A 144,179-nucleotide genomic window follows, 5' to 3' on the forward strand; every position below is an offset into this window, starting at 1 on the left:
AGAAACAGTGTAAATGTTTTTTGTTTAAAGTAGTGCATAACATGCTATCTTGCTTTTAGGCACTCAACAATATCATTACATTGGGGGTGGTTTATCCCTAACAGTGTTGTAATATGTTCAAATATTGTATTGGAAAAATAAGTGCCATTGTCACATCTTTTCCCTTCTGGGAGTCGCCATTCTGAAATCACTTCCCAAACTAGAAATGTTACAATGGACGCATGGTCCTCCTTCGATACCTCTGGAAAATGGGCAGACTACCATGATGAGGTATGTGTAGATACTGTACCTATCAATCATATCCAAAAAGTCCACAAAGTCCAAATGAATAGCTTTATAGGGACCATGCGGTCATGGAACGGTGGAATTCATCACTTTTAGTGTGTGATTAGGGGAATAAGCTGGCAGATCATACAGCTGTGCAGATACATGGTATTAATGTTGTGCAAATCTGGGACAAACCAGTCTTGTTGTATTTGTGTTGCCAAATAGTCCCTCGAGGTGTGGGCTGGCAAATGGATCTGATCTAGGGCGATTACAAGCAAATCCGGTGGCACTACTGGTTTTCCCATAGATAGCTGTGAATACATTAGGCCATTCCCTGAGAGGATGTATCCTCTGTCTTCCCATAACTGCTTTTCATGCAAAGACGCAGCTTTCTGTAGTTCTCTCAGGTGTAATCTTGATGTCTCAGTGTAATGAGGCGTGTCCTTTGTCTGTGGTAGTCTTGGACACAGACTCCGCTGGTGAAGCAGTCTGAGCCACCAGAACAGGGGCAAGTTGTAGGTCTGATGGTACCTTTGGGGGTGTCCATCTAGCTGCATCCTTAGCTGCCTGATCTGCTAGTGCTTTACCAAGTGACACAAAATCCTGTGTCCACATGGGCACGCAAGTGGAGATGGCACATTGCAGTGGAGATGTTGCACGGGGATTGGTACAGGTTACCATTGCACTAGAGAACATGTGGACAGCCCGGATCGCTGGGAACAGCGACCTTGATGGTAGGGATAGTGAGGAGCTCTCTAGCCTCAGTAGTGTGACTTCCCCTGTAATGGAGAATAGGTGTCACAGTTCCAGACACAGTGCTGTCTCAGAAGCCTCAACAAGAGATTGAACCCACTGACCATTCCAGTGGAGTGCGTGGATGCAAAAAGTAATGGTGACTTGTTCTGTGGCTTGTTGTTTAGCGACATTGCAATGCCATTGTCATTTTAATGGTGAAGCATTTGATTTAAGTACAGATTGTGTTTTTGGACTACCTATGTTGTATGCTCACATATTTGGCCTGAAGTCAAGGCAATAACCTGTAGCAATAAGAAACAATGCATGGCCTCTTCTTTGCTTCCCTCAAAAATTAGACAAAAGTAAATGAGTGTAACCATTGTAATATATTAAAATCAAGTATGCAAAAATATATATATACACCATAAACAAAATATACACCAATCTTAGTAGTCCAGGTAGTGCTCCAATGAAGTCCGTGGAACACTGGGCCCACACGGTATGGGCAAGGCCCACACAAGATCCCCGACCATGACAGAGAGAACACTGCAGGGGCATCAGAGAGCAAGAAAACAGGCACCACGGGGAGGGAAAGGGGGGGCACCTCAGCCGGTTGAGTGCACAACGCCAAATCCACGAGGGGGCCACATGCCCACTGTTCAATCCTGGGGAGTGCAAAGCCACAGTCTCTCAAGTCTCTACAGTGGGTGGCTTGCCCACTGCTGCATCCTGGGGAGTGCAAAGCCACAGTCTCTCAATTCTCTACAGTGGGTGGGTTGCCCACTGTTCCATCCTGGGGAGTGCAAAGCCACAGTCTCTCAAGTCTCTACAGTGGGTGGGTTGCCCACTGTTCCATCCTGGGGATTGCAAAGCCACAGTCTCTCAAGTCTCTACAGTGGGTTGGTTGCCAACTGCTGCATCCTGGGGAGTGCAAAGCCACAGTCTCTCAAGTGGATAACAGTCTCCACTGGTTCGGGAGGGGGCCTGGTGCCCAGAGTGCTTCATCCTGCTAAGGACAGAGGTAGTGGATGTGATACTCCACTGGTTCTGGAGGGGGCCTGGTGCCCAGAGTGCTTCATCCTGCTAAGGACAGAGGTAGTGGATGTGATACTCCACTAGTTCTGGAGGGGGCCTTGTGCCCAGAGTGCTTCATCCTGCTCGTGACTGACTGTTCAGCGGTGCTTGAGGCGGTTGTGCCCTTTTCAGCTGTGCTTGGAGCGGCGGTGCCCTGTTCAGCGGTGCTTGAGGTGGCGGTGCCCTGTTCAGCGGTGCTTGATGCGGCGGTGCCCTGTTCAGCTGTGCTTGAGGCGGCGGTGCCCTGTTCAGCGGTGCTTGGGGCGGCGGGGCCCTGTTCAGCGGTGCTTGGAGCGGTGGTGCCCTGTTCAGCGGTGCTTGAGGCGGCGGTGCCCTGTTCAGCGGTGCTTGAGGCGGCGGTGCCCTGTTCAGCGGTGCTTGAGGCGGCGGTGCCCTGTTCAGCAGTGCTTGAGGCGGCGGTGCCCTGTTCAGTGGTGCTTGAGGCGGCGGTGTCTTGTTCAGCAGTGCTTGAGGTGGCAGTGCCCTGTTCAGCGGTGCTTGAGGCGGCGGGCTCCTTTGCAGCGACTCAGCTGCTAGCAGTCCTCTCTGTCCCAGCGGGGCTTGTGCTGGCGGTCCTCTCTGGCCCAGCGGGGCTTGTGCTGGTGGTCCTCTCTGGCCCAGCGGGGCTTGTGCTGGCGGTCCTCTCTAGCCCAGCGGGGCTTGTGCTGGCGGTCCTCTCTAGCCCAGCGGGGCTTGTGGTGGCGGTCCTCTCTGTCCCAGCGGGGATGATGGCGGTGGCCTCCTGGGCAGCGGGGATGATGGGGGTCTCCTCCGCCGTGCTGCTCTTCCCAGACTTGCCGGGTTTCTTGTGGCCCTTCCCCACCTTTGAATGTGTCGCAGCTGACTCTACACTCCCACCGGGACCCCTGGGAGCGGCTTTGGTGGCTAGAGTCTTCCCCCTCTCCCGCCGGGCACTGGCCAACTTCTGACGCTTGACAGGTGGGGGACTGCCTGTGCTGTGGCTCCGTGCCACACTGGCTGCCCTGGTGGCCGGTCCACTCCAGATTCCGGTGACTACAGGCACCACTCGTCCCGGAGATGATGTGGCTGAGGTGCTTGGTTGGGACCTGGAGAGTCGGGACCTAAGAGACGGACAGGGTGGGGGAGGTGTGGGAAAGAGGTCAAGGTTGGACAGGAAAAGTTTTTGGGAGACACTGGGACGGGTAACTGGAGGGGGTTTGGGAGTGGAGGAAGAGGTGGTTGTAGGAGGTGTTCATTCGGTGACTTTGGGTGAAGGTGCATGCGCTGGAGGCTTCCGTGAGGTGGATGACTGTTGGGTGGGTGTGTGCCTGCGTTTGTGTATCTTGGGAGGTGGCGTCACAGACACACTGGGAGAGAACACAGGGGACGTGTGGATGGTAGTGGGGGTGGTGACTGCACGTGAGCGGGGTGTGGTGGTGTGTGTGCTGGTGATGGCAGTAGTGGCTGTAGATGTAGTGCATGCAGGTGTGAGTGTAGACGAGACTGGGAGGGAGGAGGGAGACGAGGAGGAGGGGGACACAGTGGAGGCAGTGGATGTTGGTGTGTCTTCATGTGTGTGATGCTTGCGTGAGTGCCTGTGGGATGTGTGGTGCTTATGTCTGCCTGAGCTTCCCTTGTGTGTTGAGGTGTGTGCATGCTGTTCTGAAGGTGTGCTTGGGATAGGCTGGGGTACAGGGGATTGGGTCTGGGTGGAGGAAGTTGGAGGGGGGAGGCTAGAGACGGGGACAGTGGCTGCCATCAGTGCTGAGGCCAGAGTCTGAAAAGCTTGCTGAAGGGCCGCCTGACCAGAATGAATGCCCTCCGGGAATGCATTAGTTTGTTGCAACTGCCTTTCTACACCCTGGATGGCATTCAAAATGGTAGACTGCCCAACAGTGAGGGACCTGAGGAGGTCAATGGCCTCCTCACTGAGGGCAGCAGGGGTGACTGGGGCAGGGCCTGAGGTGCCTGGGGCGAAGGTGATGCCCACCCTCCTGGGTGAGCGGGCACGGGGAAAGGCTGAGGGGCTGCAGGGAGGGCGGTGCTGGTAGGGGGGGGGTGCGGCTGTACCTGTAGATGCGGGGGCACAGATGTTGCCGCCACCACAAGGGAGCTCCCATCAGAGGACGAGTCCGTGACGCTGGTGTCAGCTCCTGTCCCCGCCGTGGAGCTCCCCTCACCCTCCGTCCCACTGGTGAACTCCGAGTCCGTAGTTTCGCCTTCTATGGACATGTGGGATGCAGCTCCCTCATGCTCCGGTGCCACTGCTCCTCTGCCTGATGATGCTAATGCACACAAGAACAGGGAGACCACAAAAAGGGGGGGGGCGACTGAAGAAAGACATGTTGAGTGCATGGATTACCGCTACCGTTGGTGGACACGACAGACACAGAAGCCCCTTGCACTACGCCGCGCTCTTGGGTCCCACTGTGCAATCCCTGAGACATGGCCTACTAGGCTATGGACGACATCTGCACACATGGATGACACAGGGGCATGACTAGGTGTACTTGGCACTCTACAGAGGTGGGGTGCCACATGGCCTGCCTTACGGAGGGACCTTGCCTACTAAACTCGCCCTGGCCTAGGGAAACCAACAGCCCACCTCCCCCACCCAGACACCTCCATTGCGCGCTAAATCAGCAGGATGAGAGTGTACTCACCCCCTTGTGGCTGCTGTGATGCCCTCAAGCGCCCATCCAACTCCGGGTACGCCACCGCCGGGATCCTGAACATCAGGGGGTCATGGTGCGACGGGCACCCCTCCCACATTGGGAGGCCATCCCCAGCTGAGCCTCCGCCGCCTTCTTGCTCCAGCGGCGAATGTCCTCCCATCTTTTCCGGCAGTGGGTGCTCCGTCTGTGGTAGACCCCCAGGGTCCGGGCATCCTTGGCGATGGCATGCCAAATATCTTTTTTTCTGGTGGGCGCTGACCTACATGATTTGTACAGGGGGAAGAGAAACTTATTACCAACTGCACCGTCACAGTCATTGGCCCCCACCCCTACCCTTGGCATGTGGCACATGCACTCACCGTTGTTTCATGCACGCCGCACTCTCCTCCCTTCCTTCTTACATCCACCCCTCTCCACACAGGCATAGCCCATACAGCATGCTCCCAGTGTACTTACCTGTTTGTCTGGAGGACCGTAGAATAGCGTGTACTGGGGGATGACCCCATCCACGAGTTTCTCCAACTCCTCCAATGTGAAGGCAGGGGCCCTGTCCCCAGGCACTCGAGCCATTGTCTCTTCCAGACCGAGGTCACAGCAGCATTTGCAGTGTAGGTCCTCTCCTGTCGAAGATCAGGTATCGAGTGATTGAACAGATAGAAAATGACGGTCACGTCCACGGCGGTGCGTACCGTCACCGCCGGCGTACATCGTCATTGGCTCCTGGGACCCATAGGGTCCAATGTTAACCAATGCAGCATTGCGCCGCGGTCTTCGACCGCCTACGGCAACGGTGTACAACGCCAGTGCAGTTACCTCACATCCCATTGTCCCACTTTAGAGGTCAGGCAGCCGCCATTTCAAGGGCTCACATGGCTTTATTTGTAACTGCGTCACACATACCTAGGCCTAGACTCTACACACATACAGGCCACTTTTCAGATTATGATTTGTGTTCTGTGTAAGCTGTGGGTACGTACCTCTGAATTGGTTGACTCTGTGCTCGCTGTTGTCCTTCATAGGCACCGTCCGCTGGGACATGTGAGGAGATGGCGGCATCCCCCGGTGTACAGACCGCTGGTGGACCTATCGACAATGGAGGAAAGACATGTGATCATCACATACAGGCGCCACAATCCATGAACTGTGTACCCAGCTGGAGCCAGACCTGATGTCAGCTATCCGCCATCCCACAGGAACCCCCCCTCAAGTGCAGGTGCTGTCAGTGCTCCATTTCTTTGCAAGTCGGTCATTTCAAACAACAGTGGCCATAGCATCAGGGATGTCCCAGCCTATGTTTTCCAACGTGTTGTCCAGATTGTTGTCTGCCCAGCTGAAACACATGCTGAGCTACATCGTTTTCCCTCAGGTGGAGGATTTGCCTGTGAAAGGTGATTTCTATGCCCTGGGACATATCACCAACATCATAGGTGCCATTGATGGGACACATGTGGCTTTGGTCCCCCCCGCAGGAGTGAACAGGTGTACAGAAACCGGAAGAGTTATCATTCCATGAATGTGCAGATGGTATGTTTGGCCGACCAGTACATCTCCCATGTTAATGCCAAGTTCCCTGGCTCAGTGCATGACGCCTACATCCTGCGAAATAGCAGCATGCCTTATGTGATGGGTCAACTCCAGAGGCACAGTGTGTGGCTATTAGGTGAGCACCTGGAAGCAAGTCAGTGGGAATTGTTGTCTGGGTCTGGGGATATCCCTACAGGTTAGTGTGTGTCTAACAGTTGTCCCTCGCCATTTGCAGGTGACTCTGGTTACCCCAACCTGCCATGGCTACTGACCCCAGTGAGGAATCCCAGAAAAAGGGCAGAGGAACGCTACAATGAGGCCCATGGGTGAACACAGCGGATAATCGAGCGGACCTTCGGCCTCCTGAAGACCAGGTTCCGGTGCCTCCATATGACAGGTAGATCCCTATTCTACTCACCAAAGAAGGTGTGCCAGATCATCGTGGCCTGCTGTATGCTTCACAACTTAGCTTTGCGACGACAGGTGCCTTTTCTGCAGGAGGATGGTCCAGATGGCGGTGTTGTTGCAGCTGTGGAGCCTGTGGAAAGTGAAGACGAGGAAGTAGAAGAAGAGGACATCGACAACAGGGACTCGGTGATCCTGCAGTATTTCCAGTGAGACACAGGTAAGAATACAAACCTGCCTACTACATGTACTTTAACATTACTATCTCTCTACTGTCTGTCGTTTTTACCCAGTGTATGGTCACTGAGTTGTCACTTTCCCTTACAATTTCACAGATGTGGGTCCCACTGTGTCACATCTGCTTTGATTCCTCATGGACTAGAGCTGTGTGACATAGGTATGTTGACATTACAAATGTAAGAGCTTTTTGCACAGTAATTGATAATACACTAATTCGAAATCACAGACTGACTCCAGATTGTTTTGTGCTTCAAGGGTGTTTATTTAAATGCTCAATATTGGAGGGGGTTGCAAAATGGGGAGGGGTGATGGTGGAGGTATGTCCATGGCAGAGTCCAGTCTATTGGTCTCACAGGTGCATTGCCCAAATGGGCATATGAAGTGGAGCTGGGGCAGTTTGAGGATGGACAGGGTGACAAAGTGGGACAAAAAGATGACATTCAGGGTGGTCTCATTTGTTGGCGGGGGTCTTGGCATCGTTCTCTGTCTTTGTCCTGGATCTCAGGGACCGTTTTCAGGGTGGTTCTCCCTCTGCAGGGGGTGGGGTGCTGGTGTGGTGGTCCTGTGGCGGTGCCTCCTGTCCACTAACGCTGGCGGAGGTGGTGGGCAGTTCATCATCCAGGTTAGTGTCAGGGGCCCCTTGTTGTTCCACAGTGTCCCTCCTGGTTTTGAGTACTTCCTTCAGCACCCCTACGATGGTGCCCAGGGTGAAATTGATGGCTCTGAGTTCCTCCCTGAAGCCCAGATACTGTTCCTCCTGCAGCCGCTGGGTCTCCTGAAACTTGGCCAGTACCGTTGCCATCGTCTCCTGGGAGTGGTGGTAGGCTCCCATGATGCTGAAGAGGGCCTCGTGGAGATTGGGTTGCCTTGGCCTGTCCTCCCCCTGTCGCACAGCAGCCCTCCCAGTTCCCCTGTGTTCCTGTGCCTCTGTCCCCTGAACGGTGTGCCCACTGCCACTGACCCCAGGTCCCTGTTATTGTTGGGGTGGTGGGTTAGCCTGGGTTCCCTGTAGTGGTGGACACACTGCTGCTTGACGTGTCCTGGGGACAGAGGTATGGGCCCGCTGGGTGGGTGCTGTGCTGGTGTTTCCAGAGGGGGGAAGCTCTGTAGTGGCCTGTGACTGTGTGATGGGAACCGACTGTCCCGAGGTCCCCGATGTGCCGGCTGGTCATCTAGATCATGTTGGACAGAGCTGCTGTCATCACTGTGGGTCTCTTCTGTTGGTGGTGTGGACATGTCTAGACCCTCCTGTGCGGTGACGTTGGGTAGGGGTCCTCCAGGGGTGTAAAAGCATGATTATTGCATCTGTGCGTGCCATAGTGTGCAATGGGTGGTTGACCGTGTACCCCAGTGCTTGCATTCCTGTGTGGGACCTTGTATGAGGATGGTTTAGGGGGGTGTATGGGTTTGTGCAGTGGGCAAGCTTTGGTGTTGGTTGTCCATGCTTTGTTGTTGCATGCAGGGCTTGGTGTTGGGATGTGTGGTTTGTGATATTGGGACATTTGTGAGGAGTTGGAGTGATAGGGGTGAGAGTGGGGGTATGTGATGGCATGCAGGTTGGGTGGGGGATAAAATAGCGAGAGATTTGACTTACCAGAGTCCATTCCTCCTGCTACTCCTGCGAGGCCCTTCAGGATGCAGAATCGCCAGGACCTGCTCCTCCCATGTTGTTAGTTGTGGGGGAACAGGTGGGGGTCCGCCGCCAGTCCGCTGAACAGCAAGGTGGTGTCTTGAGACCACGGAACGCACCTTCCCCTGTAGGTCGTTCCACCTCTTCCTGATGTCATCCCTATTTCTTGGGTGCTGTCCCACTGCGTTGACCCTGTCCACTATTCTTCGCCATAGCTCCATCTTCCTAGCAATGGAGGTGTGCTGCACCTGTGATCCGAATAGCTGTGGTTCTACCCACCCGGACGATTTCCTCCACCATGACCCCGAGCTCGTCCTCCGAGAACCTGGGGTGTCTTTGCCGTGCCATGGGGTGGTGTGGGTGATGTGTGGGGTGGTGTGTGTGGTGATAAGTGTGCTGATATGTAGTGGTGTGTAGTGTGAGGTACGTGGAAGTTATGTGGGTGATGGTGTTGTGTGCCTGTGGATGCTAGTTTGTTGATGGTGGTGTCTCTCTCTGGCCTTCTCTCTGTGATTCTGGTCGTAGGGGTTTGTGGGTGATGTGGGTGTGTGTTTTATATAGTATTGGGAGTGTGGGAGTGGTGTGTGTATGTGTATCAGGTGTGTGTATTTCGATTTGTCCAATGTGGCTGTGTTTTGTAAATGTGTGTGTATTTTGAGCGCGGCGGTGTGTACCACCAATGGAATACCGCGGTTGACAGACCGCCGCGTGGATTCGTGGGTCGTGATAGTGTGGGCGTATTTCTGTTGGCGTGACGGTGGAGGTTTTGTTTTCGACAGTTTATCACTGACCTTTGGTGTGGCAGACTTGCGTGGGTGTCTGAATTTTGGCGGATTCCGTGCTGTGGTTCATAATAGCTGTGGCGGATTTCTGCGGGCGCGGCGGTGTGTTGGCGGTGTTCTGCACGGCGGTAAGCGGCTTTTACCGCCAATGTTGTAATGACCGCCTATGTCGTGCAATTACTACAACACCTTTTGTTGTAGTTCCTTGTGTAGTATAAGCCAGTAGTTGATACCCAGGAAAGTCCAGCAGATATTTTTTAGAGCCAATAACATGCGTTTCCTGCATGCAAATTATATGCGCTTTCAGTGTTTTTAAGCCATGTCTTACAAGGCGCCTTTTTGTAGGATCATTTAGCCCACAAATATTTATCGTAGCTATATGCAAATTATTGTAATATCCCATTTAAATCAGTATCAACAACTACCAGGAGCATAACAAAACTAATCTTAAATATGCAATATTCAAACAATACTCTACTGTGCATCTCTCCCCCTTCAACCCCACCCAACCCAATCCACCCCCCAGTCCCAACCCCCAAATCCACCCAAGCCACACGCTCCCCATCCCTCACCACCCCAAACCCTCCCCTCAACCTTACGAAATGAGACAGCCAGACCAAAGGTCTGTAAGATGGAAAAGGTCCTCTTCCCTCAAGGACTCCAAAAAAAGAAACTCTTTTGTCCTAGGATCCTAAATCAATACTACCACAAAACTATAAAAATAGCCCCCCCCCAAAAAAAAATAGCGATCAAATAAAGAGAGTAAATAACCACAAATATCAATAACCGCCTACAAAGTGTATAGATCGAGTAATCAAATAATAAAATACACTCTCAGAGTTCCCCATCAAACTCAATTAAGTCAGAGATTGTAAGTAATCTCAGTGGAAAAAAAAAAATGGTGCCTTTATATAGCGTTTTAAGGCGAGCAAGATTCAATAAAAAAGCCTCTGCCCCCTTCTCCTGAAAGGGGCTTATGATTTGTCTCAAGCGCCACCGTCTTTCCACTGTGGCATGGCAAAAATCTGGGCAGGTAAAAAAAGTAAAACCCTCACAGTTAATTTTAAATCAGGGTGGGCTTTCTCAAAAATTGCTTGTAGCAGCAGATAATTGCCAAAATAAACAATGATGGCCCTAGCTTGTGGTTGGTTTACCGCGGCTTCTCCCACCGCTTGTTGCTTTTTCAGGTACGGTGGGAACCGATATGCTCTTTGTATCTCTTTCTCCTAGTCCCAGTCGGCCAGATCAGGGAATGCAGCACTAAATATTCTAACTATAAAAGCCCTTGGATCCTGGCCTTCTGCTCCTTCTTGTATTCCGAAAATACGCCTGTTATTGTGACGTTGCCTGTTTTCAAAATCCTCTATTTTCCACTGGACATCTGTAAGTTGAGTATCATGCATAGCAGACTGTCATGCCACCGTCCCCAATTCCGCTTCTAACACGCAAGCCTGAGTCTCAATTATAGCAATACTCTCCCCAATCTCTGAACAGGTCTTTGCAATCTTGCTTACTGCGACTTGCAACTGCTTGGTAGCAACGCATGCCTTCTTATTATCGCCTTGTGTCTGTTTATTTTGTGCCATCATGGTTTGATAAATAAGATGCAAAGAAGAAGGGGCCCCCTCACCAACACCGTCAATAACATCATCCCCCGGTCCCTCACACACGTCGTCTTGGTTATGTTGTAGTTGTTGAGTACCTGTATAATCCCAAGGCATTGCTCTTACACTACTTACAATTTTTTTCTTTTTTCTCTTCTCACTGGTCTTGTCCGGGTTAACTGTTGAAAAGTCCTCCTCTGTCAACCCTTCCTGGCATTTAATCACAGACCGCCCCATCGTGGAGATCGAGGGGGCGATAAAGCTATTATAAGTCTCTGAGTCTATTAAGGAGTTATCCGAATCCCTGGATTGATCTGATAACGAGAACATTTTTTCTCCAACATCACCTTGTCCAGAGCAGCCATCCTTCCCCACCCTGTTGTTACAAGTGGCCTCATGGGTTTTATCAAGGCACTGAGAGCCTTTGCTTATCAGAAAGTGCGCTGGAGCCGCCCTGACATCACACCGCAGATTCTCAAAGTCTTGGGCTTGCGCTGTAATACCTGGGGAGCTTGGGCCCTGCGTAATGCGGCACACTCCCTCCCCAGACATAGTCAATGAGCCCTCGCAAATAGAGCTGGGAGCAGAGACACATAAACCAGTCAAAGTAAGATCCCCAGAGGATTCATTCATATCCAGACATCCATTGCCATCAGCACTAATCTGAGATGGGATGTTACTGTTCACAGAAGGCACCAATTTGCCATTGTAGTCACCACATTCCACCAGATCCAGCGAATGCTTGAAACTAGTAGCCGTGGTCAGCCTCCCGGCCAGGGGAAGTGAGTAGACTGCAGATTGAGGATTTTTAAACATTTCAGGTATGGTTGGGCCTCCCCCATGATTTCCAGCACTCTTAGCCTCGATCCCTAAATCACCGCCCAGTGCTGATGCTGGTTGTTTATTCTCCAAGGCCCCCTGGATTTTAGGGGCCATTTTCTTCCCAACATTTCCAGTCCTGCAGGCTAACCCCAGAGGTAAGGACTGGGGGAGTAGAGCCGGGCTTCATTCGGTTACTACGTGCATTTTTGGGGCCATGGCCTTCACCTTCTCCCGTCGCCCTGTTTGTATTTTTCCGAGGCACAGTGACCCCGAAGACCCGCTGCTGCAGGATCCCACACAACTGCCACAGCGTAAACTGACTTTACAGCGCGGTCAGTAAAACGCCACAAAGATGTCCAACACTAGTGCCACACTTGTCTCCCGCATTTCCGCGTCTTAAGAGGTGGGCGGGCGCGCATGTAATGCCAGAGTCGCGAGGGGAGGAGAGCCGCCATCTTGTCTCTCAGCCTCTCTCCTAACATTGCATTCAAGAATGCCTGGAAGAAACATGAGGGCGCACTTTGGGACACACCTCCAGCTACTGCTATTAACCCCTGAAAGCTTCCTGAGGCTAAGAGGTGCAGGGAACTTAACACCTGCACATGAATGGGTATTGCATTAGTTCAGTGGGTGTGTGTTGCTGCAAGTTTGGTAGCAAATCTTCTGTTAGGTATAAAATAATGGATCAATTTAACCTGTTCTTTTCATATATCTCCTCCTGTTTGGTCAAACAATGTTATGCACACTCTCAAAATGCACTTCTGTCTTCTCCTCCCTCTCCTCAAACCTGCCAGGATCGTCATCCTCCTTGCCATGACGTAGATTGAAGCTATTGTTGAAGAAGCAGATGCAGTCTGGGCCTCTTCGTATATAGGTTGCACCTGTTTACCACCTGATTTATGTTGGTGGTAAATTGCACATGCAAAATCCCTGTTTTGAGACCATTCGCAATGTGCAAATGGTCTATACATTGGATTTGTGAATACCTATTTGCGAATCACAATTTGTAATTCACAACATCGAGCCACAATTTTAGGAAATCACGAATTTTGTGATTCCTTAAAATTGCACTGCAAATGACTTTCATACATTGTTGAAGGCGATTTTGCAATCTCAGGCGGCCTATTTTTGTGAAGAGGGCCCCACAAAGTATTTCAGTGTCTGCAAAGCAGACACTGAAATACGCATCGGGTGCAACTGCACCCGTCGCACCTTCCCACTACGCCGGCTCAATTCTGAGCCGGCGTCCTCGTGGGAAGGTAGATTTGCCCTGGGCTGGCGGGCGGCCTTTTGGCGGCCGCCCGCCAGCCCAGGGCAAATCTCAAAATACCCTCAGCGGTCTTGCGACCGTGGAGCGGTATTTTGTCGGGGGAAGACTGGCGGGCGGCGGAGTCTCAGAATCACCCCCATAGTGTCTTTTCTGCACTGTTGCTCAGTGGGACTACAAAACCATATATCATCAAAATATTGCAACTGAGTGCTGTCACATTGAAAATTTGACAGATCATTCTTTATTGCTCTGTTGAACATGCTGGGGGACTCGCAATACCCTTGTAGCAAAAAAGAGTGCAAGTAATGAGTCCTGCGATATGATAACACTATCATATAGTGGCTATCTGGATGAAGAGGTATACTGAAGGAGGCGGTCTTAAGATCAGTAACTGAGAACTACCTGGTATCCTGCCGAATATTCGTCAAAATGATGGAGGGGTCATGGACAATTGGGATTTCTTGTACTACTGTGTTGTTCGAAGGGGGCAGGTCGTGAACCATGCACCAATTATTGCCCTTAGCTTTCTTGACTAGGTAAATAGGGGTGTTGCAAGGAGACACTCCAGGGTAAATTACTCCGTTCTAGCAATGCATATATAGTAGGAGTAATGTCCTCATCTGCCTCCTTGGACAGGGGATATTGCCTCACTCTGGGTAAGAGGGCACCTTCCTTCAATGTAATCCAGACTGGTGCAGCATTGCGGATAAGACCAACATCATGGGGGCCCTTAGTCCACAAGTTGTCTGGTACTTGTAACAGATCTGCTTCTTTTACTGAATCAAATGCTCTGCTTGGTGTGGGCGTTCTGATTTCTAACACAGTCCTTAGTGGTATGTCTTCCTGAAAAAGTACAACTTTTGTCTTGGGGTCATCATCAAACAGTTGGTCATCCAGTATCTCCCTGGCCATCATTCCTGGCTCAGGGAAGATGACACATGTCCACAAAACATTATTATGGTCGCTGGCTATTAGAGCGCCATAGGTGGTTGTTAATTCCAAAGCCTCTATCTGTAATATCACCTCAGCATCTGACAGCCCAGAGTCCTGCCCCTGTTTTCTATAAAGGAAAGATTTGAGCAGTTGAACCTCCTTTCTCAGTACCTCTGTTGTCTCTGCTAGGATGGTGTATGCCCCTGTAATAAATATCTCCACATCAGTGGGTCGTACTCTAATTTGGTATCTGCTGGAGGACTCTACCATTAGTGCTATGATTCTGGAAGCTGGGATTCCAGGTGTGGAACAAATCATGCTGCCACCTGGTTAAGAATGAATGGTCATATTTAATTTGGCCATCAGATCTCTTCCTAACAAATTTTCTGGGACAGCTGTAGAGAACAGTAAGCAGTCATCAATGTGCTTACCTCCCACTTCCATCTCCACTGGTTTGGTTAAAAGAACCCTTATAACTTCCCCAAATAATTCCTGTGTGTCCATGGATTTGTTGGAAATGGAAGGCCTCCCTTTCTAATACATGATTGTGTTGCTTCTGTATCTATGAGGAAAGCATACCTCTTATCGATGATAGCTACTGTCACGGTGGGTTCCTCATCTGGCCGGTGCATTACTGACGAGACTGGACACATAGAAATACTCTGTTGGCACCCTCATTTTTTATTCTCCCACAGGGGTCATCTGGAAAAGATGTCCTCCCCTCACAACTATACCTCCTTGTCCACTTTGCAGTGAAATCACCGTGGGGGTGCCTGGTGGTTCTGCTGATGCTGTCCCAGCTTCGCTTGGGGCATTGCTGGCAGCTGCACATTTTGCAAGGGTGTCTGGGTCACATATATTATTAGTGGACCTTGCTGTGGCTGTACTGTCATATTTCCTGATTGAACATAAATTTGCATTCTTTCATTTTGCTCATCCCATCTCTTCATATTGCAGTCTTAGGATGCCAACACCTCTGACAATATTAACATGCCTCATCCCTTTTTGGCGACCCTCCTATCTCTTACTACTCCTTCTCATCCTCCTCTACCTCCCTGTGTCCTTTTATCATTCTGCTGCTGCGGGTACTGCCGTTGGGTGGTCCCTGGGACTTTTCCCACAGATGTTGCGGTCATCTGAGGGGCCGCTGCCACTACATCACCTTCCATTGCTCCTTTCTTCGCTAATTTGTGCTGCAGCAACTTGGTTGCTGCTTTTTCTACTACTTCCTGTTTACTTTTTTCTTTTACTTATAAAAATGGATTATGTGTGCTTGGATTTTGGTCCAGGGCTGGGCTTCCAGTACCACTATGTTATCTTACCAGTCCTGCACGTCAGGAGGCAACCCTTTCTTGACTACTTTAAAAAATAGTACAACATTATCTCCTGTCACTTCCCAGCCCTAAACTACTTCCGGGGTCCATTTTTATTTAATCTTAGTGATGTATTGTGTGGGATCCTCATTTGGTTGCATAGACTGAGTCATGAGGGATCTGATGTCTGGCCTATCAGGATACATTTTCCTCAGCTGATCCCACACTACAGATCTGACCAGATTAAATGGAGACCCATCACACCTGGTATCAGTGAGGGTCCCATTTCTAACTACAGCTTTTGAAATACTGTGTTTGTTTCACTCCTTATGAGGGAACTAAGCAGACCTTTTACATCCACTATTGCCAGGGCAATACCTGCAGTCTGTTTTTTAAATGCCCTGATCCATTTTACTGCCCTTTCTGTAAGCAGTGGCAACTGTTTTCTGAGGTTTTCCTTGTCCATTTGTGGCCAAGGAACATGATGCGGTTCCCCAGGTTCCTTCTGTATCAGGGACATCTGATACAAAGGGGTGGTGGCAGGCTGTTTGGCATACTTCTGCCATATACCCAGACATTCCTCATGTAAGGGTAGTCCCAATCTGGCTCACCCTCACCATACAGAATGCAGTCTTCAGCATTCGCCATGTCATATGAGTCAAATGATCCATTTTGTGGCCATTGACTAATTTGTGGAGCTAACTGCTCAGTCCAGTTTGCTAAATTATCTAGAAATGGTACAACAATGTGCCAGCTATTTTCTCCTTTAGCGACGTTCTCACTGGGAGTGAGGTCTGCGCTGCACGAATTACCTTGGGCACTCATTTACTGTGCTGGTCTGTTGTGGAGTGTCACCCGTCCACTAACCTCGCTGGATCCCATTCTGGGGTCTGGCTGGCCATGGATGCTTTTGAATTGTAACTCAAGCTCTTTAGCTTGGGGTTTCCAACTTCTAGGGAGCACATCTCGCTCTCTTTCCCTTACATCAGTTGGTTTAGGCAGTCTCCACACACCCCTTGAGTCAATGAGTGTTCTTTTTTGGATGTCATAAGTAGGGTGACTTGCTACTTGGGTTTGAAACAGTTCACCTAAGCTCTTCACACACTGGTGTATTGATTCTATCCTGTCTGCTACCTTCCCAAAACGTCTCTGAGTTTTTCCTTCAAAGTCACCCTCATACCCTTCTCTCCTCACTTCACTTGTCTCTCTTGTACTGTCACTGGATGATAGCCAGTCCTACTCACTCTCTGGTGAGACTACTGCACCCCCTTTTTCTTCTGACAAGGGGGTGGACTATCTTCAATCCTTCTATGCTCCTTCTCCCTTCCTTGAGATATTGGCTGTTGTGTCATATCTACAGTTCTATGCACGTAGTCACTCCTGCAAGCTGCAATACAAACTGTGTCTCTAATTGCCCTGAAAAGTGGGGGTCCCCTACCCGAGTTTGCTGCCTAGGAGTGCTTGCCCTCTTTGGCTTTGGTATTCGTGGGCTTACCTTGAGAGTTGCTGTCGGGGAATGTGGAAGGGTTCCAATTTCAGGGTTCTCACACCCTACTGTGGCTTCTTGCAGCTTCACTAGTAGATGCTAGGCACTGCGGGTACTGTGCTCATAGAGTCATATTGGGTTGGGCGAACAGATGGAGCATTAGGGGTTTCTCCTTGAGAGGAGTTTTTTTTACTTTTTACATAATATTCTCCATAAAGTTATGGTGGCTTCCCTTTTCTTTAGTTTAGCTTTGGCTTTCGGAGGTATGTGACAACATGCTCAATTATCCTATCATTGCACGTTCCTTCTTTTGGCCAAGGATATGTATGCTTTTGGGTGGCTTTAAACCACTTCAGGCTATACGTCTGTATTTTCTTCTTGTAACTGGGGAATACCTTCTGCATATGCTTTAATGGGGTCTCCATGATTAGGCACGTTTAATACTTTAACTTTTACCTATTTTCCTACTAGATTAAATATTTTTTTAAGTAGACTTGCACAAATCTAGTGGGACTATTTTGTCTATTTTTCTACTTATCGTTTCACAATATACATTAAACTTTCAATTTTGCTTCACCAATTCTGTGGGTCACATTACAATATACATTTTTCATTTCATGCAATATATATTCAAAACAACAGTTTGCCTGTTATACAACACTACACAACAACATCACACTGTGGCCACATTTTATTCAAATATATGCTCACCTTCAGTCATACAAAAAATAGAACAGAAAATTCTATTCTAGGGCGATAATCCCATCTCTATTCTACTTTTCAGTATATGCAGCTAGCAACCTCTGGCCACTTTCTTCCATGCCCCAGAGGAGATTCTTTTCAGACTGCACATTTTAGAAACCATGGAATGACTGCTGGATAGTAGGTCCAGGGTTTGGAATTTGAGTGTTCAGATTTTAACTTGAGATAAAGTTAAGCGATACCAGCTTTTCAACTGTCCCTCAGTGTCAAATGGAACACATATCAATACCTTCCCAATTTCAAATTTCCCACATAGGCCACTTCCAACCGTTGTTGGGAATCCCATGTTAACTAGTTATGTCTGCACTTTGTTGATTTTGCAGCACATGCACACAATCCACCAATTTAAAAAAAATGTATGTGGTACCCTTCTGTCTCTTACAACCTACATATTATATTTACATCTGCTTTAAGTATTGCCAAGAAGAACATGCTAATTCATAAACAAGGATTGTGATCCACTTTGTCCTTATCTTAAAAAGACAACAGTCCCCAGATCCTTCCCAAACCCTGTGCACAAGTAGAACTTTGGCTGAGATATGGTATCTGCTTACCTCATCAAAATGTGCACACTGGTCTCTCTGCAGTGGGGGGTAGGCCATCTTCTGGTTCCAGCTGTCAGGTGAGGGGCAAATAAATCTCCTGGCTGGCTCACCAACTGTTGTGGGGTAACAAGAGCTCCCAATATAGGAATAAACATGCAGACTCTTCTTGGCAATGCAAAGAAAGTATTTACTGTCACAGCAGGGAGAAAAACACTCCGGACTGCACCTCAGCCCTGTTCAAACTACCTCTGTTGTTTTTCTCAAATGCCTGTTCACAGACAGGCCTTTTTTATACAAATCAATACTGTATTTTATCACACGTAGTAAATAATAGTTGACTTGCAAGTTACAGATTTAAGATGGAAAAATACTCAAAGACATGTGACATAATCCTAAATTCCTGAACTAAACCCTTACACATTCTTCATTATACTTCTGACAATGCTTAATGACAGAGCATTCTTTGGCCAATGAATGCATGTGTGTTTCAGGGTAGATGCAATTTACTTAAAGTATGTGCTGGTATCATTGTGTGTCTGAGACGTTTGTGTGCTCAGAAGTTAGTTTCTTCACTTCACCCATTGTTTAATTAAGCCCTGTGTTCTCTTGCTAATTTCATTATGACCCCATTGTCTAATTAGGCCACAATCTGTTTGAAGGCACGGATTATGTGCTGGGAGACTTGTGTGCTGATGTTGTAAATGCTTTTAAGTCTGTTAGACATGAATTGACCTTTAACCGAAAACCCTTTCAAGTTTCCCATATAAGTACATTTTTTAAATAGTATTTTATTGATTTTACTGATACATAAGGAATGTAATAAAGCCATGTTACCCTCCGTCTCATACCCCTACCCCTTTTCCATGTTGCCATGCTCAACCCTTCAAAACATTGATCCATTCTGACCATACTTTATCAAATTCCTAGCGACATCCTCTGCTTTGTAAATCGCCTTCTCTTGCGTACAATATATATACATTTCTTGTTCCCTGTCTACTATCTTAGGGGGTCCAGCAGATCCCCATCTGTGTACTATCTCTCTTTCCACCAGTAGGAGTCCCAGATTTATCAATATTCATTGATATGAATTGGTGTCTGTATCTGGCCATACTCCCAGTAGTCCTTTTCTCAGTAATCTTTCCATTCTGATTCCAGTAGTCTCCCTTAGGCGCTGGTGAACTTTCTCCCAGTACCTGGTCAACTTTGGGCAGTCCCACAGGGTGTGGTATAGTGTTCCGTCTTATCCACACTGTTGTAGACAAAGCGAAACAGGAATCCTTCCCATAGTGTTTAGTTGTGTTCTGGTGTAGTAAACTCTGTACAGTATTTTTAGCTGTGTTAGCCTTTTCCTGGCTTTGATCGCTACTTGTTTGGGGATTCAAGAACGTCTGGCCACTCATCATCCTCTAGTTCACCCACATCATTCTTCCATTTATGCCTCAATGCATCTAATTCTTTTTGAGTGTTTCTCATAAGTGTCTGGTATGTTTGTGATATCATTTTTGTTGTGGGGGGGTGTTCAGCAACCTATTTTCCAGCAGGGTTGACTCCATTGTATCTTCCTCCGCTGTAATGTGCACTTTCAGTGCATGACTTAATTGGAGGAACTTGTATTGTTGTAAGGGGTGCATGTCATATTCCTTTTGGAAGTGTGTGAATGGGGCCAAACCATTGGTGCCCCAAACATCTGTCAGTGTGCTGATCACTATGAGGTCCCACTGTCTAAAGCTCTCCAGTGTCGTTACTCCTGGCAGCCTGTTTCCCACTGATAGGTGAGTGTTTGGTGTCAGTCTGTCCTTCCAACCCGTTGTCCTATGTAGTGCATGCCATAGCTCCACCATCAGTCTCGTAACTGGGGGGGCGTCTTTCCTTAGCTTCCCTCCATATAGGATATGTAAATAGCCGTTAGCCCCTATTGTCTCCCTATCCATTTGGATTGCAGGATGTGTCTGTGGTGCAAAAGCCAATTTATTAATTATGGAGAGGTGTGCCGCCTCATAATATCTAAGCATATTGAGTTGTGCTATCCCTCCCTCGTATACAGATCTTTGAAGGTGAGAAAGTGCTATTCTCAGTGCTCCACCCTGCCTAAGAAGCTATCAAAGTAACGTGTCAGTCTCCTTGAAGAAACTACTAGGTAGCCTGTATGGCGTGTTCTGCATTATACAGAGGAACCTTGGTAGTGTTATCATTTTAAAAACTGTCACTTTTCCCAGCAGCAATAGCAGTAGGTTCTCCCAGTGACTGATATCTAACCTCAAACTCTGGACTAGTGGTATAATATTATCGTCAAAGTGCATGGCTGGGGATGTGGAGATCCATAGGCTCAAGGATTTAAAATGGGTTCTTTCCACCCTCAGAAGCATAGGAAGGGATGTCTGCTTTCCAGTTACCCACTGGGAAAATCAAGGACTTATCCCAGTTAATTTTAAGTCAGGTATATTTCCTATAGTTCTCAAATATCTCTCTGATATGATGAAGATACTTCTCAGGGTCTACCAGGTATAACAGTATGTCATCAGCATAAAGTGATATTCTTTCCTCCCATGCTGTATCCCACCTCCAACCTTCCATCAGCGGATCTCCAGGTATCCATTCAGCCAGCGGCTCCATGACTAGAGTGAAGAGCAGCGGCAAAAGGGGACAATCCTGCGCATCCCCCTGTCTGTCGGGAAAACCCCAGACAGTACCCCGTTCACTCTCACCCCTGCTGTGTGTAATAGCTGGACTCAGTTCAAGAATTTGCGGCCAAATCCCATCTTTGCCAGGATTGTGAACATATAGGGCCACTCCACCAAGCCAAAAGCTTTATAAGCATCCAGGGAGGCCATCACTAGAGGGACCTCCAGCCAGGTTGTTGTACAGTCTACTAAGGGTAAATTGAGTGGAGTGATATGGCACAAAACCTTTTTGGTCCATTAGCTAGGATCTTCGCATCCACGTTCAACATCAACAATTGCCTACATGAGTCCCAGTTGTCTGCCTGCCTCCCGGGCTTCAACATTTGGATTAGTATTGCTGCCCTTAAGTCTTCAGGCAACACCCGTCACTATATGCTTTGATGTACATTTTATCTAGGCGGGGGGCAACCTTTTCTGCCATGCAATGGAAAACCTCCACCCAGAGTCCATTAGGGCCTGGCATCTTCACAGTTTGCAGTTGGGCTAGGGCTACACCTATTTCTCCCTCAATCACCTCCTCCTCCAGAGCCAGAGCTGCTGACTTGTCCAGTCTCCTACAGGGTCAATCGTTTTCAAAATCCTGGAGTTCGCCATTGATGCTCTTATACCCTTCCCTGTAAAGGTCTCTCAGGTTGCTTGTCACTGTCTCTGCTGTGCTGACACTAATGTGTAGCTTAACTCCCTGGGGATCAGTCATTACTGTAATGTGCAGCCTTGCAGCCTCTATATGTACCAACCATGCCAGCATCTTCCCAGCTTTATCTCCACTCTTATATATACAGTGTTGTTGGGGCTGATATATCAATTTTACCTCGTTTGTGGCTGTTACTTTTAATTCCTCTGCAGTCTTCCCTAACTGTCATTCCATCTCAGCTCCTGACTGCTGTGCATATTGAGCCTCCAAGGTGCGTATTTCCTGTTCTTTATTTGTCACATTTCTGATTCCGCTTTCTTTTATCTGCTACTTCACCCGCTATATGACCTTAATGTCACTTTGTAGGTTTCCCACAAGAATGTCTCATCTAAGCCCTTCCTCATTCTCCTTAAAGTAATAATCTGTGATTTGGGACAGTCTGTCTACTTCTTGAAGGGAGGTAAACCTCCATGTCACTATTCGCCAGGTATTCATTCGACTTTCTGTGTATGTCCATATTTTAATCTCCAGTAAGGAGTGATCTGATACTCCATGTGCATGTGCATGTGCATGAAACTGTGTGTCTGTACATCTATGTAGTGAGAGCGCAGAGTGTGAATATGTAATCTATCCAGGACCGTAGGCTGTGTGTCCCAGAGTGGTGAGACTGTGCCACAGTAGCAGGGTGGAGTGTTCTCCTCACATCGACCATACAATACCCAGTACCCTGGCGCATCCGCTAAGTTTCCCCTTGTGTGGTACTCGTACTTGTTTTGTGTAGGTCCAATCTCTGTCAAAATGACCTCCTATTATCGTTAGTGCTTGTGAAATCTCTGTAAGGCTGCTTAGGGCCCATAGCATATCAAGCTGGAGGCCTGGCGGTGAAGACACTAAAGAGCGGCAGCATTTCTCCCTCCCATCTGCCCACTATAGCTATATAGCGGCCCAATGAATTGCACCAGAGTTTGGTGACCTGTAAAGGAAATGATTTTCGTGCCATTATGATCACTCCTCAAGAGCCTTTGCCTCTGGTGAGCACTGGGACATTTGTCCCACACATATGCATTTCTTGCAGAAACACTAGATCAGTCACGTAGTGCGCTAGGACCTTATGCACCAATCTCCTCTTAATTCTGTGTCCCAGTCTGTTGACATTCCAAGTTAATATTGTTATATTGGTCATTAGCCAATGTATATGTGGTTCCGGCAATGTCCCACTTGACTGATATCATCTGCATCACAACTTTACCTCTTCCCTCAAGTTGTACCTTGGAACCAATAAACAATACCTCCCGCCAACTCCCGCCCCACCCTATCTTACTGTGTTCTGGATATTTAATTAGCCGCTTCCCAATTTAATGTATGCCCTTGTCATGCTTGTACCTTTCCCGCAGGAGTGAGATGGACACAACGTAGTTCCCAGCTTCCCTGCAGAACAAGCGGACCAAACTAGTCACGTCTGTTAAACCAGGACAAACTTTGACCAGAACAAGAGCAACATCCTCTTGATAGGATCAAGCCATTCTCTAAAAAAGGTAATACAAAAAAAGCTTTAGTATTCTTGATAATACTTGTCTTTGATATTCAATAGCAATCACATTAAGGTGGTCATTTGGACATTGACGGTGACTGTTGAAGTGGTGGTAATACCGCCAACAGACTTGTGGTGGTCATCGCCAAATTATGACCGTGGCGGTGATAACTCCCATAAACAGCCAATGTACCACACCATCCACAAGGTGTGGTAATACCACTCATTACGGCGGCAGCCATCAACAGCCAGGCAGAAGACAAGGTACTTCCCACCATATCATGACATAGCAAACAACCACGATTTCCGGGGCAGTACCAACACCATCAAAAGCCTAGCGAAATACAGAACACAGAATACCAACCACTCACCAACAGAGGCACAGAGAAGATCAATGCCGCCATGGAACCGGAACTTCAAGTCTTCCTAATGCTCTTCTACGTCATGCTTCACCTGGAACACCAACGCCGACCAAGAAGAGGACGATGAGTACAGTCACCTAGCACACAAGGGAGGGAGGGAGGAAAAGGAGAGTGACACACACACGTACAACACACATCATACACACAACCAGCTGCAGAGGAAAAACAATGTCACAGGACACACGTCATAATAATGCAAGGACAACAATTAGGCATTACTGGTATTGTAATTTGATGCCAACAGCCCCCATATGTTCCAATGTGATAAGAAAGGGCCAATGGCCAGAATAAAGTATAAAAGGCCTACATGGCCACAGGGTACAGTCAAAGCCCCAACTTGTTCCTGACAAAATCCACACCAAACTGTGCAGGGGCATCATTTTGGAAGTGGGCAGGCACCTCAGAGGGAATGGGTGCACCTCAGCTGAAGTGGTGAATTTGCCCACTGGTTCTGGAGGGGGCTCCATGCCCATTTCACAATGCTGGGGAGTGCAAGATCACAGTCTCTGAGGTGGTGAACTTGCCCACCGGTTCTGGAGTGGGCTTCATGCCCATTTCTCAATGCTGGTGAGTGCAAGGTCACAGTCTCTGAGGTGGGGAACTTGCCCACTGGTTCTGGAGGGCGGTCCTTGTACAACAGTCCCTGGAGGGTGGCCTACATGCCACCTGCTGGAGGTGAGGGCTGCTGTGTCTCAGCTGGAGGTGAGGGCTGCTTTGTCTCTGCTGGAGGTGAGGGCTGCTTTGTCTCTGCTGGTAGAGGTGTCTCCTTGGCAGCCTCTGCTGGAGGTGAGGGCTGCTTTGTCTCTGCTAGTGGTGAGGGCTGCTGTGTCTCAGCTGGGGATGAGAGCTTATTGCCTTTCATTTGTGGTTGAGTGGGAACCTCTCCTTTCATTGGTGGTTGAGTGGGAACCTTTCCTTTCATTGGTGGTTGAGTGGGAACCTTCCCTTTCCTGGCTGGTGGAGTGGGGACCTTCCCTTTCCTGGATGGTGGAGTGGGATCCTTCACTTTCTTGCCTCCACTGTCCCAGTCTCATGTCTCTTGCATTTCACTACCCTAGTCCTCCCTTTCTGAGGCAGAGGTGTGCTCACAGTAGGAGTGGCAGCAGTCACACTCTGGGGCCCCTTCGTGCCAGCAGCTGTTGATTTAGTTGGAGCAGTGGCAGACTGTTTGGCTGAGTTGCTGGGCTAGGTCATTGGGACCCTGCTCTTACGGGCAGGACGGAGGGTGGAGGAAGAGGGAAGAGGTCAAGTTGGGCAAGGAAAAGCTTCTTAAGGACGGTGGGGTGGGGTGGGATGAGGGAGGAGGGATGGGAGTGGAGGTTGAGGGAGTGGTTGTTGGAGGAGTACGTCTGCTGGACTTGGGTGCAAGTGCATGGGCAGTGTGCTGATGTGAGGTGGATGGCTGTTGGGTGTCTGAGTGCATGTGTTTGTGTCCCTTAGGAGGATGGGGACATACAGGGTGGGAAAGGACACAGGGGACGCTTGGATGGATGTTGTGGAGGTGTCTGCTAGTGAGGTGTGTGTGCTGCTTAGTGAGGGGATGGTGGTGGTGGCTGTTGAAGCAGTGCATGCAGGTGTGAGTGTGGGTGTGACTGTGAGGTAGGAGGAGGGGGAGATAGTGGAGGTAGTGGATGTGGTGGTGTGTGCAACTGTCTGGTCTTTGTGTGAGTGCTTGTGGCCTGAAGTGTGCTGCCTGTGTTTGTCTGTGCCACTCTTGTGTGATGTTTTGTGTGCATGCTTGTCTATATGTGTGCATAGGATAGGTGGGGTTCTGGAGACTGGGACTGGGAAGTGGTAGTTGGAGGGGGGACAATAGGAACAGGGACAATGGCTGCCATCAGAGAGGAGGCCAGAGCCTGAAATGATCTCTGTTGGGCCGCCAATCCACTGTGGATGCCCTCCAGGAATGCATTACATTGCTGCATCTGGGATGCCAACCCCTGATGGCATTCACAATGGTTGACTGCCTTACAGAGATGGATCTCAGGAGGTCAATAGCCTCCTCAATTAGGGCAGCAGGGCTCACTGGGGCAGTGCCTGTGGTGCCTGGGGCAAAGGAGATGCCCACCCTCCTAGGTGAGTGGGCACGGGCAACTCGGTGAGGGGCTACTGGGAGGGCCGTGCTGGTTCAGGGGTGGCAGCTGTACCTGTAGTTGGGATAGTCGCAGAGGTGTACGCCAGTACGAGTGAGCTTCCATCGGAGGAGGAATCAGAGTCAGGGTTGTCACCTCCTGTCTCCACCGTGGTGCTCCCCTCACCCTCCGTCCCAATAGTTCCGTCGATGTCTGTGGACTCTGCCTCCTTGGTCCTGTGGGATGCAGCTCCCTCTGACGCTGGTGCCCCTGATCCTCTACCAGTTGATGCTAATACACACGTGGACAGGATGACGGAAGAAAAAAGGGGGGAGAGAGAAAGAGAGCACTGGGTCAATTATAGCACCAACACCACAGATGGCACAAACATTACCGTCACACACAGGGATCAGGATTGAGCACTATGCACCACACTGGCATTCAATTGGCTAGGTGACACAGCAAGATGAGGGCCAACCACCGCCAACTGGACCCCTCCTGTGTCCCACTAAGCCCTGTCTGACATGGAATGCAACCTAGCTAGGTTACCTGATTTTGCTATACACCCATTACCCATGAGCTGGATCACGCTGCAATGTCTTACCTGGCATTAAGGGGCAGCCAATAACTCACACCCACCACCCGGATCCCATGCCACCTACCAATTATTGTAGTAACTCCCACTGTACTCACCCCCTTGTGGCTGCTGTGATGCCCTCAAGCACCCATCCACCTCTTGGTAGGCCACCGCCAGTATGCGGGCCATCAGGTTGGTCAGGTTCTGACGGGCACCCCTTCCTCATTGGGAGGCCATCCCCAGCTGGGCCCCTGCGGTCTTCCGTGCCCAGCGTCTCAGGTCCTCCCACCTTTTCCCACAGTGGGTGCTCCTCCTGCTGAGACCCCCAGGGTTCACACCTGCGGAGGTAATACAGACAAGAGGGCATCATCACACATACAATCCAACCTGTCACACATATGGCCCACAAACCCCATTTCCATCTCTCTTGGCACACACATCACCCGGCGCCCACCATGTACACTACCCCCAGACATACCACCCCCCAAATGACGCGATTCTTGCACACACATCTCCATGCAACCTTGCCACATATATCGTGCCCAAGGTGTACTCATCTGTTAGTCTGGATACCCATACAGCTGTCCATACTGGAGTAGGAACCCATCCACCAAGTGCTCCAACTCCTCTGAAGTGAAGGCAGGGGCCCTTCCCCGGTTACACGGGCCCTGGCAGGATCCAGACACAGGTCACAGCAGCACAAGCAGTGTAAGTGTTGTCCTGTGGAAAGCCAGGAACCAAGTGAGGATTCAGATAGAAAATGGCAGTCACGTCCGCGGCGGTGTACACCGTTACTGTCACCGCTGATCCCCATTGGCCACGGTACTTCATAGAGCCACATATTAGCCAATGAGGAATTGCACGGCGGTGCAAGACCGCCTTTTGCCATGACTCACAACGTCGGCTGAGTTACCTCACTTCCACCTGTCCCTAGATATAGGACAGGCGGTCGCCATGTAATGGTGGTGGACAATATTCAGATAATCCATAGCTGCACCATTGCTACAATTTGCACATGCATTGCCATTCCCATTGTCCCATCACATCAATGCTCAATGTACACTGAGGTGGTGGTTCCATTGTTCAACTTCTGACAGCCAACTCACTCTTGTGTCCCCTAGATACCTACCACTGCGGATGAATAGGAGGAGGAGACAATCCCCTGTGTACAGACCCCTTGTGGACTTGGCTACACTGGAGGACAGGCACATAATACTCACTTATAATCTGGACAGGGCCACATCACAGAGCTGTGTGCCCAATTGGAGCCTGATCTGATATCAGCTATCCGTCATCCCACTGGGATCCCCCTCTTGTGCAGGTTCTGTCAGTGCTCCATTTCCTGGCAACTGGCTCTTTCCAAGTGACAGTGGGCTTGGCAGCAGGAATGTCACAGCCAATGTTCTCAGTCATGCTGGCAAGGGTTTTGTCTGTCTTAGTCAAACACATGTGCAGCTACATTGCTTTCCCCCAGGTGGAAGATTTGGCCACTGTGAAGGCAGGATTCTATGCAATGGGACATATACCTAATATTATTGGGGCAATTGATGGTACACATTCCACAGGACCAAGTACACGTTTGTCCCCCCCCGCCAGAATGAAGAGGTGTTCAGGAATCAAAAGAGTTTCTATTCAATCAATGTGCAAATGGTGTGCCTGACGGGCCAGTACATCTCCCACGTCACTGCCAAGTATCCTGGGTCAGTGCATGACGCCTTCGTCCTGAGGAATAGCAGCATCCCAAATGTGGTGGCACAACTACAGAGGCACAGGGTGTGGCTAATAGGTGAGCCTGAGTTCCCACCTAATGTATGTCAGTGTATGCCTTCTGGTGTTAACCCCATACCATTGTGTAATGCTAATGTTTGTCCCTCAGCACTTGCAGGTGACTCTGGCTACCCAAACCTATTGTGGCTCCTGATCCCCTGTGAGGAATGCCAGGACAGGGGTTGAGAATCGGTATAATGATGCACATTGGTGAACCAGGAGAGTTATTGAAGGGACCTTCTGGCTTCTGAAGGCCAAGTTCAGATGCCTCCATCTGACAGGTGGATCCCTGTGCTACTCACCCGAGAAGGTCTGCCAGATAGCAGTGGCATGCTGCATGTTGCACAACCTGGGCCCTCAGACGACATGTGCCTTATCCGCAGGAGGAGGAGACTGGAAATGCCCCTGTGGCATCAGTGGACCGTGAATACAGTGAGGATGAGGAGGCAGAGGATGAGTGTTAGAAAGGGGGTTTTTGGTTGGCAGTCAGGTTACCCTCTGTCCAAGCAAAAACCCTCACTCTAGTCAGGGTAAGTCACACACAATCCAAGATTATCCTGTGCCCACCCTCTGGTAGCTTGGCACGAGCAGTCAGGCTTAACTTAGAAGGCAATGTGTAAAGTATTTGTGCAATAAATCATACAATACCACCATATAGCACCACAAGAATACACCACACAGTGTTTAGAAAAATATATAATATTTATCAGGATAATTGTAGGTCAAAACGAATAAAGTTGCAATGTGAATTTGTAGAGATATCACTGAAAAGTGATATAAAGGGGGTCATTCTGACTTCGGTGGGCGGCCTCGACAGAATACCGCAGCGAGGTCAAAAGACCGCCGCAGTAATTCTGAGTTTCCCGCTGGGCCGGCGGGCGACCACCAGAAGGCCGCCCGCCCGCCCAGCGGGAAACCCCCTTCCACGAGGATGCCGGCTCCGAATGGAGCCGGCGGAGTGGAAAGGGTGCGACAGGTGCAGTTGCACCCGTCGCGATTTTCAGTGTCTCCCATGCAGACACTGAAAATCTTTGTGGGGCCCTGTTAGGGGGCCCCTGCAGTGCCCATGCCATTGGCCGGTTTGTATTCTTACCTCTGTTCATTGGAAATATTGCAGTATCACTGTGTTCCTGTTGTCTATGTCGTCTTCTTCGTCTTCCTCCTCTTCACTCTCCACAGGCTCCACAGCTGCTACAACACCACCATCTGGACCATCCTCCTGCAGAAAAGGCACCTGGCGACGCAAAGCCAGGTTGTGAAGCATACAGCAGGCCACGATGATCTGGCACACCTTCTTTGGTGAGTAGAATAGGGATCCACCTGTCATATGGAGGCACTGGAACCTGGCCTTCAGGAGGCCGAAGGTCCGCTCGATCACCCTCCTAGTTCGCCCATGGGCCTCATTGTAGCGTTCCTCTGCCCTAGTCCTGGGATTCCTCACTGGGGTCAGTAGCCATGACAGGTTGGGGTAACCAGAGTCACCAATTAGCCACAAACGGTGCCTTTGGAGCTGACCCATCACATAAGGGATGCTGCTATTCCGCAGGATGTAGGCGTCATGCACTGAGCCAGGGAACATGGCATTCACATGGCAGATGTACTGGTCTGCCAAACATACCATCTGGACATTCATCGAATGATAATTCTTCCGGTTTCTGTACACCTGTTCACTCCTGTGGGGGGGGACCAAAGCCACATGGGTCCCATCAGTGGCACCTATGATGTTGGGGATATGTCCAAGGGCATAGAAGTCACCTTTCACTGTAGCCAAATCCTCCACCTCAGGGAAAATGATGTAGCTCCGCATGTGATTCAGCAGGGCAGACAACACTCTGGACAACACGTTGGAAAACATAGGCTGGGACATCCCTGATGCTATGGCCACTGTTGTTTGAAATGACCCACTTGCTAGGAAATGGAGTACTGACAGCACCTGCACTTGAGGGGGGATTCCTGTGGGATGGCGGATAGGTGACATCAGGTCTGGTTCCAGCTGGGCACACAGTTCCAGAATAGTGGCACGGTCAAGCCTGTATGTCAGGATGAGATGCCTCTCCTCCATTGTCGACAGGTCCACCAGCGGAGGATGCCGCCATCTCCTCACATGTCCCAGCGGATGGCGCCTATGAAGGACACCAGCGACCACAGAGTCAAACATCCCAGAGGTACGTAACCCCAGCTTTCAAAAAACACGGATCTTAACCCATCGAATGGCTTGTATGAGTGTGGATGCAAGGCCTAGGTATGTGTGACGCAGTACAAAAAGTAAGGCATGTGGGCCCCTGAAATGGCGGCTGCCTGACCTGTAAAGTGTGACAATGGGATGTGAGGTAACTGCGCTGGCGTTGTACACCGTGGCGGTAGGCGGTCGAAGACCGCGGCGCAATGCTGCTTTGGTTAACATTGGACCCTATGGGTCTCAGGAGCCAATGACGATGTGCACCGGCGGTCGCGGTACGCACCGCCGCGGACGTGACTGCCATTTTCTCTCTGTTAATTCACTCGATACCTGATCTTCGACAGGAGAGGACCTACACTGCAAGTGCTGCTGTGACCTCGGTCTGGAAGGGACAATGGCTCATGCGACTGGGGAAAGAGCCCCTGCCTTCACATCGGAGGAGTTGGAGAAGCTTGTGGATGGGGTCCTCCCCCAGTACGTGCTACTCTACGGTCCTCCAGACAAACAGGTAAATACACTGGGAGCATGCTGTATGGGCTATGCCTGTGTTGAGTGGGGTGGAAGAAAGATGGGGGGGGGAGAGAAAGAGGCATGCTTGAAACGACGGTGAGTGCATGTGCCACATGGCAAGAGTAGGGATGAGGGGCCACTCACATTGATGGTGCAGAAGGTAATTACTTTTCTTCTCCCACTGTACATTTCATATAGGTCAGCCCCCACCAGAAGACGGATTTATGGCATGCCATCGCCAAGGACGTCCGGACCCTGGGGGTCCACCACAGACGGGGCACCCACTGCCGGAAGAGATGGGAGGACATTCGCCGCTGGAGCAGGAAGACGGCGGAGGCTCAGCTTGGGATGGCCTCCCAACGTGGGAGGGGTGCCCGTCGGACCTTGACCCCCCTGATGTTCCGGATCCTGGCGGTGGCCTACCCCAAGTTGGATGGGCGTGTGAGGGCATCACAGCAGACACAAGGGGGTGAGTACACTCACATTCTGCTAACTTTGCGTGCTGTGGAGGTGTCTGGGTGGGGGAGGAGGGCTGTGGGTATCCCTAGGCCAGGGTGAGTTCCGTAGGCGAGGCCCCTCCGTAAGGCACAGCCCTGTACCCCGCTCCCCACCTCTGTAGGGTGCCAAGTACAGCTATTCATAGCCCTGTGTCACCTATGTGTGCAGATGTCGTCCATAGCCTTGTAGGCCATGTCCCAGGGATTGCAAAGTGGACCCCAAGTGCGCGGCGTAGTGCAGGGGGCTTCTGTGTCTGTGCTGTCTGCCAACGGTAGCGGGAATGCATGCACTCACCATGTCTTTCTTCTGTTTCCCCCCCCCCCTTTTTGTGGTCTTCCTGTTCATGTGTGCATTAGCATCATCAGGCGGAGGAGCAGTGGCACCGGAGCACGAGGGAGCTGCATCCCACATGGCCATGGAGGGCCACACTACCGACTCCGAAATCACCAGTGGGACGGAGGGCGAGGGGAGCTCCACGGCGGGGACACGAGCGGACATTAGTGGATCGCACTCGTCCTCTGATGGGAGCTCCCTTGTGGTGGCGGCAACATCTCTGCCCCCCGCAACAACAGGTACAGCCGCCACCCCCGCACCAGCACCGCCCTCCCAGCAGCCCCTCAGCGTTTGCCCCGTGCCCGCTCACCCAGGAAGGTGGGCATCTCCTTCGCCCCAGGCACCTCAGGCCCTGCCCCAGTCACCCCTGCTGCCCTCAGTGAGGAGGTCATTGACCTCCTCAGGTCGCTCACTGTTGGGCAGTCTACCATTTTGAATGCCATCCAGGGTGTAGAAAGGGAAGTGCACCAAAGTAATGCATACCTGGAGGGCATTCATTCTGGTCAGGCTGCCCTTCATTGAACCCTGCAATCTCTGGCCTCAGCACTGATGGCAGCCATTGTCCCTGTGTCTAGCCTCCCCCCTCCAACTTCCTACACCCAGACCCAATCCCCTGTACCTCTGCCTATCCCAAGCACACCATCAGACCAGCCTGCACACACTTCAACACCCAAGGGCAGCTCATGCAGACATAAGCACCACACATCCCACAGGCAGTCACACAAGCAACATCCACATACAGACATACCAACATCCACTGCCTCCACTGTGTCCCCCTCCTCCACGTCTCCCTCCTCCCTGCCAGTCTTGTCTCCACTCACACCTGCATGCACAGCATCTTCAGCCACTACGTCCCTCAGCAGCACACACACCAGAACACCCCGCACACGTGCACTCACCACCCCCACTGCCATTTACACGTCCCCTGTGTCCTCTCCCAGTGTGTCTGTGCCGCCCCCTCCCAAGATACACAAACGCAGGCAGCCACCCACCCAACAGCCATCCACCTCACGACAGCCTACAACCCAGGCACCTGCGCCCATAGCCACCCCACTTACACCTCCTACAACCACAACCTCTTCCTCCACTCCCATACCCACTACACCTACCCGTCCCACTGCTCCCAAAAAATGTTTCCTGTCCAAACTTAACCTCTTTCCCTCAACTCCCCCACCCCGTCCATGTCATAGGCCCAGAGCTAGCACCTCAGCCACTACATCACTGGGCCCGGTGGTGCATGTCGTACATGGACACTGGAGTGCACCGCCCACCAGGGCAGCCAGTCTGGTACGTAGCCACAGCACAGCCAGCCCCCCCCCCCCTCAGAAACATCCAAAAATTGACAGTGCACGGCGGCAGAGGGTAAAGACACCAGGGACAAAAACCCCTACCAGGGCTCCCAGCGGGAGTGTCGAGGCAGCTGGGACACCGGCCAAGGTGGGGAAGGGCCACAGGAGAGCAGGAAAGGCTGGGAAGGGCAGCACACCCGACAACACCGCCATCAGCCCAGCTGGCCATGAGGGCCCCGCAAGCCCCATCCCAGCTGGCCAGGAGGCCACCAAAAGCCCCAGCACAGCTGCCCAGGAGGCCACCAAAAGCCCCAGCACAGCTGCCCAGGAGGGCCCCGGCACCCACAGGACAGGTGGGCAGGAGGGCCCCGCCAGGCCCAGGCCAGATGGCACATGAGCACCCCGGCATGGCCAGCACCGCTGAACAGGGGACTGCCATCTGAAGCACCGCTGAACAGGGCATGGCTATCTCAAGCACCGCTGAACAGGGGACCGCCATCTGAAGCACCACTGAACAGGGGACCACCATCTGAAGCACCGCTGAACAGGGAACGGCTATCTCAAGCACCGCTGAACAGGAGACTGCCATCTCAAGCACCGCTGAACAGGGGACCGCCATCTCACGCACCGCTGGCCCATGAGCGGCAGGGGCAGTGCTGAATCTGTGTCGGACAGGGCTGCACGATGCACCAGGCCCCCCCCCAGAACCAGTGGAGACATGCATCCACTACCTCATTCCTGCACAGGAAGAAGCACTCTGGCCAACAGGCACCCTCCAGAACCAGTGGAGACTGTTATCCACTTGAGAGACTGTGGCTTTGCACTCCCCAGGATGGAACAGTGGGAAACCCACCCACTGTAGAGATTTGAGAGACTGTGGCTTTGCACTCCCCAGGATGGAACAGGGGGAAACCCACCCACTGTAGAGACTTGAGAGACTGTGGCTTTGCACTCCCCAGGATGGAACAGTGGGCATGGAGCCCCCTCGTGGATCTGGCATCGTGCACTCATCCGGCTGAGGTGCCCCCCCTTCCCTTCCCCCTGAGGTGCCTGTAGTTTTGCTATCTGATGCCCCTGCAGTGTTCTCTCCGTTGAGGTCAGGTATCCGGTGTGGGCTTTGCCCATGTTTTTTGGGCCCAGTGGTCCACGGACAATGCCTGGTACAATGCCTGGACTTGTGAATTTGGTGTATATAATAGTTTTTAGTGTGAATATATTTTTGATTGCTGTATTTCAATATATTTCAATGGTTACAGTCATTTCCTTTTGTCTTTGCATTCTTTCAGGGGGTCTGGGGGGTGTAACTGTGATGTATAGATATGTATTAGTGTGTGTGTTGTAGTGGGTGAGGGTGGGGGTGTTGCGTGTGTGTGTCACTGTTTTTTCTCTCCCCCCTTCCCTGTGTCGTAGGTGCAGTACTCACCGTTGTCTTCTGCGCCGGCGTACGTGCCCCTGGTAGAGGAGCAGGAAGACTATAGCTGGGAGGATTTGGAGTTCCGGGTCCATGGTGTCCTCGTTCCTCGTGGGGTGTGTAGAGGTGAGCATTTTCCCTTCGAAATGCCTGTTTCTGCCGTGTTTTTATCAGCGGTGAATCCGCCCACGGAAAAGGTGGCGGATTGGACTGTTGTGATACTGTGGGCGGTACTTTGACTCCCGCCTGTCTGTTGGCGGTGACCGCCGCGCTGTTTGTTTGTACCGCCGTGGCGGTCGGAATGTTAAAGTGGCTGTCTTTGTTGGCGGTTTCCGCCACAGTCGTGATTCAATTTTTTTTCCCGCCGGCCTGTTGGCGGTTTTACCGCTGCTTTAGCACCGACCGCCAGGGTTGTAATGACCACCAAAGTCTCTTTCAAGCACAAAGTACCTGGTTTGGAGTGGAAAATCTCCTCAGAGTGCCACAGAAGAAGAGATACGTGGAAAAATGGTGTGTGCGTCGATTTCTCCCCAGCACACACGGACTTGCGTAGTTATTTTTCACGCGGGAAGTCGTGCGTCTTTTTCCGGCGCGCGGACAGTCTCTTTCTGTGGGTCGCGGGGATTACCAGAGGTCCCGGGTCTGTGCGTGGATTCTCCTGCTTGTTTTCCAGCTGCGCGTCGTTCTGCGGGGCTGCGCGTCGAAGTTTCGCTCTCACGGCAGGCGTCGTGTCGATTTCTCCTCTGGAGGTCAGGCGACGTTGTCCTTGCGAGGCCGTGCGTCGAAGTTCCGGTCGTCCCGAAGGCGTCGCGTCGATCAGCGTCGGTGTGCGGCGTTTTTCTCGCCGCGGAACAAGCTGTGCGTCGAAAATTTCGGCGCACGAAGCATCCAAGTGAAAAAGGTCCTGAGACTTCAGGGAACAGGAGGCAAGCTCTATCCAAGCCCTTGGAGAGCACTTTCACAGCCAGACAAGAGTTCAGCACGGCAGCAGGGCAACAGCAAGGCAGCAGTCCTTTGTAGAAAGCAGTCAGGTGAGTCCTTTAGGCAGCCAGGCAGTTCTTCTTGGCAGGATGCAGGTTCTGGTTCAGGTTTCTTCTCCAGCAAGTGTCTGATGAGGTGGGGCAGAGGCCCTGTTTTATACCCAAATGTGTCTTTGAAGTGGGGGAGACTTCAAAGAGTGGCTAAGAAGTGCACCAGGTCCCCTTTCAGTCCAATCTGTCTGCCAGGGTCCCAGTAGGGTGTGTGGCCGTCCTTTGTGTGAGAGCAGGCCCTGCACCCTCCCAGCCCAGGAAGACCCATTCAAAATGCAGATGTATGCAAGTGAGGCTGAGTACCCTGTGTTTGGGGTGTGTCTGAGTGAATGCACAAGGAGCTGTCAACCAAGCCCAGCCAGACGTGGATTGTAAGGCACAGAAAGATTTAAGTGCAAAGAAATGCTCACTTTCTAAAAGTGGCATTTCTAGAATAGTAATATTAAATCCAACTTCACCAGTCAGCAGGATTTGGTATTACTATTCTGGCCATACTAAATATGACCTTCCTACTCCTTTCAGATCAGCAGCTACCACTTCAATACTGTATGAGGGCAGCCCCAATGTTAGCCTATGAAGGGAGCAGGCCTCACAGTAGTGCAAAACGAATTTAGGAGTTTTACACTACCAGGACATGTAAACTACACAGGTACATGTCCTACCTTTCCCCCACACAGCACCCTGCTCTAGGGGTTACCTAGGGCACACATTAGAGGTGACTTATATGTGGAGAAAGGGGAGGTTTAGACTTGGCAAGTACTTTTAAATGCCAAGTCGAGGTGCAGGGAAACTGCACACACAGGCCATGCAATGGCAGGCCTGAGACAAGGAAAAGGGGCTACTTAAGTGGGTGGCACAACCAGTGCTGCAGGCCCACTAGTAGCATTTAATCTACCGGCCCTAGGCACATATAGTGCACATTACTAGGGACTTATAAGTAAATTAAATAGTCCAATCAGGTATGATCCAAGATAACCATGTTTAAAGGGAGAGAGCATATGCACTTTAGCACTGGTTAGCAGTGGTAAAGTGTGCAGAGTCTAAAAGCCAGCAAAAACAGTGTCCAAAAAGTGGAGGGAGGCAGGCAAAAAGTTAGGGGTGACCACCCTAAGGCTGTCAGGTCTAATAATGAGGATGTGGACAACAGAACATCAGTTATACGTCAATACTTCCAATGACACACAGGTGAGACAGTGGAACTGACCATGCGAAAATTGCTGTTTTCTGTGTGGCTGTAGCAGGATGGCATTCATGTTCTTTGCATCTCAACTTACTATCACCTATGGCTTCTCATTTTGCAGATGTTGGTGATATAATAACTGTGTACTGATGTGATGACTACAGACAGTTACTGGTCATTAATTGTATGCTATCACAGTGTTCAGATAATTTGCACAAGTTGTGACTTTTTTCCATAAATGCACATTTTCATCAGATAAAACACTCTCACTCAAGTTGTGTTCAAGGGTGTTTATTGTAGTGCAAATAATTGATGAAAAAGTGCAATGGAATGGGGTGATAGTAGAGGAAAGGCCAGGGTATTTTTCCAGTCTGTTTATAGCACAGGTCCAGTGTCCAAGGGGCAATAGGGAGGCGAGCAAAGGCAGTACAAAGTGGACAAGGTGACAGGATAGGACACAAGGGGGGCATTCATGGGGGTGTCATTTCCTGGTGGTGGTCTTGGTCTTGGCAAGTGTCTCTTGCTTCTGTCTGAGTCGCAGGGAACGTTTGCACAGTGGTTCACCTTCTGCAGGGGGAGGGGTGCTGGTGGCCTGTGGGTCCTGAGGCAGGGCCTCCTGCCCACTAGCTGCAGCGGAAGTGGAAGGCTGGTCAGTAGACTGGCTCGTGGTAGGGGCCCGCTGGTGTGCTATCCATTCCCTCATGATGTTGGCCACATCTGCCAGAACCCCTGCTATGGAGACTATGGTGGTGTTGAGGGCCTGCAAATCCTCCCTGATTTCCTGATGGTGTTCCTCCTGCAGCCGCTTGTTCTCCTGCATGTTGGTAAGGATCTGGCTCATTTTGTCCTGGTATTGTTGGTAAGCCCCCAGGACAGTAATGAGTGCCTCCTGGAGACTCGGTTCCCTGGGCCTGACCTCCCCCTGACGCACAGTGGTCCTCCCAGTGTCCCTGTTCCCCTGGGCCTCTGTCCCCTGAATGGTGGGCCCCTGCCACTGACCCCAGGTCCCTGATTGTTTTGGGGGTGAGATGTGGAGTGGGGTCCCTTTACAGGTGGACACACTGCTGATTGACGTGTCCTGGGGACAGAGGTGTGGGGATGTTGGGTGGGTGCTGTGGTGTTGGAAACTGATGGGGGAGGCTCTGTGGTGGACTGTGAGTGGGCTGGGGTGGCTGACTGACCAGTGGTTCCTGATTGGCCAGGTAGTTCTTCCACATCCTGAAGTCCAGAGTTACTGTTATCACTGGGGGCATCTTCTGTTGGGGAACTGGATAGTCATGGCACCTCCTCGCCACTGACATTGGCTGGGGCACCTGTGGGGATATAAGTGATGTATTATGCTTTATGTCTGTGACATATTGTACATCCCTAGCTTCCCCCCTATTGTTGCTGTTGCCCTGCCACCTTTGTTTTTGTATGGTGATGTAATGTATGAATGTTAGTTCTCCATGCTGTGCATGCTTTGGTGATGGGTGTACTTGATTGGCTGGAAGGGCTGTCCATGCATTGGTATGGCATGCAGGGCTTGGCATTGGGGTTAGTCAGATGTGTAGGTGCAGTGTGTGGGATGGAGTTGAGTGATGGGTGTGTGGGTGAGGAGTGTGATGGCGTGCAGGTATGGGGGGTGATAAGTAGTAATTATTGTCTCACCACTGTCCAGTCCTCTGGCTACTCCAGTGAGTCCCTCAGGATGCAGTATTGCCAAGACTTGCTCCTCCCATGCTGTGAGCTATGGGGGTCCACCGTCAGTCCTCAAGATGGCGAGCTGGTGCCTTGCTGCCACAGAACGTACCTTCCCCATAGGTAGTTCTTTCTACCTCTTCCTGATTTCGTACCTTGTTCTTGGATGCTGTCCCACGGCATTCACCCTGTCGACGATCCTCCACCCTAACTCCATCTTCCTGGCAATGGATATTTGCTGTACCTGTGCTCCAAAGAGCTGTGGCACAACCCTGACTATTTCCTCCACCATGACCCGCAACTCCTCATCAGTGAAACGGGGGTGCCTTAGTGGGGATATGGGAGTTGTGTGATGTGTGTTGGTGAGAGAGTGTTGAGTAATGTGGGGTGTGGGATGTGGTATGTGGGGTGTGTGACGGATGGGTGGGTGTTTGTGAATGGCTGTCTCAGTAGTCTTCGTGTTAGTCTTGTGGCAATTATTGGTGTTCGTAAAGGGTTGTGGGCAATGTGGTTGTGTGTTTTATAGTGCTGTGGGTGGGTGTGTGTGATGTGTGTATCAGTATTGGGTGTGTGATTTTCGTTTAGGGCAGTCTTGTGTTGTTTTGTATTTGGGTGGCCATTCTGAGCGCGCCGGTGTGTACCGCCAATGGTTTAGCGCCATTGAATGTCCGCCGTGGTGATTCGTGGGTCATAATGTGGTGGGCGTTGTTTTGTTGGCGTAATGGTATGGGTGTTCGTACAGACACTTTAACACTGACCTTTGGGCCGGCGGATTTGTGTATGTGGCAGTCTTCTGTCTGTTTGGTGGGTATGTGTCATAACATGGCAAACGGATATTTACCACCGCAGTGGTATGTTGGCAGCCGTCACCGCGGCAGTAAGTGGGATTTACCGCCAGTGTCAAGAGGAGGGCCTAAGTACCTTATGTCCCTTCTCCCTTTCTTTAGGGACTGGTACCTGAGGACTGGTGTGATATGTGTGCAACTTCCATAAAACAGAATTTATATGGTTCACAACTTTTGTAAGTAACACAGTTATGTATAATACAATACATTTGCCCATTGCACCTACCTATGTATGAATTATGTGATAGTACACCAGCTCGTACTATGTCAAGGTTTTTATATGGTTAATTTCTAAAGTCATATGTAATCAGCACCACAAACTATGAATATCATTCAACAGACAAAAAACAATATACGTAGCTAGAATATGTAAAAACATTCTTACTGAAATTCTTCAGTCTCTCAATATAAATAATGTAGTAAGCACTTGTTTTAGAATCAATAATAAAATACATGCATAATCCTTTTCTCTTTAGACCAAGAAGTTTGCAAAACAAATGGTTAAGGCTTAACCAGAGTTTGCCACTGAGTTCCATTAGATAAGTCATCCACAAAGCAGGCGGAATTATTAAAGGTTATCATATTGTGAAGGTCAAAAGGCTGTCTTGAATTTTTATCTCCTTGTGTATTGCAGGAAAACTCCAAAGGACTGGCTGTGAGGAAGAAAAGCGACACTGGAGTGAAAAAATGAAAAAATATGAAATGGATCCCGACAAGGCAAAGCAGGATGTTGAGTGCTCGTAGAGAATGCGGAAGAACTGAAACACGGGTGAGTACAGGTGTGGGGGGCTAATGTCGAGCAGTCGTCATGGTGTAGCACGCAGCCTTTAAGGCTACTTGCTCCACTGCACAGGGACTGGCGTGCGCTACCTTAAAGGGGCTGCACTGGTGAATTGAGCTGGTTAAAAAGGGCCATGGCGGTGAATGAACGTGGCGCCGGTGCCTAACAGCCATTCGCCCTGGACTTAAGTAAACAATTAAAACAGTAACTTAGTCAACAACCAGTGGTGTCAGGGGAAACTGCAGCATTGCTCAGCTCGGCCGCTGTTGCGAGGGTTCATGATCAGTTTGTCTTCCGCTTTGTAGAGGCTATCTAGCAGTATCTCAAGTTTAAATAATTTCCCCCAGGGTCATTAAGATCACCTCCAGTGGTTATGGGCTTGTTGCTGAGGTAGTAGATCTCGATTCATCCTCTTCCGACTCTTCCAGTTTCTCTCGTAACCCATCCCATCTGGTTCCACCCAAGATCTTTCTTTGCCTCTTCACTGCCTTCAAGACTGCTGCTTGCTCCCTTTCCACTTCTTCACGGTTGGATTTTTGCGCTGGCCAAGTAGGTAATCTGCGTGGCCTCTGCTTTCTCCTGCACATCTGCCAATCATCATCTGTGTGTGCTCTTTGTTTGTTTGGTGGGGCAAGAAATCCTCGTCCTTCCAGTCTGTCCCAGACCTCTGTCAGATTCGCAAATTTGTCTCACCTTCCAGTGGTGGCTGGTGAATTTTAAAGGTGGTGGGGCGTAAGACTAACCCTGCAAGCTGCACCCAATCTTAGATGGATCAAATTAGCAATGAGTGAAATTTATCACATACTCTACTGATGCGTATAGGTTTTCAAGTGTGTTAGTTAGTCCCTCCTCCAGGCACTCTTAATCGAGACATAAGGTAGCCTCACTAGTATATAAACATGTAACAGGCAGGTGGATGCAGCACACTATCAACACTTAATTTTATGTTCAGTCCTTGTGTTCAGGCTCTAATTTGTTTGAAATCGGAGTGAGTGTGCTCTGGAACGTCCTAGGCTGTTTTTTTAAACAACATTTCTTTATTTACTGTTTTGAAATAAGTATGACCCTGGTCTATATGATTGGTTGAAATGTTCGCACAACAGTCTCATCAAAACATTTGCCACAAAACCGTGCATTAAGTATGTTGCGTCTATAAATAAACTTTCCTTGGGAAGGTGAGCAGTTGGACTTGGACTGAGCCAGTGCTTAATTTGTAAATAAAAACGTGCCGGTGCTCAAAGCCATCCTCTTAAACCTGCGGCTGCTGCAATTAAATGTGGCAACACAGAATACTGAGGTGGCGTAATCCTGAAGCCATCTCGGGCCTCTTCAATCCATTTAAAGCCACTCTCTACCCCTTCAGCTCACTCTTGCAGCTTTCTACTTTCTCCCTTTGTGAGGCTTTTTCGTTTTTTCTCTTCCTCCATCTTTCCCATGTGTGTCTTTTGCTCACAGCAAAGGCTTGAGGCAGAAAAATAAGCCCCGGACCGCAAAAATAAGTGCTGGTGCTCAGCACCGGAAACAACAAGCACAAATTAAGCACTGGACTGTACGTCTTTCACAATAACACTTGTCGACACGCTCACCTCAACCATACAACTGAGGGAAAAAAGACTGCCATTCTGTTGCTCCAATACAGTGTGCAAATACTGGAAGAGCAAGTAGTCTGAACCCCTTTATGATAGCGACAGGCATTGTGAGACATTCCAATGGCGTTCAGCTCTAACTATAGTGCTCTCAATTGTACCCTGCAGTATGCAGCATAAAAGACTTTTGTGTTGGATAAAAGTCAAAGCCAGAGGAACAAATCTGATTAAATTAAATACTTGGAGTATATACGTACGTATATACACCATATCACATGAAGTGTAAAGTGTAATATGAAACAGAATGCATAAGTATTCCAACCTAAAACCAGATGAGCTCTCACAGGAGGTGATCGAACCTAATGGCTACAGTTGTTGACCATCTAAGATGGGAGCCCAGGTTCAAATCCTGGCCTCACTTTAGCATTATAGCATTATGTGAATCATGACAAGTCTCTGTGGCAGAAAAACATCATGCAACATAGCGTGCATCTGTTACGAAGCACTCTTATGGCTTTAAGGAAGGTCTGTGCTGCTATTTAACACTGCCAACAATAAAATGTCTGCTTGTCACCCCACACTCCAATCACATCCTTTAGAAGTTGAGGAAAAAGCATTAATCTTAAATGTCAGAGAGAGATGCTCTCTAGGGGATGTACTGCACAGAATAAAACTGGAAAATCTGGGATCAATCCTGGTTACCCTGCTAGATCAATGTGTGTGATCCTAGCAAACACATTCTTTCACCAAGCCCGTATCCAATATTACATAGTAGTGCACTTTTAAAAACTTGTGTTCACGATGTGCACTCCTAGTTCGCCAACAGCTTGGTCACCTGGGCCAGGGTGGAATATTTCTCCCTTCACATCTAAAATCTCTCACTTTTAAATAACATTTCTCGATAGAGATATAATCTGATAACCTAGGGTGAAAAGCTTTTAGTTTTAAAGAAATACACTTTTTGAGTTTTGAAGGCATCTTATCAGTCTCATCCAACATTGACCACGGAGCAGCTCATTATGTTGCTGGACCAGAGTTCATTGTTAGTTGGCATGTTTATTGCATGATTTACATGCTAAATATTGCCAAAGCTCAGCTTGTGTGCTCACTGTAAGAGCCAAGGAAGTACCTCCGCTTTCCCTGTTGATTTTTAGGCTTGCCCACTTCTAATTTGAGGCTTTGGAGTGGCAAGGCAGAAGAGAGGTCCTGAAGAGAAGGAATAAAAAAAAAAAAAGATAACCATTTCCTTACCTAGAGAAAGACACACAGAAGTTGCACCGGCCCCGAGAGAGCCACCGGGAGCTGCTGAACAAGAGTAATTGGATATTGCCAGACCACCCTGCCTAAAGGCCGAAAGTATTTACCTTATTTTTAGCACGCTTTCTTGACAGTCCTGCGCGATGTCTGGTGAGGCGTGAACAGTGACACTTCATGGGGATGGTCTAGCGAAAGGAGATGTAACGTGATAGAGAGGCACACGCGCCTCAGCATCAGAGTGACTGCTCCGTGCTGACAGTGTGGCAATCTCACGGACAGTACTTTACGAAATAACTCAGTAATGCAGCATCTACAGTGTGCATGTTTCTATAAAACTGAAACGTGCGCACTGTGTCTCTTTACTGCATGTGACCTGGTGTCACTGATGACGCCTGTCACATGCACCTCCTCCAGTCCTGTCATCCCATTCCCAACTCGTCACAGATTGGGGTGGGATCAGTCAGGTTTGCTGATCCTCCCATGCTGGGACGAGTTAGAAAAGGTGGCACCCTCGCTGATTGACACACTGTTTTGGGAAGCACAAGCTGCAGCCTGAAGCGCCCAAGTACAATCTGTCAGAGAGGGTGGTGTTTGTCAGTGGGGAGGAGTGGCCCTACGCTCCTTCAGGCCACAGAATCAAGGGCGTAAATCAGGCAAGCCCTGGAAAACCTGCGACATTGCACGTGCGCAGTAAGTGCATGTGCCTGTCAGTGCTGTGACTGCCTGACCCTTGCGCAGAGAGAGGGTCAGAAGCTATGCTGAGCAATCAACACTTACTGCAGATAGGATTTATGAATAATTAAAAAAACTGAGAGAGTCAAGAAATATAGGGGGCGTAGCCCCCACGCCCTTTAAAAGAAACCGCCCCTGTCACCTTCAAATACAAAACTGAGCCTTGCTGGGAAGAACAGTGCGTACTGTATGTCCAATATTCTGAGTTTGCATTTTACCGAAAAGTAGGTGGCTCTCTGTTGCTGCACCGCTTTCGTAAAGTCTGTATATATTGAGAATGTGCCAACCTCCACTTTCCGCAGGCCATTCGTTCTTGCTGCCTTTAACACTGTGTCTCTGTCTCTTTAATTTAAAAGCCTCACTATTGTTATTCATAGGGGAGATCCTGGTGCCAGTTCTCTAGTGGGTACTCTATGCTCCCTTTCCACTGCGAACCATTTGGAGGGCTCGCCATCCAACACTGTGTTCATCAGCCACTCTTCTATATACGGCTCCATGGATTATCCTTCCACTCTTTCCAAACGTGCCACCACTTGTACATTATTTTTACGAGAGCAGCCCTCCGCATCGTCCATCTTTGCACAAAGTGCTTTAACCTCCTTTTCCACTTGAGCCAGTTTCTCATCGTGAGATAGGATCGTAGACCTGGCCTGTGCCAGTGTGGAACCAGCAACTGCCACTCCATCAGCCAATTTTTTGTGATCTTCCTGTGGCAAATTGATGTCAATAACCACTGTTTTCGATCTTTCTCTCCAGGGATTCCTTAGTATACTTAATAGCTGCTGAAATAGTCGTTGTGTGCGAGTCTAGTGCCATTTTTTCTCTACGATGCAATGAATCTGTTGCTTAATTTTCACCCTTAAATGGGTCTCCCCTGACATGCTGTGGGGATTTGGGGCTCCCAATGGTTGCGTTCATCACTGCAGGCAGGTAGAACTAAGGCACCCTAGTATAACAGCATTGGTACTCGGTACTGTTTCACCCTACCTCTCGTAGTCAGTGTGGCAGTAGTAGGGCCACCTCCATCCGGGTGGTGTTCATTGCCTGGGTCTCTGCATAAACTTGCTTCCTGATGCCCCAGAGTGGCGCTGCCACTCTCTACCCTGCGTTGTGCAAGTCCATGCCACCATCTTGATTAATTGGGCTGCAGCTGCCCTCCCACGTTTCACTTTGTTTGAAGCTTCTCCAATAGGGGAGCTCACTTTTGTTTCGATCGGAGGGTCCGCAGCTTCTTCCCCCTGTTTGGGGTCGATTTTAGTGCACCTCTGCTCAGCCTGCCGCTGCTCAGTGCTCACAGCGGCAGGCTGTTACGGAGTGTTACAGCTCTCCTGTCGCTGCCATGCTCCACAGGCCACTCCCCTTCCCACTACATTTTCAAGTGAACATTTCACCTTGCTCATTTCAGTGTGGGAGTTAAGCCTAAACTGTTTTTACTACGAAGAGCTGTGTGGTTTCTGCTGAGGCTTGATCTGCGATATTTTCATGTCTCATATTTTCTACACAATGTTTATTTTTCACATTTCCTGGAACAGAAACAAAGCCAAGCAAGGTGTTGGTCTGGGCGTGGCATTTTATACCAGCCAATCCAACATGGCTGCTGCCCGATCACATGACCCATGCTAAGCACATGTGGTTGTGCCTGTCGGCAAATCTGCAGAGCAGCGCAAGTGTTTCCCTGGAAACGTTGAGAAAAATACAAATAAAATAAGCACATTCATGCTGTCTAAACAGCCAGGTGCCTCAGGACTTTACTGTATTTGTTGATAAACAGGAAACAGCAAGGTGACAAACAAGCACTGGTCCAGAACACATGCTGTACATGAACTTTCAAACAAGCACTGGTCCAGACACATACTATTAAAGCAACAGCAAGCATGATCATTCATGTGAACAGGGAAGGTGGCCACTATTGCTGTAGGGTTGATCAGCATTCCCTGTGGATGTTGGAAAAGAATGCAGGACACAGTATGACGATTCCTGACAACTGAACTGTTAAATCTCAAACAAGATACTAAGGATCTTTTGACCTATATCATTGCATTTAATCAATTGGTGGGCGAATCTGATTGGCCTGAGAGCAAAAAAAGGTCATTGTTGTACAGGGGTTTAAGGGATGGATTAAAAGACTTGATAGCACAGGTATTGGATCCTCCAGACTCCTGTGCTGACTTAATAGATCTATTAAATTAGACCATTGCCTGTCTAAAAGACATTATGATCAGGGGCATTCTGAAACAAAAGTAATGGGAATCAGAGAGGGAAAACCAGAAGCTAGTCATGCCACTGATGGATTAAAACCAATGCAGACAGGTAGCTTTAAAGGACCTTTAATGAAAGAAGAAAGACAAAGATGCAGGGAAATGGATCTCTGCCTGTATTGTGACAAAAAAGGGCATTTTGTAAAGGATTGTACCAGCAAACCTAAGAGAAGATACGAGGTGGGAAACTAGGAAGCTCGGAAACGGTGAGGAGAAGTTTACTGAGCTTCAATACTGCTGTCTTCAAAACTTTGGGGAAAACTTGTATAGACCAGAGTTCCCATCATTTTTGTGTCTCTGCCCAGCTGCAAAGGGGTACAAAAACTGTGGCCTTAAATATTTTGATAGATTCACGGGTCACTGGTAACTTCTTTGACATTGACTTCGCCCATAAACATGCCATATCCTGCCTTTCTAAAGACCAACCGAAAATTGTAAAAACAATGATGGGAACAAATTGGTATCAGGGCCCATCACTCATGCTACTGAGAACTTGACTCTAATTCTATAAAGTTCACATGAAGAAACTATTAGGTTTGACTTAATCAAGCCCCCACAGTTCCAAGCCATTCTTGGAATACCTTGATTACAAACACAGAGTCCTGTGGTTGATTGGGTTATGCATACTATTATCCTGATCACTTCGAATTGTAACCAGCACTGTTGGACAGCGTCTTTCCAAATCTGTTCTTCACTAGGTGCGACTGATGTTGAGATTGGTATATCAACAAACATGCCTCCTTGTTACGTTCATCTAGCTGAGGTTGATGATAAGAAAAAGATACGGTCTTTCCTCCCCACAGACCCTATGATTGTCGTATTGATCTACAACCTGGTTCCCAAACACCATGTAGTAGAATATGGCCCTCATTACGACCTTGGCGGGCGGGAGGATCGGACCGCCGGGCTGCCACCAATGCAGCCGCACCCCCGCCGCGGCCATTTGGAGATCCCCGCTGGGCCGGCGGGTGGAACCACCCGCCTGCCCAGCAGGGATTTCGGCCGCAACACAGGAGCCGGCTCCAAATGGAGCCGGCAGTGTTGCGGCTGTGCGATGGGTGCAGTTGCACCCGTCGCGCTTTTCACTGTCTGCTGTGCAGACAGTGAAAAGCTGCACGGCGCCCTGTCAGGGGGCTCCTGCACTGCCCATGCCAGCGGCATGGGCAGTGCAGGGGCCCCCAGGGGCCCCGCGACTCCCCGTACCGCCAGCCTTTTCAAAAGGCTGGCGGTAGGGGGACTCGTAATCCCAGCGCTGCCCTGGCGGATTACTACCGCCGGGGCCATTGTGGCGGGAAACCGCCAGCCCCGGCGGTGCGACCGCGGCGCTTCCACCGTGGTCGTAATGACCAGGGAGGCACCGCCAGCCTGTTGGCGGTGCTTCCGTCATTTCAGCCATGGCGGTCTTGTACCGCCAGGGTTGTAATGACCCCCTATATGCCTTAATGGAAAAAGAGAACTTGCACTTAAGGCAATATCTGGGTGAGATGCTAGCCATTGGGCTTACTAGGCCTTTCAGGTCCCTTGCTTTTTCTCTGTTTTTTTGTCCCTGAAAAGGAAGGTGATCTAAAAAACGGTACCCCCTACCCTTGATATCCACACTCTCAGATCAGGTTAAAACAGTGGGAGTATTTACAAAGCTTGACTTGCGGGGAGCGTATCTTTTTGTGCAAGTGAAGGAAAGAGACAAATGGAAAACTGCATGTCGCACCCAGTTCGGTTTGTATGACTAACTGGTGATGCCCTTTGGGCTATGGAAAGCTCTTGCAGCATTTCAATATTTTAATCAATGAAGTCCTTCAAGAATACCTAGATCTATGTGCTGTAGCATACACTGATGACATCCTTATCTATTCCAACACCGTTTCAGAGCACAAGGAACATGTTAGGAACATTCTTGGACATTCAAAGACAACAATCTGTACAGAACACTGGAGAAGTGTGCATTTCATGTTTCTGACGTAAACTTCCTGGAGTATGTTATATCAGCACGAGGGATTGAGATGGCCCTCTTAAAGGTTAAGGACCTAATACAATGGACCTCATCTACAAACACAAAAGCGGTACAAAGCTTCTCAGGTTTTGCCAGCTTCTACCAGAGGTTCATTGACCATTTCTCCACTTTGGTCTTTCCGATCACTGAACTCTTCAGAAAGGGAGTGTGTTACGTCTTCCTGGTCCCACACAACCATACATAGTTGAAGCACAAGTAGCGGTAGGTGGGGTACTCTGGCAGTGAGATAATGTGACAGGGGAATTACATCCTGTTAGACCTGGCATCCTTGGTGTGGTCTCCCCTACCTTGTGCCTCTACGTCCCAGGTTGTTGTTGTGTGCTGGGCTCTGTTTTGCTGTTTTTCTTACAATGGGCACTTTACCACTGCTGACCAGTGCTAAAGTGCAAGTGCTCCCTATGTGAAATTGTATATGTAATTGGCTTTTCCATGATTGCCATATTTGATTTACTAGTAAGTCCATAGTAAGGTGCACTAGAGGTGCCCAGGGCCTGTAAATAAAATGCTACGAGTGGTCCTGAAGCACTGGTTGTGCCACCAGCATGAGTAGCCCTGTAAACATTGCTCAGACCTGCCACCGCAGTGTCTGTGTGCAGTTTTTAAACTGCCAATGCGACTTGGCAAGTGCACTCACTTGCCAAGTGTAAACACCTTCCCTTTTTATACATGTAAGGCACCCCTAAGGTAGGCCGTAGGTAGCCCCATGGGCAGGAAGCAGTGTATGCTAAAAGTGGGACATGTACTGATGTGTTTTACATGTCCTAAAAGTGAAATACTGCCAAATTCTTTTTTCACTGTTCCAGGGCCTATCTCTCTCATAGGTTAACATGGGGGCTGACTTTAAATATCCTTAAAATCAGTTTCCCTTTGAGAGCAACTATGGAGTTTGGGGTCTCTGAACTCACAATTTTAAAAATGCATCTTTTAGTTAAGGTGATTTTTAGATTGTTAGTTTGAAAATGCCACTTTTAGAAAGTGGGCATTTTCTTGCTTAACTTAAGCTTGAACCATTCTGTGACTTTGCCTGTTTGTGGATTCCTTGTCTGCGTCAGACTGACAGTTGGGCTGTTTGTGCATCTCCACCAGACAATGACACAAAGGGTGCTGGGGTGTAATCTGCATATCCTGATGGGCCTTCTGGCTTAGGATGGAGGGAGGAGTGGTCACTTACACCTAAAAAGGCTGTGCTTGCCCTCACACAATGCAGTCTCTAACCCCCTGGTGTGCGTCTAGAACCAGACCTGGGAAAGGCAGGATCCTGTAAACAACAGAGACTTTTCTTTGAAGTTGGGCAACTTCAAAGACAGAAAGAGTTATAAGTAGTGGACCCAAAATCCTACCTCTGCAATGAGAACAGATGAAAAGCTGAGGAGAAGTGCTGCCCCTGCCTGTGACTGTGCTTTGTTGGGCTATCCTGTACTTGCAGCTTCTGCCTGTGAAAGGGGACAAAGACTGGTCTGTGTTGTGCATTCCTGCTTGAGAGGTATCTCCAAGGGCTTCCCTCCTGCTTTTGAAGCCTCTGGGACAGCAAAGGTGTCACCAACCAGAGTCTGCTTGCTGTGGGCTTTAGCATGACAGAGGGTGCCATTCCAGTTCCTGGGTCCCTGGAAGTGAATTCCTGTTGAAAACCTGTGAAAAGACGCTGGATGACTCCGAGCAACTTCGCAAAGGACGCTGATGCCAAATCCCACAATGCCATCTGCACCTGAAGCTGTGGACCTTGGAGAAGTGCAACGACCCCACTGACATCGAAGGCCCTGTGTCACTGCAGCTGCTGATGTTTGTACGAACTCGTGAGTTGAAGTGTCATACACCCGACATTTGTGACACCCGACTCCGTCACAGTGCCTGTGACGTGATTGCGACCACGTGAGTTCAACCCACAGCGTGACTTTGCAGGACTTCGACTTTGTCGGAGATTTCAAGGGACCGAATCCTCGCAACTGATGTCGCCTAACCTCCACTGCTCCGCAGCAATGACACAACACCTCTTCGTGATGCCTCCACTCCTTTGCCCCGCAGCACCGAAACCGACGGCACATCAGATTCAGCAATGCCTAGCTCCTCAACTTCATGCACCGGTCTGTTCTTCCACACTTTTGCTAAGGTACTGTACCTAGGGGTCCAAGTGACTCCGTAACTGGCGCCAGTAGCATCGCATTGTGGGAAACGACTCCGTCACGACGACCCTTTAACATCAGATTGCAGCATTTGTGGCTCTAGGCAGCATTTTTTGTGTTTTTAATTGCTAAAGTCATATTTTTAATTGTGTACAGTGGATTTTTATAGTCTTGTCTTTGGTCTTTTTTTTATTTAGATAAATATTTTCTATTTTTCTAAGCATGTGCGGTGTCCATTTTGTAATGTGTCTCTGTAATACTGTGTGTGATGGTACAAATACTTTACACATTGCCTCTAGGTTAAGCCATTCTGCTTGTGCCAAGCTACCAAGGCCGTGAGCGGGGGTTAACCGGATGTGTTTCTCCTTTACCCTGACTAGACTAGAGTGAGGGTCCTTGATTGGACAGGGGGCAAGCTGACTGCCAACCAAAGACCCCATTTCTAACACATCCTGCTGCCTACTTTTCCCACAAACTAAAAACCTGCAGAAATAAACTATTTGCTGGGTGATAAGGAACTCCCAGCAATCAAGAAGGCCTTTGAGAAATGGAGACACTATCTGCTGGGTAGTCTATACACGGTGACTATGGACCACGTTTTTTGGTGACTGTGACTTTATTATTCAATTTTCACCTGGTCGATGTCATGACAAGGCCGACGCATTTTCTCGCCAACGTCATGAGGCTGTAGAGCAACAACAAACATGTCAAACACCCCTTATAATTCCATTAGAACGCTTCAAGGCACTTTATTTACAGTTGAAAATTTTATGAACCATGTCTTACATTGCTTCACATTTTTGATTTAGAGTAAGCTTTTATTCATCCTGTACAATGCAGTCTTTACTCCAAGAGTTTTAGATACTGGCAAAGGGGAACCGGAAGAGAGCTGACTGATCTCTACTTTGTCAGTAATGGAACAGCAATGTCATGACATGTCTTTTGACTGTTTGAGTGCTGCAACTTCAGCGCATGGAACTTCCATTTCAGCAAATAGACATGTATGGATGCGGCCCAGGGAGGCAGACAATATGCTGAAGTCAGTGTTGTTACTTTCTGTTTATGAGAGCTACATTTTTTGGAGCATGTTTGGAAGACGTGATGAAGCACATTTGGAAGACGTGGTGAAGAAATTGGCTGAAAATAGAAAGCTGATGGCATCAGTTAGGCCTCCAGCTGGGGGATGCTGGTTTGGGGCCTGATGCAGTTTTTGTCCAGGCCACTCTGTTTACAATCCTTTTTCACAGTCCTTTTAAGAAATTACGCTTGTCGGGGGAGCTGCTGCACCAAAATGTCCTGCAGTCAGGTCACATCCATAAAGGCTGCGACACCTGCACCAAAGCAATGACTATGTCAGTCCAGTAGGAAGTCTGCTTTCACTGTTCTAGAAAGTGTGGGACCTATTACCCCAGATGTCTGTTTCTGGACATCATGAGAGAGGGGTACAGAATAGAGTGTCAAGAGTTCCCAGATGATTGTTTTTTTTGGTAACCCCTTGTCCAACGAACCCCTTAAAGAAGCTGACGATTCTTCAGGAGGTGTAGGAACTGTTGCCGAAGTCAGCTTTAGCCCCAGTAGACGAAACAGAAAAAAGGAAGGGTTGCTACTTTATAATGTTTCTGTTGAAGAAAGCATCAGGGAATTTCAGGCCAATTCTGGACCTCAAATGAGTGAATTCATTCCTTCAGAGAAGACCATTCTAGCTGGTGACTAGCCAGTCAATTCAGCTGTTGATTTCACAAGGCAATTTTGAACATCTCCGATCTAACTAGATGCCTATCTGCATGTGCCCATCTACCAACAATTCCAAACATATCTAAGATTCTAATTTTAGGGACAGCATTTTCAGTTCAGCAGTTCTTTCTTTATTTAGATGGTTTATTAACTTCTATTTTTAAGGCCCAGCGTGATGTCACAGCAGAATGCAAAGTATTATAGGATCATGGTTTTCTGAGGAACCTCAAGAAACACCATCTAATATCCCCCAGACACTATTTTACATAGGACTGATATTCAGGATAGATCAGAGAGCTCTCCTTAAATCTTCCAATCCCAAACGTAATAGCGACGGATACCTGTGACAACGTTTGGGGTGCAGTACTGGATCAACATACCAATCAGTGTCTGTGGCCCAAACAAAAGCCAAGATGTGCTCCATTTGGAAGGAATTGATGACAATGTTCCACGTCAGGGTCCTCACAGACATTCAGGTAACCAGATCTTACGTCAACAAGCGGGGGGAGAGGAAGGTGGAGACTTCAGTGCTAAGCTGAGTTAGCTCAGGAGATGGGTAGAGGTAATTGTGCTGTTGCTGGAAGACTAGCTATGGGTCACCAGCGGAGACCCCTTGCATACCCCCTGTGTAGCACTGTTGCCTCAGCCTATGCCCAATGTGCAACTGTGGTTCTGCAGTATGTGCCGCTGGGAGGTGTCGCGCTCTTTCAGTGCATAGTTACAGCACTTTTTTGCCAGGCTAGGGCTGAATCAGTAAAATGAGTCACTGTCTTATATTTCTTCTAGTGTGGGTAGATACCCAGTGCCCCTGCCTCCAAGGTGTCCAGGGGTGGGCAGCCAGTGGTGGAGGAGATAGTAGAAAGGACTTTTTGCCAGTACTGGGTGAGAGTTGGTCAGCCCCATAAAACATGCTTTATATCCACCACAGGGGCCCAGCACCAGCACATGTGTCCGGGGCTGTCAGGACGATGCAGCACATTTAATGGAAAGACATGAGGCTAGCATTATGTGGTAAATAAAAGACGACACTTCCATAAGTTTTTACTGTTCTCTTCTTTATTAGCACCCATGCACTGGACAGTGAAGGTAAGTTGTTCTAACTATTGACGCAAACTTAGAACACACTTAAATCTAAACATTCCACTAAGATCATGCAAAAGAACATACAGAAACGTGTGAGCTCATGCAGCGGAATTATAAGTTAAAACATATTAAAACACATTACTACATACCTTCCTTCTTATTTAAAAACATAGGCCCTCATTACAACATTGGTGGTAAAAGCCGCTTACCGCCGTGCAGAAGGCCGCCAACACATCGCCGCGGCCGCGGAATTCCGCCACAGCTATTATTACCCACATCTCGGAATCCGCCAAAATACAGACACCCACACAAGTCCGCCACACCAAAGGTCAGTGATAAACTGGCGAAAACAAAACCTCCACCGTCACGTCAACAGAAATGCGCCCACACTATCACGACACACGAATCCACGCGGCGGTCTTTCAACCGCGGTATTCCATTGGCGGTACACACCACCGCGCTCAAAATACACACACTCTTACAAAACACAGCCACATTGGACAATTCGAAATACACACACCTGATATACATACACACACCACTCCCACACACCCATTACATTATAAAACACACACCCACATCACCCACAAACCCCTACGACAAATTTACCGAGAGAAGGCCAGAGAGAAACACCACCAGCAAGAACAACAGCATCCACAGGCACACAACACCATCACGCACAGAACTTCCAAGCACCTCACACAACACACCACTACAAATCACCACACTTATCACCACACACTCCACCCCACACATCACCCACACCACCCCATGGCACGGCAAAGACACCCCAGGTTCTCGGAGGAGGAGCTCAGGGTCATGGTGGAGGAAATCGTCCGGGTAGAGCCACAGCTATTCGGATCACAGGTGCAGCACACCTCCATTGCAAGGAAGATGGAGCTATGGCAAAAAATAGTGGACAGGGTCAACGCAGTGGGACAACACCCAAGAAATCGGGAGGACATCAGGAAGAGGTGGAACGACCTACGGGGGAAGGTGCGTTCCGTGGTCTCAAGACACCACCAGGCGATTCAGCGGACTGGCGGCGGACCCCCACCTCCTCCCCCACAACTAACAACATGGCAGGAGCAGGTCTTGGCGATTCTGCATCCTGAGGGCCTCGCAGGAGTAACTGGAGGAATGGACTCTGGTAAATCAAAGCTTTACTATTACATCCCCCACCCTACCTGCATGCTATCACATACCCCCACCCTCACCCCCAGCACCCCTACTCCTCACAAATGTCCCAACATCACAAACCACCCATCCCAACACCAAGCCCTGCATGCAACAACAAAGCATGGACACACATCACCAAAGCATTACCACTGCACATACCCATACACCCCCCTAAACCATCATCACACAAGCTCCCACACAGGAATGCTAGCACTGGGGTACACGGTCACCCACCCATTGCACACCATTACACACACAGATGTAATAAGCATCCTTTTATACCCCTGCAGGACACCTACCCAACGTCACCGGACAGGTGGGTCCACACATGTCCACACCACCACAGAAGAGGCCCACAGTGATGACAGCACCTCTGTCCAACTGGATCTAGATGACCAGCCCGGACCATCGGGGACCTCTGGACAGTCGGTTCCCCTCACACAGGCACAGGCCACCACAGACCTTCCCCCCTCTGGAAACACCAGCACAGCACCCACCCAGCGGGCCCATACCTCCATCCCCAGGACACGTCAATCAGCTGTGTGTCCACCACTACAGGGAACCCAGGATAACCCACCACCCCAACAACACCAGGGACCTGGGGGCAGTGGTAGTGGGCACACGGTCCAGGGGACGGAGGCACTGGAACACAGGGGAACTGGGAGGGCTGCCGTGCGACAGGGTGCGGACAGGCCAAGGGAACCCACTCTCCATGAGGCCCTCTCCTCCATCATGCGAGCCTACAACCACTCCCAGGAGACGATGGCAACGGTACTGGCCAAGTTTCAGGAGACCGAGCGCATGCAGGAGGAACAGTATATGGGCTTCAGGGAGGAACTCAAAACCATCAGCTCCACCCTGGGCACCATCGTAGGGGTGCTGAAGGAAGTATCTCAACACCAGGAGGGACACTGTGGCACAACAAAGGGCCCCTGACACTAGCCTGGATGATGAATTGCCCACCACCTCAGCAGGTGCTAGTGGACAGGACGCCCTGCCACAGGACCACCACACCAGCACCCCACCCCCTGCAGAGGGAGAACCACCCCGCAAACGGTCCCTGAGATCCAGGACAAAGACAGAGAACGATGCCAAGATCCCCGCCAAGAAATGTGACCACCCTGATTGTCATCCTTTTGTCCCACTTTGTCACCCTGCCCATCCTCAAACTGCCCCAGCTCCACTTCCTATGCTCATTTGTGCAATGCACCTGTGAGACTAATAGACTGGACTCTGCCATGGACATTCCTCCGCCATCACCCCTCACCATTTCACTACCCCCTCCAATTTTGAGCATTTAAATAAACACACCTAAAGCACAAAATGATCTGGAGTCTTTCTGTGATTTCGAAATAGTGTATTAGCAATTACAGTGACAAAATGTTTTTTAAAATAGTAATGTCAACATACCTATGTCACACAGCTCTAGTCCATGAGGAATCTAAGCAGATGTCACATAGTGGGACCCAAATCTGTGAAACCGTAAGGGAAAACTCTGTGACCATACACTGGGTGAAAACGACAGACAGTAGAGAGGTAGTAGTGTTAAAGTACATGTAGTAGGCAGGTTTGTATTCTTACCTGTGTCTCACTGGAAATATTGCAGGATCACTGAGTCCCTGTTGTGCATGTCTTCTTCCTCTGCTTCCTCCTCATCACTGTCCACAGGCTCCACAGCTGCAATAACACCTCCATCTGGACCATCCTCCTGCAGAAAAGGCACCTGGCATCGCAAAGCCAAGTTGTGAAGCATACAGCAGGCCACGATGATCTGGCACACCTTCTTTGGTGATTAGAATAGGGATCCACCTGTCATACGGAGGCACTGGAACCTGGCCTTCAGGAGGCCGAAGGTCCGCTCGATCACCCTCCTAGTTCGCCCATGGGCCTCATTGTAGCGTTCCTCTGCCCTGGTCCTGGGATTCCTCACTGGGGTCAGTAGCCATGACAGGTTGGGGTAACCAGAGTCACCTGCAAATGGTGAGGGGCAACTGTTACACACACACTAACCTGGAGGGATAACCCCAGACCCAGACAACCATTCCCACTGACTTGCTTCCAGGTGCTCACCTAATAGCCACACACGGTGCCTCTGGAGTTGACCCATCACATAAGGGATGCTGCTATTCCGCAGGATGTAGACGTCATGCACTGAGTCAGGGAACATGGCATTGACATGGGAGATGTACTGGTCTGCCAAACATACCATCTGTACATTCATAAAATGATAACTCTTCGGGTTTCTGTACACCTGTTCACTCCTGTGGGGGGGGGGACCAAAGCCACATGTGTCCCATCAATGGCACCTATGATGTTGGGGATATGTCCCTGGGCATAGAAATCACCTTTCACTGTAGGCAAATCCTCCACCTGAGGGAAAACGATGTAGCTCCACATGTGTGTCAGTAGGGCAGACAACACTCTGGACAATACGTTGGAAAACATAGGCTGGGACATCCCTGATGCCATGACCACAGTTGTTTGAAAAGAGCCACTTGCAAGGAAATGGAGCACTGACAGCACCTGCACTTGAGGGGGGATTCCTGTGGGATGGCGGATTGCTGACATCAGGTCTGGCTCCAACTGGGTACACAGTTCCTGGATTGTGGCACGGTCAAGCCTGTAGGTGATTATCACATGTCTTTCCTCCATTGTCGACAGGTCCACCAACGGTCGGTACACCGGAGGATGCCGCTATCTCCTCACATGTCCCAGCGGACGGTGCCTATGAAGGACAACAACAAGCACAGAGTCAAACAACTCAGAGGTACGTACCCACAGTTTACCCAGAAGACCAATCATACACAAAAGGTGGACTGTATATGTGTTGAGTCTAGGCCTAGGTCTGTATGACGCAGTTGAAAATGAAGCCATGTGGGCCCCTGAAATGGCGGCTGCCTGACCTCTGAAGTGGGACAATGGGATGTGAGGTAACTGCGCTGGCGTTGTACACCGTCGCTGTAGGCGGTCTAAGACCGCGCGCAATGCTGCATTGGTCAAAATTGGAACCTATGGGTCCCAGGAGCCAATGACGATGTACGCCGGCGGTGACGGTACGCACCGCCGCGGACGCGACCGCCATTTTCTATCTGTTAAATCACTCGATACCTGATCTTCGACAGGAGAGGACCTACACTGCAAGTGCTGCTGTGACCTCGGTCTGGAAGAGACAATGGCTCGTGCGTCTGGGGAAAGGGCCCCTGCCTTCACATCGGAGGAGTTGGAGAAGCTCGTTGATGGGGTCCTCCCCCAGTACACGCTACTCTACGGTCCTCCAGACAAACAGGTAAGTACACAGGGAGCATGTTGTATGGGCTATGCCTGTGTGGAGAGGGCTGGATGTAAGAAGGAAGGGTGCAGAGTGCTGCGTGCATGAAAGACGGTGAATGCATGTGCCACATGGCAAGGGTAGGGATGGGGGCCACTCACTTTGACAGTGCAGTTGGTAATGACTTCTCTTCTTCCCCTGTACATTTCATGTAGGTCAGCGCCCACCAGAAGAAAGATATTTGGCGTGCCATCGCCAAGGACGTCCGGACCCTGGGGTACTACCACAGACGGAGCACCCACTGCCGGAAAAGATGGGAGGACATTCGCCGCTGGAGCAAGAAGACGGCGGAGGCTCAGCCGGGGATGGCCTCCCAACGTGGGAGGGGTGCCTGTCGCACCATGATCCCCCTGATGTTCAGGATCCTGGCAGTGGCCTACCCGGAGTTGGATGGGCGCTTGAGGGCATCACAGCAGACACAAGGGGGCGAGTACACTCTCATTCTGCTGACTTTGCGCGCAGTGGAGTTGTCTGGGTGGGGGAGGAGGGCTGTGAGTTTCCCTAGGCCAGGGCGAGTTCTGTAGGCTAGGCCCCTCCGTAAGGCAGGCCCTGTGGCACCCCACCCCACCTCTGTAGAGTGCCAAGTACAGCTATTCATGCCCCTGTATCATCTATGTGTGCAGGTGTCGTCCATAGCCTTGTAGGCCATTTCCCAGGAATTGAACTGTGGAGCCCAAGAGCGCTGCGTAGTGCAGGGGGCTTCTGTGTCTGTCTTGTCCGCCAATGGTAGCGGTAATCCATGCACTCAACATGTCTTTCTTCTGTCTCCCCCCCCCTTTTTGTGGTCTTCCTGTTCTTGTGTGCATTAGCATCATCAGGCGGAGGAGCAGTGGCACCGGAGCATGAGGGAGCTGCATCCCACATGGCCCTGGAGGGCAAGACTATGGACTCGGAATTCACCAGTGGTACGGAGGGCGAGGGGAGCTCCATGGCGGGGACAGGAGCTGAGACCAGCGACACTGACTCGTCCTCTGATGGGAGCTCCCTTGTGGTGGCGGCAACATCTGTGCCCCCGCATCTACAGGTACAGCCGCCACCCCCTCTACCAGCACCGCCCTCCCAGCAGCCCCTCAGCCTTCGCCCCGTGCCCGCTCACCCAGGAGGGTAGGCATCACCTTCGCCCCAGGCACCTCAGTCCCTGCTCCAGTCACCCCTGCTGCCCTCAGTGAGGAGGCCATTGACCTCCTCAGGTCACTCACTGTTGGGCAGTCTACCATTTTGAATGCCATCCAGGGTGTAGAAAGGCAGTTGCAACAAACTAATGCATTCCTGGAGGGCATTCATTCTGGTCAGACGGCCCTTCACCGAGCCTTTCAAACTCTGGCTTCAGCACTGATGGCAGCCATTGTCCCCGTCTCTAGCCTCCCCCCTCCAACTTCCTCCACCCAGACCCAATCCCCTGTACCTCTGCCTATCCCAAGCACACCATCAGACCAGCCTGCACACACCTCACCACACAAGGGAAGCTCAGGCAAACATAAGCACCACACATCACACAGGCACTCTCGCAAGCAACACACACATGCAGACACACCAACATCCACTGCCTCCACTGTGTCCCCCTCCTCGTCGTCTCCCTCCTCCCTCCCAGTCTCGTCTACACTCACACCTGCATGAACTACCTCTACAGCCACTACGTCCCTCACCCGCACACCCACCAGCACACCCCGCTCACGTGCAGTCACCACCCCCACTACCATTCACACGTCCCCTGTGTCCTCTCCCAGTGTGTCTGTGACGCCCCCTCCCAAGATACACAAACGCAGGCACACACCTACCCAACAGCCATCCACTTCACGACAGCCTCCAGCGCATGCACCTGCACCCAAAGTCACCAAACGTACACCTCCTACTACCACCACCTCTTCCTCCACTCCAAAACCCTCTCCAGCTACCCGTCCCAGTGTCTCCAAAATAATTTTCCTGTCCAGCCTTGACCTTTTTCCCACACCTCCCCCACCCCGTCCATCTCATAGGTCCCGAAGTAGCACCTCAGCCACAACATCTCCGGGACCAGTGGTGCCTGTAGTCACAGGTATGTGGAGTGCACCGGCCACCAGGACAGCCAGTGTGGCACGGAGCCACAGCACAGCCAGTCCCCCACCTGTGAAGCATCAGAAGTTGGCCAGTGCCCGGCGGGAGAGGGGGAAGGCTCCAGCCACCAAAGCCGCTCCCAGGGGTCCCGTTGGGAGTGTGGAGTCAGCTGTGACACCTTCCAAGGTGGGGAAGGGCCACAAGAAACCCGGCAAGTCTGGGAAGGGCTGCACGGCGGAGAAGACCGCCATCATCCCCGCTGCCCAGGAGGCCACCGCCAGCCCCAGCCCAGCTGCCCAGGAGGCCACCGCCAGCTCCAGCCCAGCTGCCCAGGAGGCCACCGCCAGCCCCAGCCCAGCTGCCCAGGAGGCCACCGCTAGCCCCAGCCCAGCTGAGCCATGAAGGACCGCCAGCACAAGCCCCGCTGGGCCATGAAGGACCGCCAGCACAAGCCCAGCTGCCGCTGGGCCATGAAGGACCGCCAGCACAAGCCCCGCTGGGCCATGAAGGACCGCCAGCACAAGCCCCGCTAGCCCATGAAGGACCGCCAACTCAAGCACCGCTGAACAGGGCACCGCCAACTCAAGCACCGCTGAACAGGGCACCGCCAACTCAAGCACCGCTGAACAGGGCACCGCCTACTCAAGCACCGCTGAACAGGGCACCGCCAACTCAAGCACCGCTGAACAGGGCAACGCCAAATCAAGCACCGCTGAACAGGGCACCGCCAACTCAAGCACCACTGAACAGAGCACCGCCTACTCAAGCACCGCTGAACAGGGCACCGCCAACTCAAGCACCGCTGAACAGAGCACCGCCAAATCAAGCACCGCTGAACAGGGCACCGCCAACTCAAGCACCGCTGAACAGGGCACTGCCTACTCAAGCACCGCTGAACAGGGCACCACCAACCCAGAATTACTTTTAATAAAATGTCCTGGTAATTTGACTTTGACCACATCACCAATTTGCAACATGCTTGATCACACGCCATTTGTTTGGACACACACAATGAGTACAAACGGGGAAAACCCTGTGGTAACATGTGGAGTGGAATGATATGACCATATTAAATCAGACTTTTTTTTTTTACATCTATCCTGGATTTAATAGCCAGTTGAACACCTTTGACAATCACTTTTTTAAACCTTTCAATTAAACTATTCATATCTGGCAAAAATAAAGCAGTGCACCCGTGCTTGACACCCAAATTAGCCAAAAATGACTCCAATTCTGAAGATGTAAATTGTCCCCATTTTCAGATGTAATAACAACAACCCCCGCGCCTACCAGCACACCCCAAAACCCACACAAGCCCCACGCCAAAGCCACCCCCACTCTCAACAACACCACAAACATCCACACAAACACTATCACACACCAAAACAACCACACCACCCGCAACCACCTCTACTGCCTACTACTGAACACCCGGTCCCTACGCAAACATGCCATAGAACTCTGGGACCTCATCACCTCACACTCACCCGACATCGCCTTCCTCACTGAAACATGGACAAACACCACATCCAAACCAGACATAGCCATAGCCACCCCGGAAGGCTACAAACTCCAACGCAGAGACCGCCCCAACAAACCAGGAGGCGGCATCGCCATCCTCCACAGAGACTCCATCAAGGTCCCCACCAACACCCTCAACACCCTCAACAATGCAGAACACATGCACTTCCTCATCCACGTCAACAACACCACCACCCTCAGAGGCACACTCATATACAGACCCCTGGGACCTCACCCCCCTTTTTGCGACACCATCGCGGACACCATCAGCACACACGCTCTCACCTCCACAGACTACATACTCCTCGGCGACTTCAACTTCCACCTAGAAAACCCTCACGATCACAACTCCTCTTCCCTCCTAGACAACCTTTCAAACCTAGGACTCAAACAACTGGTCACAGCCCCCGCCCACTCAGCTGGACACACACTCAACGCAATTTTCACATCTAGCCAACACGTCACCTACACCCACACCACCAAACTCCAATGGACGGTTCACCAATGCGTCCACTTCTCCTACAACAAACCTCCCAAACACCTCCACCATCACACCACCCCCTACCGCATGTGGGACAAGATCCCTACGGAGCACCTAATCTACCAACTGACACAACCCCCCCCCAACATAACCAACCCCAACACCATTGCTCATAACCTCAACGAATGGATCACCTCCTGTGGCGACAACCTCGCCCCCCTCAGAAAAAACATCACCACCCGCAAAATCAAGAACGCACCATGGTTCACCACTGAACTCCACGAATCCAAACGCAAATGCCGCAAAGTAGAGAAAATCTGGAGACAAGAACCCACCACCACTAACTTCACTACCCTCAAAACCACTACACGCATCCACCACCAACTCATACGCACCGCCAAAAGAGCACACTACAGGGAACGCATTGACAACAACTCACATAGCAGCAAGGATCTCTTTACCATCATCAAAGAGCTCTCCAAACCCAAGGCCAGCAACCTAGACCTCACGCACACACAAACCCTCTGCGACTCCCTCTCAGATCACTTCCACCGCAAAATACTAGACATACATAACAGCTTCACACCACACACGTCCCCCTCTCACACCACTCACCCCCCACACACAAACCCACCACACACACCCCACAACCTACTCACCACCTGGGCCCCCACCACCGACGAAGAAACTGAAACCACTATGAACTCCATTCACTCTGGCTCCCCCTCCGACCCATGCCCCCACCGTATATACAACAGAGCCAGCCCCGCCATCGCCCCCATACTCCGAGCCACAATCCACAGCTCCTTCGAAACCGCCACCTTCCCAGACCTTTGGAAACACGCAGAAGTCACTGCGCTCTTAAAAAAAACCAAAGCCAACCCAGACGACCTCTCCAACTACCACCCCATCTCCCTCCTACCTTTCCCAGCCAAGGTTACCCGAAAAATAGTCAACTCCCGCCTATCCCACTTCCTCGAGACAAACAACACACTCGACCCTTCCCAATCTGGGTTCCGCAAGAATCACAGCACAGAAACCGCTCTCTTAGCATGCACCGACGAAATCAGATCTAGAGTCGACATGGGCGAAACCGTAGCACTCATACTCCTAGATCTCTCTGCAGCCTTTGACACTGTCTGCCACCACACACTCAGCACACGCCTTCACGATACAGGAATAAGACACAAAGCCCTGGACTGGCTCACCTCCTTCCTCACCAACAGAACCCAAAAAGTCCGACTCCCCCCCTTCCAATCGCCCGCTACCAAAATCACCTGCGGAGTCCCCCAAGGCTCCTCCCTCAGCCCCACACTATTTAACATATACATGACCCCACTAGCCAACATCATCAAACCCCACGGAATCACCATCCTCTCATACGCTGATGACACTCAACTCATCCTCTCCCTCACCCGCAACCCCAACACTGCCAAATCCAACCTACACAACGCACTCCTCGACACCGCCACATGAATGACAGCCAACCACCTGAAACTCAACTCATGCAAAACCGAAATAATCCTCTTTGGCCCACACAAAAACACTTGGGACCCCTCGTGGTGGCCCACCACGCTAGGCCCGCACCCACCCCCGCCAACCACGCACGCAACCTCAGCATCATCCTAGACTCCTCCCTCTCGATGACCCAACAAATCAACGCTCTCACCTCCTCATGCTTCAACACACTCCGCAAACTGAAAAAAACATTCAAGTGGATCCCCACAGAGACCAGAAAGACTGTCACTCACGCACTCATCAGCAGCAGACTTGATTGCAGAAACGCCCTCTACGCTGGCATCACACTAAAACTCAAGCGCAAGCTACAGCGCATGCAGAACTCAGCAGCACGACTCATCCTCGACCTCCCCGACACGAACACATCTCACCACACCTCAAATCCCTCCACTGGCTCCCCATAGACAAAAGGATCACCTTTAAGATCCTCGTCCTCACACACAAATCACTCCACAACACAGGCTCTGCCTACCTCAACGAAAGAGTCACCTTCCACACGCCCACACGCCACCTCCGCTCAGCCGACCTCTCTCTCGCCTCTGTCCCCCGCATCAAACACACCACCACCGGGGGCAGATCCTTCTCCTACCTTGCGCCCAAAGCCTGGGACTCCCTCCCAACTCACCTCTGCAAGACCCAAAACCTACTTCTTTTCAGAAAGAGCCTCAAGACCTGGCTGTTCGAACAGTGATCCTCCCAGCCCTTTCCCCCTCCCCGTCCCCACAACGCCTTGAGACCCTCACGGGTGAGTAGCGCGCTTTACAAATCTCTTTGATTGATTGATTGATTGATTGATAATAGAGTAAGGAATCCCTTCCCTCCTAAAACATTCCTGTAAAAACTCAATAACAGCACTGGTATTAGGTTTACATATCCATTTAAGTTCTGATCATTTGGAAAAATAGACGATAACAACTAAAGCATACATCTTGCCTAGATCAAAAGTTTCATATGGACCTACCAAATCCATCACCAACTTTCTCCATGGTTCTTCTGGAAAATTATGACGAACAGGCTTAGCATTTAATGTGTTCAGAATTTAATCAGAATTCTGACAAAATGTACATTGTTGAACAAATGGTACAATATCCACATCCATAAATGACCACCAAAATAAATCTCTAGTTTTCCTATTGGTTCCAGACTGGCCCACATGTCCTAAACAAGCAATGAAAATAATATAAACGTTGAGGTCCTTGGGGGGCACAAACCTTTTGATTACTTACCACAGTATCATTCTCAACTACCAACTCAGTCTTAATTTTCCAAAGAAGTTGAAACTCTTTTGTCACTTTTCTCTCTACAGGTCCCCCTTCTACAATGTTTCTTGACTTCATTAAGAATCTCATCCTTTGAAAGTACTTTACTCACAGACATGATGACATCTTCAATAGACGCCACAACACTTTCCTCTTCACCTTTTTCCTCTACCTCTTCATTAATTTCCACAGATAATCTGGATAAACAGTTAGCTGTTACATTTTGTGAACCAGTGAAAAGGTCACCCCAAAATTGTATTTATATAATCTAGATAAAAGTCTAATTAATCTTGATGAATGTTTACCTATTCCATTTTTTGTTAATAAGGAAATCAAAGGTTTAGGATCAATTCTCAACTGAAATGATTTTCCCCACAAGTATGTTTTAAAATGTTCAACAATCCATACACAACTCAATGCTTCTCTTTCTATGGTTGAATATTTACTTTCAGATGTTGTTAATGGTCTGGATGCAAAAGCAATAGTGCATTCAATACCACTCTTACACTGACTTAAAGCCTCTCTTGCATCAACAGTCACAATGCTCTGTAGGGAATGAGAAAAAGCAGACAATGGTGATAAATTAATAATGTTCAGTTTCAAGGAAGAAAAAAGCAACATCTTTATTCCATTTTTTTAACAACAGTCTTAATGGGCAAATCGTCAGTAATATTTGCACATTCCACAAAAAGATCTTAACTGATCCTTATCTTTGGAAACCTAAATAATTTCAATAGCAGTCAATAAATCTTTTTGCGGAACAATCTTTTTTTCTGAGATTGCATGACCAAGGTATTCAACCTCTGTAGTCTAAAATGTACACTTCTCAAGTTGAACTGTCAAACCTTTGTTTTCTAGAAAGTGTAACACTGTAGTCAACAATTGATAGTGATCCTCCAAGGTATCACTGTACATCAGGATATCATCCTGGAATGCAACCACCCCCTCAATGTTCCCAAACAAATAAGACATGAGTTCTCGAACACCAAGGCAGCGGTCGTGGGACCAAATGGCATCCTGGTTTACCTGAACATTCCATCAGGAGTGATGAATATTGTGAGATCCCAAGAATCACTAGTCAATACAATCTGATGATATGCAGTTTTTAAATCAATTGTTGTAAAAAACTTTGCTCCCCTGCAGAAATTTCTTGTATATGTGGTAAAGGTTGACAGTCTACTACAATTTGTTTGTTAACCCATCTTGAATCAACACACATCCTTAATTTTCCATTTTTATTTTCACCAGTTCAATAGGAGACACCCGTTCCGATAGATCAACTGGTTCTATAACTTTTTTCTACACATGTCTTTAAGCATAAGTGATAACTCTTCTTATACTGAAAGTGGAATTTGTCTTCATTTGTGTTTGATAGGACAAAAATGTCTCTTGAGACAAATACGATGAGCAAACCCTTTGACTTTACTTAGCTTCTCCCAGAACATTTTTTTGTGAGTTTAACAGCTTTTCTAATAAGTCATCCTTACTCGTAAGACTTTTAACAACGAGATCATCTTCCACAAAGTGGTTCACAGAGGTATCCGAAGCGGCCCACTGAAAGGTCAGTTTCACACTGAGAGGCATGGATTCAAAAGAGGAGATGGGGATACACGGAGAAAGATTGAATGAAGATCTTATTGATATATTCTAGATTTAGAATATAAAGATGGGATGGATGAGGAAAGTGAGATCACGGGAGGAAAGATATGACAACAGTGATTGATACGTTTGGGGAAAACGTATTTGACCCAAAAGATATTCGACATCCCATGGGAAAAGACTGGTGACCCTTGGACCGTGTATCAGAACACATTAAGGCCAGATTAAGTATGTTTTTGGAAAAGGAGAAAAAAAATATCATGCAGGCACAGTGTTCCAGCCTGTAATAGATGGAAAGGTTAGTCTGACATCGGATTTGCACACAGAATTAATTACTCATATGTTCTGAATGGGGAAGGATCCAAGAAAGGGGCTAGAAAAATCACTACAATTATGCCAGGATAAAGTTTTTGAGATTTTGGGCCCCTTAGCAAAGATTTTTGATACTGTGGAGGAAGCCTTTTTAAAGGATACTGATTTGGATCTCACTCTGTTATGAGGGTGGTGTCAGCGTTCGGTTTGTTTCTTAAGCAATGCAAATGCAGGCCTTCTGGCAGAGAGGCGTAAGATGCTGCTTATGTGTATTAATCCTAAACTGAGTGAACTGGCTAGGAAAGAGTTGAGTGAGGACGTAAAAGGCTTGTTATTCAGGGGTGGGATAGTGAAGCCCCTAAAAAAATATGTGAAAACATTCACAAGTTTAGACAAGTCTCAGTATTCTATGCACAGGGTATTCTCAAACAGTAGTTTTATGGTAGGTTGGTAGGAGAGGGCTCCCATCTGGCTGAAATTACAGAGCGCATTATAAAAATTCTAAATACCAAGGGCACACCATGGTGGAAACCAATTTTACCCAGAGAGGGGAAGAGGATGAGGTTGAAGTAACAGAGGAAGGGGACAAAATCCCAGTCAAGGACAGGGAGAGTAAGTGGATTGTTTCTGGTGCTATCCCAACAAGTATGGAAGGAAGGTTGAGATATTTCAAGGAGTAATGGGAGTCAATAACAAAGGATAGATGGGTGTTACAAACAATAGAAGGCTATCGAATAGAGTTTGATTCGGAACCATACCAGATGAAGGAGCCAAACAGGTTGGTGTTCCAGAGAAATATGGAGAAGGTAATTCAAGAGCAAGTGTTGCAAATGTTAGACAAGAATGCAATAGTGAATGAAGAGTGAAGTAAAATAAATTTGTAAGCACTATATTCCTAGTGGAAAAGTAGGATAAGGATTGGAGGCCAATAATACATTTAAGAAATTTGAATCACTTTGTGACGTTTCGACATTTCAAAATGGAAGAATTTCATTTGCTGAGGGATTTGCTTCAGCTTTTGGATTGGATGGTAAAATTACATCTCAATGGTGCATATTTCACAATTCGGATAGCGAAGGAGAGTCAGAGATATTTACAGGTCAGATGGAAGGAACAGTTTTTTCAATTCTAAAGTCTTCCATTTGGACTGCTGGCAGCTCCTTGGTGTTTCACAAAGCTGCTAAGACCAGGTGTAAGTTTTTAAGAGAAAGAGGGATAAGAATGATTATTTACTTATATTGGTAATGAATCAAAATGTGGACAAGTTAAAAAAAGGAACTGGATATGGTAATAAGCTTACTTCACAATCCAGGTTTTGTGATCAATTTAGACAAATCTGTTATGATTCCAACTCAGAGTTTTGTGGTGGACACAGTGTTCAGTCAGTTACGATTACCAGAAAAGAAAGTGAGGAAGATAAGAAAAGAGGCAAATTCATTGTCAAAGAAGGAGACATTCAAATTGAGAGAGTTGGTTCAGATGATTGGCCTTTTATCACCGTAAATTCAGGCACTATTTCTGAGGCCATTACACTACAGGGCCCTTCAGCATTTAAAGACTCATGGTCTGGCGAAGGGTTTGTGGTGCAGAGACATGGTGTCTTTGAGCAAAGACTCAAGGGAGGAACTAGTATGGTGGAATGAAAATTTGGATGCCTGGAGTGGTCAGCCAGAATTTGTTTTAGAGACAAATGAAAGCAAACTAGGTCGGGGAGCTTCTTGCTTAGGTCAGGAAACAGGTGGAGTTTGGATACTGGAAGAGAAAAAAAGCAAATGAATAGTTTGGAAATGCAAGCAGGTTTGTTTGCACTACAAAGTTTCAAAAGAAATTTGAGAGAAAGCTTGGTGTTATAAAAAATGGATAATCGGATTGTGGTAGCTTATATAAACAAATTGGGAGGAAGCAGGTCAAAGAGATTATTGTCTGAATTAGCAAAAGAAATGTGGGAATTTTGCTTAGAGCACAAAATAGATTTGATAGCAGAATATTTGCCTGGAAATCAAAATGTGATGGCGGATTGGAATTCAAGAAACGTGATAGACCACAGCAATTGAAAATTGAGACAGGATATTTTTCAAAGGATTTGAGGTTAATGGGTCCTTTGGAGATAGACCTGTTTGCTTCCAGACTGACTTTTCAGTTGCCAAGTTATGGTTATGTCAGTTGGAAGGCAGATCTGGGAGCAGTGGCCGTAGATGTTTTTCTGCAGGATTGAAGGGGAATGCGATGCTATGTATTTCCCTCATTCTCAATGAGTCAAAGAGTGTTGGTACAGGTGAGGAGACAGAGATGTCAGCTAGTACTAGTTACTCCTTTTTGGAAAATTCAGCCTTGGTTTCCAACAGTGATGGAATTGATGTTAGAGGAACCATATTTGATAATGTCATGCAAAGATCTTTTATAAGGCAAAGAGAACAAGGAGCACCCTTTGGTAGAGTTGTTTTTTTTCAACCTTCTAGTTTGGAGGATATCAGGAGTTCAGGAAGATTCACAGGACTTTTGAATTCAGCTTTAAGCTTACTCAATGAGTTCTGGGGCCCAGGTACAAGGAGGAGGTGTAGGGGAGCATAGAAAGTATGGTTACGTTGGTACGTTGAAAGGGAGTTGGATCCCATCATAGCAGATGATGTAGAGGTGGCAAATCTTTTTACAGACTTATTTGAGAAAGGGATGTCATACAGGACTGTGAATTGCCACAGATCGGCCTTGGCAGCTGGCCATTCTCTACAGCAAGGTTTATCTATATGTAGGAGTCCCCTGATGTGCAGATTGATGAAAGGGATTCGGTTGAAGAGACCACCTAATGTGAAGTATCAGACTTTTTGGAGTGTGAATTTAGTTTTACAGTTCTTTGTGAAATGGCCAAATAACAAATATTTGAAAGTAAGGGAGTTAACTTGGAAGTTTGCAACATTATTATGTCTCATCTTGTTCAGAAGAGTTTTAGATGTTTGACTATTAGAAGTGTCTTGTACATTTTGTCAGCCAGACAGAGTCATTTTTTAGCGTTGTAAGAGGACAAAAACTATGCCAGGGTCTATTTTTACCCTAGATTTGATAATTCGCCAAATTTGTGTGTTGTGCAGTGTTTAAAGGAGTATAAATCAAGAATGTTAGGTAAGAGATGTGCAAGAGTAGATCAGTTGTTAATATCATATGTAAACCTGTTTAAATCTATTACAAATGCAACTAAAGCTGGATGGTAATGGATGCAATGAACCAGGCAGGTGTGGATATGTCAAAATGTACAGCTCATTCTGTCAGGGTTTTGTTTGATGGGAGGATGTTCAAAGGACATCATAAAGGCGTCAGATTGGTCTGCTACCGAAACATTCAGGAAGTTTTATTTCAAAGTGATCAAACATGTTTCACACTGTGTTTTGTAAGGCTTTGAACATGCATAATGCTAGTCTCCTGTTGTGCCATAAAATGACGATTGTTATAGGTTTACTGAATAAAGAATCGCAATTTTATTAAAGACAAGGAGGCGAGATTTATTCCACCCCCCTTTCTCTTGTAGGAAGCTGAGCGGGTAGGGAATTCTTAAGTGTTGTTACTATATGTTAATTTCAATAGGACATTTTTAAGAAATGTGAATTGTTTACAGTAGGTTTTAAATGTTGCTATTTAAGACAGATATATGTGTTCTGATTTATTTTGCAGATATTGAGGAGTGGTAAAGTGTTCATATTGCAGAAGAACTATGAAAGAAAAGCTTGAGGGAAGAGACAAACAAAAGAAGATGGCAGACGTGGAGTATTTATGGAACTGAAAGTTCTAAATTCTATTTGATTTTTTTTTTAAGTTAAGTTTTGGAAGCTTTTAGGGTCGCTGCCCAGAAAGAGTGAATACATGGTTTATGCATAATGCTAGCCTTCTCGTCTTGAATAAAATTGCAATTCTTTATTCAATAAATCTATAAGAATCGTCATTCTCCATGATAAGAGATATATCTTGTGCAATATATAAAATTGGATAGGTTGTAATGTGGCCTTACGAGAGAGATCATATATGGGTACACCAGAACTATCAACCATTCATTGTCATGCAGGGCTCAAGAGAACACTCCCCCTTCTAGGTGTCAAAGAGTGACTGCAAAGGTATCTAGGTGTGTGTAACCATTGCCTTTGTGAACCAATTGATTAACCTCGTACCATTTCTGAGGGTATGTGGCTACCCATTAGGGCATGTTTTCGACAGTTCAGGGATATAAACCTGCCATCGGTTTCTTAGGAAATCCTAGAGGAGGCCATAGGCCAGGAACTGTCTTTGGTGGAACCCATATTGCTCCACCTTTTCCTCAATCGGAACTGGCCGTTTGTGAATAAATATCTGGGTGTCGATAAGTTGTTAGTCTCAACCTCAGAGGTCCTGTCCCAAAAGGGGTCTGGCCTCGCAAGGGAAGTCTAGTAAGGAGATAGACGGATTGTGCAGGAGGAGGGGGAGCTACAGGTCAGCCTGTAGCCCCTGTGGAGACAGTGGAGTGCCACCCGCACCAGGTGCAGAAGTGCTAGAGAAGAACTAACTCCAGGGGCCGAGAAGGTGAGGAGTGCTACTTTCATCAAAGGAGGCACTGTGGTACTGGTATCCCCCAAGTCATGGCTGGCTAACCTGTGGGTCAGCCATTCCAACTGGACTGCTAGATAGTACAGGTTGAAATTAGGGGCACAGAGCCCACTTGATGTTGGTGGCAGCTGCATTTTTGCAAGGGGCTATCCACATCTACTGGTATGCAAAATGAGACTTCCCAATAGTTGGTGAGGGGTGTGGAACAGTGATTGTCAGGGTGTCATTGGGAGGGGTATAAAATGAATAGAGCAGGCAGGGGAGCATTACCATTTTCATGATGGCTATGCTCCCTTTCAGAGGAAGTGGGAATGTTTTCAGGGGGCAGTTTGAACCCTCAGGGAGGCAAAAAAATTGCATGATGTTAAAGGCAGTGCTGCAGCCAGGGATGAATCCATATTGGTACTCATGAACCAGACGGGAAGAGATTTTCCTGATATGGGAAACCACATTTTTTGTCAAGATCTTGTAATCCTTTTTCAAAATAGCAGTGGGCCGGTATGAAGACGAGTTCAGGGGATCCTTCCCTGGTCAGACAGTTTCACCAAACATGGGGCCAGGGTGGCAGTAAATTGTAGAATTTTGCTGGGAACCCATCAGTCCCTGGCATCTTTCAAGTCTCCATCCTCGCAATTGCCTCTATAATATCTGCCCCCAGGATCTCGAATCTCTTGATCCCATAGCGGATTGGGAGGAGTATCACCTCCAAAAACCTCTATATCTTAATGTGAGGGGCTTCTTGCAGCAGGGAGTAGAGCAAGGTATAGGAGGATGTGAAGGGTTCATATATGTCTTCTAAAGATCAACACCATCAGCCCGCCGGATATGTGGTTTTGGAGCTTGATGCAACCCGTTTTGAAATCACCAGACAGGAGTCGGCCTGATATATCGCCCTCTTTGTGGGATTTGGAGAAGTACACCCAGTAATTCAGGCAGCGCAAATTCTCATGTGTCTGGGCCACCTGTTCCTGGAGCCATGTTAGGGAGGACTGGAGTCCTGGGTCATTCACCATTCATCTCTCCATGTCTATGTAGGTCTTTTCCGCTGTCTGCAGGGCATCAGAAATGTAGTGGTGGTTGCCGGATATGGTGCGGAGTCAGAAGCCTTGAAGTACCACCATAAATGTTTTCCAATCTGGAGACAGGTAAGAAATAGACCCTTTATTGTGGTCGAAGTAATCCATGATTTGGTTGGAAACCATGGGCTGAAATGCTGTGTCTTCCATTGCAGTAGATTGTAGCTTCCACGTACAAACTGGGGTGGGGGGTTCTCCGCATCGCAGGCCCATCAATAAGGAATTGTGACCTGACAAGTCTCTGCTTAAATAATCAGGGAAGGAGACCAAAGAACCGATTGAAGTGGAGCATACTACGCAGTCCAGATGTACAAGGAGGTTGTGAAGAGGGGAGTAATATGAGTACAATCTGGGGAATAGACCGGTGTTGCCAAATGTCTCTAAGTGACCACTGAAGAAACCAGCAGGACAAATTGCGGGCAGTAGCTATTGTAGTGGCTGTTGAAAGTGGGGGATGTGAGCGGTCAAGAGAGGGATCTAGGACACAATTAAAGTCCCTTCCTATGACCCTATGACCCCATGGCGGTTGGGCTCAGCATGCTAAGTGTGTTGATAGCCAATGTAGAAACACTGCCTAGTCCAGGTTGGGGTCATAAACACTGTCTAAGAGCAGGGGTCTGCAGTCTACACTGGCCTCTAAAAGAGTAAAGCGGCCCTCGGGGTCCATTTCCTAGGCCAATACCTGGAGAGGGATACCTGCCCGCGTCTAGACAAGGGTGTTTGTGGTGTAAGGTGAATAATTAGTGGAGTAAACTTGGCCTGTCCGGCGTCACTGAAGATGCTCAGCTTCCATGTGTGTAAGGTGGGTTTCTTGCAGTAGTGACATATCAACCTGCATTTGAGTCAGTAGTGTATTCTGTAGCGGACGGTGGGAGTGTGCATACCTCGGATGGTCCAGGAAAGAATTTGAAAAGTGTGCTGTGGGGATATTAATGTAGGCTTGCCCCTGTATATTCCCATTGGGGTATAGAGAGTGCTGGAGTTGCCCACGCTGATGGTTACAGGTAGGGGCAGGTCAACCAGAGGAGGGTAATTTTAGTGTAGGAGCAAAAGAAAAAGATACCAAAAGGATATCAGCAGAATATATCGGATGATGAGCTGTGAGATGGCCATCCAAACCATGGTAGAAGAACCCCAAAGGGTAGGGTCCGGACAGGCTAGATGACAGAGTGAGCATGGAGTAAGGCCCGCTCCTGAGATGAAGAAGAATTCGAGCACCAGGTGAAGAGGCACCTGGGATGTGGCAGGAGGAAGGCTAATGGGGTGGCCACAACTCAAGTCTCCTCATTAAATGTCACTGGGAGCACAGGGCATGAGCTACCAGAGTGGCCAAGCCCCAGGACAGACATCACGTCTTGGGTGATCAAAGTATGTCATTTGCATTCTGCAGAGTTATCCAACGGAGGGTGCTCAGGCCCTGCGGGCGTCAAAGGATGAGGTGTCATCCCAGGACTCATCACCAGAGGGACAAGACGTTTCTAGGTGGTAGCTATGGAACGCAGCATCAGCGTCTAGAGCTGAGCATTGGCCATCCTGGACCTGTGTGGGGGATGTCATTGCTGACAATTGTGAGGTCCACGGGGTCCTCCCTGGGCAGCCCACAGAACTCGCCCACCCCCAAAGAATTACCCGAGGCCTGGCCTCCACCCACCTCCAAGTATTCTCCTTATTAGTGGTGAAATGGGATATTTGGTTTGCTGTAATTTTACATTTCGTTGGGAAGAGTAGGGCATACAGCAGGCCCAGGTCACTGAGTTGCTGCTTGTTTCCCAAAAGTGAAGACCTCTTCTTCTGCACTGCCAGATGTAGACCAGGATAATTAGGATGCAATGGTTGTCTCTGAGGATAGGGTCTGGTTGTCTCACCCTGTGCAGGATAGCGTCCCGGTCTTTATAATGGAGGATCTTGGCTACAATAGGTTGGGGAGTTGACTCCGGCGGTGGCCACCACAAGAGAACCCTGTGTGCCAGCTCCACCAAAAATTATGGGGTCAGGACTTTTGTCTGGACCAATTCTCAGAACCATGTCTCCAGGAAGTCTTCCATTTGTTAGCCCTTTGTGCCTTCCTCCAGACCCACCACTTTGATGTGCTACGATGGGACTGGCCTCCTACATCTTCTGCTCAGTATTCTAGGAATTTGACCTGTTCCCCAAGGTCTGTCACCTGGGCATGGAGATCGGCTGTCCGGGGCGCGAGTTCAGCCAGTGTCTTTTCTGAATAGACAATGCAATCTGAGAGCTTGCGGTGGTCATTTCGCAGTAGGGTCAAGTCCATTGCCACCAAATCGATCTTGGTTTCAAGGGAAGCCCTGGAGCTTTCAATGGCTTGAAGAATGCTGTCAAATGTTGCAGAGTCCATGTTGCAACCTGTAGACTCGGATAGGGCATGCGGGGCCTGGCCTGGTTTATGCAATTTAGGGCTTGATTACAACTTTGGAGGATGGTGTTAATCCGTCCCAAATGTGACGGATATACCACCCGCCGTGTTCCGAGTCCATTATATCCTATGGAACTTGTAATACGGTGGGCAGGATATCCGTCACATTTGGGGCGGATTAACACCGTCCTCCAAAGTTGTAATCAGGCCCTTAGTGTGCCCCAATCACACTGAAGGAAGCGGAGGCCTGAGTAGTCAACAGGGGGGAACAGGCAGCCACATAGGCCCACTTATAGCCACTATCACGCAACGGAGCACACGCATAGCATAGCACTAGCAGCCCACCAGCCCTGAGTCGAGTTCTATCCCCCTCAAGTCTTTGGCTATGATACCCTCTTCATAATGAGGTCTGAGCAGGCAGGATACCTCCAGTCCATGGGCAGGCAGATCCTGCAGGCATGATCCAATGAGAACTATATGAGGAGGCTCATCGCTAGAAGTTGAGGTTCCACGGCACTCACATCCCAGGCCTCACAGTAGTACTGTACGGGGTCATTGAAGGCACACAGGCCCTCCCCGTTGTGTTGTCAGACTTGCAGATAGTGGCTTGTAATCTCCGGAGTGGGCCCCAGTTATCCGTAAAGGCGTCCACGGGCTTCTCTCTAGTTCTGAAGCTTTGTCTCAAGTGCAGTCTCTGGTGATGTTGGGTGCGGGCATCACAGCCCGCCCACCTTACAAGACCTAGAGCATCCGTGCCACGGCAAAGGCTGTGCTGTTTGCCTCAGTGGTGTCCGCATCCTCCTGGAGGTTCAGGCTGCCATCTCCTATAGCTACTGTAGTGCAGAAAGTTAGTAAGGTGGAGAGGCACAGCCACACTCCCTACGTGCTGCTCCCTGGGTCGGGCCACTCAGCGTCAAGGTCCGCTCTGAGGAGTCAGCTCTGCCGTGCACCCACAGGCCCTGCCAGTAGCTTTCTCCCAGCATGGGGGGTGAGCAGGATCCACTTTGCTGCAGCCTCATCGCAGGTCCGTCACACTCCATGCCACATCCCCAGCAGAAGAGAGCCACTGAGGACACAAATGCAGTACAGCACCAGAGATAGGGTGACCAGACGTCCCGGATTTCCCCGGACAGTCCCGGTTTTTAGAGGACTGTCCCGGTGTCCCGACACTTCTCCTAATTTTAAATAAATGTTCCGTTTTTTGGGACAAAGATCAGATCATCTAGGGAAGCATAAGTTAAAGAGGCCTACAAAGTATGAAATAATTAAAGTATTTTGGCCCTCATTAGGACCTTGGCGGAAGATCGGACCGCCGGGCGGCCGCCAATGCAGCCACACCCTCGCCACGGCCATTTGGAGATCCCAACTGGGCCGGCAGGCAGAAACCTAGTTTCCGCCCGCCGGCCCAGCGGGGATCTCGCCCGCAACACAGGAGCCGGCTCCAAATGGAGCCGGCGGTGTTGCGGCCGTGCGACGGTGCAGTTGCACCCGTTGCGCTTTTCACTGTCTGTCAGGGGCACCCTGCACTGCCCATGCCAGTGGCATGGGCAGTGGAGGGGCCCCTAGGGGCCCCACGACTCCCCGTACCACCAGCCTTTTCCTGGCGGTTCAAACTGCCAGGAAAAGGCTGGCGGTAGGGGGGCTCGTAATCCCCTGGGCAGCGCTGTCCTGGCGGATTACTACCCCCGGCGCCATTGTGACGGGAAACCGCCGGCCCCGGCGGTGTGACCGTGGCGGAAGCACCGCCAGCCTGTTGGCGGTGCTTCCGTCATTTCAGCCCTGGCGGTCTTGTACCGCCAGGGTTGTAATGACCCCCCTTATCTGTTACTGTCAGGCAACACAGTCCCCTGTCTGCTCCCAGCAGAGAGACGGAGTGGAGAGCAGAGAGAGGTGGGTTGGGGGCAGGTTGGGGGTGCAGGGTGGGAGGTCAAGCCATAGCTAATTTTATATATGTAGTCTTTTACATGTGTGTGTGTGTATATACACACACACACACACACACGTATAGGTATATATCTTTAGTCCTTCTTTTATGTCTGACCTGTCCTGGTTTTTGCTCCTCAAAATCTGGTGACCATACCAGAGATGTCGGTGTATGTGTCGGAGCCTGGACCACGGCGCTCAAGAGTTAGGCAGCTGCTATGATGGCCTTCCCGCTCCCTTACTGCGTTCTCAGCAGAAGAGAGCCACTGGGGAAGCAAATGTGGTGCAGCACCAGGGATGTCAGAGGATGCTGAATCCCAGGCCACGGAGGTCGAGAGTTAGGCGGTCACCATGATGGCCTGGATAGCCACCCCACATCTAGAGCAATGTGAACCTCATAGGTGGATTTTAAAGTAGTTTTAAGAAACATTTGCAATGCAGCATGCATGCGTCTCCTAATACATTTGCTGCTCACTGCAGACTGCAGTTAGGTGGGTCTGGTTTGACCTTACTCGATACAGGACTACTTTCTGCTGTAATTTATTAATTGTTTGTTGTTTTTATAAGTAGCACTAGGTGTTACATTATAATTGGAGGTATTGTGACTTTGTTTTACAGAGGAGTGTATGGCCGTATAGTAGAAACGGGATAGGTACATCCTCATTAATAAGGACTGGGACGAGTAAGACAAGAGGGGAAGGTAATCCTTGCATTAATTACCATTAATCTTCATTACTCCCAACGTATAGTCTTCCTTGTCACAGTCTTACATATCTGCCCTCATAAATCCTGAGTTAGGGTCTATATAGAGGTGAATAGATTTTTGGTATTTGGAGCTGGAACAATAAAACAGGAAGCCCTTGTTCTTTGTCCCTCATTTATTTACAGTTTAGGAGGAGGGACAAAGGCTAAAAGGGGAGAATTTAAAAGCATGAGAAAGAACCGTCGTCGTCGTCGTCTACCTGTGATGAGGAAGACTATGATTCGGAGTAATGAAGATTGCCAGTAAGTAATCTGAGCATCATCATACATCTTGCTTCTTTTTAAAATAAACAAACTAGGAAAATAAATCTATCCCCTCTTTGGACCTACATTATAAAAGTTCACAAGAAGAGCATTTCTGAAGAGAACCTAAGAGTTTTACTCCATCATATAGTCCTGAAGCCTTTTAGGCACAACAACTCTTTTTCCTCCTCGAGTAGCAATAGGAGGGATGGAATCTGTTTCAGGTGCCCCCTGAACAGAATTGGTTGACTCCACACTAGTTGTAGAATGAGGACTACCATGTGTAAGGCTCGCAAAAGGACTTCATTCTAAAGTCTGATGCAAACACTTTGTTGGCCTCCCTTTCAGAACACTCCTGAACATGTCTCCTCTAGCCACACAATCTTACGACATCATCATCATCCTCTTTCCCTTTGAACATAACCTTGCTCTGAGCTTTCCATATCCAATTACCATCCCACCTCTTCCCATCCCACAATCAAACAGAATTTCAGTTCTACTACATTTATTTATGGGGGGAAGGACCAACAAACTTTGAATCTACTTTGTGCAATCACCCAACGTGAAGCTAAACACCATACACCCTCTTTGTGAATCATAACTTCTTTTGTTCTGTTATTGTTTTCCCTTGATATAGTTAGACATGCCTTTCGTGCTCTCTGCTATACTCTCAGTACCTCTGTAATGCTTATGCCACAGATGCAGCTACACTGGGCATAAAGTGGAAAGAGGTAACTTTTCTCATAAGAGGTAAAGTGTGATTTCATGAGTCACAAAATGTAGCATTGTTCCATGTGGCCAATTCATAGTCTGTAGTGCCTCAAATATGTCATGCTTGTAAGCCATGGCCAATTGTTTGCAATCCTTGAATATACAGTTGGTTCATTGTGCTTGCCCATTTGCTTTGTGGAGATAAAGTGCTGTTATTTTATGGCTGATTCCTGTGGTACTTAAAAACATTGTATACTTAAAGAGGGTGAACTGTAGAGCAGGGAACCATCTTTCATAAATATGTTGTTTACAAAATACACCACATTATCAGTGGTAGTTTTTTCTACAAAAAACACTTCAATAACTTTTAGAAGTAGGCCTTTACTGAAATAGTATAACAATACTGCTTGTTAAGTTTGTTGAAAGGCCTCATGAAGTCTATGTCTGAAGCGTGGTAGCCCTTAGTCGGAATGTGAAAAGGTTCAAGTGGTGCCTCGTGTTTGCATAGCTCTGTCAACTATATTTTATACAACACAAGATTGCAATAACAAATCTACATAATTGTCCATTTCTGGCACCAGAATCATTGTTTGAGGTTTTTCTTTGTCAAAGTACAGCCTAGGCACCATTGTAACCTACAGCCAGGACTCTGAACATTGTATGCCTATGTTTGAAGGCACAATGAGCAAACCTACAATCTGCTAACTACTCCACTGTGAAGTGCTGTGAGTGAATGTGTAGGGGCCTTTCTTATATTGCATCTGTGCCTTCCTGTAGTGCCACAATTGGATCCATGCACAGCTTGCTGCAGTGGGCCCCAAGGATGATGTCAACTTGAGAACAATCCCATGAATGCTGCAAGGTGGGTGACGACAACCAGAGAGGGGATGCCAACCTCCCGGCAGATACACTTCGCCAGGTGCTTTTTATGCCTATGCACCAAAGCCTCAGTTGCCCCAGATTCCATGGGATCAATACTAGAACCATCCACTACATCAGGTGGATGGTTCCAGGAACCTGCTTCCACCTTTCAGCAGGACAGCAGACCCCCCCAATGGCCATGCCTAGATGGCATGTGGGAATTGTACATCTGAACATTTTTTTAAGACAATTATGGAGGCTGATGGTGAGGTCAAACAATGGCTCTTGATGCATTATGCTGGAGAGGATGTCTTCAAGCTGTTCTAGAATCTTCAAAACACTGGTGTTCAACATGGCAGTGACAGGGTGCTGGCAGCCCTTGATGCAGATTTTGACCTACAGCTGAACCCAGACTTTGAACACTTCAAGGATAGACAGGCCTGTCAGAAAGTGGGTGAGCCCGTCAATGTCTTTTACACATAACCCAGGGAACTCATAAGTACCAGCATAGAGGATGACCCACACAAGGAGGTAAGGGCTCAAATCAAACAAGGGTGTTGATCAGCGGTTCCTCATCTAACTCATCCTTTGGCAGCTAAGCATGATGCTGGTTGCCATACTCACTCTGGGCACATAACATGAGACCCAAGTGCATGTGGAAAATAGATGGAGTCAGTGTTTGCCAAAATCAGGATCATGGATAAACTGGAAGATTGATGACTCATCAAAATGAAAACTGACATTTGAAGGTTTACATACCTCTCAAGGTCCTGACAATCATTCTAAGGATGTAAGGGGGTGACAGAAAGAACTGTTGCTATTGTGGGATGTTATTTCGCCCACCAATGGAATGCCAGGCACTAAGGAAGATTGATCGAATGGTGACAAGATCAACTATTTTGTGAGGCTGTGTCATGGAGGATGGTGAAAAGAGAATTTCAGGATGAGACACACCCGTTTGCACTCTGCAAATGATGGCTAACACAAGTGCAAACTGACCATAACTGCTCTAATTGACGTACAAGCCTTGGTGAACATAATAAGTCACAGCAGTTTAAGAAGCTGAAATGAAGCCCCAGGCTGTTGCGCACAACTACCATAATCTGCGCCTATGGTGGTTTGAACCCTTCTCCATTCCTTTGGTAGGGACTTTTTAATTGCACCATGGCTCAGCAGCTGAAATGATTCAGTTTGCCCACAGCATATACTCTAGTGGTATTGTCCAACTGTGTAAGGACTTTGAACATCTGTCCCTTGGCAGGGATGGTTGAAAGAACCCTGTGCAACTCCACATTGATACAACCATAAGACTAACCACCATCAAGTACAGAAGGGTATACCATTCCATTTGCAAGCCCAAGTGAAGGCCAAATTATGAAGCCTGAAGATTGAAAAAGTGCATAGCCATGGGTGTCTCCTATGGTGGTGACAACAAAGCCGAATCAACCTGATGCCATACAGCAGTGCACGTACATGAGCCTCATGAATAAAGCTGTCAAGAGGGAGAGGCACTTCTTCTCAAAGCTGGGCCTCAAATCTGGGTGCCAGCAGCTCAAATTGGACAAAAGGTGTCACTACTTCGGACCCTTTTTGATGCATATGGCATTGTAGAACTATGCAAGATTAATTTTCATCATCTCAGCAGCTGAAGCTTTTAAAAATGCAATCAGAGAGACTTTATACAGACAAGAGGAAGTCCTTAAAGTCATGATGACATTCTAATTTAGCGCTGCAACGTTCAGAACAGATGCCACGGGGCAACTGTAGAGAAGCTGACAAACTGACCTAAAACTGAACAAACAAAAGTGCACATTTTTGAAGATCGAGGTGCAATCCTATAGGTACATTTTTTTCAGGTATTGTAGACACTCAAAATTCAGGAGATATCCATGGACCCACACCACACAAAGGTTGCCGGAAGTACAGAGCTCTTTGGGATTGCAAACCACTCCAGTAGGTTTGTTTTTTGAGCTTGTCAATTGTCTGAACCCCGGAGAGAAGTAACCAAGGCAAGAAATCTAAAAGGAAGCCTTCAAGCTAATCAAAAACTCGCTCCTTATGATTTAACCATGATGTACTTCAGCCCGCACAGAAATGCAGAACTTGTCGTCGGGCTTGGCACAGACCTCATGCAGTAATAATCCAGAGGTTAATGGAGGCACATTGCTTTCAATACCCCGCAGTGTGGGAGACGAAACAGAAAATTGGAAGGGAGGCTTTAGCAATCAAATAAAAGATGCATGCATTTTAAATTACATCTGTGTTGTCAACATTTTTGGGTAATCACCTACCACAAACCTCTGCTGCCACTCTTTGCAGATACTGCACCGTATGCGAACGCGCATTCTAGGGCTGAAAAATGGGCTCTCCAGCAAGACATGTCTTGCTACTGCAGAGGCCTGTCCTGTCTTTGTAAATGAGGAGTCTCCACAGTTGTAATATTACTAGTGAGTGTAAGCTTTACTTAGCTTCTTAATGTGACTTTTGTGTATGTAAAAAGTGGGATCTTTGTGAAGAGCTGTGCTCAAGGCAAAGCCAGTACGTAGTAGGGACTTAGCCATGTAATGGGACTTGGGAGTCTTGAGGGAATAGCCTCTCTATGTACAGTTGCCCACAGGGCAAAGGCTGTGCATAGTTTTGGCAAGACCACCTAACACAGCTTGACAGAGGGAATGTGCTTTTCATAGAGAGTTATACATATGGCTATGACTGTGAAGAGTTGTGCACAGGGCAAAGGCTGTGCGTAGTATGAATTTGGCCACATAGAGGTGCCTGGGTGTCTGGAGGGAGTGTGGATTCCATAAAGTGTTGTGCAAAGGGCATGCATACTAGTGGCTTTGCCACCTAATCTGGCTTGGGTGCCTAAAGGGAGTGTGGTCAGTGAACAGTTATGTACAGATTGATGGCTTTGTGTACTAGTGGCTAGTTCACAAAAAGGTCTTTGGTGTCTTGAAGGAGTGAGCTTCACTATATAATTTTTCATATTCACATATGTGCATGTAAGTTTTGCTCTACATAATCCTGCTCCACTTATTACTTATTTATATGAAATGTACTGGTTTATATTATGCATTGAAAAATTGAAGAGCAGTAGTTTGGATGATATAATCATTGATGTCATTGAACATGTCATGAGTGATTTAATATGTGAAGTCATAAGGAGTGCTGTGGCACAATTTATAGTTAGCTCACCATACCATAAATAACAAATTTCAATGTTTTTTCAGGTTTAAAATGTAACACTGTGACTGACATTGTCAGCTAATTATAATGCACTTTTAACCTTTGTTTTTTTCAAGGAAAAATCAACACTTTAAGTGTCATTTTAGTTAGGTATGATAATAATATTTTACTTTACATTAAAAAAAAACTTTCACTGAAAGAACACAAAGGTTAAAGTGATGTCATAGTTAGGTGAAAATGTCAGTTAAAAGGTAACATTTTAAATTAAAAAAACACTCAAAGTCATGAGTTATAATTTACTGAGCTAAACTGAAGTTTTGCCCCCACCATACCCAGTGTTATCAGTGATATCGTTTGAGATTTTATAAGTGGTGTCATCAATGATGTCAGTGAACATGTAATGAGTGATGACGTCTGTGATGTCATAAACAGAGCCATGTGTCCAATCCCATTGGAGTGGCCAACATTCCATTGACATCCACCCCACTTTTTTGTAATTTGTTTTCTGGGTCCCTCGGGATTCCCTAGTGACTCCAGCAGGATTGCTGCATCCCCACTTTTTTTTATCTTGGGCCTAGGGGGCTGCGGGGAGTCCCTCAGGCATCTGGGACCATGGTACCCATACCCATACCCTACCCCCTCAATATTGTAGTTTTTAAACATTTTCAGGACACAGGAACCAAGTCCCCTTGTCTTCTAATGATAGCCACAACATTTCCTCTGATGTTGTGGCCCGCCAATCAGAGAATTCACTCCACCTGAGACAATCTTGGTCCCACAGGATTGAAATGACAGACAGGAGAAATTGCCTTCTCAGACAATCACAATGCTTTATGTTTTAAATTCCAAGTCCCGAGGAACTCCTGAGGGACCAACTGTAAATATATCTCTATTGTTTGAACCCTAATTCTCCAAAACTACTGAACAAATTTGCATTAAATCAGTAAGCACATTTTTTGGGAAAAGATCTAGCTTTCAGACAAAATTGGTGTAACTATGTTCAGCCATTTTTCCTGTATCGTCTAATTTTCTCTACAGACATTGAATGGGGATATTGCATTTTTGGACCCCCCCCTCTTTTTTGTCTCGCCCCTGCTTGACAGATCACCCGAAAACTTTCAAGAAAGGAGCTGAGATAGACATTTTATTTTTGGGGAGGATTATGAAGATTCATCAAACTATACCAATGTTTTTAGAAAAAACAAAAGAGCTATTCCTATGGAAAATCTGACCAAACTATACATACATAGTGGGGACTGCTGCTATGTCACTTATGTATCTATATATGTGGCACAGTGGCAGTCATCACTGTGTTGTTATAGTTGGGCAAGGTTTACAGAAGAAATGGATTTCTTGGTTTGCGAATAACTTTGCACTATGTGAAGAAGCTTCACGAAACATTCCAAAAAAGGTTTCATTCACCTCAGCTCTTTCGTAGAAAGTTTTGTGGTGTTCTTTCAAATGTGGACTGAGAAAGAAAAGAGGGGTTCACAAACACATTTTCTCCATGCAATTTCCTATAGGAATTTTAGACACAGCTACAATCAAAACATCTGTACAGAATGCTAGAGCTTGATCCAGAAAGCATGCATTTTGTTATTTGGTGTCATCTCTGTAGTTTTTGAGAAAATAAGGTCCAGAATGTATAGATTTCTTGCAGCACAGTACTACTGCAGCATTACTGTCGAGTACCTCGGTACCACAAGCTCAAAACACATGATATGTTTAATTGGCGGCAGCACGAATAGAAAGTTGCAGCTGCCATTTTATGACTCTGGGACTCATCCCCGTTAAGTTAAAAAAAAAAAGCAAGAAGGAGGCAGGGTATGGGTACCCTGACTCCCCCTTGTAAAATCCCCCTGGGGAAGGCGAGCTGGGGAAGCATCCCACGGGATACCACTTAGGGTCAAATTAAAAAGATTTTGTAGCACAGTGGTGCTGCAAAAAAAGCCGTGGGTCTTTGGGACGCTGCGAGCCCATGGAGGTTGGCCGGCAATGTGATATTGCCCTGTCTGTTGAGAGGGTTGGGTGCCCTGCAGCCAATCCCATGCAGCACCCAGCCAACAATCATTAGCAGCAGGGGGTTGACCATCCATAGGGCCAGGTCCTGTGGTCAAGCCTATAGTGTGCATGTACATTACAGTTAGGCCTAGTTAGATATGGTAATAAAATATTACTTTACATTGAAAAAACCCTAGAAATTCACTAAAAAATCAAAGGTTGAAGTGATGTTATAGTTAAGTATGGTTATATTATTTTACTTTACATTAAAAAAGTGAGACATTTGCTGAGAAAAACAAAGTTTAAAATGATGTTATATTTAAGTGTAAATGTCAGTGAATATGTTCATCTTAATCTGAAAAAACATTAAAATTCACTAGTTATAGTTAATTAAAGTCACTATAACGTGTGCCCTTGCCATGCTCTGATTCTTACCTCACATATTACATCACTCATGGCATGTTCTGTGGCATCATTGATAACATCATTGATGACAAAAATGGGCATGACAGTCTGAAGATTTATATAAATATGTTCTGTATTAAATCTGTATCTTCGAGGTGTGTAGGTGTGCAGATAAGCCTAGAAAATCTATACTTACCTATATAGGCATTTCTTCACAGTCTTTCAGTAGTTGATAATTTAGCTGCAATACTTTTGTAACACGAAATTGTTTTTGCCCAATATTCTGACATGCAACCATATCAGAGAAGTAGCTAGTATTAGCGGATGCTGTTCTCCGTGCTAAGGCTGTGTATGATATGATCAGTGCAAGCTATGGCCCATTGCCCTCCTGGTAAAAATGCTGATTACAGGTCTTCCTGTCCTGCCTACCCCTTATGTATAAAATATGGGAAGGCTCATGGTAGGGTGACACAATCGCTAAAGTCACAGCTCATGGTAGTGTGAAATAGTCCCCTACTCCACAGCTCTCCCCCTACAGAGACGGATGTGGTTGTGATTCTCACCTTGAGTATGTTCCTCAGGAGTGAAGACCGAGGACATGAAGCATAATCCGCACCTCCCTGTTGGCTAAAAGGGCCCAACAAAGTCAAAGCCACAATTCATCCAACAGGGAAAAGGGGAATAAAGAATACGAGAATGCTCACGGAGGAGAGCACTGAACTTTAATCTATAGTTCCTCTACTTGCTGATCTCCCTGTAATAAAAAACAAATTAACATTAAAATAAGGTACTGTGAATATTTCCCCTGAAGTCTGACATCCAATTATGTGTGAGAATACTTCAGTTAATACCTGTTAATTCCACTTTTCCCATCTGTTGTAGGATTAGACCAATAGGATACTGCTACAAAACAAATATAAACATAAGGGGTCATTCCAAGCTTTTTATAACACAGCCTTACTCATATGTCTATATATGTATGCGGCTAAAAGACATACTTAGAAGCCTTTTTAGTCTTATTTTAGGCTTCTTGTCACACTTCTTGAACAATGGCAGCACTTTGTAAACTTTATAACTGAACATAACATACAAATACCTCAGGAAAAAGCATTATAAATCATGCCTGACCATAGCTAGGCCCACTTTCTAAAGAACTCAATTTAAATTAAATTGTATACATTCTAATGCTTTCTATTCCTTTGGTTATAGTTCATCAAAGTCACAGCAAATTTGGATGACTGCAGTGCAATGGAATATTCCAGAAATCGTCTTTAGAGTAAATAAGTATGTACAGTGATTATATTGTGTCTTTTACGCTAAGCACGGTGACAGCAATCATCTTACCAGACTTTCATGTTTGTTCATTTGTTGTCTTGCAGGGATTTACGGAAGGTACTCCATGCAAGTCGAGGAGAATCCACTCCGAGCACAACGCTCTCTCGGGAACTACAACAGGGACGTGAGACGTGACGAAGTAATCAGGTAAGAGTTTCTGTTTTAGTTACTTAATGCCTGTTTGTTTTCTTGTTTTACAGGAATTGACAGAAGAAGGTTTCATGGTCAGTGAGGAAAATCCAGTCTTATCCTGACGCTCACGCAGGAGCTGCTTGAGCATGCGGTACGCCATAGAGAATTCAGGTAAAAGTCTCTGCTTTAAAAGGGGTGTGGAATTCCTATAGCCCAATGCCCAGGACATATTGTTTGAGGTCAAGGACAACAAGTTTTCATATTTGTCTTTTCCTTGGGATAGGTAGGCACAACTCCCTGCAGCACAAAGCCTTAGGTTGCCAATTTACAAGGAAAGAAACTGTCTGCCCGTGAGGTGATAATTGTATCAATAGGTTAATGCTATTCAAACTTGTATTTATGTTTCATTAATGAAAAGGCTTTATTATTAGGATGCACACTCTAAATAAACACTGTAAGGTCACACTGCATTACTGCCAGTGGTTCCAGTAAAAAAAAAAAGTGTACACACTTTTGAACAGTTTAAAATATGAGGCTCCCAGAATGCTCTCTGATTAGATGCAGATGTTTGCAGATGCTTGTAAGATTGATTATTATTTGCTTTCAACATAACATTTTCAGAAAAGCATGCAAATAGGAAAAACATTTTGCTAAATTACTGTGAAATTTTATGTACTATTTATTTGAACCGTCATTTAGTAAAGTGTGTTGGTGCATGCTAGTATTTAAAAAAATATTCATAATGGAAAATCAGTGTAACCATTTTCAACAAGATTATAGGAAACATGGAAATAAACAAGCACTGGCAAAGCCAAACGATCTGACATTGGTTGTCAGTCTTTTCGTTTTGTCAATGCTTGCCTTGGTTTGACATGACTTTTGTAACACTTAAGGGGTCATTATGACCCCGGCGGTGAGTGGTAATGTGGTGGCAGTACCGCCAACAGGCTGGCGGTACATACCGCCACATTCTAAGAATGGCGGGTTGGCTGCAGCCAAGCCGCCACTTCTCCACTCAGACCGCCATGGCGGTAGCAGCCATCGGGCCAGAGATGTCGATCTCGAGCCCGGCGGCCTATATAGTACCACTGGCGCCATTTTGAGCCAGCCTACCACCATGGTTTTCGTAGTGGTAGCAACGCCACGAAAACCATGGCCGTAGGCCCTACCGGTGACAGGGAATTCCTTCCCTGTCACTGGTAGGCGGCTCACCCCCCCAACACTCACCAGACGCCCCCACCTCTCCTCCATCCAAACTCCCCCCTTCCGATCCTCCCACCCCACTTCCGATCCTCTCACCCCCATACATGCCCACACCTGCAGACACGCACCACGCATACACCCAGTCACTCAAACTGGCATACACGCGTTCATACACGCATACATCCAGTCATGCTTGCACACATTCGTACACACAGTCACACTGACATGCAGACACGCACTCACATTACCATTCTTACACGCATTCACATACATGCATACACCCACGCAAACTACACACACAGACACATTCATGTACACACTCACACATTCATGCACTCAAACCCCCCCCACACACACACAAAACACCCCCCCCACCCCCCTATCCTGTCGGAAGCCCAACTTACCTTCTTCCAGGTGGTCTTCCGGCAGGGAACGGGAAGGGGAGCTGCTACTGCCAGCAGTGCCCACCAGCAGAACACCACCAGGCAGTATCACAGGTCATGATACGGCTTGCGGCCTTCTACCTGCGTGGCGGTGTTGGTGGTAGCAGCGCCAGCTTACCACCATCCGCCAATATGATCACTGCCGGATTTACGCCCTTCTTGTGACGGAAGTCCGGCAGTGGTCATAGTATGGCAGACGGATGGTAGCAGCGGTGACGGTATTTTGGGGGAAATCACCGCGGAAGTAGGCGGTTTTTGCTGCCAATGAGATAATGAGGGCCTTAATTGTTGTGGGAGCTGCCAGGTCATAACCATTGCAACAATTGGTGGCAAAAAGTATAAAAAGTTTTTTGGTTTCAAAAAGCACACATTGCCACAGTAGTTCCTGGCACTAAACAAAACTACTATGTCTGCCATTATGGTCTTTGTGGAAGAGCAGAATGCTATCACTCACAGTAAAGCCAGAAGGGGCAGCTCCTCCATGATGGTGGAGGAGCATTGCTCCCCCGCCAACAGTAGCAGCTGCAAAACCTTTATAAGGAAACAATAATAAACAGGGTTTATTATTGTTTCCTTATAAAGGGGTTGGCCACGGGGCTGATGAGTGCGGGGGAGTGCTGAGCACTCCCCCTCAGATCGCATGTGTGTTTGGCCAGCCGTCTCGGGCCGGCCAAACACACATGCGCACAGGGCTCTCTCCAGCCCAGCAACACAGTTTGCCTGGGAGCACCCTGGCTGGGTGCTCCCAGCCAATCCTGACGCTGCTTTGAGCAGCGTCAGGATTGGGCACAGAGCAGGCTGAGCTGTGCCTGCCAGCAGAGGAGCTGGATGCTGCGCGGCACGCGCAGCTTTAAGTTAAAAAAAAAAAAATTCAATTAATATTCCTCCTGTTTACCCCTCCAGTGCGTGCACTGCCCCGCCCCCTGTAATACCGCAAGCCACAAATAAAAGCCAGCCAGTAGATGGAAACAGAGAGAAATAGTATTTTAATTATAACAAAATAAAATGGTTAATGCCAGACCTAATTAGGGGAACAATTCTTAAAGAAAGTCACAAACGTGCACCAATGGTATATGTCTTTGCATTAGTGGCTTTCATGAATTCACAAGAGTTTACAGAAGTAGACTAGGACATTGTACTCCTAGAAAATATTTGTTAACTGTACTTTAGCACAAGAAAATCTGCATGTGTATATTTTCTCATGCGAAAATCTATTGACCGTTGACAAGTTCACTTTCATTCCAACCACTTTTTTGCCAACCCTAGAAGAACTTCTGAACAAGGAAGTGTCCCGATACCAGGATACAATGGTTGATTGACTAGAATGGCAAGGAGCTTTCTGGAGGACAATGTGCGTTCTAACAACAGCATGGAACACCCTTATTGATGATGATAGACCTCGGCCACACCTCGGTGCACACGCAGAGGCAGCTGCCAACAAGCCTGCCAGAAACATGCCATCACAGGCACTTCTTCTGGGCCAACAGTAGGAGACATAGGGACTCAAAGCCTCATTGTCTTATCATGGGTGACCTAAAACATGGCACAAAGGAGTACAGGCTTTCCAACTAACTATCACTCAGCCTGTTGGAGGTAACACTTACAGGGAACAATGAAGCTGGAAATGCAGGCATTTTTCCTAAACTATCCTACTCTTCAAAAGTTCAACCTACATATGAAAGAGACCTTCTTTGTCCTACCCGCCAGACCCAAGAGTCCGGTCAACTAAAGGGCACCTCTGGAATGCTTTGGTGAAGCCCTGCTAATCACATGGCTATCAAGGCTCTCTCCAACATCTATTTTAGGTCTCTTTCAAGTTCAAGAAATGAAAATGGATTCCTAGGTGGCCATATGAGTCACATAGACTCCACTGCAGCATAGTTGCCTAAGTCTGTCAAACATGTGTGAACTACACACTGACCGGTCATCCACGTCCTACATGAATGAAGCAAAGTGTTCAGTTGCAAGGAACTGGCAAACAAGTTTAAAAACACAGCAGGTGAGCAGGAAATTCTCCATGGCTGGTGACAGGTAAATCCAGGCCTGATATGCAACTATAATCTGTTGCTGCCATCACTGTCAGTCCTCCACAGGCTAGAGAACTGTGAGGTCCTGTAAAGGTCAGCTTACTGATGCACTTTGCTGGTCCCAGTCTATTCACTAATTTCATGAGGGTACTGAGAACCCAGTAATATGTGCAAAATTGAAGGTCTGTCAACCCCTCCCTATGGACCAGCACCACAGGACAGGTCCATGGGTGATGGTGGTACATAATCATTTCCAAATTGTGGCTAATTCTGCCTCGATGCACTCCTGGACCCAGTCTGACTTCCTGTAAAGCTTGAATTTCACTGGCAATCTATCCCCAGTATCTGTGTAATGAGTAAAGGTAAGATGCAACCCTAGGTTTGGTGAGAAGAGGTGGGCAAACCACCAGAACACCTCTATGCACTCTGTCTGCTTTTCTTGAGTCAGGCAAATTTCCCCCAGTGTACCGAGCCATCTTTTTCATTGCTCTACAGCAGATTCTGGAGGTGCTTACTTTCCTTCTCAATCACTTCTGCAATTGTCCAGATGCTGACCAGGTAATTTATGCAGCTGTATATAAGCCTATTGAAGTGAAATATCCACTGGAGTTCACCAGTAGCACCTGTGTGAACCAGGTAGTTGGCCTCCAAGGTCGCCCTAACCACGTTGAAGGGGCACCTTCATCTGTCCTCCAAGGGTTGAGGGCAAATTGCCTTCAGGACCAATACCTCCTGGCCCTTCAAGTACCCAATTATCACTGCGTTCTAGTCTTACCACTCCTTCATCAGCTCTTGACTAGCCTGAAGGTTCTTTCTTCCAGATGCCCAGAACATAGTCTACCATTTCATGGTTACGAGACTCAGGGGTCCCTTCCCAGCCCTTTATTACTTAAATAGGAGGACCATGGACAGGATGCACAAGCAGAAGTTCATAGTGGCTAAATCCAACATCCTTCTGTGGGATGTCCCTGTAAGTGAAAAGAAACAAGGTAGGAAAAGAGCCCATTTCCTCTTCATATTCTTGGGCTGAGTTACCATTATGCTCCCAAGGTTCCTATTGAAGTTTTCTGCCAAATTATTGGTCTGGGGGTGTTACGCAGTGGAGACCTGTAGGTCTTTACATATAATGAGATACAATTATTCCATTTGTCACATAGCAAAGTCCACAGAAACTCATCAATCAAAAATACCTCAAGGAGGGCCCTCACCACTTCCCTGACAGTACAGTTTCTCAGAAATACGACTTCGTCCTGGTCCTGGTGGATCTCTTTCTGTGATGGTCTTCCTGCAGCTAGTAACTGCTGCAGCTTTGACAATGACCCAGATTCTAACACACAGTCCTCCTCTCCGTCTGTAACTAGTGCAATGTGGGTATGGCTGTGTATTTTCAGAAATGTCCCTGGTCAACATTAAACTCTTTTCAGATTCCTCCACTCTAGGAGTGATCACTGCCTCCTCAGGGTTGAGTGCAGTCTGTGCCCTGGTAAGCACTGTTGACTTTGTCCAGGCCTTGGCTCAATCAGGTCAGTGCATAGCAGTCACTCAGCACCCTGTTTTCTCACAGTCCGGCATCCACTATGACCATCCTGCTATTAACTTATATTTCAACCCTGGCATGCCAATTCTTCAGGTTCTCTCCACTGGCTACTAAGCCACTGCTAATAGTGTCAGTGAAAATCTATTTAGATTTTAGATCCTTTCTCTCATCAATAGTCCTGTAGGTTCCAGTATGCATCAAGGCACAAAAATTCCTCCATTGCTACAGACCTCACAACAAAACCCATGTTGTTTGGTGATTGTGCTTAGGAGCATCTAGGCCTCTTTCCCGATGTCTATAGCGACTAGGTTGATGGCCACTGAGTCCTCAACAATACTTATTCATCATTGATAGTATGCTGCCTATCAATGGTACAGCTGGCACTTGATTCTTTACTGGAAAATTCTTCTTGCCTTGTCCTTCCCAGTCCCACCTAATGCAAGTTGACCCCTGACGGATTGCAGGTCTTTTTTTCCTCCCTTCTCCTAGTTGTTTTTACTATGAAGCCAGTTCCACTTAATTAACCCTGGTACTCAGGGGAACCAATCTAGCCCTTCCTTTCCAGTTTGGAACCATTCAGCTGGGAGCTTTTCTCTTTCTTGAGAGTGGAACTGCTCTGCTCCAGCCACTTCTCCAGACAGTCAGTTTACCACTTATAAGCCAACACACCAAGGGGGTGATTCTGACCCCGGCGGTACAAGACCGCCGGGGCCAGGGTCGGCGGGAGCACTGCCGACAGGCCGGCGGTGCCCCGCAGGGCATTCTGACCGCGGCGGTTCAGCCGCGGCCAGAAAGGGTAAACCGGCGGTCTCCCGCCGGTTTACCGCTGCCCTTAGAATCCCCCATGGCGGCGCAGCTTGCTGCGCCACCATGGGGGATTCTGACACCCCCTACCGCCATCCTGTTCCTGGCGGTTCGCCCACCAGGAACAGGATGGCGGTAGGGGGTGCCGCGGGGCCCCTGGGGGCCCCTGCCGTGCCCATGCCAATGGCATGGGCACGGCAGGGGCCCCCGTAAGAGGGCCCCACAAAGTATTTCAGTGTCTGCCTAGCAGACACTGAAATACGCGACGGGTGCAACTGCACCCGTCGCACCTTCCCACTCCGCCGGCTCAATTCTGAGCCGGCATCCTAGTGGGAAGGTTGATTTGCCCTGGGCTGGCGCGCGGCCTTTTGGCGGCCGCCCGCCAGCCCAGGGCAAATGTCAGAATCACCGCAGCGGTCTTTCGACCGCGGTGCGGTGTTCTGACGGCGGTACCTTGGCGGACGGCCTCCGCCGTCCGCCAAGGTTAGAATTAGGGCCCAAGTGTCTTTGGCTCCTTTTCTAGCAAATCAGATAAGTACTGTCTGATTTGGGTGGAGAACTCCTCCCTGAGTTACTCCATCATCATCAACTAGTTAAGCCAATGGCATTCTTTCACTTCCATCCTCTCTCCCATTTATTTCTATCACACATGCCATAGATCCAGGTCTCAAACAGGACCCATCTGTTTTCTTTTCTCACAGACCCTCTAAAAGTACTCGATTTACTTCAGTTCAACACACCTAATCAGAGCTTCCTTCATGCACTTAAATTTTAGTTTGCCGTTCTCAAGCGTTCATTCAGTGACCTCAGTTCCTTCAGAAGGAAGGTGTCTTATTAGGGTCGCTACTTTGAACTAGTCCTTCAAACATTGCACCTTACATTCAGTCTAAAAACTATGGAACCATTTTAAAATGCCACTGCCTGGCACATATGTGTGTATCAATTCCTTGGGTATTTATATGGTGGACTCCTGGAACTTTGAGAGGTAGTCATTGTTTCCAATGCTAACCATCTTATCTGTTGCAATCCTGAATTTCTTTTTCTTTAGGGATATTCACTCCTTATTGAGTTCTGTATACAACACATTGCTAGTCTTTCCTGTTTCTCTCTTCCACTCATCCAGTTTATTCCTTCATTTTTCCTCTCCTTTGCAGGCTAACCTGAGTTTCTCCCTCTCACACTTTCGCGTTTTTCTACTACTGTGTTTTAGCTTTCTGGAGTGCTAGTTTAAGGTTCAGGGTCTCAGCAAAGTCCAATCTAAAGGAGTAACTTCTGGGAAAGAAGACAGGGGCATACCAGAGATGAGTGTGGAGACAACTGAAAATTTTAGAAAGCAATCTAGGGGATTCTGTGGAGGATAGTCAAGGCGAAGTCTGCACTCAGAAACTCTGAAAGACTGACTCTACAGAACTCTCCTCTGTTGTATTTTCTGCTGACTTCTTCCCTGAACTTCCTACAACCTCTCATTTTCTGTAAGGGCCTGTTTCCCTTATCAATGTTGAAATTAGTGACGTCGGATGATTCCCCTATCTTAGGACCCTGGAGCCCCCAAATCTCTGTCTCATCTTTTTCAACTCATCTAAGGACATTTTTTTCAGATCTGCTTCATCCCAGTTCCAAGTGCAGACTCTGGTCCTAAAGACCGCCACATTATGAGTGTGGCAGTTTGGCCTCTGCCAAACCACCACATTTGTGCTGGTACCGCCAGGGCGGTAGGACATCCGGGCTGGATGACAGCACCACCGGGCTGGCTGTCCACTGAAGGCACCTCCACGAAAACCCTGGCAGAAAGGCTGTTGGTGACAGGAAATTCCTTTCCTTTCGCCAACAGATGACTACCCCACCCCCCTGCAATTACAATACCCCTCTTCCATGACAGCACCCCTTCCCCCACCCCCTTCAATGACAGCACCCCCTTTCCCCACCCTCCCCGCACACACCCACATGCAACCCGCATACACGCATTCACCAAGACTTACATCCACGCATTCACCAACATGCATACATACACTCATTCACCAACATGCATACATACACTCATTCACCAACACGCATACAGAAACGCATTCACCAACACTTACATACACGTATTCACCAACACGCATACATTCACTCATTAACTCACACCAACAGACACGCATTCACACAAACATACCAACGTGCTCTCACTTCAGCAATCACATATGCATTCACACACGCACACACACACACACTCACTCACACACACATACACAACACCCTCCCACCCCTCTCCCCTGTCAGACGATGGACTTACCTTGTCGGGCGAGAGGTTGTCCACCAGGGAACGGAACCCAGCGTTTCCACCACCAGCAGCACCCCACAATCAGGCGGAGTCCTTTTGGCGTGACAGTGACGGCTGTGGAACTGCCTCTGAGGTGCCGACCGCCAGCACAACTGCTGACATATTTTCACTCAAACTGTGGTGGAAATCCTTCGGTAGTTGTAATATGGCAGTAGGAAGACCGCCAGCACTGGTGGTCTTCTGGCACCTGCGGCTTTGGCGGTCTTTGTATAAGACCGCCAAAGTCATAATGAGGGCCTCTGTGTGTAAAAGCTGGGATCATTAACCTTTATAAGTGTTAACTGGGAGGGGAATCTAGTTGCCCCTTTCCACCAAGTGTGAGAACTTTTTCAGGATTTTCAGGGCAGACAAGGTTGAATGGGGTCCAATAGAAAACAATGAGAGCCTTTTAGCGTTGATGTGTTGGTGTTTCACTTTACTTTTACACCCAACACTGAAGTCCAAGTGCACCCTTATAATTCATGACCCTCAGAATAGCAAAGCTGAGTCTGTGATAGCGTGTAATAGCCCTCATAGCCGCAGGTCCCCCACAGTGTTGCTCTCTTGCACTGTACTTTAGTCCACAGTGGTTTGGCCACTTCTGCTGGCTTAGGGTGGAGACTCCATAGTTACCGGTGGCATTTGTCCCTGCACAGCCCAACCACCCCAGCAAAGTTAAGAGCCTACCGCAGAGATCCAGCTGAGATGGACTTAATCATCCATTGAGGCATGCAATCTTACTGCATAACCTACCTTCTCTAGGTGCTTTTGCTTCTGGTTATGATTCTGTAGGTGCCACTCAGTCTCAGTTGCAAAGTCGTCTCATAGGGAGTTCCAAGATGCGGTTGGGATTTCCCTGAGCACCAAACTGTGACAGGCACTTTGACTTCTGGGCACACTGATGGGTCCCCAGGATCTTGAGAGCCTCAATACACAGAGCCTGGAATTTCAGATCCTTCCCTTGGTTGCTGCAGGTTATGTGGCATCAGCTGGTTGCAGTCCTACTTTTCTAGGTCACCTCTTCTTCATGTAAGAATCCCTCCAGCACCTCTTATCTTCAGTTGGTCATCTCCTTACAGAATTTCAGGTTCCTCTTTGCGAACCAGGCAAACGGGATTTGGCAGTCAGCAACTGCAAACCTGGAACATAAAGGAGTTTCTTGGTTTCTACTATTGAAGGAGTCCAGGGTCTGATTGATGAGAATCCTAGAATCCTGACTGGCTGTTTCTGTCCCATATCTATACCACGTTTGCAGACAGAGATTGTGTGTTTTTTTCTGGTGCAGCTTGGCATTTTTGTCGAGCTTTCATTTACATTTTTGTAGCACAGAGATGTATTTTCAGCACCTCAGCATGCAATGTTGTACAATTGCTATTCAGTAATTCTCGTCTGGTATTGAGTATATGTGATTATTGGGGCATTAGATGGTTTTAATTAAAGCACAACCCCCCAGTGGTGTCCACTAGTTATTTGCGGCATTTGACAAAGGTAATCCCAAAGAAGGACAAGGTTGGCACAGGTCTGATTTTATGAATTACCACAGCCATGTACCCAGGACATTTGACACCCCTCACCATTCGCCCACCCCCATCGCTGGTGACAGCCAGTGTCTATTATGTATGTCCGAAATGGTGCCTATACGTTTTTAAATTGACCTATTCTGTCATGCTCCACTGCAGCCCACTTTTCCATCCTTTAAATAGATCTTAATATAGAACACCCCATGTTCAGGTGTATGGGGGCGCAGGTACCTTCCAGAAGTGTGTAAATGTTAAACTTTGCTGCCAATGGCATATGATTAAGGAGATTAAGATGTATCCCATGTCCCCAAATAGCAGAGTCAAGGGTTCAAATTCAGTTCAATTGCTGTTATAGATCTGATCTGTGATAGCATTCCTTTTTCCTTCCAGAAAATGTGTATGGTGTTGAATGACCACCACATGTGCACCTTATACCTCTTTCTCCGCAACCCTTTCAGCATTACTCCATAGTGCCAGACACTGCCAGGCAGGGGTCAAGTACTATCACCTAAATACCTTAAACATGTTTTTCTTATGCCTGAACATACTGCTGCATTTCCTGCCCTAGTTCAAATGGTGGGCGAAGAGTATTCACTAATTTCTAAACCCTGTACTGTGTCACAAGTGGTCGTATATGAAGGTTTGATAGTAGTTCTTAAATTATCCAGAAATCTGTATAAAACGAATATTCCTTTTTAGGTCGAGTCTACCAGACTGCACATGCTGGAAAAGACCTATTATAGACTTAACTAGAGCTTACAGGTGCCTACTTTGCTTACCATCGATTACCATCGATTAGCTTATTGTCACTTTCATTTGCCTCTTATTCAAGGGCTTCCCTTGTTCCATTTTGTCCATTTTATGTTTGACACTGCCTTGGAGCATAGCCTCTCTACCATCTCATTGATTGATTGACTGGCGTCTTCCCTTCCATTGCTCACTTTTAGGGAACTTATTTTTCTTTTTGGTTAGAACTCCATGAGAGTGCACGTTCTCTAGCTCTCTCCTTCTGTTCCCGTGTGCTCCGCACCGACTGCGTACAGTGTTTCTTTCCTGTGTAATTCTCAACCCCTTGCACTCCATTTTGTTCTCACACACAAGTGCTTCTCATCCACCCTCCATGTTTTTTTGTTTGAATCTGTTTATTGGTTTTCATGTTACAAAGTAATAGCAATGTTGTCAGATCACAGGACAAATCACAGTTACACTTGTAGTGCAACGTATTAATTGCCGAGTGGTAATTTGAAATATAGATTACACTTGATATAAGTAGATAGTACTGAGAGCAAAAAGAATGGGGGAAGAAGAAGAAAAACACATATCAGCTTATAAATGTCTTGCAGTGTAGGAGAAAAGGTAAAATACTAGCATAGTGACCCTATGAAGGGCACAATCATTCAGTTATCAAGGAGTAACAAAACAGTTCCACTTTTATGAAAAAAAGGGACAACTAAGAAGAAACTAAGAAAACCCAGTCATAGATCCCACCCCTCCCCCACACTCAGCATATTCAAACAGGAGAACACATGACTCTAACATTACATATACATATTTCGGGACTTGGATAAATGTGTATACCGGGTGGGGTAAGACCTCTGTGAGTGTCATATGATTAATTAGCAATAGTTCTGTTGCTATTTCGTCTCCACCTTCTGGCAGGTCCACTCGAGCATCAGCGTCCTGCTGTGTGTTACCTTGGAAATCGGTCATTGTGGTGACCAAGTTAGTGGATATAGGATATTTGTGCAGCCTCAGGCTGTCTTCCCTATGTAATGCAACGCTTTCTGCCTGCACTCATGTGAGGAGAGATTGCGCAGAGGCCGCTAGTGTTGGAGGTTCAGGTGATTTCACCGCCGAGTAATGAGTTGTTTGTCAGTTAGCAATCCCAGATCTGGAAAGAAAAAGGTAACCCTACACTTCTTGCCCCTATGGTAGTGACCCAGGAGGCATATTTCCCATGTGTGTAGCCCCGGATGCCCTGTGCAGATAGACAACTGAGGCGTAACGCCTCGCAGTAGTGTTGTACAGTTGGACAAGCCCATAGCATGTGGAGCAGGTCTGCATCAATCGGTTACAATGAGGGGAAGCGGCTTCTGTACAGTGGAAGTAATAATTTTCATTTTAGCAGGGATGAGGTAGGCTCTATGCATGATGTAAAATTGGATAAGGCAAAATTTGGCGTTCCGTGGAATATGTGTTGGCTTTCCAATAAGGCAGCCCATTCCTTATCTGTAGAGGGGCGGGCCAAATCGCACTCCCAATGACAATGTAATGCTGTACGTTGCGGTGTAGTGTGGGTCCATGAAGACTCTGGCCCTCATTCTGACCCAGGCGGTCGGTGATAAAGCGGCGGCCAAGCCGCCAACAGGCCGGCGGTCTAAAATATGCAATTCTGACCCTGGCGGGAACCGCCAACACACCCCGCCGTATTAACACTCCGCCCGCCATGGCGGTACAAACAAACAGCGCGGCGGTCCCCGCCAACAGCCAGGTGGCAGACAATGTACCGCCCACCCTATCACGACCCACCAATCCGCCACCTTTTCCGGGGCGGGAGCACCGCCGATAAGAACACGGCGGAAACAGACTACGAACGGGAAAATGCTCACCTCTACGCACTCCACGCGAGATTCCGGCAGTATGGAACCAGAGTTGCAGGTCATCCCCGCACTCCTATACCTGCTCATATACCAGGAGCACGCCCGGCGGCGCGGAAGACATCGGTGAGTACTGCACCTACGACACAGGGGAGGGAAAAGATTACCGGCACACACCCACCCACCCACACCCACTACAACACACACATCAATGCATTCCCACAGATCACTGTCACAACCCACAAACCACCCCCCTCCGAAATAATGCAAAGACCAAAAGAAGAGATCATAAACGGGCAGATATATTGAAATATGTACACCAGTAATCCCAATAAAAAAATAAACTATGTACCAAATATACACAGCTACTAAATGTAGTCCAACCACTGTCCGTGGATCACAGGGGTCCTGTGCAAAGGGGCAAGGCCCAGTCCCACGACAAGAACTCCACGGAGAGAACACTGCAGGGGCATCAGAAAGAAAATAGGACAGGCACCTCAGGGGGAAGGGAAGGGGGGGCACCTCAGCCACTTGAGTACACAACGCCAGATCCACGAGGGGACTCCATGACCACTGGGCCATCCTGGGGAGTGCTAAGCCACAGTCCATACAGTCCATACAGTGGGTGGCCTGCCCACTGGGCCATCCTGGGGAGAGCAAAGCCACAGTCCAAACAGTCCATACAGTGGGTGGCCTGCCCACTGGGCCATCCTGGGGAGAGCAAAGCCACAGTCCAAACAGTCCATACAGTGGGTGGCCTGCCCACTGGGCCATTCTGGGGAGTGCAAAGCCACAGTCCATACAGTCCATACAGTGGGTGGCCTGCCCACTGGGCCATCCTGGGGAGTGCAAAGCCACTGTCCATACAGTCCATACAGTGGGTGGCCTGCCCACTGGGCCATCCTGGGGAGAGCAAAGCCACTGTCCAAACAGTCCATACAGTGGGTGGCCTGCCCACTGGGCCATCCTGGGGAGAGCAAAGCCACAGTCCATACAGTCCATACAGTGGGTGGCCTGCCCACTGGGCCATCCTGGGGAGAGCAAAGCCACAGTCCAAACAGTCCATACAGTGGGTGGCCTGCCCACTGGGCCATCCTGGGGAGAGCAAAGCCACAGTCCAAACAGTCCATACAGTGGGTGGCCTGCCCACTGGGCCATCCTGGGGAGTGCAAAGCCACAGTCCATACAGTCCATACAGTGGGTGGCCTGCCCACTGGGCCATCCTGGGGAGTGCAAAGCCACTGTCCATACAGTCCATACAGTGGGTGGCCTGCCCACTGGGCCATCCTGGGGAGAGCAAAGCCACTGTCCAAACAGTCCATACAGTGGGTGGCCTGCCCACTGGGCCATCCTGGGGAGAGCAAAGCCACAGTCCATACAGTCCATACAGTGGGTGGCCTGCCCACTGGGCCATCCTGGGGAGAGCAAAGCCACAGTCCAAACAGTCCATACAGTGGGTGGCCTGCCCACTGGGCCATCCTGGGGAGTGCAAAGCCACGGTCCATACAGTCCATAACAGACCCCACTGCCACTGGAGGAGGCAAGTTGGCCAGAGGACATCCTGCAGCCCTGCCCGAGATAGATCCTGCCCTGCCACGTCTGCCAAAGGGCCAGCGGTTCTTGCCTTGAAGGGCCCAGTTCAGCGGTTCTTGAGACGGCGGGGCCCAGTTCAGCGCTCCTTGCCTTGAAGGGCCCAGTTCAGCGGTTCTGGAGACGGCGGGGCCCAGCGGAGCGGTTCTTGAGACGGCGGGGCCCAGCGGAGCGGTGCTTGAGACGGCGGGGCCCAGTTCAGCGGTTCTTGAGACGGCGGGGCCCAGCGGAGCGGTTCTTGAGACGGCGGGGCCCAGCGGAGCGGTGCTTGAGATGGCGGGGCCCAGTTCAGCGGTTCTGGAGACGGCGGGGCCCAGCGGAGCGGTTCTTGAGACGGCAGGGCCCAGCGGAGCGGTGCTTGAGACGGCGGGGCCCAGTTCAGCGGTTCTTGAGACGGCGGGGCCCAGCGGAGCGGTTCTTGAGACGGCGGGGCCCAGCGGAGCGGTGCTTGAGACGGCGGGGCCCAGTTCAGCGGTTCTTGAGACGGCGGGGCCCAGCGGAGCGGTTCTTGAGACGGCGGGGCCCAGCGGAGCGGTGCTTGAGACGGCGGGGCCCAGTTCAGCGGTTCTTGAGACGGCGGGGCCCAGTTCAGCGGTTCTTGAGACGGCGGGGCCCAGCGGAGCGGTGCTTGAGACGGCGGGGCCCAGCGGAGCGGTGCTTGAGACGGCGGGGCCCAGTTCAGCGGTTCTTGAGACGGCGGGGCCCAGCGGAGCGGTTCTTGAGACGGCGGGGCCCAGCGGAGCGGTGCTTGAGACGGCGGGGCCCAGTTCAGCGGTCCTTGCCTTGAAGGGCCCAGTTCAGCGGTTCTTGAGACGGCGGGGCCCAGTTCAGCGGTCCTTGCCTTGAAGGGCCCAGTTCAGCGGTTCTTGAGACGGCGGGGCCCAGCGGAGCGGTGCTTGAGACGGCGGGGCCCAGTTCAGCGGTTCTGGAGACGGCGGCCGGTCTATGGCCAACTGCTCATTGCCTGGTGGTGCCCTCCTGGGCAGCGGGGATGGTGCTCCTTCAATGCCCACCTGGGCTGTGGGTGGTGGGGCCCTCCTGGCCAGCTGGGCTGGGTCCTCCCTGGGCAGCGGCTATGGGGGTGGTGGGCTCTCCCGGGGCAGCTGTGCCGGTTCCTCCCGGGGCAGCGGCTATGGGGGTTGTGGGCTCCTCCTGGGCAGCAGGCCTGCTGCCTGACCTCTCCGACTTGCTGCCCTTGCCCTCCTTAGTCGTGGGCCTGTGGCCCTTTCCTCCCTTTGGAGCTGTGGCTGGTGACTGTCTCTGGGTGGTGTCCGGGGGGGATGTAGAAGGCGGGCTCCTGCGGTGCCCCTTCCGCCTTCTGCTCCTCTTCCCAGGGGGTGGGCTGGCTGTCCCCTTGCTGCTGGGCGAAGATCCAGACATGCGGGCTGGCGGGCTCCAATACCCCTGCACCCTTGTCAAGGGGGCTGCAGGGCTGGTGGTGGCTGAGGTGCTCTTCTTACCCCGACGAGAAGGAGGGGGGGGCTCAGGGTCAGGAAAGAAGTTAGTAGTGGCGAGGAAGAGTTTCTTGGGACAATGGAGAGTGGTAGGTACAGTGGGAATGGGAGTGGAGGGAGAGGATGTGGTTGTAGGTGAGTCACGTTTGCTGTCTTTGGGTGCAGGTGCAGGAGGGATAGGCTGTCGTGAGGTGGATGGCTGTTGGGTGGGTGGGTGGCTGCGTTTGTGTGGTGTGGAAGAGGGGGTGACAGACACAGTGGGAGAGGACACAGGGGACGTGTAAATGGCAGTGGGGGTGGTGACTGCACGTGTGCGGACTGGAGTGGAGGGTGTGCTGGTGATGGAAACACTGGCTGATGGTGAGGTGAATGGAGGTGTGAGTGTAGACGTCACAGGGAGGGAGGAGGGAGACGAGGAGGTGGGGGTCACAGAGGTGGTAGTGACTGTTGGCATGTCTGCATCGGAATGTTGCGTGTGTGAATGTCTGCGTGATCTGTGGTGCTTATGTTTGGATGAGCTTCTCTTGGGTGTTGAGGTGTGTGCAGGCTGGTCTGATGGTGTGGGTGGGACAGGCAGAGGAACAGGAGACTGGGAGGAGGGAGTTAGTAGAGGGAGGCAGGAGACAGGGACAATGGCTGCCGTAAGTGCTGAGGCCAGAGCCTGGAACGATCGCTGGTGGGCAGCCTGACCCGAATGAATGCCCTCCAGGTACGCATTGCTGCGATGAACCTCCCTCTCCACCCCCTGGATGGCATTCAAAAGGGTAGTCTGCCCAACAATGAGCGTTCGGAGGAGGTCAATGACCTCCTCACTGAGGGCAGCAGGGGTAACAGGGGCAGGGCCTGAGGTGCCTGGGGCGAAGGAGATGCCCGGCTTCCTGGCAGAGCGGGCACGGGGCGAACGCTGAGGGGCTGCTGGGAGGGCGGAGATGGTGCGCTGGGTGGCGGCTGTACCTGTAATGGCGGGGGGCACGGATGGTGCCACCCCCGCAAGGGAGCCCCCTTCCGAGGACGTGTCCGTGTCGCTGCAGGCTCCAGTCGTCCCCGTCGTGGAGCTCCCCTCGCCCTCCGTCTCACTGGTCCAGTCTGACTCTGTGGCATGGCCCTCCTGGGCCATGTGAGATGCAGCTCCCTCCTACCCCGATGCCACTTCTCCTCCGCCTGATGATGCTGATGCACACAAGCACAGAAAGACAAACAAAAAGGGGGGGGGAGAGAGAAATAAAGGGATATTGAGTACATGGATCTCCGGTACAGTTAGCGGACATGACAGACACAGATGCCCCCTGCACTAAGTTGCGCACTTGGGGTCCGCTACGCATTCCGTGGAACATGCCCTACACGCCTAGAGTTGACAACTGCACCCATGGATGACACGGCCCAGGGATGGCTGTACTGACAAACTACTGAGGGTGGTGGCTGGGGACACAGGGGCTTACGGGGGTGACCAGCCTACAGATATCGCCCTGGCCTAGGGGGACCCCCAGCCCTCCTCCCCCACCCAGACACCTCCACTGCGCGACAACAGAGTAGATAATGCTTGTACTCACCCCCTTGTGTCTGCTGTGCTGCCCTCACGCGCCCATCCAAATCAGGGTAGGCCACCACCAGGATCCGGAACATCAGGGGGCTCAGTTGACGGCAGGCACCCCGCCTACGTTGGGAGGCCATCCCCAGCAGAGACTCGGCGGTCTTCTTGGTCCCGCGGCGGATGTCCTCCCACCTCTTGCGGCAGTGGGTGCCCCGTCGATGGTGGACCCCCAGGGTCCGGACTTCCTTGGCGATGGCACGCCAAATCCCGATCTTCTCATGGGCGCGGACCTATGTGACACGTACAGGGAGGGAGAAATACCACGTTCAAGTTTGTCAGCATTTTCCTTGCCAGTGGCCCAACGCCCCCCATCACCGCCAGGCCCCCCGCCAGGCCCAACATGCCCCCCATCCCCGCCAGGCCCCCCGCCATGCCCCCCATCCCCGCCAGGCCCCCCGCCATGCCCCCCGCCATGCCCAACATGCCCCCCATCCCCGCCAGGCCCCCCGCCAGGCCCCCCGCCAGGCCCCCCGCCATGCCCAACATGCCCCCCATCCCCGCCAGGCCCCCCGCCATGCCCCCCGCCATGCCCAACATGCCCCCCATCCCCGCCAGGCCCCCCGCCATGCCCAACATGCCCCCCATCCCCGCCAGGCCCCCCGCCATGCCCCCCGCCATGCCCAACATGCCCCCCATCCCCGCCAGGCCCCCCGCCAGACCCCCCGCCATGCCCAACATGCCCCCCATCCCCGCCAGGCCCCCCGCCATGCCCCCCGCCATGCCCAACATGCCCCCCATCCCCGCCAGGCCCCCCGCCATGCCCAACATGCCCCCCATCCCCGCCAGGCCCCCCGCCATGCCCCCTGCCATGCCCAACATGCCCCCCATCCCCGCCAGGCCCCCCGCCAGGCCCCCCGCCAGGCCCAACATGCCCCCCATCCCCGCCAGGCCCCCCGCCAGGCCCCCCGCCATGCCCAACATGCCCCCCATCCCCGCCAGGCCCCCCGCCAGGCCCAACATGCCCCCCATCCCCGCCAGGCCCCCCGCCATGCCCCCCGCCAGGCCCAACATGCCCCCCATCCCCGCCAGGCCCCCCGCCAGGCCCCCAAGCCAGCCAGTGGCCGCAAATCCAGATTGAATTAAACTCACTTGTTGGTCTGGAGGACCGTAGAGTAGCGCATACTGGGGGAGGACCCCATCCACAAGTTTCTCCAACTCCTCTCCAGTGAAGGCAGGGGCCCTTTCCCCAGGCGCAGCAGCCATTGTCCCTTCCAGACCGAGGTCACAGCAACACTTGCAGTATAGGTCCTCTCCTGTGAAAGTTCAAGTCGCAAGTGGATAAGTAGATAGAAAATGGCGGTCACGTCCGCGGCGGTGCGTACCGCGGCGGTGCTTCCCGCCACCGCCGGCGCCCTTCGCCATTGGCTCCTGAAACCCATAGGCTTCAATGTTAACCAATGCGGCTTCGCGCCGCGGTCTTCGCCCGCCGCCCGCCGCGGTGTGCCACGCCAGCGCATTGACCTCACATCCCATTGTCACACTTCACAGGTCAGGCAGCCGCCATATCCAGGGCCCACATGGCTCAATTTCAACTGCGTCACACAGGCCTAGGCCTTGCATAGCCACTCAGACACGCCATTCACTGCATAGAGAATCGTTTACTGTGCTAGCTGTGAGTACGTACCTGTGGGTTGCTTGACTGTGTGCTCCATGTTGTCCTTCCTAGGCATCGTCCGCTGGGTTGGGCGAGGAGACGGATTAATCCTCCCGTGTACCGACCGCTGGTGGACCTGTCGACAATGGAAGAACGCCACATTATCCTGACCTACCGTCTTAACCGTGCCACTATCCATGAACTGTGTGCCCAGCTGGAGCCCGACCTGATGTCCCCCATCCGCCAACCCACAGGGATTCCCCCTCTGGTGCAGGTCATGTCAGTACTCCATTTCTTGGCAAGTGGGTCATTTCAGACAACAGTGGGAATTGCTTCTGGGATGTCTCAGCCCATGTTTTCAAAGGTGTTATCCAGAGTGTTGTCTGCCCTGATGAAATCCGTGAGGAGCTACATCATTTTCCCTGAGGTGGGCGAATTGGCTACAGTGAAGGGTGATTTCTACGCCCTTGGACATATTCCCAACGTAATTGGTGCCATTGATGGGACCCATGTGGCTTTGGTTCCCCCAAGAGACAGGGAGCAGGTGTACAGGAACAGAAAAAATTACCATTCAATGAACATCCAGGTGGTGTGTTTGGCTGACCAGTACATCTCGCATGTAAATGCCAAATTCCCAGGGTCAGTGCATGACGCCTACATCCTCAGGAATAGCAGCATCCCTTACGTGATGGAACAGCTACAGAGACACCGTGTATGGCTAGTGGGGGACTCTGGGTACCCCAACCTGTTGTGGCTACTGACCCCAGTAAGGAATCCCCGGACCAGGGCAGAGGAACGGTACAATGAGGCCCATGGGCGTACTAGGAGGGTGATCGAACGCACCTTTGGCCTCCTAAAGGCCAGGTTTAGGTGCCTGCATATGACAGGTGGATCCCTAATGTACTCACCTAAGAAGGTGTGTCACATCATCGTGGCCTGCTGCATGCTTCACAACCTGGCTTTGCGCCGCCAGGTGCCTTTCCTGCAGGAGGATGGTCGAGACGGTGGTGTTGTGGCAGCGGTGGAACCTGAGGAGAGTGACGAGGAGGAAGACGACGGGGCTGAAACAGACAACAGGGACAGAATCATTGAACAGTACTTCCAATAGGACACAGGTAACATTTCAAAGATAATTTAGTAACTGTTAACTACTCTCCTGCATCTCTGCTGCCTGTCTATTTGCCCCAGTGTATGATGACTGAGTTTTGGCTTTTCCCTCCCTATTTCAGATCTGGGGTCCCCACTACGAGTCCTGTGCTTCGTTTCCCCATGGACTACAGCTTTGTGGCAGCTGTTTGTTGACTTCACCATGTACAAGGACATATTTGCACTGTCATGTCAATTACAATATATTGAAATCACAGCCAGACTCCAGATAGTTTTGTGCAAAATTGGTGTTTATTTAAGTGCTCAAAATGGGATGGGTGGTTTCAAGTGGGTGGGGGCTATGGTGAAGGAATGTCCATGGCAGAGTCCAGAGTAACAGTCACACAGGTGCATTGTCCAGAGGCCTGTGGAGAGATGGAGCATGGGCAGTTCAAGGATGGACAGGGTGACAATGTGGGACAGTGGGATGACATCAGGTGGTATCCATTGCTGGCGGGGGTCTTGACATCCTACTCTGTCTTCTTGCGAGATCTCAGGGCCCTCTTGCGGGGTGGTTCTTCTCCTGCAGGAGGTGGGGGTCTGGTGGGCTGCTGCTGTGCGGGGGCCTCCTGTCCACTAGCGCCGGCGGAGGTGGTTGGCTGTTCTTGGTCCAGGCTAGTGGCAGGGGCCCTTGGGTGTTGTTGAGTGTCCGCCCTGGTGTTGACGAGGTCCTGCAGCAGCCCTACCATGGTAACCAGGGTGGTGTTGATGGCTCTGATGTCCTCCCTGTACCCCCGATAGTGTTCCTCCTGCAGTACCTGGATCTCCTGGAACCGGGCCAGTACCGTCGCCATCGTCTCCTGGGAGCGGTTGTATGCTCCCATGATGGTGGTGAGGACCTCGTGGAGAGTGGGTTCCCTGGGCCCGTCCCCCCCCTGTCGCACAGCTGCCCTCCGAGTTGCCCTGTTTCCCTGGGCCTCTGCCCCCTGGCCGGTGTGCCCACTACCACTGCCCCCAGGTCCCTGTTGTTGTTGGGGTGGTGGGTTATCCTGGGTGCCCTGTAGTGGTAGACACACCGCAGATTGACGCGCCCTGGAGACAGAGGCATGGGCCCGCTGGGTGGGAGCTGTGCTGGTGTTCCCAGAGGGGTTTGGGGCTGTAGTGGCCTGGGCCTGTGTGAGGGGAACCGACTGTCCAGAGGTCCCCGATGGTCCGGGCTGGTCATCGGTGTCCAGGTCGACAGAGCTGCTGTCATCGCTGACGGCCTCTTGGGTGGGGGGTGTGGAGAATTCTGGCCCCTCCGCCGCGGTGTGTTGACGGTCGGGTCCTGCAGGGGTATAGAGGTATGGTTATAGTTTCAATGTGTGGCATATGGGTGTATCTATGGGTTCTCATGTCCCCAAGTGCTGGCATTCGTGTGTGGGGGCTTTGGTGAGGGTGGCTTGTGGGGGGGATGTGTATATGCATTGGGCATGCTTTGGTGATGGGTGTCCATGCTTAGTGGACGCATGCAGGCCTAGGTTTTGGGATGTGTGGGTTGTGATGGTGAGACATTGGCGGGGAATAGGTGTGCTGGGGGTGGGGGTGAGGATGGTGGTGGGGGTGAGGATGGTGGTGGGGGTGAGGGTGGGGGTGAGGATGGGGGTGGGGGTGAGGGTGGGGTTCGAGGATGGGGGTGAGGGTTGGGGTATGATTTGGCATGCAGGTGGGGGGGAAGCAGTGGTGAAGCTTCAACTTACCAGTATCCATTCCTCCGCCGACTCCTGCGAGGCCGTCAGGATGCAGGATGTTCAAGACTTCCTCCTCCCATGATGTGAATTGTGGGGGTTGAGGTGGGGGTCCTCCGCCAGTCTTCTGCACGGCGATGTTGTGCCTGGATACCATGGAACGCACCTTCCCCCGTAGGTCGTTCCATCGCTTCCTGATGTCTTCCCGATTTCTGGGGTGCTGTCCCACTGCGTTGACCCTGTCGACAATCCTCTGCCATAGCTCCGTCCTCCGGGCAATGCTGGTGTATTGTATCTGTGTGCCGAACAGCTGGGGCTCTACCCGAACGATTTCCTCCACCATGACCCTGAGTTCTTCGTCTGTGAAGCGGGGTTGTCTTTGGGGTGCCATGGGGTGGTGTGTATGATGTGTGGGGTGGAGTATGTGTAGTTAAGTGTGTTGAGTGTGGTGGTGTGTGTTGTTTTGTGTGTGGATAGTGTGTGGGTGATGGTGTTGAGTGGCTGTGGCTGTTAGTTTGTGGATGCTGGTGTCTCGCTCTGGCCTTCTTTCAGAATTTTTTTGCGTAGGGGTTTGTGGGTGATGTGGGTGGGTGTTTTATATTGTATTGTGTGTGTGGGAGTGGTGTGTGTATGTGTATCAGGTGTGTGGGATTCAAATCGTCCAATGTGGCTGAGTTTTGTTCGTTTGTGTGTATTCTGACCGCGGCGGTGTGTCCCGCCAATGGAATACCGCGTTTGAATGACCACCGCGTGGATTCGTGGGTCGTAATGGCATGGGCGTATTTCTGTTGGCGTGGCGGTGGAGGTTTGGTCACCTCCACCTTTCCGCCGCCCGCTGGTCTGGCGGTCGGTTGTGGCTGTCGGATTTTCGGAGGTTTGGCTGCTGCAGGTCAGAATGACCGTGGCGGGTTACCGCGACCGCGGCGGGATTATGGAGGATTTCTGACCGGCGGTAGGCGCCTTTTACCGCCGAGGTCAGAATGACCACCTCTGTGAACTAATGTATTAAGTGATGACCTACCTCCATCACATGTAGGTATTGGACAGTGAGGTAGGTCAGATGTTCTTGTGTCATATCACTCCATTTGTTTCCAAATGATGTAAGCCAATAATAGGAATTGTCTAGAAGGCAAGCCTTCATCCTCCATCAGCACCTCATTTGGGGCGAGAGTGCTCTCCCGGTACAGATCTCCCAAGGTGGGTCAAACAATGACATGCCCAGTGGTGAGTTCCGCTGCTGAGGTGAGGTTGCTTCCCCTAGGTGTACCAAGTAGGGCCAGTGCTAGTGTGTAGGGGATTGAGGACCTTTTGATGTAGAGACACAGGCTGTAGTACAGGTATGCCACTTCCAATAACAAGGTGTTTTTGCTCGTTTGCATGGGTGAAACAGTTGAAGGGTAGCAGGTAGATTCCAGACAGGCAATGTTGTGGCGGTGTATGCTAGCTGTAAACCAGCCACTCACTTGGCCACCCATGGAAGTTAATAGGCAAGATAGCACTGTTCTAGATTTGGTACAACAAGTCCACCTTGCTCTGGGGGTAAGTAAAGCTTTGCAAGCACTACTGTGCATTGTGATTTGTTCCTGTATATGTCCTTCAAAAGAATGAAACATGCTGGGATATAAAGAGGCAGGTTAGCAAAGTAATATAAAATGCAGGTAAGGACCACCATTTTTACGAGAGCTACATGTCCTGCTACCGATAATAGTAATGTGTGCCAAAAGTCCGTCTGGGACCTTAATGATCTGGTGGTGCAGGTAATGTTGCTGTCAAATAGGTCTGCTGGTGAATGAAACACTGGGATACCCAGGTATCGAACTGTGTTGGGTTGCCAATGTATCTGTGTGTCATTAGGGATGAAGTGTGGGTTTGGCAGCTCAGGTGTAAACTGGAAAAGGCAAGATTTCACCCAATTTACCATTAGGCCAGAGGGGGCTGCAAAGTAATTTAGTGCCAGAGTGATCATGTCAGGGATGGCATGTGTCTCTGAGATATAGAAGCAGGATGTCGGCATAAAGGGAGATGGTGTGGTTTCCAATTCCTAAGGGAATACCCCATGCTCCACTTTGTTCCCGATTTGCAATCGCAAGTGGTTCTATTGCCAAGGAAAAGAGTAACATGGGTAACGGGCAACCTTGATGGGTGCCTCTACGTATATGGACTGCATCAGAAATAAGAGAGTCTGTTTTGATCCTGACCAGCAGCTTGGTGTATAACAGTTTAACCAATTGGAGAAAACGATTTCTAATAGCATAGCGTGGCTGTGTATTAATCAAGAAAGCACACTCCAAGGAGTGAAAGGCCTTCTCGAGGTTTAACACAAGGCACAAGGCCAGCGCTGCAGAAAGTATTTCATGACACAAAAGAATCATCACAGGTTCAAGGAAGTGTTATGGGCTGGAACAAACCTGTTCTTTGTGTTGTTACTTTAAATACACCCCACTCAATTAGTTTGGTGGAGGCTGTGTCATTGTTATGTTCAAAGTAGTCTGTAATGGCCGTGCCAAGAGAGTCATGGAAGGTGGGGTACTCCAGCGCCATTTTCTGTGAGTGCCAAGTAGGAATGGTGGGGGGGGGGCTGCATCCCACTTAAGCTTTAGGTATTGGGGATTGTAGTTGTGGTGTGTAGAACAGAAGGGAGTAAGGTGGTTGTGCCAATCAGCCTGTCTATATGGACACGTAAGTTGTGCGGCATTGAGAAAAAAGGAGCCCACTCTTGTGTTTACATTATAGCTGCCAGTGCTGGAGCCAGTCATGTAACGCATGGGTTTCAAAAGTTGTCGGTGTGCGAGGCAATGAGGAAAAGGAATGGTCAAGGTCAGTGTTGAGAACGCAATTGAGGTCTCCCCCTATGAGCCACTGTACATTGCGGATAATGTCTCAGATAGGCTGCGAAGGAGTAAGGCCTGCTCAGAGTTGGGGGTGTAGACTGAGCCTATGAGGATTCGGCGGCCATCACAGTGGCCCTTCATGAATACGTAGCAGCCTTCTAAGTCTATCACAGTGTCATCTGCCACAAAGATAGTCCCTGGTTTCACCCTTATCAATACGCCCCTGGAATAGGATAAGGAATTTGTGTCAAACACTTGACCTCGCCAGTGCCTTTGGAGCCTAGTGGCTTCTGTGTGAATTCAATATGTCTCTTGCAGCAGCACTGTGTGGATTGAACAACTCTTAAGATATGAGTATACTGAGTAGCAATGCAAGGGGGTATGTATTTCCCGCATGTTCCAGGTGATAACATTAGTGTGGGTCATGTGCACATTAGATGGGAGTGCAATGGTCATTGGGACCGCTTATGAGCAACATTAGATGAATGTGGGTATGAGTAGCAGGACCGGGCCTCAGATGTCCATAACATAGAGCCAAGGAACAAACCAAGAAATATGAACAATGACTACTAGTAGAGCAAAGTGACAACATGTATGTGCCCAAACAACCGAACTATGGAGGTCAGCAATAGCAATACAACAACGAAATAGAACCAAGGGGAGGAAGGCGCAGCAATTAAAGATGGAGATCCCCGCACATTAAGGATGGGTGTGCCTTAGCCTAAATAATCATTTTACCTCCAATCAATGTAGCGGAGTAAGGTGCGAGGTTACTTCAACACAGCAACTATGTGTAACAATGAAATACCACTTCATGACTACTGCATGCCAGCTGCAAAGGAAGAATAGTTAGAGACAACAGTGATGAATTAACATGATATAGCAGTGTCGCCAGTTCAATTGACTAACCGCGTCAAATCACACAAAGCATATCGCAAATAATGTCATCAGCTGTCTGCGGGATCACATCAGGGGAGATGACTGATTCCATCCAGGAAGGCCAAGTGGCTGAAGAGTTGTGATCACTGATAGATTTGGTTGGATCATCTTCAGGTTCCGAGCTTTGTGTGGCTTCACAAATTACAGCAGCAATTTGCAGAGTCCGGCTTCTCTCCTGTATAACATGTTCCAGGTCTGGGCAGCTTTCGGTTGTGGGGAGCGGTTTGAGTGATATCAGGGTCCCCAATGGCGATTCACTACTTAGTCACAGAACAGTTTTGTTCCTTGTGTGGGCTGACTTGAGTCCGCTAACCCAGTGACTCCAACCTGTCCTAGGTGGCCTCAGGAGAGTCAAAGATATGTGTTGTCCCTCCTGCGACAACCTGCAAGCGTGCAGAAACCAGGATTGAAAAACAAAAGTCTAGATCTGTAGATGGCATTAGACCTATAGAAAGGAGTTTCTGTGTCTCTGTACTACTACAGTGCAGTCCAGAAAAAACATGACGCAGGCATTTTCAAACAGTAATGTCCTGAGGTTTCTGAGTTTCTTGTAGGACAGTCTTATCACCATAATGAAGCAGACAGAACAGTAGTGGTCTGGGGTTAGAGTCAGGAGGACGTTATTGCGTCCGGACGAGATTCGCACGCTCTATGGAGAAGAACTGCAACAGCACCGTCGGGGACAGTAGGTCGGACAGCCAGCGCTCCACATAGGCAACTATATCATGCTCCTCAACACCCTCCAGAGACCAGCCACATGGACATTATTTCTCCTTGAGCGGCCCTCTGCATCTTGAGCTCAGCACTCCAGGATGTGTACTCTACTCTATCCACTAGCACCTGTAGCGATGACTCCCTCTCTGGAAGAGCTTGCTCCGCAGAGTGAACCTTGTCAGCTAGTTTGCAGTGGTCTGCGTTTTCAGCATAAGATCCGCTATTACAATAATGATCAGGCTTTCTAGGGATGCATGAGTGTTTTCCAGGGAGGCCTCAATTCTTTCAACAGCTTCCAAGATGGAGTCTAACTTGTCTCCAGTGGACGTAGGAGCGCCCAGAGGGTCTGATACACCAGGGCCGCTAGTTGGCTGGTCCTGTGGTGGCAGATGGATATGAGGATGCAATGTGGGTACCGGTGCGTAGGGGACTCATGTGGGCTTGTTCCCTGTACTTGCTTCAATGGGGAGATACCAGGTTATGGTTATGAGGGTCCGCTTGTCAACGTCCACCGATCCCTTTGGGCGCAGCAGCACAAGCAGGCCTGTATATCTAAGAGTAGCCAAGTGGTATCAGACTTTGGAGATTACAGCAGGGTTTGAAGCAGTGAAGAGGGCTGGGTTGTGGGCACAGACGCCATGCTCAAGTAGTCTGCTGAGAAGATTGCCAGGTAGGGTTTATGAGATTCGGAGGTGTACATCACTTTTGGATGTGTCACATCAGGTAGGTGGCTATGGTAATTCACTTCTGCTACAGCTGACTTGTAGGCAGGTGGCCCCACTTGCTTGTGCCACAGATTGCGGGGCAGTACAGCAGAACAAGCAGCCCAGGGTAATTTAGAAGCTGTACATTATGTTAGAGCACAGTAGAGGTGCCCAAGGAAATACAAGGCGTGGAGCCAGAATCATGTTTTTGGGCAATGTAACCCGGGTGTCAGATTAGAGTGGTGGCTGTGCGGGCAGTACACGCTCAGGTGGGGGAGTGATCAAGAACAGCTTCAGAGGGCACAACAGTACTCTTCGGTGGGCTCAGCAGTGGGCCTCTCATGTGGATGTGTCCCTACAGCCCATGGCAAGCATAGAAAAAATAGGTGGGGGGTGGCATGAGAAATGTATGGCAAATCAGAGATGCAGCTTCATAGCGCTGGTGTAGCTCTTCGTAATCAGTGCCAGCATATCTGTGTTACTGTCCCCCAGTGCTTCAATGGTGATATTCATGTGGCTGTAAGAGTGGGAGAGTGACTGGAGCGCGGGGTACTGCAGAACAGCCACACCGATGATGGCCTCTATCGTGCGGTATTCCCATGGCTTAGGGCCAAGATGGTCTGGGCAGGCAGTCGTCCGCAACAGTCCCGCAGCCAGAGAGGCTTTGTCAGTCCAGGGTGACTCAATCTGTTTGGTGGGAGGATGGTGGTTCACAGCAGCTCCCGCAGGCAAGTGATCTATATCTGGCTAGCCTCAGCACCAAAGTGACAGACCTTACCGGAGTCTCCATGGGTCACTCAATTTGGGAGCAGGAACACAAGTTTACTAGCCGTACTTCTCCTTCTCCACTTCCCCAAGTCAGGCCAGGGACTCCCAGCTGCAAACAGTAGAAAGGTGGGCTGCTCGCATGGATGCAATCTGTCAATGGCTTTTCAGGGCCTCCTCTGCGGGGTCCACGTCACACAGGGCCTGTACTTAGGTGGCAGGCTTCACAAGGTGGCTGCATCTTTCCTCGCCTCCTGGCTCTACCATATCACCTGTGGAGCAGGCAAACCTTTATGTAGGTAGCAGGTGGGGCAGGGAACTGGATGGGCAACGTGCTGAGACTCGATGGCAGGATATGTGATGGATAAGTGGAGATGCTCAGCAGAGGCTCTTTAGGTTGTGCCCAATGTTCCCTCTAATTTTGTTTCCACTGTGTGTGGGAGTGTGAGGTCTCTGTGCACTGCAGCCAAGGATACGTGCGCCAAGTAATAGACCATTCACGCGAGTGCAGCGCATAACTGCCAACATCTTTGGCATTAGCCTCTCCATAGCTTTGTTTTACCACTAAAGCAAAAAAGGGATATTTACATATAAATTACTCCATGTAATAGGGCATCAAGGCAGTTTTGTGACCTGGTTGCACACACCAAGGGCATGACCTGTTAAGTGCCACCTACACCCCAATTAGAGAAAACAGAAATAGGAGTGTGACGGCTGGCCGGAACCCACCCGCACACAAGACTGACTTGTGCTGCTGCTGCCTGTGGTGCACGGGAACATCCCAGCGCAACTACCAATGAGCCGCGTGCTTCAGGAGCAACGCAGGAAGGAGGAGGGATAAGAAGGTCAGCGTCAGCGGAGGAAGGGGAGAAGGAAGACGGCACAATAGGAAACGGAAAAGAGGAAGGATGAGACGGTGAGAAGACGGAGGACGAAGAGGCCCATCGAGAGGACTTTGATGTCGGGAGAGTGGTTTCTCCCCAATCGAAGAGAAGAGGACAACATAGCGGCGGACAGAGATCTGAACACCGCGGCGACCCGGGAAGACGGAGCGCAGGATCCCGCCACACTTCTGGAGAAGCGTGGCATAACCAGGTGTGTGGGACTACTGCCTTGAGAGAAGGGAGGACGGGAGGGTGAAAAACGGAAGGGTAAACAAGACGCAACACTGGGGAATTACTGCCTGATATCACTGGAAAGGGGGGGGGAGTGGCACTGCCTAAGACAAAAAGCACCTATATGAATAACAGAGTAACAAAGCCACGAGTAAAAGGTAGGAGAATATGCACCTTTAGAAAACAGAGCCACAGAAGCAGGAAAAGAGACCAGAAAGAGGAAGACAGGAATGGTTTGAGACAGAATCACTGGCAGAAAGGGAAAGAAAAGAGAAAACCAGCAGACCAAGAAAACATAGGATAAGAAAGGAGAGAGACCAGGAAAGAAAGAACAAAGTAGAAAAAGGAAAGCCAGAAGGAGATAGAGAAGGGGAAAACACAAACAAGTGGAATAATCCACTTACCGATATCTCTCTGTTTCTCTTCACATGCGCTTCCCGGGAGACCTACGAGACGGAGTGAACCAAGGAGAAGATTAAGAGCCAGGGACCTGCATAGCACCATCAAACAAAGACAAGAAGAAGCAAAAGAGGAGAAACACCAACCACAAAGGCACAATTCCAATTAAAATCCAATAAACATCACTTACCTGCTTGACGACCGATTCCTGTGTGATTATTGCCCCTAGTTTCACTACAAGGAGGTTGAACCATTATGAAACTTTAATGAATACTCTCAGAGTGCTGCAGAGGGCCATGCACACCAAATACAGCCAATTGTACAATTAGTTAACAATTACAATTTGATGAACACACTACTGATAAATGCCATGATTCCCCTGCCAAAACACAGGCTGAGAAATGTTCTTATCCCACCCACAAATGGACTATAGGAGAAGCCGCATCAGAGTTTAGACAAGTCAGGTGCCAACATTAGATGTGTGACATGCTTGTTTTTCTCACCAGTCCTTGTCATTCTTCCAGTGCTGATAAACTCTAAGTCAACTGTACCATTTGAGAGGTAAGCCTTTGTCCTCAGCAGCATATCTAAGTGACTCTCCTCTAATCTGTTTCCTAATTTGGACTTGATTGAGTACATGATGCTGAATCCTCGTTCGCAGTCTGCACTTGAAGCCTGGAAAGTTGCACATACATCAACAAGCTGAGATACAACACTATACTGTGCAGAATTCCGCAGAGTGAAATTCACCATGTCTTGAAAGGTCCTAAACAATCCACTTTTTGTATGCGCTGCACCACATATTTATAATCTCTGTATTGCTGGACAACATCATCAGGGGTGTCACAATCACCCAGGACCAAGACCTTCTTATACTTTTCAACAAGTCTTTGTACATTCTCAGTCCCAAAATCAAACTGTGATTGTGTTGTTACTGCATAGAAATCAAAACTTGTCCATTCCTTCAATTCTTCTTCTGGGAACCTTCTTTTCATGTGCTCACAAAGAAGTTTAATGATAACATCGGCTCACTATCATACTCTTGGTCCTCTCTGCACAAAGCCATCAGATCTCTTACTGTGTTGCTCCAAAAGACAGTGTTGCCCAAGTACTGTTCCTTTATTTGGGCAATTTTTGCTCTTGCATACTTTACAGATTCAACGGTGGTCAAAGAGCTTTTCTGAAAACTTGCACAAAGATGCAAGTTCACCCAGAATTTCATTTAGTGCTGCAAAGGAAATATGGTACTTTGAGTCAGATAGTTTTTTGTAGCAGTATTTAGTGATTGGGTCATTCTCCTCAACTCTTTCATGATCAGAGTATTTGAGAGCAACCTCATAATTACGCAAGAGTGTACCAACAGCAAAATGCCTTGAAAGCCACTGCACCTCATTGCGTGGCCGAAAGGAGACCGCTTCACATTCAGTGACCAAAACAATTTCGTCCAGCTTGGACTTCCTTACAGGTGAGCAGGAGAACACAGTGTAGATAGTCCTCAGTAATGTTTCCATTTCCCTAATCATTGTCACTTTTTTCCAGGCATTTTCAACTCCCAAATCTTCTCTGTGCGCAACACAGTGCTGCTCAACTAGGTGGGGAATGGATTGTTTGAGGAGGGTAGCAACACCATTGTTCTTTCCCAGCATCACTGATGCTCCATCTGATGTGAACATGACCATTTTCATAAGATCCAGTTTATTGGCAGTGTTGAAGTCTTTTACAGCTATAGTGATAGCCTCTGCATTGCATGTACTCAGAGTTACAATTCCCCCAAACACTGTTTTGTGCTCTGTTGATGTTACAGATCGGAACTTGAAGTAGAGGATGAGCATTTTTGTAACTGAAATATCTGTGCTCTCATCAATTATCAATGTGTGATACTGAGCACTGCGAAGTTCTGCCAGGAAGTCAGAGCATTTCACGCTGTTGATGGCCTCCAAAAACTCAAAGGCATAGTTCTTGCTCCTCCAGCTGTCTGGTATCTTCACATACAATGCAACATGGTCATGGATGTCTTCAACAGATAACACTGACGTGTTCATTTTGACTGCTAGCAACACATTGTTGATGAGAATCTTTATCTCCTCAGGCATGGATCTTTGCAGTTCAACCACTTCTAGTCTGTTTGCTCTTTTACTGGCGGTTTCCGTGAGCATGGTGGTCAGTAGTGGAGAAGTGTGGCACAATAGTTAGAGTGGCAGACCCTGATGCAGAGATCTAGCCCCGGACCAGGGCTCAATTCCTGCCTCGGTGGGTCTTGGGCTGAATTCCCTTGGACCAGATAATTCTTGCCTCAGTGCCTAATCTAATTGATGGGTCCCACTCTGTAACTCTGGGCAACAGCTTGCTTAATCTCCACAATGTCCCTGACAGCGCTTGGATGCCTGGCTTCACCCTGGGGACTATCCAGGAGTGTGTGCCTCACAGGGAAAAGCCAGGAGGGGCTCTACAGTGGTATGAGTACAGCACCTTGAGACCCTAATGGGTGAGTAGTGCGCTATACAAGTGCAAAGTTTACAGTTTACATGGTGCGCACTCCAAAACCCAGCCTGACTGCAGCACTTTTATTTCTTAGGGTCACCAAAGCGGATTCATGAACTTTGCTAGATAGATGGCGTTTCAATTGCCAGGCTTCCAACCATCACTCCATTTCTTCCCAGTAGAAAAATCCCCTGCAATCTTTGCTTCTGCACATACTTTGCAAATCAGGCCTACTTCTGGATTGTATAGAAATAGCTCTCCCAGTTGTACATGAACATTGCTCCGTGACTTCTGTGTCTCAGTCTCCACAATTGCTTTCAGCCATTCTTCTTTGAACACAAGACAGTATTTCTTCCTTTGTGGTGAAGCACTGCTCTCTGCAGAAGTCACAGCTTTGCTCTTGAACATTTTTGTGGCAATCAGTCTGAACCTACTATGCCGCAAAGCCTGCAAAAAACAAAAAAAGAGGAACATTATTTGAAGTGAGGAACATTATTTAAAGTTGGTTCTTATGCTATTGAATGCAATCTACCAGACAAGTCTGAACTATCTCTTGGGAAATGTAACAAGTAATTACCTGGGCCTTTCTGTTTGTTCTCACACCTGCCTATAGATGTAACAAAAAAAAGGGTTGACGAATGTTATGTTATAATGTACTAGGTGCGTCACAAGTGAAATCAACCAAATAATAACCTTGTCTTTCTGCTTCTACTCATATGTGCCTTTTGTAATCTATGAGTAGTGCTGTTGGAGATGCCTGCAACAGAAGAAACGGTGATTAAACTAGGTTGTCATATTCCATTGTACTAGATGCACCCCATTGAAAATCTGCTAAATTATTGCCTTGCGTTTCTGCTTCTACTCATGTGTGCCTGTTCAAATTCATGTGTAGCAGGGTCTAAGATGCCTGTAAAAGAAGAAAAAATGATTAAAGCACCTGATCATTTCAATGTCTCAGATGCACCATAAGGAAAACTAGCAAATAATAACCTGCTCTTTCTGCTGCTACTCTGGTCTGCACGTCCTCATCTATGAACATTACTGTCTGAGATGCCTTCAACAAAAGAAAAGATGGTTAACTGTTGGTTACAGCATGTTGTCATAATATAATGTGCCAGGTGACCCAGATGAGGGGCCTACCAAATAATTACCTGGTCCTTATGCTTCTACGCATGTCGGCCCATTCAAATCTATAACTTGCTCAGTCCAACAAACCTGTAATAGAAGCAAAGGTGTGGATCATGAACGTGATTTGTCTAGAGACCCTCAATCCCACATGGAATGTCTACAGATTTACCTGGTCTTCTTTGATAATCATGCCTGCCCGTTCAAATCCAATGTTGACCGTCTGTAGCTGGAAATAAGATATTTAGCATACGTTATATGAGTTACAAAAACATTATGCATGACAGTTCCAGAGCAATTGAATAGTTAACTGGGGTTTCAGTTTAGCCGAACTCTGGTTCCATATTATCATCCATTTAGAAACCTACATCATGCGTTACACCTTCGATGATGCAGCCTTTATAGGCCTCAAGTTATCTGCTCTCTCACCATGACTAATTGGATTTTATAAAAGCAACAAGTGATGGACGGAATGTTGAACAATGTCAAACATTCACCCCCAGTACAGAGATCTGGGCCTAAATCCATCGTTTTTTTGCCACCCATGCCGTTCCAGTTTGGACCCAGCTATATGCAAATCAGTCTTGACCCTGTTCCCACTGGGAACAGTCCAGCCCGAACTGCCAAGCCAGGTCCTCCTTGGACTGGAAACAAGCATCCTAGGACCGGTTTCAGGGCATCACCCGTCATCAGCCAGGCTAGCTTGATTCCAGTGGCATGGGGAGCACGTTACCAGGGGAATGGTACTGGCCAAGTTTCAGGAGACCCAGCGGCTGCAGGAGGAACACTACCTGGGGATCAGGGAGGACTTGAAGCCCATTAACAACACCCTGGTCACCATTGCAGGGGTGCTGGCAGACCTTGTCATTACCAGGAGTGACACAGTGGCACACCAACGGGCCCCTGACACTAGCCTGGACGATGAACAGCCCTCCACCTCCGCCGGTGCTAGTGGACAGGAGGCACTGCCACAGGAACAGCAGGCCACCAGCACCCCACCCCCTGCAGAAGGAGAACCACCCGGCAAATGGTCCCTGAAATCCAGGAACAAGACGGAGAACATTGCCAGACCCCTGCCAGGAAATAAGACCCTCCTGAATGTCACCCTTCGGTCCCACTTTGTCACCCTGTCCACCTTAAACTGCCATTGCTCCCCTTCCTATGACCCATTGGACAATGCACCTGTGAGACCAAGGGACTGGACTCTGCCATGGATATTCATCCATCATCACCCCTGCCCATTTCACACACCCCTCCACTTATTTGCACAGAAATAAACACCCTTGAATCACCAAAAAATCTGGAGTCAGTCTGTGCTTTCACAAATGTGTAATTGCTAAATCTCTGGAATATAGCAATGTCAATGTACTCGTTCACATACCAATGTTACACAGCTGTAGGCCAGGAATAAACATAGCAGAGGGCACAAGTTGGGACCCAGATCTGTGAAATGGAAAGCCAAAGTGACAGGTCAGTGTCCATACACAGAGTGAAAAAGCGAGACTTATGCTAGGTCCTACAATACTATGAGATGTGGGAATCAGTTCCATCTTCTTACCTGTGTCCCGCTGGAAGTATTGCATGATGATGTTGTTTCGGTTGTCTACATCTTCTTCTTCTGCCTCCTCATCTTCACTGTCCACAGGCTCCACAGCTGCCACAAGACCAGCATCAGGCCCATCCTCCTGCAGAAAAGGCACCTGCCTTCGCAAAACCAGGTTGTGCGACATACAGCAGGCCACGATGATCTGGCACACCTTCTTCGGTGAGTAGTATAGGGATCCACCTGTCAGATGGAGGCACCGGAATCTCGCCTTCAGGAGGCCGAATGTGCGCTCTACTATCCTCCTAGTTCACCCATGTGCCTCATTGTAGCGTTCCTCTGCCCTTGTCCTAGGATTCCTCACTGAGGTCAGTAGCCATGACAGGTTGGGGTAACCAGAGTCACCTGCAAATATCGAGGGGCAACTGTTAGACATCCTCCAAACATTAGGGAATCTCCCATACCCAGACAGCAAATGAAACTGTGTGGGGACTTTAGGCTCACCTACTAGCACGGTGCCTCCGGAGTTGCCCTATCACATAAGAGATGCTGCTATTCCTCAAAATGTAAGCGTCATGCACTGAGCCAGGTTACTTGGCATTCACATGGGAGATGTACTGGTCTGCCAAACACACCATCTGCACATTCATAGAATGGTAGCTCTTCCAGTTTCTGTACACCTGTTCATTCCTGCGGGGAAGGGGGGACAAATGCCCCATGTGTACCATCAATGGCACCAATGATGTTGGGGATATGTCCCAGGGCATAGAAGTCACCTTTCACTGTGGGCAAATCCTCCACTTGAGGGAAAACGATGTAGCTGCGCATGTGTTTCAGCAGGGCAGACAACACTCTGGACAACACGTTAGAGAACATTGGCTGAGACATCCCTGATGCCATGGCTACAGTTGTTTAAAAAGACCCACTGGCCAGGAAATGGAGTACAGACAGGACCTGCACTAGAGGGGGGATTCCTGTGGGATGGCGGACAGCTGACATCAGGTCAGGCTCCAACTGGGCACACAGTTCCTGGATTGTTGCACGATCACGTCTGTAAGTGATAATGATGTGTCTGTCTTCCATTGTCGACAGGTCCACCAGGGGTCTGTACACCGGAGGATGCTGCCATCTCATCACCTGCCCCAGCGGACGTGCCCTATGGAGGAGAACGGTGAGCAGAGGGTCATACAACACTTAGGTATCACAAGGCTGTTTTGCAAAAATGTTACATTATCTCTATGTGCCTTTGTCTGTCCGTATTCCTGGCCTAAATAGGTGTGACGCAGTTATTTGGCCTGCCATGTGGCCCCCTGAAATGGCCGCTGCCTGACCTGTAAGGTGGGACAAGGGGAAATGAGGTAACTGCGCTGGCTTTGTACACTGTCGCGGTAGGCGGTCGAAGACCGCAGCGCAATTCAGCATTGGTTAACATTGGGCCCTAAGGGTTCCAGGAGCCAATGATGATGTACGCCGGTGGTGACGGTACGCACCGCCGCAGACGTGACCGCCATTTTCTATCTGTTCCCTCACTTGATACCTGACCTTCAACAGGAGAGGACCTAGACTGCAAGTGCTGCTGTGACCTGTGTCTGGAAGCGACAATGGCTCATGAGTCTTGGAAAAGGGCCCCTGCCTTCACTTCGGAGGAGTTGGCGAAACTAGTGGATGGGGTCCTCCCCCAGTACACACAACTGTATGGTCCTCCAGACAAACAGGTGAGTACACTGTGAGCATGGTGAATGGCACATGATTGTATGGAGTGTCGTGGATGGAAAGGGGGGGGGACAGGCCAGCATGTGAGGATAGTGTGTGTGTATGTATGTCTGGGCCAGGGTGGGAGGTTTTTAGGCAATGTGTGAGAAGAACTGTACGGGAGAGTAACATCCATTATAACTTCACTTTTCCTCTAGGTCAGCGCCCACCAGAAGAAGGGTGTTTGGCGTGCCATTGCCAAGGGAGTGCGGACCCTGGGGGTCCACCATAGACACCCACTGCCGGAAAAGATGGGAGGACCTGCTCCGCTGGAGCAAGAAGATGGCAGAGGCCCAGCTGGGGATGGCCTCCCAAAGTGGAAGGGGTGCCCGTCTCACCATGACCCCCCTGATGTACAGGATCCTGGCGGTGGCATATCCGGAGTTGGATGGGCGCTTGAGGGCATCACAGCAGCCACAAGGGGGTGAGTACACTCTCATTCAGCTGACTGTGTGCTCATGACGAGGTGTCTGCTTGGGGGTGGTGGGCTGTGGGTTCCCCTAGGCCAGGGCAGACGCGCAAAGGTAGATCCATTGATTTGCAGCCTCATTCCCACTCCAACCTCAAAGGTGGTATTTGCCCTCTACACCTAGTCAGGCTCCCATGGGTTCCAGCTGTGCATGAAATGGGTCTAGACAGAGTTTCCCTTGGGCATGTGCTTTTCCCCTGCACTGTTAGTGCATGGCTTAGTGCATAGGGCTGCTCCCTGTGTGTTGTGTCCGCCAACGGTAGTGGTGTTGCATGGACTGACCATGTGTCTCTTCTGTCTTCCCCACCGCCCTTTTCTTTTTTCACCATGTCCTTGCATGCATTAGCATCATCTGGCAGAGGAGCAGTGGCACCGGAGCAGGAGGGAGCTGCATACCACATGGCCCTGGTGGGTGAAGTAACGGAGTCTGAAGGCACCAGTGGGACGGAGGGAGAGGGGAGCTCCACGACAGGGACAGGAGCATACACCAGCGACAGCGACTCCTCCTCTAATGGGAGCTCCCTTGAAGTGGCGGGCACCTCTGTGCCCACCGTATTAACAGGTACAGCCACCACCCCCCCTACCAGCACCGCCCTCCCAGCAGCACCTCAGCGTGTTTCCCGTGCCCGCTCACCCACGACTGTGGGCATCTCCTTCGCCCAGGCACCTCAGGCCCTGTCCCAGTCAGCCCTGCCTCCCTCAGTGAGGAGGCTATTGACCTCCTGAGATCCCTCACTGTTGGGCAATCTACCATTTTGAATGCCAGCCAGGGTGTCAGGAGGCATTTGCAGCAAACAAATGCATACCTGGAGGGCATTCATTCTGGCCAGGCGGCCCAACAGAGAGCATTTAAGGCTCTGGCCTCAGCACCGATGGCAGCCATTATTCCTGTGTCCAGCCTCCCCCCTCCAACTTCCTCCACCCAGACCCAATGTCAGTACCTCAGCCTATCCCAAGCACACCATCAGACCAGCATGCACACTCATCAACACACAAGAGTGGACATGGCAAACATAAGCACCACACATCCCACAGGCACTCACACAAGCACCATCCCCATGCAGACACAGCAACATCCACTGCCTCCACTGTGTCCCCCTCCTCCACGTCCTGCTCCTCCCTCCTTGTCTTGTCTCCTCTCACACCTGCATGCACTACATCCTCAGCCACTACCTCCATCACCAGCACTCCCATCACCACACACCGCTCACGTGCACTCACACATCCCTGTGTCCTCTCCCAGTGTGTCTGTGAGCCCTCCTCCCAAAGTACACAAACGCAGGCACACACCCACCCAACAGCCATCCACCTCACAACAGCCTCCGGTCCATGCACCTTCACCCAAATTCAGCAGACGTACACCTCCTACAACCACTACCTCTTCCTCCACTCCCAGACCCCCTCCATCTTCCAGTCCCAGTGTGTCTAAGAAACTTTTCCTGACTAACATTGACCTCTTCCCTACACCCCCACGTCCTTACCTAGGGCCAGGCTGTCCAGGTCCCAGCATAGCACCTCAGCCACCAAATACGCAAGCACAGTGGTCCCAGCAACTCCGGTCTCATCGCGGGCGCCACCCATCAGGGATGCCAGTGTGCCACCTAGGGAGGCCAAGGAGCAGGCCATTCTGCCACCTGCCAAGGTGAAGAAGGTGCCCACATGCCGGAGGGAGAAGCTGCACCTACCAGCAAGCAAGGGCTCCTCCAAACCAAAAGGGGACAGTGGAAAGACACCAGCAGCGACATCAAAGGTGGGGAAAGGACACAAGCTGAAGAGCAGGTCAGGACAGGGCACGGAGGCTCCGACTGAGGGACCAGAGTCACCCCTTCTGTTAACCACAACACCTACCTGTACGGCGGTGGACACAGCCACCTGCACCACCACCAGCACCGCCACCAGCACCGCCAGCTGTACGTCTGCTGCCTCCGCAACAGTCCCCAGCATCATCCCCAGTGGGCAGCTGTCCGAGACTGCAGGAGATGACCTGCTGTGTCCCTCAACAGGTGCAGACGCATGCACCACTGCCAGCACCTCCGCCACAGACACCGCCGCAAGCACCGCCATTAGCCCCGCAACTTGCTCAGACAGTGCCACCACAGCTGACATGGCAATCATCCCCAGTGGGCAGCCGTCCAAAGCTGCAGGAGACGTCATGGACCCTGCCTAGCATCCATGAGGCATGACTCCCAGCACTGTTTGTACCTGCAGGTGGCAGGCGAAGTCGCAGCAGGGTGGAGTGTGTCTCTGCCTCCATGGCGTATCATGCTACCTGTTCCCAGGCAATCTCTTGGCACATACACCCAGGTGAAGCACTCTGGACACCAAGCCCCCTCCAGAACCAGTGGAGAATGACATCCACTACCTCAGTCCTTGGCAGGATAAAGCACTTTGGGCACCAAGCCCCCTCCAGAACCAGTGGAGATTCACATTCACTACCTCAGTCCTTGGCAGGAAGAAGGACTCTGGGCACAAAGCCCCCTCCAGAACCAGTGGAGAAAGGCATCCACTACCCCAGTCCTTGGCAGGATGAAGCACTCTGGGCTAAAAACCCCCTCCAGAACCAGTGGAGAATGACATCCACTACCTCAGTCCTTGGCAGGATGAAGCACTCTGGGCACAAAGCCCCCTCCAGAACCAGTGGAGACTGTTATCCACTTGAGAGACTGTGGCTTTGCACTCCCCAGGATACAACAGTGGGCAAATCACCCACTGAAGAGACTTGAGAGACTGTGGCTTTGCACTCACCAGGATACAGCAGTGGGCAACCCACCCACTGGAGAGACTTGAGAGACTGTGGCTTTGCACTCCCCAGGATACAGCAGTGGGCATCCCACCCACTGGAGAGACTTGAGAGACTGTGGCTTTGCACTCAACAGGATACAGCAGTGGGCATCCCACCCACTGGAGAGACTTGAGAGATTGTGGCTTTGCACTTCCCAGGATACAGCAGTAGGCAAACCACCCACTGGAGAGATTTGAGAGACTGTGGCTTTGCACTCCCCAGGACCAATCAGTGGGCATGGAGCCCCCTGGTGGAGCAGTGGCGTCGTCCGTTCATCCGGCTGAGGTGCTCCCCATACCCCTCCCCCTGAGGTGCCTGTTTATTTCCCATCTGATGCCCCTGCAGTGTCCTCTCTGTTTCGAGTCAGGTATCTTGTGTGGGCCTCACCCATGCATTTTGGGAAACTGATCCACGGACAATGATTTGATTAATATCTGGACTTGTGTAGTTGATGTACATATTTGTATATACTGATTTTTTAAATTGCCCTATCTGACCTTTATTGATTACTCTCGTTACAATTGAGGTTGGGGTGTTGCGTGTTGCGTGTGTGTGTCACTCTCTTTTCCCTCCCCCCTACCCTGTGTTGTAGGTGCAGTACTCACTGTGGTCGTCGACGGTGTCTTTCCTGCTCCTGATGCAAGAGGAGGAAGAGCAGCATGGGCAGGACCTGTAGTTCGGGCTCCATGGCGTCCTGGTTCCTCGTTGGGTGTCGAGAGGTGAGTGGTTTCCCTTCCAAGTCCTGTTTCCGCCGCGCTTTTGATAGCGTTAGTACCGCCCCGGAAAAGGTGGCGGATAGGCCTGTTGTAATACAGTGGGTGGAACCTTGTGTTCCACCTGTCTGTTGGCGGTTACCGCTGTTAAAGTGGCTGTCTATGCTGGTGGTTTCCGCCATGGTCATCATTCCATTTTCTTTTCCGCCGGCCTGTTGGCGGTATTACCGTTGCTTTAACACCGACCGCCAGGGTTGTAATGAGGGCCTTAATCTCCCTGGCCTATCAAAAATGACTGTCCTTGTGCAATGTAAGTGGTGAGTATGTAAAGTGCTCCAATACCATCTGGTCAAGTTCTTGCTATATAAAAATGCAGAAAAGGACAAAGAGGTAAAAACAAAGGGAGTGCTGCACAGAGGACAGAAAAGGCTGCTGTGTAGCTAGGACTGGTGTCCACCTGATAGCAATCTCTCAGCGGTGAGAGTACATGAACTGAATTCAGCACTTTCTGCTGGAAGAGCTGTGGATCTGAGATTCAGAAGGAGAGGCCCAGCATGTTTCCAGCATCAGGAACAGGCAGAAGAAACTGACAATCCTCAGAAAAGTGTCCACTGGTGGTGACCCATTTTATGAAGAAGGTCCTATAGTTTTGCTATGCAGTTCTTGGGCTGCTGTAAATAAGATTTACCAGAGCCTGTCATTCTGTGTCACCCAGCAGTCTAGGGGTCATGCTAGCATCAAACAGAAGGAGATTGAATTGCTGCCAAAGCGGGAAGCTGCAACCCAACCTGAAGGCTGTAACTGCTCCCAAACCCCGCAAAGAGGGCTTTGTCTGGATGCTGCAACTTTCATAAATACAAGTGACAGTCTTTAGCTGAACCCAGATAGCTGCTATTGTCACAGGCTGGTGCTGCTGTGAAGCCTGCTGCCAGAGCATATCCTCTGATGATTGTCTTGCTTGTGAGAGCTGCTGTAGTTATCTACAGAGGAGTAGTCCACCCCAAGAGGACAGTAACCTCCTAAACCCACCACATAGACCAGATGACCACTGATCCCCAACAGGTAACTGCAGGGATTAGCTCCACCAGGGGATGAGAGGGATTGAGACATGGGGACAAACCTGCTGCCTCGGTTTTTGTACAGGTCACTAAAGATGAACTGAACTGCACACTTAAGCTGAGAGAACTTTTGATTGTTCTGTACCTGATGCCCTGGTATACTGGGGACAGTAATAGCAGGATGGAAGACAGTTGCTGGGGAACAAATTCAAAATGTACCATTTCATGGTTAAATTGCAGAGTATGACAACCCGGTAAAACCTATTAATTGCATTGTGTAGTATTTAGTTCTGCTTTCAATTTCATAAGGATAAGCAGTGGGCTGGACATGATGGTATTGTATCTTTTGATGGACTTGAGTTCTGATCTCTTAGGCCCAAACTCCTTCCATGAGAAGTCTGTGACTGCTTATCCTCACTATCATAAGAGTCGAAAAGGTTGCACTTGACTGAGTTTACAGAGCCACAGTAATACAGACCCCTGGACATCAGTGACAAATGACCCCAACCACCGCAGATAGGGCCCAGTAGCCCCTATCTGCTCTGGAGGCCCCTGAATGGAGACTGACATAAGGTAAGGAGTTGGATTGGGATGATGTGTGCTGAATCTTGTCTTGGCTGGTATATTCATGCAGAAATGGCAATTGACTAATCTAGACCTGCAGTATATTGAGGAGTGATAAGTGCACTCACACATCCCTAAGGATGCAACCCCTACCAATGTGATGAGGAAAACTTGTTTGCCATTATCAATTGGTCTGAATCCCTTTTATTCAAGGATAGTTCTAAGCAATGTAGATTAAGCAGTAGCTTAACCGAACAGATCATTGCAGGCAGCAGGAGCATGCTAGAGCTGAGGGACAGAACCACACATGAAGGTGCAATTGATGAAACAAACATACACTTTGGGAAGACCCCAACTCAACTCTAACTTGAGTGATGGGAAATCATTGAAGTGAACAGTGAAGCACCTATGCATGTTATTCAAAAGATGCTGAATAATTATGTGAAAATCCCTGATCATGCATGGCTTCCCATTGCCTTATCATAGTTTATCCCAATTGTGTCTCCTCTGAGAAGGCCATAGCCAGCTGACCTGTCCCGATGGAAGGTGCACCTGCCCCCATCAAATCTTCACATTCTTAGCAAAACTGACCTCCCCACCCCATGCAAGATGGACTTGGAGGACATTTGCTAGGCAAAGAAAACCACTGATATGAGTACAGACTTGAAAGGAAGTGGATTCCTCATACCTCTCGTTCCCTCCATCCACTTCCAGAATTAGCCTTCAAATTTCCCAGAAGTGTGCTTTCATAAACCCACACTTCCTAATTCAACGTACTCCCCTCATGTGAACTGGGCTGTTGTCAACTCCACCCATCTACCCATAGTTGTCACTTTATGCCATCTTTAATGTACATCCATGGTCTTCAAACCTGGAGTCATAGAGAGATGTGAAGCAGAGAGACAGAGTTGTGTTGGAGAAAGAGGGGTGTGGTTGATGCAGAGACAGCATTGTGTGGTACAGACACAGTAATAAGGTTGTGAGAAAGAAATAAGAAAGTGAGAGAGGTGGGTAAGAAGGAACAGAAGTAAAAAGAGGGAGGAGAGGTGGCAAGAGGACGTAATGAATGAACGAAGTAAGTTGAGAGGTTATGTAGAGAGAGAGAGAGCTGTGATCGAAAAAGATGAGGTAGTGAAAGATATTTTAAGTAGAAATAGAAATAAGGAAGACAGAGATGAATTAGAGAGGGGTGATGTAGAGTGAGGGTTGAGAGAGCGATGTAGAGAGTTGTTGAGACTTAGGCCCTCATTACAACATTGGCGGGCGGCAACCGCCGCCTGCCAAGTTGTAACCGTTGTGCGGCCGCCAATGCGGCCGCACTCCCGCCGTGCCCATTCCGCCATCCCCGCTGGGCCGCAACATGGGAGTCGGCTCCAAATGGAGCCGGCGGTGTTGCGGCTGTGCGACGGGTGCAGCTGCACCCGTCGCACTTTTCACTGTCTGCTGTGCAGACAGTGAAAAGCAGTGTGGGGCTGTGCCAGGGGGCCCTGCTACTCCCCTTCCCGCCAGCCTTTCCATGGCGGTTCCTACCACCACGGAAAGGCTGGCGAGAAGGGGACTCATAATCCCCTGGGAAGCACTGCAAGCAGCGCTGCCCTGGCGTATTACAACCGCCGGGACCACTGTGGCGGAAAACCGCCGGTCGTAATCCCCGGGTTTGTACAGCCAGCCTGTTGGCGGTACAGCCTCCAAAACAGCCCTGGCAGTCTTTGACCGCCACGGTCGTAATGAGGCCCTTAGAGAGGAGATGTAATGAGAGCGATGAGGCTGGAAGAGAAGTCAAGCAGACACAGGAGAACTGAAACAAGGTGCGAAAGAGCAGTGAGGCGGGGAGAGCAGTGAGCTGCAGAGGGAACTGAGGGAGAGAGGGGTAGAAAGAGGTGGGTGTGAGAGAGGGGTGAGGCAGAGCTCAACAGAGGAAGCGGGTGCACAGAGGTGCTGAGATAGGTTGAGAGTGCGCCTCTGAAAAAGTATTCATTATACTCATGTAAATTACACAGTTTCATGTTATGCAAACTATGCAAAATGCCCCAAATTACGCTTGTGTTAAATTTCATGCGTTTCTGCTGCAATGGACTGGTTTGAGCAGACAATGGTGGTCATTGCAACCCTGGTGGACGGTGTTAAAGCGGCGGTAAGACCGCCAAGAGGCCGGCGGACAAAAAAAGAGAATTATGACCCTGGCGGGAGCCGCCAACAAAGACAGCCACTTTAACACACCGCCCGCCACGGCGGTACAGACAAGCAGTGCGGCGTACACCGCCAACAGACAGGCAGAACACAATGTACCGCCCATAGTATCACAACCCGCCAATCCGCCACCTTTTCCGGGGCGGATTCACCGTGGATAAAAACACGGCGGAAACAGCTTTGGCAATGGGAAAACGCTCACCTGAACACATCCCACGAGGAACGAGGACTCCATGGACCCGGAAATCCAAATCCTCCCTGCCCTTGTCTTTCTGCTCCTCTACGACCATCATCTACTTAGGCGCCGCAGACAACGGTGAGTACGGCACCTACGACATGGGGGAGGCAAAAGTTAGGGGGACACCCACCAAACATCCCCACCCCCAACCTCGCATTATACAACATACACACCAAAGCATTCACAAAAATCACAGTAACAACCTACAATCCCCCCGGAAGAATGAAAAGACAAAGTGAAATTCGGTCAAAAACTGTAATGTGGCAATATGCATGTCATACAAAAATATACAGATATATATGAAAATCAGTCATAATTATATACAGTACGAGAAGTAGTGCAGATATGTACACAACAATGTCCGTGCACCAACAGTCCAAAAATGCATGGGCGAGGCCCACAAAGGATACCTGACCACAATCGGAGAGAACACTGCCGGGGCATCAGATAGAAATACTACAGGCACCTCAGAGGGAAGGGAAGGGAGGGCACCTCAGCCGGATGACTGCAAAGCCAGATCCACAACGGGGCTCCATGCCCATTTATGTATCCTGGGGAGTGCAAAGCCACAGTCTCTCAATTCCTTCCAGTGGGTGGCTTGCCCACTGTGCCATCCTGGGGAGTGCAAAGCCACAGTCTCTCAAGTCTTTCCAGTGGGTGGCTTGCCCACTGTGCCATCCTGGGGAGTGCCAAGTCACAGTCTCGCAAGTCCTTCCAGTGGGTGGCTTGCCCACTGTGCCATCCTGTGGAGTGCAAAGCCACAGTCTCTCAAGTCTCTACAGTGGGTGGTTTGCCCACTGTCCCATCCTGGGGAGTGCAAAGCCACAGTCTCTCAAGTAGATGCAGGTCTCCACTGGTACTGGGGGGGACTGGTGCCCAGACTGGATGAGTCTCCCCGTGAATGTTCCTGTCCTGTCACTGTCCCAGCTGCACATGGGATAAGGATGCCTGATGTGGCGGTCTAATCATTCCTACCCGGTGCTTGCCCTGTTCAGCGGTGCTTTGCCATGGCGGTCTTTGCCCTGTTCAGCGGTACTTCGACATGGCGGTTCAGGACTGTTCAGCGGTGCTTTGCCATGGCGGTCTTTGCCCTGTTCAGCGGTGCTTCGACATGGCGGTTCAGGACTGTTCAGCGGTGCTTTGCCATGGCGGTCTTTGCCCTGTTCAGCGGTGCCGCGACATGGCGGTTCAGGACTGTTCAGCGGTGCTTTGCCATGGCGGTCTTTGCCCTGTTCAGTGGTGCTTTGCCATGGCGGTCTTTGCCCTGTTCAGCGGTGCTTCGACATGGCGGTCTTTGCCCTGTTCAGCGGTGCTTTGACATGGCGGTCTTTGCCCTGTTCAGCGGTGCTTCGACATGGCGGTTCAGGACTGTTCATCGGTGCTTTGCCATGGCGGTCTTTGCCCTGTTCAGCGGTGCTTTGCCATGGCGGTCTTTGCCCTGTTCAGCGGTGCTTTGCCATGGCGGTCTTTGCCCTGTTCAGCGGTGCTTCGACATGGCGGTCTTTGCCCTGTTCAGCAGTGCTTCGACATGGCGGTCTTTGCCCTGTTCAGCGGTGCTTCGACATGGCGGTTCAGGACTGTTCAGCGGTGCTTTGCCATGGCGGTCTTTGCCCTGTTCAGCAGTGCTTTGCCATGGCGGTCTTTGCCCTGTTCAGCGGTGCTTTGCCATGGCGGTCTTTGCCCTGTTCAGCGGTGCTTTGCCCTGGCGGTCTTTGCCCTGTTCAGCGGTGCTTCGACATGGCGGTTCTGGTACGGACATTGGTGTGTGGCATGATGTTCCCTACACTGGGCATTGGTGTGTGGCATGATGTTCCATCATAGCCCACCTGTGCTGTGGCAGCCGGGGCCCTCCTGTACTGTGACTCCAGCGGTGGTCTCCTGACCAGTGACGATACTTGGGCCCTCCTGGGCTGTGACTCTGGCGGTGGCCTCCTGACCAGTGACGAGACTTGTGCCCTCCTGGGCAATGACTCTGGCGGTGGTCTCCTGACCAGTGACGATACTTGGGCCCTCCTGGGCTGTGACTCTGGCGGTGGTCTCCTGACCAGTGACGATACTTGGGCCCTCCTGGGCTGTGACTCTGGCGGTGGTCTCCTGACCAGTGACGATACTTGGGCCCTCCTCGGCAGTGACTCTGGCGGTGGTCTCCTGACCAGTGACGATACTTGGGCCCTCCTGGGCTGTGACTCTGGCGGTGGTCTCCTGACCAGTGACGATACTTGGGCCCTCCTGGGCTGTGACTCTGGCGGTGGTCTCCTGACCAGTGACGATACTTGTGCCCTCCTGGGCTGTGACTCTGGCGGTGGTCTCCTGACCAGTGACGATACTTGGGCCCTCCTGGGCAATGACTTTGGCGGTGGTCTCTGGACCAGTGACAACGGTGCTGGCGGTTGTGTCTAGACCGCCGGAAATGATGGCGCACTACTCTGCCGTGACACTCACAACAGACTGGGCAGACTTCTTCTGGCCCTTCCCCACCTTTGGTGGAGTCACAGCTGACTCTCCAATCCCCTTGGATCCCATGTGAGTTGTTTTCCCACCAGGAGTCTTCACACGGTCCCGTCGTCCACTCTCCAATTTTAGAGCCTTTACAGGGGGTGGGCTGCCAGTGCCTTGGCTCCGGGTCATACTGCCTGCCCTGGTGGACGGAGCACTCCACAAACCTTGAACAGCCACAACTGGTATTGGAGGCTTTTTAGCTGAGGCGATACGACGGGACTGATGAATTGGAGGGGGGTGGGGGCAAAAAGGTCAACTTTACAGAGGGACAGTTTCTGACGAACACTGGGATGGGTAGCTGGAGGGGGTCTGGGAGTGGAGGAAGAGGAGGTGGTTGTAGGAGGTGTCACTTTAGGTGTTTTGGGTGCAGGTGCAGGTACTGGAGGCTGTCGTGAGGTGGATGGATGTTGGGTGAGTGATTGCCGGCGTTTGTGTACTTTGGGAGGGGGCGTCACAGACACACTGGGAGAGGACACAGGGGACGTGTAAATGGGAGTGGAGGTGATGAGTGCAGGTGAGCGGGGTGTGGTGCTGGGTGTTCTGGTGCGAGTCCTGGTGCCTGTAGATGTAGTGCATGCAGGTGAGAGTGTAGACGAGACTGGGAGGGAGGAGGGAGACGACGAGGAGGGGGACACAGTGGAGGCAGTGGATGTTGCTGTGTCTGTATGTGGGTGATGCTTGTGTGAGTGCCTGTGGGATGTGTGGTGCCTATGTTTGCTTGAGCTACCTGTGTGTGCTGACTTGTGTGCATGCTGGTCTGTAGGTGTGCTTGGGATAGGCTGGGGTACAGGAGATTGGGTCTGGGTGGAGGAGGTTGGAGGGGGGAGGCTAGACACAGGGACAATGGCTGCCATCAGTGCTGAGGCCAGAGATTGCAGGGTTCGCTGAAGGACAGCCTGACCAGAATGAATGCCCTCCAGGAATGCATTACCGTGTTGCAACTCTCGTTCTACAACCTGGATGGCATTCACAATGGTAGACTGTCCAACAGTGAGTGACCTGAGGAGGTCAATGGCCTCCTCACTGAGGGCAGCAGGGGTGACTGGGGCAGGGCCTGAGGTGCCTGGGGCGAAGGTGATGCCCACCCTCCTGGGTGAGCGGGCACGGGGCGAACGCTGAGGGGCTGCTGGGAGGGCGGTGCTGGTAGGGGAGGTGGCGGCTGTACCTGTAGAAGTGGGGCGCACAGATGGTGCCGCCACCACAAGGGAGCCCCCATCGGCGGACGAGTCCGTGTTGCTGCTTGGTGATCCGGTGGCCGACGTGAAGCTCCCCTCGCCCTTCGTCCCACTGGTGCATTTAGAGTCCGTGGTGTGGCCCTCCATGGCCATGTGGGATGCAGCTCCCTCGTGCTCCGGTGCCACTGTACCTCCGCATGATGATGCTGATGTACAAAAGGACAGGGAGAGCAGAAAAAGGGGGGGAGACAGAAGAAAGAGAGTTTTAGTGCATGGCATACCGCTACCGTTGGCGGACAAGACAGACACAGCAGCCCCCTGCATTACGCCGTGCTCCTGCCCTCTGCACATGCAATTCCTGGGAAATGGCGTACATGGCAGTGGTGGACATCTGCGCACATGGATGCCACTGGGGCAACTATACCTCGACTTGGCACTCTGCTGAGGTGGGGTAGAGTGCCACATGGCCTACATTACGGAGGGGCCTTGCCTACTGAACTCGCCCTGGCCTAGGGACACCCACAGCCCACCTCCCCCACCCAGACACCTCCACTGCGCGCAAAGTCCGCTGAATGAGAGTGTACTCACCCCCATGTGTCTGCTGTGATGCCCTCAAGCGCCCATCCAACTCCGGGTAGGCCACCGCCAGGATCCGGAACATCAGGAGGGTCATGGTGCGACGGGCACCCCTCCCACGTTGGGAGGCCATCCCCAGCTGAGCCTCCGCCTCCTTCTTGCTGCAGCGGCGAATGTCCTCCCATCTCTTACGGCAGTGGGTGCCCCGTCTCTGGTGGGCCCCACCGGGTCCGGACCTCCTTTGCGATGGCACGCCAAATGTCCCTCTTCTAGTGGGCGCTGACCTACATGACATGCACAAGGAAAGAGGAACAGTCATTAACAACTGCACCGTCTCTGTGACTAGACCCCCTCCCTACTCTGGCCATGTGGCCCATTCATTCCCATGTATTAATGTACTATGAACTCTGCCCCCTTCCCTCTTCCAACCAGCCCTCTCCACCCAGGCCTAGCCCATCCCACGTGCTCCCTGTGTACTAACCTGTTGGTCTGGAGGACCGTAAAGTAGTGTGTACTGGGGAAGGACCCCGTCTACCAGTTTCTCCAACTCCTGTGCCCTTTCCCCAGACGCAGCAGCCATCGTCGCTTCCAGACCGAGGTCACAGCAGCACTAGCAGTGTAGGTCCTCTCCTGTCGAAGGTCAGGTATCTAGTGATTGAACAGATCGAAAATGGCGGTGACGTCCGCGGCGGTGACGTCCGCGGCGGTGCGCATCATCACCGCCGGCGCACCTGTTCATTGGCCCCTGGGACCCATAGGGTCCAAAGTTAACCAATGCAGCATTGTGCCGCGGTCTACGACCACCTACCGCGACGGTGTGCAACGCCAGCGCTGTTACCCCACAATCCCATTGTCCCAGTTTGGAGGTCAGGCAGCCGCAATTTCAGGGGCCCACATGGCTTAATTTACCTCTGCGTCACACATAGCTAGGCCTACACTCAACACACATACAGGAAGGGTTCTGTGAGTGGTGTAGTCTTGTGTGTGACTGTGGGTACATACCTGGAGGAATAATGACTGATTCTTCTCTGTTGTCCTTCGTAGGCACCGTCAGCTGGGACAGTTGAGAAGATGGCGGAATCCTCCGGTGTACCGACCGCTGGTGGACCTGTTGACAATGGAAGAGCGACATGTCATCGTGACCTACAGGTTTGACCGTGCCACAATCCAGGAACTATGTACCCAGTTGGAGCCAGACCTGATGTCACCAATCCGCCATCCAACTGGAATCCCCCCTGACGTGCAGGTGCTGTCAGTGCTCCATTTCCTTGCAAGTGGGTCTTTTCAGACAACAGTGGCCATTGCATCAGGGATGTCCCAGCCTATGTTTTCCATCGTGTTGTCCAGAGTGCTGTCTGCCCTGCTGAAACACGTACCGAGATACATCATTTTCCCTGAGGTGGCAGATTTGCCTACAGTAAAAGGTGACTTCTATGCCCTTGGACATATCCCCAACGTCATAGGTGCCATTGATGCCACCCATGTAGCTCTGGTCCCCCCCCACAGGAGTGAACAGGTGTATAGGAACAGGAAGAGTTATCATTCAATGAATGTCCAGATGGTATGTTTGGCAGACCAGTACATCTTGCAGGTAAATGCTATGTTCCCTGGCTCAGTGCATGACGCCTACATCCTGCGAAATAGCAGCATCCCTGATATGATGGGTCAACTCCAGAGGCACCGTGTATGGCTATTGGGGCAATCTGGTTACCCCAACCTTTCCTGGCTATTGACCCCAGTGAGGAATCCCAGGACCAGGGCAGAGGAACGCTACAATGAGGCCCATGGGCGGACTAGGAGGGTGATCGAACGCACCTTCAGCCTCCTGAAGGCCAGGTTCAGGTGCCTCCATATGACAGGTGGATCCCTATTCTACTCACCGAAGAAGGTGTGCGAGATCATCATCGCCTGCTCCATAATTTGGCTTTGCGACGCCAGGTGCCTTTTCTGCAGGAGGATGATCCAGATGACGGTGTTGTTGCAGCTGTGGAGCCTGTGGAGCCTGTGGACAGTGATGAGGAGGAAGCTGAGGAAGAAGACAACGACAACAGGGAGTCAGTCATACAGCAATATTTCCAGTGACACACAGGTGAGAACATTTGCATGTTTAACATTACATTGACTTTCACACGTGTACCTCTATCCGGTTTGTCGTTTTCAAACACTATTTGGTAACTGAGTTGTACCTTTCCATTACGGTTTCACAGGTGTGGTTACCAACGTGTCATCTGCTTGCATCCTTCAAGGACTTGTGATGTGTGACATAGGTATGTTAGCCTTACAAAGGGAAACGCATTATGACACTGTCATTGATAATACATAATTAGTCAATCACAGACTGACTCAAGATTGTTTTGTGTTTCAAGGGTGTTTATTGAAGGGCTCAGAAATGTGAGGGGGTTGTAAAAAGAGGATGGGTGATGGGGTAGGAATGTCCATGGCAGAGTCCAGTCTATTAGTCTCACAGATGCACTGCCCATCTGGGCATAGGAAGTGGAGCTGGGGCAGTTTAAGTATGGACAGGGTAACAAGGTGGTACAGTGGCAGGACAAACAGGGTGGTGTTATTTCCTGGCGGGGGTCTTGCCATCTTGCTCTGTCCTGTTCCTGGATCTCAGGGACCGCTTGCGTGGTGGTTGTCCGTCTGCAAGGGGTGGGGTGCTGGTGTGTTGGTCCTGTGGCGGGGCGTCCTGTCCACTAGCGCCAGCGGAGGTGGTGGGCAGTTCATCGTCCTGGCTAGTGTCAGGGGCCCCTTGGAGTGCCATGGTGTCCCTCATGGTGTTCTGTATGTTCTTCAGCACCCCTACGATGGTGCCCAAGGCGGAGCTGATGGTCCTGAGCTCCTCCCTGAAGCCCAAATACTGGTCCTCCTGCAGGCGCTAGGTCTCCTGAAACTTGACCAGGACCGTCGCCATCGTCTCCTGGGAGTGGTGGTATGCTCCCATGATGGAGGAGAGGGCCTCGTGGAGAGTGGGTTCCCTTGGCCTGTCCGCCCCCTGTCGCACAACAGCCCTCCCAGTTCCCCTGTGTTCCTGTGCCTCCGTCCCCTGGACCGTGTGCCCACTACCACTGCCCCCAGGTCCCTGTTGTTGTTGGGGGGGTGGGTTATCCTGGGTTCCCTGTAGTGGTGGACACACCGCTGATTGACCTGTCCTGGGTAGGGAGGTTTGGGCCCGCTGGGTGGGTGCTGTGCTGGTGTTACCAGAGGGTGGAAGGTCAGTGTTGGGCTGTGCCTGTGCAAGGGGAACCGACTGTCCCGAGGCCCACGATGGTCCAGGCTGGTCATCAGGATCCAGTAGGGCAGAGCTGCTATCGTCACTGTGGGCCTCTTCTGGGGGTGGAGTGGTGTTGTCTGGACCCTCTGGTGTGGTGACGGTCCTTCGGGTTCCTGCAGGGGCATAAGGGCATGATTATTGCATGTGTGTGTGATGGTGTGCAATGGGTGGGTGTCTGTGTACCCCAGTGCAAGCATTCCAGTGTGTGGGCTTGTGTGATGATGGTTAGGGGGTTGTTCTGGGTATGTGCAGAGAGCATGCTTTAGTGCTGGGTGACCATGCTTTGTTGTGTCATGCAGGGCTTGTTGTTGGGATGTGTGGTTTGTGTTCTTAGTACATTAGTGAGGAGTTTGAGTGATAGGGGAGGGCGTGAGGGTGGCGGTGTGTGATAGCATGCAGGTAGGTTTGGGGATCTGATAGTTAAGATTTGACTTACCAGTGTCCCATCCTCCACCGACTCCTCCGAGGCCCTCTGGATGCATGACGGTCAAGACTTGCTCCTCCCATGTTGTTAGTTGTGGGGGAGTAGGTGGGGGTCCGCCGCCAGTCCGCTGCACCGCGATGTTGTGCCTGGAGACCGTTGAACGCACCTTCCCCTGTAGGTCGTTCCACCTCTTCCTGATGTCCTCCCTATTTCTTGGGTGCTGTCCCACGGCATTGACCCTGTCCACTATTCTGCGCCATAGCTCCATCTTCCTGGCTATTGATGTGTGCTGTACCTGTGAGCCAAATAGCTGTGGCTCTACCCAGATGATTTCCTCCGCCATGACCCTGAGCTCCTCCTCGGAGAAGCGGGGGTGTCTTTGGCATGACATGGGGTGGTGTGTGTGATGTGTGAGGTGGTGTATGTGGTGATGATTGTGGTGATGTGTAGTGGTGTGTGGTGTTTTGTGCGTGGATGTAGTGTGGGTGATGGTGTTGTGTGCCTCTGTGTGATGGGGTTGTCTATTCTGTGCTCTCTCTCAGGCCTTCGTTCGTGATTTTTCGGTCGTAGGGGTTTGTGGGTGATGTGGGTGTGTGTTTTATATAGTGTTGGGTGTGTGTGAGTGGAGTTTGTATGTGTATCAGGTGTGTGTATTTTAAATTGTCCAATGTGGCGGTGTTTTGTATATGTGTGTGTATTTTGAGCGCGGCGGTGTGTACCGCCAATGGAATACCGCGGTTGAAAGAACGCTGCGTGGATTCGTGTGTCGTGATAGTGTGGGCGTATTTCTGTTGGCGTGGAGGTGGAGGTTTTGTTTTCGCCAGTTTATCACTGACCTTTGGTGTGGCGGAGTTGTGTGGGTGTCTGAATTTCAGCGGATTCCGAGATGTGGGTCATAATGGCTGTGGTGGAATTTCGCGGCCGCGGCGGGGTATTGGCGGTCTTCTGCACGGCGGTAAGCGCCTTTTACCGCCAATGTTGTAATGACCCCCAATGTCTTAAGGGTGACAGTTTCAAGCAGGAAATGTTCAAAACAACATTTTCTCTTCAGTGCTGTCTCAAGTGACTTTTGAACAAGAGGTATGCACTCTCTTTAGATGTTCAGCCATGAAAGCAAAAAAGTGCGTTTTGCAGAATTTATAGATATCATGCAATAATTTCCCCAACATTTACCATAATTATATTAAGTTAGTAGAGAAAGAGTTCAATCAAATCAATCAACCAGGATTTAAAGAGCGGGGCCAATCACCCTCGAGGGTAAATAGTTAGGTTGACATAGAAGAGGTGAAGTCAGGACAGAGACATGGAACAATGTATTTATTACCTCCTACCAAGAGGACGTTGAACAGGGAGGCAGGCAGACTTCTGTTGAGTGGCATGCCTAACAGAAAAATTGAAGTATAATCCTTTATGCGCACCGTTTTATGGCGGGGCTTCGGACTTTACCAATCACTTTGCTATGGAGCTTCTTAGAAGGCGGGGCCTGATGGCACTGCAGTATGTGCTTTAATCCGCGATACTCTGTGATCAGCAACTTCTGATTGGTGTTGCGTTGGTGAGGGGGCTGTATTTCCTTTTTAATCATGTGGAATCGGGAGGGCCATTGGAGTGCGCAGTGACATGCACAGTCACGTATTTGTCCTTGAGGGACAGATCCATGTCAGATGTTCAGGATTACCGCTGCATATGTAAACACCTGAACGGTTCCTATTTAGATTAGCTGTAGTACATCATTCGTCAGGTGAGGCTAGTCTGTAAATCTGACCCGACTCCACCTTCCCTCCTGGATTTGTGCTCTGAAAAGTCACAGACACACATTATCTACTAAACTGTTTTGTAGTTGGGGTTGGAGCGGCCCTAAACCTGCTGCTTTGGGTTCCTGTTGTGGCGAGGAGGCCAGGACTCCACTGCACATGCGTTAATCCTCCGTGTTATCTGCCAGGCTGGCGTTGGGCGCTTCCGCGGATGAGCTCCGTTGGGTTCAATTGAAGGATTGCCTCCTGTCACTGGGGCAGGAGGAGAAGTGGGCAGGGTATAAGAAAGTGAAACACGGGCACAGCCACGAAGGCTTCAGCTGCAGGCACACTATCCCACGATCTACAAGATTACTGCTTCTGGGATAGGGCTGCCGGTGGATGATCTGTACTGGGCTCCAGTCCCCGAGTGAGATGAAGGGGAGGGGCCGAGGAGGGACACTGAGACTCACAGACAGGCACATTCACACACTAGGAGCAGGAGCCAGCAGACGAGCCCCCACCCCCCCGGGACCGGACCACGAGCTGTGAACATGGAGGCGCCTGACCAGCTCTCCTTCCTCACCCAGATGAACAAGTACAAAGGTATGAGATAGGCTCCTTATGATAGCTTAGGGGGTTTATGCAGCAGCTGCAGAGAGCTACCACACTCACCTCATTCACATACCTGCCACCTTGCTTCCGAGAAGTGCCTGGTGCCACCTTGTCCTGCTCTGCCGCGAAGAGAGTGACTTGTTTTCACGCTGTTTATTTTTTAAACGCAGCGCTGACGTACAGCAAAGAGCCCTGCACAGTGAGGGAAGAAAGGATGCGTGCACGTCTGCGCGCGTACCTTACAGGGACCATTGGTTGTGTCCACTTGTAGACAAATATAGTTTATTTAATACGATCACTACACTTTAAGATGGCCGCCACTGCAAGAGCGATACTATTGAGATTTGTGTGAATGTCCGTTACTTGTTTCATTTACTATTTAATGATGTATAGTATGTACCCACTCCATCCGTGACCAAGGCTATGGCCGAAACGCGTTGGAGGGGAGATTTATTTCTTCCAATAAATTTTACATTAAATTACAGCACTTTGTAGGTGTCCTGGTCTTTCTTGAACGAAGAGGAGAAATTGTGCATACATATGGGTTTTCCGGAACCCGACCGGGACCGCTGCGATACAGCTTCCGCATTCCGGACTCTGTTGTGAATATATATATATATATTTATGTATATATTTGTATAATGATATTTCAACCCTTGTTAGAGATAACAGGCCCACTTTTTATATTTTGGTTTTGTGACTCTTTGACAAAATCAGTAAGCCTACCTGAGTGCTGCCAGGATCTGCGAGACCAACTGCATGCTGTGCATGCTAGAAGCCCTTGTGCTGGGTGAGGTGGTGCACAGTAGGAAGGGTAGGGAGCTGCAGGGATTGGGTGTAGGGCCAGGCTGCAGGCTGGCTTTAACTATGCTAATAAATTATTACTTTACGTTACAAAAACCCCAGAAATTCACTGAAGAAACCAAAGGTTAAAGTGACGTCATAGTTAGGATTTTTAATTACCCTACATATTACATGACTTGTGACATGTTCTATGACATCATTGTCAACATCACTGCAACATCTGACATGGAATCATTAATAACAAGACTGTGCATTGTTCGGGAAGGAGTTGTAGTCACTTTAGGGCACAAGTTAAGGTTACTTGAGGCAACTGAAATTGGTGAATTTCAGTGGTTTTTTTAATTTAATTTAAAACGTTACATTGTCACTGAAATGTTCACCTAACTATAAAGTCACTTCATCTTTTTTTTCAGTGATGAATTCGCAGGGTAAAAGCATGGATTGTACAGCCCGCCATGATATTACAACGTGTTGTAATACCAGTGGGGTAATGGCAAGCAAGGTAAAGACCTGCATTGTAACAGCTGATATTTCTTTCAGCGGCATCCCACTGTGGATTTTTGCTTCATGATGTCTTCTGTGAAAATTACATGTTTATGGCGACCACTTTTCTGATTCAGCTGGCATTTGCAGTTCCAGTTGGGTCACTGCCCTTGTCACACACCGCACAATCTTTGCCTTTTGCATATTCCCTCTAGATTAATCCAGCCATAATCTTTGTTTCACAATTTCAGCAGGAATATGGGGTGTATTTAAAAAATTCCTCTCAAGAGAGACCCGAAATAAGGGCACAAAAGAGGGAGAGACTTCTTCATTTAAATTAGCCCTCAGGTTGTTGGGGGTAACATTGGAGCAAGAAAAGAAAGATTTATTTCCCCTCAATTAAAACCTATGTCTCCTACTGTGCACATCTTAGAGACTGACCCACTACAGGGGACATCTTGAATCCTCTGGACAAGCTCTACAATTCTCATTGCAGTCTGGGCTCTCGCATCATTTGTACCTCTCCAAAGCAGGAAATGGAAATGAATTACTGGATGACCATAGACATATGTGGTGCACCCTCCACACGCATTCTGCTGCACATATATGACCTACAGACACACATGTATCATCCATGCCCCCACTTGGATGCAGTGAAGGACCCAGATGCAGGGGACTGTCAGACCAGTTTAAAAACACTTTAGAAGCCAGTAAGCAACACACCCTGTCAGACAACAGGTAAAAAAGCCTGTCCAGCCAATCCTCCACAGACCTGAAAGCTGATGGTAATAACAATCAGTAACGGAGGGTCTACTTAGTATCCCCGTATTAACCACAGATCCCAGTGCTGTGTTGCATTTCATGTCACAGTGATCCTCAGCACACTAACGGTTAGTGTGTACAAGAAAAAAATAAAAAGAGAAAATCACTATGGGGAACTTAAGGCAGGGCACAAACTCTGGAGAGATTTGCAGAGGACGTATTTATACCAGTCTGTACCTTTTTCTCTTAGCATTTCTGTGAGTTTGATGGGGCCTCTGAAGAAACGCTCGACCTGAAGCGAGGGTAGCACAGAAGACTTGTTTATTTGGTTACAAAGTAACTGGGTAACAAAGCTCATCCATAACACGGAAGAAAAGTGGAGAGCTCCGCACAGACCACTTCTCTCGCTGCTCTCCGCCCGTCAGTCTCCTGCATTCCACCACGACGTCAATGTTGACATCACTGTGGAATATAGAGATTGCTGGATACCACCCCCCCTTTATATACCACAACAAACTATATACATTAAAAATAATGTCAAATGAGTTGTACTAAATAAATTGAAACACAGGTTACATATAGGGGGTCATTCTGACCCTGGCGGTAATTACCGCCATGGCGGAGGTCGGCGGTAGCACCGCCAACAGGCTGGCGGTGCACCGCTGGGCATTCTGACCGCGGCGGTTCAGCCGCGGCCAGAAACGGAAAGTCGCTGCCCTTGAGAATCCTCCATGGCGGCGGAGCGCGCTCCGCCGCCATGGGGATTCTGACACCCCCTACCGCCATCCGGTTCCTGGCGGTTCTCCCGCCAGGAACAGGATGGCGGTAGGGGGTGCCGCGGGGCCCCCATAAGAGGGCCCCACGGAGAATTTCAGTGTCTGCTTTGCAGACACTGAAATTCGCGACGGGTGCAACTGCACCCGTCGCACCTTCCCACTCCGCCGGCTCCATTCTGAGCCGGCGTCCTCGTGGGAAGGGTGTTTCCCGCTGGGCTGGCGGGCGGACTTTCGGCGGTCGCCCGCCGGCCCAGTGGGAAAGCCAGAATGACCGCCGCGGTCTTTCGGCGGGAACCGCTTGGCGGGCGGCGACCGCCGTCCGCCGTGGTCAGAATCACCCCCATAGTCTTTTAGATAAGCAGGGCTTCGCGTTTTCCGATCAGATCTCCTTAAAGACCCACCAGCTTATCTTTTCCTAATCTTGAGTTGTCATTCTCTCCCGCATTATGCAACTCCTTCCCTTCAAACAGGACCACACGGTTAAGATTCCATACACGATGGTCATCCGTTCTGATGGCATTGTTGAAGATTTTAACGACCTTCATTGGTTTCGATAACCTGTAACCACCAGACTGAAAACCTGGACGCTTTCTCATGACCCAATCCCCCACATTCACCTTGGTCACTTTAACAGAATGTTTATGATCAAAATAAATCTTGCGACTGTTTGCCTTGACATTTTCTCTTTCCTTCCTGATATTATCATCAACAGTTAGATTGTCATTTCCCAAGAACACGTTAACCCACAATGGTTCGAGTATAGTATTGGGGCGTCTACCCCTGAACAACTCAAAAGGCGAAAAACCTGTGGTAGTATGGGGTGTGAATCTGTATACACTCACTCTTTTGATCACCTCCTCTTGCCAATTCCTGCCATTACCCTTCTCCAAGGAAATTGTTTCCTTCAGCACTCCATTGAATCTCTCAATCATTCCATTGGATTCTGGATGATACGGGGCACACTTCTTGTGCCGTATGTCACACACAGCAAGAAACAACTCAATTTCTTTAGAAATTAGCTGCACCCCATTATCAGTAAGTAACGTTTCAGGAATACCCTCCCTCATGAACAGGTCTTTCAAAAACTTTACAACATGTCCAGTTTCAATGCCTCTGGAGAAACAAATTTCAGGCCAACGTGAAAACATATCTATTACAACAATGACATAGATTTCTTGCCCCCCATTATGTATGGGCCCTAAAACGTCTAAAGCAATGTCTATCCATGGTTTGTCTGGGCGATCTCTTATCACCATCGGTTGAACTTTGGGCTTCCTGCTTTTCTCACTTATGGCACACTGCATACATTCCCTTACCAGGCGTTCAACTTGTACATCCATACCTGGCCACCAATAGCTAGCCCGTGGTCTCTCCTTTGTCTTAGAGATACCCATATGACCCTCATGAGCCAAATTGAGTAAATCCAACCTCAGCTTAACTGGAGGAATCAGCCTCGTACCATGAAGAAGTAGACCCTCCCTAGAGGCTAGTTGATCCTTAACCATCCAAAAATCTTTGCACAGATCTCCTCCTTGACTCTTGTGCGTCCAACCATGACTTATTAGGTCAATGACCTTTTGTAGGGTGGTCTGGCTCCTAAGGAGACGCTCCACGCGCCTGGGTTGAAAGTAAACAAGCAGTCAACCGTGAAGGGATGCACGCGCACCCGGCTTGAATTAAAATAAGCAGTGAAGCGTGAAGGTAAAATGAGGCCACCCAGAGCGCTAAAAGCCTTGAAATAACAAACCGTCTGGAAGCCGGTTCTGAAACATACACGCATCCGGAAGGGTCTGTTCCTTTGAAAGAGAGAGGGCTCTCAGTATACCAAAAGGAACGTGGTTATGTTGAGCTGCTGGTATCCCACTCTCGTCGCCAGTGAAGAAATGCTCGACCTGAAGCGAGGGTAGCACAGAAGACTTGTTTATTTGGTTACAAAGTAACTGGGTAGCAAAGCTCATCCATAACACGGAAGAAAAGTGGAGAGCTCCGCACAGACCACTTCTCTCGCTGCTCTCCGCCCGTCAGTCTCCTGCATTCCACCACGACGTCAATGTTGACATCACTGTGGAATACAGAGATTGCTGGATATCACGCCCTCCTAGCTCAGAGCCCCATGTTTGCAAGACCAAGTTAAAAACAATGCTTTCAGTTGAAGCATTTCAGAA

The sequence above is a fragment of the Pleurodeles waltl genome, chromosome 3_1 (genome assembly GCF_031143425.1).
Source record: "Pleurodeles waltl isolate 20211129_DDA chromosome 3_1, aPleWal1.hap1.20221129, whole genome shotgun sequence".
NCBI classification, from domain to species: domain Eukaryota; kingdom Metazoa; phylum Chordata; class Amphibia; order Caudata; family Salamandridae; genus Pleurodeles; species Pleurodeles waltl.